This window comes from Nicotiana tabacum, chromosome 5 (genome assembly GCF_000715075.1).
Source record: "Nicotiana tabacum cultivar K326 chromosome 5, ASM71507v2, whole genome shotgun sequence".
Taxonomy (NCBI): Eukaryota; Viridiplantae; Streptophyta; class Magnoliopsida; order Solanales; family Solanaceae; genus Nicotiana; species Nicotiana tabacum.
In genome coordinates, this window is record NC_134084.1 from 162,003,552 (window position 1) to 162,147,730 (window position 144,179).

General features: G+C 37.3%; 5 protein-coding genes and 1 pseudogene across 11 annotated transcripts; 2 read left to right on the forward strand and 4 right to left on the reverse strand.

Moving 5' to 3' along the window:
- Positions 1–7,937: 7,937 nt before the first annotated feature.
- LOC107783512 (L-type lectin-domain containing receptor kinase IX.1-like) lies at positions 7,938–21,687 on the reverse strand. Of its 4 annotated transcripts, XM_075254278.1 has the most exons (3): positions 20,851–21,687; positions 17,962–20,622; positions 16,755–17,620 (listed from the first exon to the last, which is right to left on the reverse strand). In XM_075254278.1, exons 1-2 carry the CDS (start codon positions 21,350–21,352, stop codon positions 19,313–19,315), a joined length of 1,812 nt encoding a protein of 603 aa, XP_075110379.1. In that variant the 5' UTR covers positions 21,353–21,687; the 3' UTR covers positions 16,755–17,620; positions 17,962–19,312. The 4 variants fall into 4 exon arrangements, with proteins under 4 accessions (XP_075110377.1, XP_075110379.1, XP_075110378.1 ...); XM_075254276.1 differs by lacking the exon at positions 16,755–17,620 and adding an exon at positions 7,938–8,121 and having other exon boundaries at positions 17,962–21,683; XM_075254277.1 differs by having other exon boundaries at positions 16,755–17,064; positions 17,962–21,683.
- Positions 16,772–17,188, reverse strand: LOC142181064 (uncharacterized). The gene has a single exon (XM_075253189.1). It carries the CDS (start codon positions 17,186–17,188, stop codon positions 16,772–16,774), a length of 417 nt encoding a protein of 138 aa, XP_075109290.1.
- An 8,895-nt stretch (positions 21,688–30,582) lies between the features above and the next one.
- LOC107819157 (uncharacterized) lies at positions 30,583–71,731 on the reverse strand. The gene is made up of 6 exons (XM_075253190.1): positions 71,039–71,731; positions 32,553–32,794; positions 32,124–32,364; positions 32,014–32,077; positions 31,590–31,901; positions 30,583–30,971 (listed from the first exon to the last, which is right to left on the reverse strand). The coding sequence occupies exons 1-6, from the start codon at positions 71,729–71,731 to the stop codon at positions 30,583–30,585; spliced, it is 1,941 nt and encodes a 646-aa protein (XP_075109291.1).
- A 56,962-nt stretch (positions 71,732–128,693) lies between these two features.
- On the reverse strand, positions 128,694–134,025 carry LOC107807462 (uncharacterized). Of its 4 annotated transcripts, XM_016631859.2 has the most exons (7): positions 133,732–134,025; positions 133,435–133,461; positions 132,351–132,473; positions 131,747–132,074; positions 130,962–131,042; positions 130,056–130,430; positions 128,694–129,491 (listed from the first exon to the last, which is right to left on the reverse strand). In XM_016631859.2, the coding sequence occupies exons 1-7, from the start codon at positions 133,776–133,778 to the stop codon at positions 128,976–128,978; spliced, it is 1,497 nt and encodes a 498-aa protein (XP_016487345.1). In that variant the 5' UTR covers positions 133,779–134,025; the 3' UTR covers positions 128,694–128,975. The 4 variants fall into 4 exon arrangements, with proteins under 4 accessions (XP_016487345.1, XP_016487346.1, XP_016487347.1 ...); XM_016631860.2 differs by lacking the exon at positions 130,962–131,042; XM_016631861.2 differs by lacking the exon at positions 133,435–133,461 and having other exon boundaries at positions 133,732–133,866.
- Positions 134,026–135,264: 1,239 nt separating this feature from the next.
- On the forward strand, positions 135,265–135,918 carry LOC142181065 (uncharacterized). Its single transcript, XM_075253191.1, has one exon. The coding sequence runs from the start codon at positions 135,265–135,267 to the stop codon at positions 135,916–135,918; it is 654 nt and encodes a 217-aa protein (XP_075109292.1).
- A 1,537-nt stretch (positions 135,919–137,455) lies between these two features.
- Positions 137,456–138,099, forward strand: LOC107807461 (large ribosomal subunit protein eL13y-like; annotated as a pseudogene).
- Positions 138,100–144,179: the final 6,080 nt, after the last annotated feature.

Below are 144,179 nucleotides of genomic sequence, written 5' to 3' on the forward strand. Positions count from 1 at the left end.
AGAAGAGAAGGGTTTCGTAGCAGTTTATATACAGTTCAGATAATATCAAAGCGGAAAAAGCAACATTTAGCACATTAGGCCCAAACATGTAATAAAATCAGATAATAAATAAAGTCAAATATAACAATTCATCTAAGCTCGAATTCTGAACCCTGAACCAGAGATTCTGGGTTTGATCCCCAGTAGAGTCCCCAGAGCTGTCACACCTCCTTTTTACCTACACCCCTCGAGAAGGGTGTATAAGGGAGTTTTTCCAATTAAAGGACAATCGAAACGTGATTTATTGTTAAGAGATTCAGAGTCGCCACTTGGGAGATTTATGGTGTCTCAAGTCACCGATTGAATCCCGAATCGAGGAAAAGATTGACTCTGTATTACAGTCTGCGAACCAGAAATTCGGGCAAGGAATTTTGTTAACCCGGGAGAAGGTGTTAGGCATTCCCGAGTTCCGTGGTTCTAGCACGGTCGCTCAATTGTTACTATTGGCATAATTATCCGATTTTAGTACATGTTTTATCCCATATGGTGCAATTTTAACTTTTATAACCGCTTTTGTTCAATTAATTTTTAAGAAAATTGCAACGTTATTAAAACACGCCTCGAACCACGTCACATAAATGCACCCGTGGTTTTTGACATATCTTAACATCATTGAGATTTGGATTTGGGTCATATAAATGCGCACCCGAGTTTTAGGTAGGTAAATTATTAAAGTACATGCCTAAAGCAACTACGCGTTTGCAACTTTGCAAGGGCTATGAAAATTCGCTAAATGGCGCGCCTCAGTTTCTAATGGATTAAGATATTACACAAGCGAGGGCGTTGCGTTCTCAATTTCCAATTTTAAAGGGAACTAGCTAAATTAAACTGGCTGAAGCATTTATAACCACTAATGCTATAGTTTTAAACTCAATACCAATGATTCGTACACTAACAATTTGTGGCATCAAATTGAGCTTATTAAAAGAGCCCGGGTGGGTTACGGATCCATTGTCCAACCAACTATATCGACATACAGGTAAACCCAACAAGATCAAATGTAAAGCCCAAAAACTGAAAGGTACCCTGCGAAGGAAACTTGGCACAACTAGGCCGGTGCTATAGCCCAATTCAATGCTTTAACCGCTAGTCGCTACAGAAAACCGCATTGCAATAAAATTCAGAATTTGGGCAATCAACTATTAACAATTCATGCAGACTATTTCATTATTTTAAACCATCCATTCGAGTTTCCAGCAGAAGAAAGCAATTTCAAAGTTTCGAATGGGCTCCATTCACCTGCTGAGTTCGATCTCATGCTAACATACTAAAAACCCATGTGATTCAGGCTCGCTATAGGAAAAACCATATACAAGAAGTAATCCAAATTTGAAAATTCCATGAGTCAAGTTCAGACTCCACTTAAGATTTTTTTAAAACTCCAAGATGCTCATGTAAACCAAAGAAGCTAAGCTCATAATTCATCCACCAATACAAACCAGATTCGAAAGGCAATGATAAAGATGAGCAAACAAGGCAAAGAAGTCCAATATTAACTACATAGTTCGACGAGAAACGTAAGAGAACAACACTTAAGAAACTAACATATTCCAGATTTCAACTATCCTATCCATTAATAGATATAATAATCAAAATCTTTCTAAAAAAACTAAATGTCACATGTTGTACGTATGATTGAAAGAGGGAGAAAGGAAGCTCAAGAGCAAATAGCCTCAAATTCATCAACTTTTCCAGATCCACACTTCAAATTACACTCAAATGACATCCATAGTGCTGAAAAATACCTGGAAATGAAAAAGGGAGTCAAGAGAGATGCAGAAATCAGTAGGCAAGAAACAGCAGGACAACAACGAAACAGTGTTTGAAGCCATCCAAAACCCAGGAATTCGAACTGAAACAGCAAACCAGATAGTACTTCACACAAAACTAGCTCAAACCCGACTTTCGAAACCCCACAATCAAAACATCTTCAACCAAAATGCAGAATTAAAGCTTTTTAAACAAAAATTCTAGCTAATGAAGAAGGTAAGAATTTCAAATCATTCAGAATTTTAATCGATTTCCCATAAAGGAACGCAAAGAAATCAGCCTTTTTTTTAAAAAAAAATAGTTCTTTCAGCCTTCTTTTTTTTTGGGTCTGCCTTGAAAGGCAAGTTTTGGATGCCTTTATAGGCAAGCTACTAGGGCAGACTCATGGAGTCAATTTTTACACTTCAGCCCTTTTTACATTTTTATTTTTGCTTAGGAAACCTTAGTTTAAAAATCAGTATTTCATATAAGTCCCAATCCCAACTTCTAGGAAGCTTCCCTATTCAGTTACAAGAGATTCCCCCACCTAAATTTCCTATACTAACCCCTAGAGCCTCTATTTTTACTTTGGGAACCAAATGGGTCATATTGACCCACTAGCTCAAATAGACATGGGCTCAGATCCGACCCAAGAACCCAAACAAACCCCTTGAGGTAAACTGGCCTCAAAGCCCAAGCAACAAAGACAACCCAAACCAAGTCAATATTTCATAGCGGGCAAAAGAAAACACTCAAACAATTTCCAAAACCCAAAACCTAAACTAAGTGACTGACTAATTAACAAAATAGGCAGGGATTCAAAATGACCAAATCAAATTAAACTACGCGACTAAAACAAAAGACGAAATGAGCAGTTTAAGCATGGCATTAATAAAAACTAAACAGACCACAAACTTTCAGATTTGACAAAGAAAACTGAAAAGCCAATGGAACAGATATGAACACAAAATCAATCTAGAGGGAACCTAGGTTCAAAACCTCGGTCGAATTTCAATCAAAGTAAAGTAAAAGAAATAACTAAAGAAAGAGAGAAGAAAGAAGAGGAATAAAAGGTGAAACACGGACAGAAAAGGAAAAAAAAAGAGAAAACTTACTGATTTAAACTCGAAATCACCGGATAGTTCTGTTTTAACCCCAAAATGGTGTAAATCGCATGTTCTCTGTCAAGAACACACGAATAATACCATTTTGAGGTGAACCAGACTTTGAATACTCGGAGAAACATGGAGGGATGATCTTGCATGGGTAAAGTTGATTTTGGTCTCTATGGCTCGCACCCTAGATTTTAAGATTCAAGAGGTTCTGGCCCTGTTCGAGGGGAACGGAGTGAGGATTTAGCAAGAGGGGAGCGAGGGGGTTTTGGGGTATGATTTTGGTGGCGTTTGGAGATGGCGCCGCCGGGCTGAGATGGTGGGGAAATGGGGCGGCGGATTAGGGTTACCTCTGATCTCTGAAGCGGAGGGGTGAGAGAGACGATGAGGGGGTAGGCTCGTTTAGAACAATTATATACAGGTGGGGGACTCAGTTCCGGTCTGTTGGATTAAGAACTATCAACGGCTCAGATCAAGCCTAGCGATACAACGTCGTTTGGCTTTAGGGTAGGGCGGACCGGGTTAGGGAACGGGTATTGGGCCGGGTTCTAACTGGGTTTCGGGGGACAACTTGGGCTGAGTGAATTAAAATGAAAATGGCCCAACATCAAATTCAATTCCCTTCTCTCTCTTTTTTCAATTCATTTTTCTTTAAAATCCTTTTTCTTTTTCCAAAATTAAAATTAAAGCCTAATTTTAAATTAATTTAAATTAATCTATCAAGAATACTAACTAATTCTAAATAATGACTAACACGACAATCAAAAACTAAATTTAAAGAAAACTACCCAAAGTTCAAAATTAAAATTAAAAAGTGCACAATAAACTATTTTTGTGATTTTTCCATTTTTATAAAACAACTAATTTGTTAATTAATCCTAAAATGTAGAATTAAATCCTAAAAGCGAATGCAACATATTTTTGTATTTTTTATTAATTAAATAAAATAAATATGCAGAGACAAATGCAAACAATTAACATAAAATGCCACGAAAATCCACAAAATTGCAAACACTGAAAGAAATTATTTCGTTTTGAATTTATGGGAGTAATTCATATAGGATAAAAATCACGTACTCACAGTCGTTTGGTTGAGGGATGGGTTGGACCGATTTGGACGGGTATGGGCTAGGTTTAACGGGTTTCAGGGGGGAAATGAATTGGGCTGGTGTAGGACTCTAAACACTTGGCCCAAATTAGATTACTTCATTCTTTTTCTTTATCCTATTTCAAATCAATTTTCCAAAAAATTCTTTTTTTTTTCAAAATTAAAATAAAATCTAAATTAAATCCTAAAACCTAATTAACCAAAAAAAATACTAATTAAACCTAAATGATAATTATCACAATTAATTAAAAGACAGATTAAAAGAAAACTATTCAAAACCAAAGTTAACCTTGAAATGTGCAAATTAAACTATCTATGTGATTTTTCCTTTTTATAAAATAACTTAATTACTAATTAATTCTTAAAAATGCAAAGTTAAATCCTAAATGCACATGCAACGTATTTGTTGTATTTTTTTATTAATTAAATAAAATACATGTGCACAGACAAATACAAACAATTGACAGAAAATGCCACAAAAATCCACAAAATTTGCAAATAATGAAAAATTATTTTGTTTTGAATTTATGGGACTAATTCATATAGGGCAAAAATCATGTACTCACATTATGTACGTACAGACCTATGCATTACATGACATTTATACGCATATGCATGACATTATAGATATTTCATTATTAACAGAGCTATCCAGGCTTACAGGTTGAGTCATTTACTTCATGTTTCTTCCATGTCCTTTATATATCGATTTACATGCCTTACATACTCAGTACATTATTCGTACTGACGTCCTTTTGTTGGGGATGCTGCATTTATTCCTGCAGGTATAGATAATCATTTTGACGATCCCTCATAGTAGACGAGGTTAGCATTCAACGAAGGACCGGTAAGACTCCACCTCATTCGGAGTGCAGCCGAGTCTATGACTCATCGTGTTAGGGTTTTGCTTTATACTTATGGGTCAGCTGGTCCCCTGTCCCATTTGATATTGAACAATTTTAGAGACTTTGTAGATAAAGGTTCATTTTGTACAGTATATCAAAGGCCTTGACAGCCCACATGTATTCATGTTTTATAAACGATGGTTCATTGATATAACATTTTCCCACTTACAATTGTACATTACGAGTTGTGTCCATGTTGGCCCATGATAGTTATACAAAAAAAAAAGGAGTAGCAGAGTGGTTCGGTCGGGCCAGTGCGGCACCGGGTGCTAGCCACGCCTCCCCAGGTTTGGGGCGTGACAAAGTGGTATTAGAGCGTGTCACGACCCAAATTTTACTAAGGGTCGTGATGGTGTCGGACACCACTGTCAGGCAAGCAAGCCAAAATACTTAATTAAATTCTCGTTTTAATAATTTTGAAAACCATGATTTTCCTTCGATTTCACTAGTAAAAGATAATCATTTCAAATCAAATACGAATGTTAAGAAGTTAATAAAAGATATCCCATAATCATCCCAGAACCCGGTGTCACAAGTGCATGAGCATTTACTAGGGAATGAAATAAAATACAGTAACTGTCCGGAATACAAGGTGGACAGAAATGAAAACACCGTAAAATACTCTGAAGAGGACTCTGTTGGTTGCGGGTCACCTCGATAAATGCAGCTCACCCAAGTCTCTGTATCAACCATGCCGCTATGCCACTAAGACACTAGCACATAAGAATCTGTGCAACAAAAATGCACAACAAGTGTAGTATGAGTACAAAACAAATATGTACCCAATGAGTATCCCGTCTAATCTCAAAGAAGTAGAGATGAGAGGTCGACTTCGACACTTACTAGTGGTCCAATGATAATATAGTAAAAATGTGAGGAGATCAGAGAATTTAATAAAACAACAATTATAATTCATAAAGCCAGATAGCAGGTAAACAACTTCCTAAATAATAATGGATTTCCAAAGATTTACTTTTCATTATCTTTATCACTTTATCTCCATCCAGGAAAGGCAAATGTCAACATTTATAAATCTCAAGCAATAATACAAGCATGCGCATATCATACCGAGGTCGTACGGCCCAATCCAACATAAATGTAAAATGTGTACTGCCGAGGGTCGAACGACGCGAACCATAGATGCATCTATTACCCCGCTCATGAACTATCCATGCGACACGGTCAACATACAGTAAACAAACACCTTGCTCGCGAATCATACATGCGACGCAGGTACACATAGAATCATATATTCAAACAGTTAATCAAGACTTCATCAGGGAACAGCTATCTAAGGAAAAATCCAATTCTCTTTTTGCAATTCAAGAAAATGAAGCTCAATTTTTTTTTTTAGAAATTCACTTACTAATCCGATGTGATTTAAGCAATGCAAACCATCAATAGGATTACAAATATTTCCAAGTATAGCATGTTTTTGGGTCCTAGACTACCAGGACAATAGCATAATAGTAGCTACGCACAGACTCTCATCACCTCGTGCGTACGTAACCCCCACAAATAGGAGCACATAACCAATTAACTCACCTATGGGGACAATTCCCTATTGTCACACCTCCTTTTCCGCCCCCGCGAGGGGTGAAGGAGTTTTTCCAATTAAAGGACAATCGAAACGAGATTTGTTTATTCATTTTAGAGTTGCCACTTGGGAGATTTTAGGGTGTCCCAAGTCACCAATTTAATCCCGAATCGAGGAAAATAATGACTCTGTATTACAGTCCGCGAACCAGAAATCCGGATAAGAAATTCTGTTAATCCGGGAGAAGGTGTTAGGCATTTCCGAGTTCCGTGGTTCTAGCACGGTCGCTCAACTGTCATATTTGGCTTGTTTATCTGATTTTTTATACAATTATGAGCTTATGTGCGGATTTTAACTCTTTACCGCTTTCATTATTATTATTATTATTTTACAGGGAATTGCAACGTTGTGAAAATGTATTTCGAACCGCGTCATAATCAATGTACCCGTGATCGTCGACACACTTTGACTCCGTTGAGATTTGGATTTGGGTCACATAAATGTGCACTCGAGTTTAAGAAGATTAAATTATTAAAGGCGCGCCTAAATTGACTAGCGTATCATTTGTTTTGGGTAGGGCAGTGAAATTTTGCTAAACGGTCCATCCCGAAGTCTAAGCAATAATAAAGCAAATATTTACTGAGGGCCCCGCAAATTTGTATTTTTTATTCGGCGAGGCTCATCTCATTCTTATTTTTTTAAAAGGAATTTGCAACGTCATGGACACGCATCTCGAACCACATCACAATCAATGTACTCGTGATTAGAGACACATTTCGACTCCGCTGAGATTTGGATTTGGGTCACATAAATGTGCACCCGAGTTTAGGAAAGTAAGATTAATTAAGACGCATCCTAAAGAAACTAGTGTGTTGTTATTTTGGGTAAGGCCGTGGAGTTCGCTAAGCGGTCTATCCCGAGTTCTAAGTAATTAATACATACATTTTGTGAGGCCCCGCAATATGCATTTTTATTTGGCGAGGCTCGTCTCATTATATTTTTTTTATTCTTTTTTTAAAAAAAAAAGATAATCTTAGAATGACTACATTTTTTCTACTAAGTTTAGTCTCTAAAATAAAGAAAGAAAATCCTAATTAATTAGGAATTAGAAAAAATTAAGAACATGTAACATACTAATTGCTAGATTATGACCAATATTAAATGAAAGAATTTTAAAGAAAAAATTCGAAATTATAAATTAAATAAGAAAATCGACAACTAATATTCAAAAGAAATCAAATATAGCTAGATTGAAGTTCGCATTGTTATATAAAAAAAACAACTATTGGAATTAATTATTCATAACCATTTGAAACTAGATTTAACCATAATTACTAAAGCTTATTAGAAAAATTATTAAACTTAAACATTATCTAGTCTTGTTTGGCTTTAACTAAATTTAACTATCCATTCATGATTGACCTACTGTTGACCGTATTAAAACTTTCATAGCTAGTTAATTAACCCATTTTGCCAAGCTGATTCACTAAAGACCAACTTATGTTATTTTTCTCTTATTCCAATTATTAAACAGTAATACATGAAATAGCATAAATACAATCAGTAAAAGAAACGAAGAAAAAGCGAAATTAAAACTTCAAAGTTCCATTCTTCATGTATTCTTGCTTTCACATTTTTCAGCTTGCAATAGCTAGTATTACAGTCGTGTACCTGGTATTTGAATACAAGGAAAGGAAGAATAGGATCAGCAGCAGTAGAAACAGCGCAGCAACAACAAACAACCAGCAGTCAGAAAACCCAGCAGTAGACTTGAAAACCAAACAGAAATTCCAGCAACCACTCAATAAAGCAATAACAAAGGACCAACAGTTAACCCAAGAAGCCAATTGAAAATCCCGGAAGCAAACAGTAGGCAGAGATCACACTCAGGTATACACGGAAATAGTATTCGGATATTTTAGAAATCCTCTTCTTCAAGATTAAAAGTATGTTCTTATCTCCTCTTTAATTCTGAAGTTTATCTCTCCCAAAAATTCTTCTCTTAAGTGTCAAATGAGTCCTCCTTTTTATACCAAAAACAAGACTCTTTCTTTTTCTTTTTTACCCCATTCCTTTTTACTTTTTTTTTAAACCATTATTACTACCCCTTTTACCTCTTTTACTTTATTAACCCAATATTCTTTTATTATGTGCACCCTTTAACCTTTTATTATTACCTACACTTTTACTTTAGTAAAAGTAGTCAACGTGGGTCCCCCATGTTCCCTCTTTTTGAAAAGAAGATATCATTATCAACCTTTTCCTTTTTGTTTTTATTATTATGTCTTGTCCCCCGCCATAATTAAATAATTCATAATTGGTTAATTCCCGTTTTATTCCTAAAACTACTGTTACGCCCTAATTCAAAATCTGTTCAAACTTCAGAATTATCTAAGAGCCTAAAATTAAATTACCAGCTATAACCAATCTCTAATCCAGTTCAATCAACAAATTCAAACTTAAACGATGAACAACAAATCAACAATCAGAATTATTTTGACTGAACGATATTTTTAACAACACATATATTTTCAGATTCAATAATATTAACAAATTGAACATAACAAATAAGTAGATTTGAATTGCTAAATTTAATAATCATTTGATCTTTAAACTAAATCTAACAACATTACAACCAAGATGAATATTCAAATTAAATCAAGCATTTAAAACATAAAATCACATTAAATCACCGGATTAAGAACGAACTTCAAACAAAAGATACACGAATTTAATCTAAACTAATCAAGAAATAATTAATTGAATTTCAACTTGAATCTAACAACATTAACAATTTCTAAAAAAAAAAATACATAAAACACATGAAACAAACTGAAGAAATAATTACTTAAATTTCAATTCGAAATCTAACAACATTAAATTAAACTAACAACTTCTTTTACAAAAATAAATAAAAACACATGAAATAAACTTGAAAAAAAATAATTAAATTTCAATTTGAATCTAAAAATTAAACTAACAAAAACACATGAACAAACTGAAAAACTAATTAATTAAACGATAAACACGAACAAAACAAAATCAAACATTTACCGATTTTAGATCCGAGAATATCAAAACAAAAATACGGACAAAATGAAATTCAAGCCCACTAACCGGATCGGAATGACGACGAACTCGAACGAAAACAAATCTGCCCGGAAATAATTATCGCACCAAAATAACTTGACGCCAAAGACGACCACGAACGGACGATCGAAGAAGATGGTCGTTTGGCGTCGTTTGAAGACAACGCAGCGGCAGCGAGGATACAGTGAAGCAGCAGGCAGCATCAGTCTTTGACAAAGCAGCAGAAATTGGATCAAAAGTTTAACACGTTCAATGGGGGCAGCAGCAACGAGCTGGAAGACGCAGCCGTGGCAGCGAGGTGGTCGTCCATGGCTGGACATAGCAACAGCAACAGTGACGACGCTGCAGTGGCTATGACGAAGGAGAAGAAACAGCAGTGATGGTGGTTTGGACGTGAAGCAGATGCTCGACGAGCAGAAACGCAGCAACACTGTTGCTCGTCAATGGCGGACGGTGGAGGGGTCGTTTGAGAAGGTGAAGCAGCAGCGATGAAGTGTTGTGGTCGTGCGTCGTGGTGGGCTTGGACGATGAAGAAGACGACGCAGCAGGGGTGGTCGTTGAGGGTGGTGAAGCAGCGAGAGGGAGAGGCAGCCATGGCAGCTGGAGGGGAGGTTGAGGAAGATGATACAGTAGGGGGCGGGTAGCTTTTTTTTCTAGATTTAGGATTTTGTTTGTGAAATGGAAGATAGGGAGATAGGGGTGTTGGGTCTTTTGGGTTATGGACTGGGTCGACCCGGTTTGAAATGGACCGGGTCGTAGGGGAAGGTTGGGTATCTTTGGGCCTGTGACTTAAAATTGAAGAAAAGGCTCAATCCGATCTCTTCTATTTTTTGTCCTTTTCTATTTATTCAATTTCCTAAATAATAATAAAGCTAAAATGCTAAGATTAAATTATAAAACCCAAAAATTATCTGGAAATATTAATTAACTGTTAGTAACAATTAACACACAATTAAATAGCGACTAATGAAAAAAAAATCACACAATTTGGACATTAAGTGCTAACAATGCAACATACATTATTGTTATGATTTTCTCATTTTGTAAAATAAACTTAATTACATCTAATTGTAGAATTACATTTTTAATGCAAATATGACATATTTTTCATATTTTTTATTAATTTAACAAATAAACAGGCACAGACAAAAATACAAACAATTATAAAAAATGCAACTAAAATTCTAAAATTGCACGCAAAGAAAAATTATTTTATTTTGACTTTTTTGGGAGTAATTCTCATATAGGGCAAAAATCACGTGCTCACAGATGCCCCTCTTTGTTCGAAAACACAAAGAGTTTTCGTGCAAAGATAGAGTGAGCGGATACGAGCGATTTTTGCCCGAACTATTCAAATAGGGTAAGAACTAGTCAATACATGCTCAAAAGTTTATATTCTAATTATTAAACCAATTTCTCAACCCTAAATGCAAGGTTCCTAAAATTCATCCCCGGGCCCACGTGCCTGGATTCTGAATATTTTTGAAGAAAATTGTTACCCATAACCTAAGGATCAAGAATATATGATTTTTACTCCATTCCCTAACAAATTTCGTGGTTAAATTGTTTTTACCAAATTCTAGGTTTTTCATCTAAAATCCTTGACTTTCCCTAATTTTCACATGTTAATCTACCCATAAGCTATGTATTTAACTTATGATGTTTAGAAATTACTTACCTCTTTGATGATGATGGAATCCCTCCTCAAATGCTCTCAAAAATTGCCTAAGGCCAAGTGGGAAATGAAGGAAATGGGCTAAGTCTCGGGATAAAAAACCCTGAGTTCCAGCGCATTTGCGATATCCGACTCGCAAATGCGATGTCACATTTGCGACAATTGCATCACAAATGTGAAGCCTAGCCCACCCTGCCCCGGTCTTATTTGCGACAATATTCTTCGCAAATGCGAAGGTGACAGCTTTGCAAAATCGATCCTTCGTTCGCAAATGCGAACTTTCCCCTAGAAGCTCAGGCTCGCTAATGCGAACAGAAACTCGCAAATGCGAGGTCACATTTGCGACCAATGCATCGCAATTGCGATCATACCAGTGCCAGCAATCATATTTCTTAGCAAATCACTCCGAAGTTATCTCAGATCACACCCGAGCCCCCGGGGCTCCAAACCAAACACCCGCACAAGTCTAGAAACATAACACGGACTTGCTCGATGCTTCATATCACATTAAACAACGCTAAAACCATGAATTGCACTCCAAGTGTAATTGGGAACTCTCCCCTTCCTTTGTTAATATTAAAAAAGCAACTGTTCTCTGGTGGACGTAGGATTATTTTGATCTGAACCACGTTAAATCTTGTGTTCTTTCTTTTACGTTTCCGCTAACAATTGGTATCAGAGCGACGAGATTCTTTAACGATCCAAGAAGGAAGAACAAGCAAATATGAGTTCCATGAAGTTTGAAATTGATAGATTCAATGGACGCAACAACTTCAATATCTGGAAGATCCAGATGATGGCGTTACTGCGGAGGGAAGGTTCAATCCATGCTATTGACGGAAAGTATCCTACGGATATATCAGCTCCCGACAAGGAGAAGATTGAAGGGGATGCATTGAGTGCAATCCAACTATCCCTTGCACCTAACGTGCTTTGTGAAGTGAGTACGGGTACTGAAGAGATGGCCAAACAGTTGTGGGAAAAGCTAGAAGGGCTATACCAAGACCGATCAGTGACAACAAGAATGTTGTTACAACGGCGTCTTCACACATTTAAGATGGGGTCAGGTACTTCGTTACAAGATCATTTAGATGTGTTTAATAAACTTGTCATGGACTTACAGATTGCACGAATTAAAAGGGAGGAGGAGACGCTTGCATGTGCTTTGCTATTTTCATTGACTTCAGGATATCGTGATATTGAGAATTCAATGATGTATAGCAAGGAGCCTATCAAGCTTGAGCAAGTGCGGCAGGCACTTAACTCTAGTGATGTGCGGAGGCACATTGAAGGAGATAGAGATGACCAGGCAAGTGGCCTCTTTGTAAGAGGCCGGACTAGCCAACAGGGAAAGAGCAAATCAAAGCACAGATCAAAGTCTCGTGTGAACAAGAAGAATACAGAGTGTTGGGGTTGTGGCAAGAAGGGGCACTTTGAACGAGATTGCCCAATGTCAAAGTCCAAGGAAAAGGCGAGTGCATCTACAGTTGAACAGGTACATAATTTTGATAATGATTATGTACTAACAACATCGTGTAATAATAATAGTAGTTATGAAAACAAATGGGTATTATACTCTGCTTGTACTCTGCATATGACGTTCCGAAAAGACTGGTTTAGCAGCTACGAGAAAAGTGGAGAAACCGTAGTAATGGGCAATAATGCAACTTGTGCAATAGTTGGCATTGGCTCAGTTCGGGTTCGCTGCCATGATAGAATCGTGAAGACTATTACACAAGTCCGTCATGTTCCTGATCTGAAGAAGAATTTGATCTCCTTGGGTACTCTGGATGAACAAGGCTACAGGTACATGAGCGAAGCAGGAACTATGAAGGTGACTAAAGGTTCTTTAGTCATGCTGAAAGGCAAGCTGGAGAACGACCTTTACACATTGGCCGGAAGCACCATTGTTGGCTCTGCAAATGCATCTACAGTGCAGTTATCTAATGATGACAAGGCAAGACTATGGCACATGAGACTGGGTCATATGAGCGCACGTGGACTGGAGATGTTGAGCAATCGTAAACTTTTGGAAGGTGAGAAGATCATCACGCTTGACTTCTGTGAGCACTGCGTTCTAGGGAAGCAGAAGAAGGTCAGCTTCAGCACTGGCAAACACAAGACAAGAGGAGTGCTAGACTACATCCATTCAGATTTATGGGGTCCTTCTAAACTTCCATCGAATGGCGGAAAGAGGTATCTTCTCATTTTTATTGATGATTTCTCACGAAAGGTTTGGGTGTATTTTTTGAAGGCAAAAAGTGATGCTTTTGAAACATTTAAAGAGTGGAAGATTTTGGTTGAAAATCAAAAGGAGCGGAAAATCAAGTATCTTCGCACAGACAATGGCTTGGAGTTTTGCAATGAAAGTTTAATGAATTCTGCAAGGTTCATGGGATCTCAAGACATAGGACTGTCAGGCATACCCCACAGCAGAATGGAGTTGCCGAGAGAATGAACAAAACTCTTCTTGAAAAGGCTCGTTGTATGTTCCTACAAGCCAAAATGTCCAAAGTATTTGGGCTGAAGCAGTTCACACTACTGCTCATATTGTCAATCGATCTCCAGCATCGGCAATTGACTTTAAGACTCCGAATGAGATATGCTCAGGTGAACCCTCTAACTATTCATACTTACGAGTATTTGGGTGTCCAGCTTATTATCACGTTAATGAAGGAAAGCTTGAACCAAGGGCTAAGAAGGCCATATTCGTAGGGTATGTGGATGGAGTAAAAGGGTACAAACTTTGGTGTTTGTCTTCACTCAAATTTATAGTTAGTAGAGATGTCACCTTCGATGAATCCTCTATACTTGATCCCCGTAAAGTTTCCGTGGAGTTTTCAGGAAACAAGAACAACAAGCAGGTGGAGCTTCCGGTGGAGCTTGCCAAGGAAAAGGATCAAGAGACTCAGGTTAAAGATGAGTCAGAAGATGTAGGCCTTGAAGAACTTGTTATCAATGAACCATACACAATTGCGAAAGGGAGGGAGAAGAGGCAGATACGAGAACCGGAATGCCTTATAAATCAAGCAAACTTGATTGCATATGCGTTCGTAGCTGCACAAGAAGAGATTAAAGATCTGGAGCCCTCCTCGTATATTGAAGCAACTTCTTGCAAGGATGTTGCACAATGGCGGTTAGCCATGACTGAAGAAATGGAGTCTCTTCACAAGAATCAGACATGGGTCTTAGTGAAAAGACAAAAGGGGAAGAGGACAGTTGGATGCAAGTGAGTCTACCGAAAGAAAGAGGGAATTCCTGAAGCGGAAGATGCTAGGTTCAAGGCGAGATTGGTTACAAAAGGTTTCAGCCAAAAGGAGGGAATTGACTACAATGAGATTTTCTCTCCAGTCGTGAAGCATAGCTCAATTCGCGTGCTACTAGCATTGGTTGCACAATTTGACTTGGAGCTTCAGCAGCTTGATGTCAAAACTGCTTTCTTACACGGTGATCTAGAAGAGACAATCTATATGGATCAACCTGAAGGTTTCCTAGCTGAGGGAAAAGAAGATCACGTATGCCAACTAAAGAAGTCTTTGTATGGTTTGAAGCAATCCCCTAGACAGTGGTACAAGAGGTTTGATGCATTCATGACTACACATGAATTCTCAAGGAGTGCATTTGATAGCTATGTGTATCACAAGAAGATGTCTGGTAACTCAATGATTTATTTACTGTTGTATGTTGATGATATGCTTATTGTTGCTAACAACATTACAGAGATAAATGCTTTGAAGAAACTGTTGAGTAAGGAATTTGACATGAAGGATTTAGGAGCTGCAAAGAAAATCTTTGGTATGGAGATTTCAAGAGAAGACGATGTTGTACATCTTTCTCAGAAGAGGTATATTGAAAGGGTTCTCGAGAGATTCAATATGCAAACGTGCAAGCCTGTAAGTACACCATTAGCTCCTCATTTTAAACTTTCAGAGTCACAAATGCCTCAGTCCGAGGATGAGGTGGAGCATATGTCAAAGATTCCTTATGCCAGTGCAGTTGGTAGCATTATGTATGTTATGGTATGCACACGTCCAGATATTGCTCAATCTGTAAGTGTGGTAAGTAGATACATGTCCAACCCAGGAAAGAGGCATTGGGAAGCTGTCAAGTGGATATTGAGATATCTCAAAGGAGCTTCTGGTGTTGGTCTTACCTTTCGAAAAAGTGGTACAGGTATTTCAATTCTCGGTTATGTGGATTCTGACTATGCAGGAGATCTTGACAGAAGAAGGTCCACAACTGGATACATCTTTACCCTCGTTGGCAGTGCTGTCAGTTGGAAGTCGACTCTGCAGTCGATTGTCGCTTTGTCTACGACAGAAGCAGAATACATGGCAGCAGCGAAGGCGGTAAAGGAAGCTTTTTGGTTGAAAAGTTTAGTAGCGGAATTGAGTTTGGTTTAGCTGGAATCAACTCTTAGATGTGATAGTCAGAGTGCTATTCATCTAATGAAAAATCAGAGGTTTCATGAGCGCACTAAACACATTGATATCAGATTTCATTTTATTCGAGATGTTATTGATGAGGGAACTATCAAGGTCGTGAAGGTTATCACAGACAATAATGTTGCAGACATGTTGACCAAGATAGTCCCGCTCGCTAAGTTTGCACACTGCAAGGACTTGGCGGGGGTGTGCATCAACTGATGCAACTCCGAAGAGAACAGTTGCTAGGTGGAGATGGTATGTTCATCAATGGTTTGATTCTTCTTGTTTCTTACAACGGGGTTGCCCAGTAAGCTTAGAAGTTTTGGCCAGAGTTGTTCACACGCTCGAAACGCAAACCAAGGTGGAGATTGAAAATGTTGGTTTATGTTTAGTCAACAATGGCATGCTGAAAATGTTGGTTTATGTTTAGTCAACAATGACATGCCAATTGGAAGAGTTGGTGGAAAGAGTTGGTGTGGATGCTAGGAGGAAGCTTCCTCCTTTGATGTCACCCATGACATCAAGAGGAGGTAGTTTGATGTCACCAATGACATCAAGAGGAGGTCTTTACCTCTATAAATAGATGCACTCCTTCACTTGTAGAGATCATCCCAAAAATAATACAACACATTGTAGTGAGTAGAGAGTTAAGAGAGAAATTCTCTTAAGTGTAATTGGGAATTCTCCCCTTCCTTTGTTAATATTAAAAAAATAACTGTTCTCTGGTGGACGTAGGATTATTTTGATCCGAACCACGTTAAATCTTGTGTTCTTTCTTTTACATTTCCGCTAACAATACCCAACAATAATTAAATTATTAAAAATCACGAAGAATAATATTCAACTATTTCACAACCCCAAAATACTAGTTATGACCTTCTGCACCTATTTCTTAAATTTCAACATTCTTGCTATTGTTGTTACTTCTTATTTGCAAATGAAAAAAAAAACTTGTGGGATTCAAGTCAGGGGCGGAGCTAGGATTCGGAGTGTGTGAGTTCTAAAATTTAAAATAAGACTGATCTAAAACTAATATACAATATCAAACTGACTAAAGAATGAGTATCGATATTTAATATATATTTAAAAAGTAACGAAAGACAAACACAATATACGAATATAAACATTATCATTTCAATTGCACTCGACGAGTTGTCATGTTTTGAAAACGATCAATGATCGCATCATTAGATACACTTTCAAATACTTCATCCTCTATAAAACAAACTAAACAATCATTCAAAAAGTCATCACCAATCCTGTTTCGAAAATCATTTTTAATAAACTTCATTGAAGAAAAAGCTCTTTCAACCGTTGCAGTAGCCACAAGTAATATCAAACTCAGCTTCACAAGCAAATAAACAAGTCCCCATGTCTTGTGAATATTTGTTTTAACCAATGTCTTTGACAGATCACCAAGCCCTTTCAAGTTAGAGAATGCATTGTTCATTTCTCGCACATAGTCAATATAGTTGTCAAGCTCATAACTAAGATCTTCAAGCTTAGAAGCAATGAACTCATTTGGATAATATGTAGCAAGTTTCATAATCTTGTTTTTATCATAATTCACAAAGAATCATCGGGACTCAAACTAGTCATACCAAGAAGCAGGGAAGTATTCATTTCACTAAAACGATTGTTAAGCTCCGAAAGTTGCAAATCAATAGCAGCACAAAAAACCTCTACGAGGTTGACAATAGCATTATTCCCCCAAAATCTCTTTTTGGAAAGACAAAACCACGAGGTTGACAAGCTCCATTTTGTATATAATTTCTCCTTACACGGTCACGTAAATTAGGAGGATATTCTGAAATTGGTTTTCTTTTAGCAGGATCGGGCTCATAATCCCATCCTTTATCCGATGCTTGGGAGGGATTAATATTGTTATTAATAATTGGTTCAAAGGAGAGCTACAAGAATCTGCAGAAGCTTGAGCTTTGTAAAAACTCGTGATCATATCGACTTTTGCTAGAAAAACCTAAAAATGGCAAAACACAAATTCACTTTAGTCCTAAAATAAAATCCAGTTAGATTCCGAAATGTTGGCTTATAAAATTATTAATAACTTTAGTCCTAAAATAAAATTCCTTCCAGCGAACCCACATCCCTATTTTCAAGTAAATAATCCTATTTTCATCAATGCATAACAGCATAAGAGCAACTAATTGATATAAATTGGATTCTCGGTAAAAATTAAAGATTAAAAATCAAATTTTGCATAAATTATTAATCATTCAATAAGGTAAAAATTAAAGATTAAGACAGTGATGAAGCAATAAGGCAAATGAAAGAGAATATCGGAATCGGAGTTGTACTTACACGATCGGCAGCGAAAGTCGGCAGAGAAGAAGATACGTCGGCGTCAAGGTACGCCGGAGAATTCAGGCCATTTCGGTTTGAATTCCTACTGACAGAGAGAAAGAGGAAAGTGAAAGTGGAACGAAGAGTAGTATTGATTATAGCTACTATTATCCGACAGAGACCAATCACACAGCGCACAAGGCACAATAAAGTGCTTTCTACTACCTCTTTGCTTTATGTAATAGTGCAGTCTTTTTCCTTTTAGATACAACAAATCTGTTGAAAGGAAAGTAAAGAAAATGTTTTGTTTTGTGAAAAAAATATTAAAAAAAACGAAATAACATACTGCTTTAAAGGGAAATATCTTTTTCCGGTGAACCCACAACCTTTACTATTGAACCCAAACTTCTTATGTTACTGGGTTTAGCATAATATATTTATATAGATATGATAAATTTTTAAATACAAATACAGAGTTTCGAAAAAAGTTATTGGGTTGCCCGAACCCGCACATTCAAGCTCACCAGGCCCCCTTTAGTGTCACTAGCGTTTTCAAACGCAGAAGAAGATTCTGTTTCGCTGCCCTTTATTCAGCCAAGAATCACCGATAATTCATGTGATTCATGTATTATATTGTCTTCAAATGATCCTTATGTCCCTATCTCATTTATCAGTACATTGGACTAGTTTCTCATGCTCACGTGTAAAGCTACTTTATAAGATGCTTTTGGACTATCATTCTCCTCGTATAATTATTTTTGTAGAAAGTAGATGCTGCAATATTTTCTCACATGGTAGGGTAGGCAATATTTTGTTGACTTGCCTTTCTTTAATACACAAAAGCTTCAATATAATTATTCCTTAAAGCTGATGCCCATAATAGTTCTTATTCACATCAGGAGTACCTCAAGTCGTCTTTGGACACATAGTTAGCCCATATAAACATTTAAAAGTTAGGGGGCTTTACATTTCTAGTCAGATGGAGGTAACAACACTACTCTGAAGCAAAAAATAGAAAGTGACTTGGCAGCTGCTCAACTTTATGCAAACACATTTTAAACCTAATACTAACGTGTTCGTTTAAGCTGGTATTTTCTCTCATTTTGGTTTTCAGATTCTCGTTATAGTTACAGGATTACACTTTTTAAATATGCTTAGTGTCATTAAATCAAATCTTTGTGCAAGGATATAGGACACAAGTAGACAAATCAAATTTCTAGTTCTGTTCGGAGGAAAAATTGGAGGTAGAGGAAATGTTGATTCAGTCAATCCTGTTCATTAGAAGAGAAGCAACAAAGAGTAAGAAGGAAAAAAGATGGGCATTGCTAGTGATATATTGAATGCAGGGAAATATCATAGCAATGCAATGTCAACGTGGGTACAAGATTGAAGCTGAAGATGAAGACGCTGCATAAGCTGTTGTGGTATTCGAAGAATCGGTGTTGTCTCTGTTCACTGAATAATGACTGCAATATGTCGGCACAGGCATGTTTGGAGGGAGGGTGGGCAATGGAGCTTCAAAATTAAGGACATGAATTGCTTGCCTAATAGAAGGCCTGCATTTGCTATCTGGATGAGCACACCATAAACCAACAATTAGTAAGTGCTTCGTCTCCATTTCATTGAACTCTGATAAGAGTTTAGGATCAGCTGCTTCATTAAGATTTCCCATCCCGTAAAGGCTCCAAACCCAATCAACAAGTTTTACTTGATCTTCTTCAGCTTTAGGATCAATAGCTTTCCTTCCACAAGCTATTTCTAACGCGACAACTCCAAAGCTATAGACATCTGTTTCCTTGCTAGCTTTGCCAGTGATGAAACATTCCGGGGCCATGTAGCCCCTTGTACCTGCCAAAACTGTTGTTTGGGATCCTTTTTCATGGTCAACTAGTCTAGCTAAACCAAAATCCCCAAGTTTGGCATTGAAATTGGAATCCAACATAATATTGCTCGACTTTATGTCCCTATGCACCACACATTGTTCCCATTCTTCGTGTAGATACAGCAGCGTAGAGGCCAAGCCTTGAGCAATCTTGTATCTTATTGGCCATGTCAAATGGCTTTTTCCTTTGAAAAGATGGAAATCTAAGCTTCCATTAGGCATAAACTCATAGACAAGTAGAAGTTCTCTTTTCTCATGGCACCAGCCAATGAGTTGCACTAGATGTCTATGTCTTAGCCGGCTGATGATACTCACTTCTGATGCATACTCTTTTATTCCTTGCTTTGACTCCCTTGAAACCCTCTTAACAGCAACATAGGAATTCAATTCCCTGAGATATCCTTTATAAACACCTCCAAACCCACCCTCCCCGAGCTTATTTTCCTGCGCAAAGCTATTTGTACATCTAGCCAACTCTCTGTAAAGGAACTTCTTTGGTCCTGTGCTTCTTTCAAATTCATGAGTCATAGATCCATCAAAGATGTCATTGTCTTCATCTTCTCTCAACTTCCTCTTTCTCCAAAATGCAAACAGCATCAAAACACATACAAAAACCAAAACACAACCACCAGAAACCAATCCAACCACAAGTCCTAACTTGTTTTTACTCTGTGCATGCTCTGGCTTGGGTCTTGGTAAGACTACTCCTGGATTTGTTATGTTGTCGTTAACTTCTAATGAAGAAGTAAAGTTCCAAGAATAGATACTTTGTAATGCAAAGACAAGTCCAGCTCCACCTGTGAAGCCAAAAGTGACCCATTCAGGCAAGTATTCTCTCAGATCGAGATTGTGAGATAGGCTTTGCAGGACAGTGACAGTGGAATTATCTTTGAAACCGGTGAAGACAACAGTAAGATTTTTTGAAGTCGAGTTATAGCTAATCCAGGCATCAGTTCTCCTACCATTCGGAATGCTACTAAACCAGGTCACATTAACAACAGATTGCATAGAGTTGATATCAATACCTACATGATCACCCTTTGGGTCATACTGGACGTTCTGATACGTATCAAACTCCACAGCTACAAAATGATTGCTCGATGTATTCAGTCGTTGAGTATTACTTGTAAGGCCAAGACTGCCACCTCTAGTTGTGTTCTCTGGAGTTCTTGAACCTGCAGGCGCGAGGAAGAAGGCAAGACCATCACCATATCTTGTTCTGCCTTTTGAATTGATGCTAAAGGAGAAGTGAGTACTGAAATCTGTGACATTTCCAGAGGCCTTGTCCCAAAGATGCAGGGGCTTGGAATATGTGGCTCGACCTATGCTAGCGTTTACATGACGATTGATCAGGTCTATGGTAAGTTGAATTGCACCATCTGCTGGATAAGCATCTCTCTCGTATGTTACATTTTGATCGCTGGGTCTAAAACTATCAAAATTGAAGGACAGCGAAGTCGCAAAGGGGGTTATGATAAGAAGAAAAACAAGGTATTTGAGAGCAGATAAAGAGGCAAAAACAACCATAGTTGGATGATATGTTTATGAGTTTATCACATTGTTTGAAAACTGAATGTTTATGTACGTAGAACACGTTGCTTAGCTTTTGGTGCAACTCGGTAGAGTTGGGAGGCTTTTGTTGACTTCCTTAGTTCAAAGTCTTTTTTTGGATGTACTCTTTCCCAACAACAACGTACAAAAGGATTACGTATAGATGTTCATAACACGCAGCGAAAGACAATAACAATCCTAGGCAGATCTTTTCGTCTTTAAAATTTATTTACATATCAATAGATCGGATCTAAGATGTACCTGGTGAAAGAAAGTCTCGTTTCAAATTTTTCGATAGTGCGAAGATTCTATGCGTATCTCTTTGATCAACGAAACCCGCAAACAAATTGAACGAAGAATATTGTATTGAAATTTTTCTCAAAAATCTCAACTCAATGTTAGAAGAACAAGAAACACTTTTCTTGTAATTGTATTTTCTCTCTTGGCTTTGTATTATACTCTCACTTTCACAAAGTGTTTTTCTTCTCAAGAATCAATAATGCAAATTTTTCTCCATCACCCTTTATATAACATCACCTAAAACCTTTCCCATTGATTGAGGTAATGATTTACTTAGGGTAAAAGTTTATTCGAAAATTAAACTTTATGGAACAATTAAGTAAAAATTTGCAGTCCCATTATAAATTGGTTGCTGCCAGTCAACGTCCTTCATGGACGATGTGTTGGGATATATATTCTATTAACCATGGATTTTGGTTTGGATATAGTATTTATTATGGAATAATTATTTATTTAAGTTTAACAAAATTTTAAATAGATTATATATTCGTTTGTGTCTGTTACTTATATAGTAGATGATTTATTGTATAGAGTTTAGCTTATACACGGAAGATTAAATCATCGGTTCTTATAAGTATAAAGATCATATTCACAATCTAGTGATGAAATTAAGGTTGTATTGTGGTCCGGGCCCAGGCCTAAATGGGCCAAAAGGGCCTGGGCTTAGGCGGGCCGGGCTGAGGCGGTCCTGCCAAATGAGTGGAACCGGCCCACTGCGGTCCTAAGCCCACATGGTCCCGGGCTAAATGGGCCGGGCCCGCGGGCCTAAACGTGCATTTCTCGTTCCGGGTTATTTTTTTAATTTTTTTTATCTAAGGCAATTTCTTGTAAACTATATATGTATATACTAATATAAATTGCTTATATATAGCTATTAACTCTTTACTTATTAGAAAAAAGTATAGACATGTACATCATTTTTGTCACTATCTATACTATATTAAAAGTACGAAGGCCCTTAGTGAAATCTCGTTCGCCTTTTTTACCCTTTAAAAATAGAGCTCACACTAAGACAAAATAGTCATTTTATTATTTTTTTCTAAAATTTAGGAATCTAAAATCAACAAAAATTATTGTTATTAATTATTTCCTTATATAAACAATGTAAAAAATTCTAATATTTAGGACTTTAAAAAAATATAATTTAGTACTTACATAGGTGTGCAAGCGTTTACATATTTAAGGAAAATTACTAACGAAGCATTAAAATACTAAACTTCTTTTTGAAAACTTTTGAGCAAATAAAATTTATTTCCTTAAGAATATGAGAACATAATATAGTTACGTAATATTTGACAAGTCAGTATATTATTTTATTCTATTTGATCTATTAAAGCAAATGCACAACTTATATATCGAAGTTATGTAAAGGTATTAGAATACCTTTGCAAAATATAATTATTTTCTTTATTAAGTTAGCTAAATTGGATCAATAGTCTTTATTGGGCTTTTATTTTATAACTCATCACATAGTTTAATAATTTTTGTGCAATTTTTTCAAATTTTATATTTGTTAATATAAAAAACACACACTAGATAAAATAGTCATTTAATTCTTTTCCTAATATTTAGGACCTAGAAATTCATTAATATTTGGTTATTATATCTTTCTTTATTTAAACTAGATACCTAAAATTTAGGACTTTAAAATCAATTAAAATTTTACCTTAAATAAATATTTAAAAAGTCAATTTGGAACAGTAGTACAAAATCTAGAGATGCTCGTCTGAAGTCGGTTATACATGGCAAGTGACAAATGAAATCCTAATGGTACTCAAATTGTATTCACGGTAAACAAAATATTTTTTTAACATCAATAATTAATTTTTTTTTGTTGTTGAAGAATTTACTTTATTTTGTATTTGCAATAAATTACATTAATGTATTTTAATCATGTGGTAAATAGTGTGAGACTAAATTGAAAACTACTAAATATATAGGAAAATAATGTTTCGATTTTTATTTTATCTTCTTCAATCAATCTAGACTATTATAAAAGCTCGAAACTTTAACGCGAAATTGATCAAATTTTTTTCATTTAAAAATAAATTTTATATTTGACAAAATTATTGTTTAATTAATATTTTTTAATAGTTAGGACGTTGAAATTAACTAAAACTTTGACTATTAAATATTTTACTTATTTGAACTATATAGGAGCTCCTAATATTTAGAAATGTCATCCCAGTAAGATTACTTAAATAAATTGAGTAAGTCCATTTTTCACAAGAACTCATAATTTTAGGATTTGTTATTTCACCCCGAACAATAATATTATAGGTGACATTAAAGTGTTCTACTTTAAGATACCAAGAGACTAAAATTTAAAACAAATTGCACAAAAATCATACTCAGAAACTCACGATTATTTTCAGATTACTAAAATTTTAAAGATTTAAGGTTGATAATGTTAGAAATGTTAGCTATTTCAAGCTATTCTTTTTTAAGAAAATATTAATAAAATATTTTTCAAAAGTGTTGTCATAGAGTTTCGTAGTTTCTCATGGTGTTGATACGTGGCTACTGATATTATCCATCACTATTGAGCTAAAGAAAGTAACAATGTTTATTAGCATGTATAATCCCTTTATCATCATAATGATCCAATTTTTATAGAAAAGATGGCGTGAGAACCCAAATCTAACGAAAGTCCAAAGATCAACATTTATCTCTTTTTTTTCTTCAGCGGTTTGGATTTTCTTGTAATTTTTATTTAATAATTCAAACACTATATATATGTGTGTGTGTGTGTAATTTGTGTGTGTGTGTGTGTGTGTGTGTGTAATTTTTATAAAATTTACATTCATTGATATGAGATACACGCGCAACGCGCGTACTCTTAAACTAGTTATTATAAAAGCATGAATAAAAAATTGGATTACATACTATATCAAATTTAAACAAAAAATAAATTGCAAAGAAATATTCAAGGGAATGTCTTATAATTTTTATTATTACGACAACAACAAAAAATGGCAATATCTTTCTTAGACTTCCTTCCCCCAATGGAATGAGCACAACAAGATACTAATACCACCATTAAAAGGAAAAAAAACTAAGGAAGATGTGCCAAAATACAAGTTACATATTAGTCTATGTATTATCTCTAACAAATCTCATAAATCCTTCAAGGTCCGGAGGAATTTCCGTTGGTGGTGGTGGAAAAAAAACTTGGTCATCACCACTTCCGGGCGAAGCAACATCCTGCGCAAGTTCTGCTAGCATTTATTCATAAGCTTCGTCTATCTCCGGTTGTGATTTTGCAAGTCCAAAATTTCTTCTTTCCGAATGGAACCAATCTCTGAAAAGTACTGATATTTCCAAGCTCTCCCTCATAGATGCTCTATGATCACCGATTTGAAGTCTCGCTTGAATGAAAGCGCTCTCCGATGCCACTATTGAAACTTAAACACTTAAAATATCTCAAGCCATCCTTGAAAGAACCAGATAGTGTTTTTGTTTGTCCTTCCACCATTCCAAAACATCGAAGGAGCCGTCGGGATTCTCTGATTCAAGTCCCTGTGACAAATAAACTTAAGCTCATTTAGTTGTGAACTATCACCAATATTATCACCTTGAGAACCCCGGAACTCCGTCCAAGAACTAAGGGTTTTTAGGTCCGCAGTTCTTTTAGATGATTGCGAACTAGATGAAGTAGGAGTTGGAATATTTGGTCTAGCATGATCTAGGGCAAGTTGATAAGCATTATAAATTGTTTGAGCGTTTATTTTAATTGAGGCTTTTGCATCTCCAAGTATTAGCAAATTCCTCAGCTGAAAGTAATAAAGCGTTATAAATTTTTGAGCACCAAAAGTGAGGACCTCCTAATTTCATTGTAGGAGATAACACTGCAGCAACACCAAAAATAGGGGGATAGAGAAAAAATATTTTTTAAACTTAGCTTTCATAGATAAATTACCCCACCCTCTGGAAATTGAGTAAATAAATCTGCAAGTGCTGCAATATAAACTAAACAGTTAGAAATAGTAGGATAATATTGCCCAGATAATTCATCTGTAGCAACATGAAATTGTTCTAAAAAGTCTACAAGCATTTTAACATTAGTCCAATTTTGATTTGTAAGGTGCTCATCATCACCTACACGAGCATTATATGTTGCACTTATTGGGTTTCTATATTCATATGCAACAACTAAACTTTCATACATGTAATTCCATCTAGTCGGACAAGGTTTAGGAACCTTTCTTTCTCTAAGGCCAAATTCATCACATTTTTTAAAAGAATCTCTAAGTCTACTTCTACGGTTTGAATAAAAAAGTCAATTAAGAGCCATTTTAACCTTTTCAATTTCTACATTTAAAACTTTCATACCATCACCGACGATTAAATGGTAAATATGAAAAATACATCTAACATGAAAAATATTACTAAATGCAGGATTTAGTGTAGTTGTAAGCAAGCCTATAGCATTAGTGTTACTAGAAGCATTATCCATTGAAACCGACATTATTTATCTCTAATGCAAAAATATCTACAAATATCTGCAACTGTTTTAACAATAAACTTACATGTGTGGCGTGAATTAATTATTCTATAAGCAATAATGTGATTTTGCATTATCCACTCCTCATCTATCCAATGACTTGTAACAGTTACATAATTACAGTCATTACCACTTCTACCAATATCAGTAGTAATAGCAATGCGACAATCTATATGAGTAAATAAATAGCGCAAATATTGTTCATATTCATATTTATATTTATAAATATAACTTTTTACGGTTGCGCGAGGCCATCCTTTATAAGTAGGATTAAAAATTCTTCTAATATAATGCACAAAATGAAAGTTAGAAGGAAAACTATAGGGTAAGCACATAACAATAACCATTTTTGCCAACTCTTCACGATCTTTATTTGGATCATAATATAAAATGTCACCGGTAACAGTGTTAATTCCCAGTTGAACTAAATTTGAACCTGTACTAAGATTAACCGTAGTATCTACACTTGTCCCCTCTTGCGCAGCTTTCATTTGTAAATATCTAACTTTATCTCTAGGGTGTTTCAATTTGTATCTAGTCAAACTACCCATACCGCTACGGTCTCCAGTATATTTATGAGCCATCAAAGACCCACAAGTTTTACACTTAGCCTTATTTTGTTCTCTTAGTTGAGTAAAAAAGTGCCAAACAAGAGATGTTTCGGGCCGCTTAGAAGGTTTTCTATTAAAAGTAGGGGTTACTACAGGAGGGTCAAGTGGGGAATCAGTTGGGTTATTAACAGGACTAGTAGGTGTATCATCTAAATCCGGTTGCGTTTCATTTTCTTCATCATTTTCAAGGATAGTTTGATTAGGATAAAGAACATTCATAACTTCTTCATTTAATTGTTGACCTGGTGCAATATCATGGCAAAATTGACTATCAGAAAATTGAAAATAAGGGTTATTACTATCAAAAATAATAGGTGGAGGAGGACGGGTAACAGGTCTGGGTCGGGGAGCCGGGGGAAGAGTAGTAGCTTGGCGACTAGATTCACCAATTTTAGATTTTCCCTTACCCTTACCACCAAATATGTTTTTCAAAGAAAAGACCATATTAATTATAATTATACTAAATAAAACAAACAAAATTATAATATTAAAACTTAAGAGTTGGAACTAGTTTACCGAGTTGACGAACAACTTCTTGAAAATTGAATATCGTTGAAGACTTGAATACTTCAATTCACCAACTTCACAATTTTTCACGAAATTGTAATAATAAAGTAAGCAATTATAGAAGAAAATTAGAGAGAGATTGATGAATTTGTGAGTAAAAATAAAAGAATAAGGGGGTATTTATAGTTGAGAATAGAGAAAAAGTGTAATTATAAAAAAATTGGGGTTAAAACAAAGTTTGGGGGCCAAATGGCTATTTTTTAAAGTTCCAAACGGCTGAAAATTGAAGACCAACGGCTAGATTTTAAAAATCTGACCGTTGGCCCTTTTTTTTAAAAAAGAAATTTAAAAAATAGCCGTTGGGGCATGTTTGGCCCGGTTGAACCGGCCCAGCCTCGCCTGCCGGTCCCGGGCTCACGGGCTATTTGGTCAGGACCGGCCCGCTATGGGCTTTTGTACCACTAGAGACCGGCCCGTTTGAACCAGCCCATTTGGCCCGTTTAGCACGCGGGCCCGGGCCGATCCCGGGCTAGGCCTGGCCCACAATACACCCTTAGATGGAATTGGACAAACCATCAGGAATGATTGTAGCACAAGATTAAATATAATTTATCTTGATTATGAGAATGGTTTAATTCCAACTTCTTGTGCTAGTACATTTTGTATGTATTGAACGGACCAAGTAGAGATAAGTATTTTATACTGACTTAATAAAATAAATTATCTAACCATTAAATGTACTTATATTCTTAATCTTGATATAAATATTATTAGTTGTGTATTATTTATTCTTTTGATTTACTAAAAGGCAAGATTCTTTTGTGGGTCAATATGCCTGGTAAATTGGACAATGATGATATACATTGGCGAAGTAATAATTAGTTGATGGAATTCATGTCTCGGTCTAGAGATTGATGACACACCTTTATGAAAGCTTATAAGTTTTCATGTGTAAACCCTGCAAGTGGATATGTATCCGTCACATGAAATAAGTTAAGCGAAGATCTAAAGGAAATAATCAATGAATTAAATTGTCAGTAATTTAATTTATTCGATTAGTATCTGAATTTTAACATGGGAGTTAATTAATGTTTAATGGAAGAATTTTGAAATTGAACTGAGGAGTGCAATTACGAATTTTTAGTGGAATAATTCGTAATTTATTATGGTAGTATTAATTCGAATATTTCGAATTAAGTCCATAATATGAAGCCTCGTTAGTTAAATACTGTGGTCCCTGTTGTGACCGAATAATTAGGAATTAAATAGAATTACATTTCTTGGTGGAAAAGTAAGACCCAACAGGTTTAGGAAAAGGCTTTAAACCCTAAAACCTGTGGCTATATAAAGAGGTCTTATTCCATAAGGAGACCATGGTTTTACTATACAGTTTTCCTAGGAGAAACTTGCCCACACAAGTTTCGCTTATTCTGGTCATTATTCGGGTCACACAGCAGAAGACTGTGGAACTGGAAGATGATCCCGTGGACGTTTTCGCTCTTGCTTGGAGGCCCTTTTCGCGATTGCTGTCACGCTTCAAGAGATACATATCGATCTTATGGTTGATTAAAATTTGTGATTATGTGTTGTCTATATTACATGCAAGTGATCATGGCTATTTGCTTCCGTTGTTCATACCTATTTTCCATCAATTGGTATAAGAGTCTACTAGTATCTAAATAGATAACTTAGATGATATACGTATATATTCGAATATAATATATATGATTCATGATTGGCCTGTTTTAAAGCAAAATCGATTCATCACCGTAGTTGCACAACGCGGTACAACGCTGTGAAATTGTTCAGTTTTGAGTGAATTTTGTGTTTGACACATATAAAATTCCTTAAAAGTGTTCTTCGCCGCCGGCGGTTTTTATGAAACCAATATTTGGTGTTTCATGATTCTTTGGGATTCCTTTAAGCCTATGCTTGATGAAATAATTTTAGAAAAAGAGTACTATTGCTTTTTATTTAATTGAGTCAATGAAAGGAAAAGGTCAAAGAATGGGTTGTCTGGCGGCTGAGGAATGCCAAGTGGTAAATCTGATAGGAATAATTTTCAACTCAATGTGTTGTGAATTGTTTTTAAAAAAACCTAATAACTAATGGTATTTGTTAGCAAATTGATCCACTGTGAAAAGGTGTTCTTGCACATGATGATTGGCCATGCGTTGAATGGCAATTGGTATTGCCAAGTTAATTACGGGCCAATGGATTCCACAAACACAAAGATACCTTCTCTTGATTAAAATAAATTAATTATTTAATCAAAGTAGATTTGTTTTTACTTGGCTTGGTGGCGCGCTTTAGCAACTTCGTGGCAGAAGACAAAGTGTTGTCTTTTAATATTGATTTCACTTCCCTTAATTGTGATCTGCCCGATTCTGTAATGGAAAAGGTTTAATTACATGAGCTTTCTTTTAATACATAGTATATTAATAAATATATATATATATATATACATGAAAGAAATGACTTGGCACCTCTCTTATGCCAAGAATCACATTTATCTTTTTTCTCAAATTTTTGAATTTTTACCTACTTTTTTTGCATATTCCCATTTATTATAGTATGATATTTAAGAAAATCCAAAAGTCACGTCACACATTCTCTTAATTACATGTTTACCGGAAAGTCACGTCCTACAATCCTAATTAACCATTCCAAAATTGTCTGTTTGCTTTCCATCGTGGGTAATTTATTTAATTGAATTTATTATATCATTATTGTTGACTGTCGTTTGCTTTCTCTGAGAAACCCAAATAGTATCAATTTATTTTAGTAATCACCACAATAATATCGCGATAATCACTGTATTAATATTGCAAAACTCCTCAACTATTCTAAATATCGAATATTTAAGGGCAGAAACTGATCCAACAACCAACATGGATGTGAAACACAACACATGATCTAAAATTTTATGAAAACAAGATCATACAGGTTCATATGCTTGAGGAGGAAATCAATCTGTAATCACCGAGAAGCAATTGCACTCCGCCTGCTTGCAAAACCGCACGTTAGAGTTGGTTATTCGGAGGAAGCAACATTTTACTTAAGTAATATCTTATATCTAAGAGCACAATTCTATTATAGATGATGGTTTTTTGGTAATAAATGTGAATATTACCATAACAACCAATTGCTTTACATCTTATGAGCATCAAGTGTACTAGCTCTTCTAGTACATCAAGACCTCGAACAAAAAACACCTCTTCTAAGTGCAAAATTCTACGACTTTAGAGTTAATAAACTACAAGAATCCTACCTACAGACACTTCCTAGTTACATAATCTTTGTATCATCAGTGGACATTGCTTTGCTCTTTTAGACTCTGCAAACATGCCTATTCTGTCCACCATCTCCTTCTTAATTTGCCCTACACAAAACTCCAGATTCAGGCTAATTTGTCTGAAAATTCTCCAGTTCCTCGCTTGCCAAGTGTGGTATACAATTGCTCCTATAATTGTTGTTGCAACCTCCTTCCTTAATTGCTTCCAATGCCTTCTCTTAGTCCATTGTATCATCTCTGGTATTGCCATGTTTGGTAAACTGATTGTTGCCCATCTAGTTAGAGCATCTCTCATGTTTTTAACCCAACAGCAATCCCCAAACAGATGTTGTTGTGTCTCTATCACTCCCAGCTCACACAGGCAACATTCAGCATCACCTATGATAGGAATGTTCAGCTGTATTAGTCAGCTTTTTGTTTGTATTTTTTGTTGGTATGCCAGCCACAAGACAAATCTGTGTCTTGGTAGCATTACCCTACTCCATATCAAATCCATTTCCCTACACCTTGACATTTATCCTAGCATTACATTGTAACAGCTAGATACAGAATAATCTCCATTGCTTGTCAGCCTATATGTTCTTCCATTATACCATTGTGCCATATTATGCTTTAAACTGTTTATCTTCTTCCAATACCAACTACAATCAGAGGGTGGATTATGCTCTCATATGCTTTTACAAGATTTCATATACACCCCATGTGCCCACCTCACCCACAGTACCTCCTTGTTTGTCACTAATTGCCATAGTAGTTTTCCAACAGAAGCTATGCTCCAATGTTTACAACCCTTAATGTTCAGCCCTCCATATTTCTTTGGCCTGCATAATACCTCCCATGATACCAATTCCATCTTCCTATGTCCTTCTGTAGTGCCCCATAGATACTCCCTGCACTTCCTATCAATTGCTCTTATAACACTTTGAGGGAGTATAAAGACAGCCCCCCAAAAGTTGTATATTACAAACAACACTGCATTGATCACTTGCAATATACCTGCATATGAAAGTAGTTTTGCATAACCTACTTGAATGTTTGTAGTGATCTTCTCTACTAGCTGGTGACACTCTACTTTGCTCCACTTCTTTGATGTTAGTGGAAGCCCCAAGTATCTCATAGGTAATGTACCCACTGAGAATCCTGTATCTCTCACTATAGTCTGTTTTGTTGCTTCATCCATTCCTGCTAAGAATATATTTGATTTCTCCATATTAGCTACCAGCCCTGACACTTCACTGAAATAATTCACTACTTCCAGCATCCTATGGATAGATTGACTGTTACCTTTGCAAAATAACATCAGATCATCTGCAAATATCAAGTGTGTCAGTTTGGTTGTCTTACACATGGGATGAAATTGAAAATCTGGTAATTCACTCATTTTGTTCAACCCTCTAGTTAGGTACTCCATGACAAGTACAAACAGTAGTGGAGACATATGATCTCCCTGCCTCAACCCCTTTTTCCTTCAAAGTAGCCATATCCTGCACCATTCACTTTTACAGTGAAAGTAGTTGTTGTAACACACACCATAATCAATTGGATAAATGGCATTGGAAAACCATAGCCTCTGAGGACCTCCTCCAGAAATTCCCACCTAACCATGTCATATGCTTTCTTTAAGTCAATCTTTATCAAACATCTTGGGGTAGTCTTCCTATTATAATGTCTTAGAAGATCATGACATATAAGCACATTGTGTATAAGTGATCTACCTTCAATGAATGCTGCTTGATTATCAGCTACAATCATAGGAATGACTTTCCTCAATCTAATACAAATGATCTTAGAAATACATTTGTAGATAACATTACAACAAGCGATAGGTCTAAATTGGCTTGCCTGTTAGGGACTCTTCACTTTTGGTATAAGGGCTATACTCGTTGAATTCATCTGAGTAAGTAATTCCCCATTCTCAAGAAATTCCAGCACTGCCTTGGTCACATCCTCTCCAATTACTGACCAAGCTGCTTTATAAAATCTACTCCCATACCATCTGGACCTGGACTTTTGGTACCATTTATACTAAACATTATTGTTTTCACTTCTAGTCCTGTGTAAGGTCTTACCAATTGTAGTTGTTGAGTAATTGATAGTACTTTCCCATTCTTCAAAAAACTCTGAATGGCATGATCCCTGAATCTTCCCTTTGTCCCCAGTAGCTCCTGATAGTATTCCACAAATATTTCTACTATCTCTTCCTGCTCAGTTTTAATGTCTCCAGACTTATCAGTGAGTTGGATAATTGCTTCTTGCAGCCTCCTGTGCTTTATAACTGTCGCACCTCCTTTTTCCGCCCCCGCGAGGGTGCGTAGGGAGTTTTCTCCATTTGAAGGACAGTCGAAACGGGATTGGTTTATTTGTTTCAGAGTCGCCACTTGGGAATTTTAAGGCGTCCCAAGTCACCGGTTTTAATCCCTGAATCGAGGAGAATATGACTCTGTTTGTTATTCTGCGAACCAGAAATCTTGAGTAAGGAATTCTGTTAATCCGAAAGAAGGTGTTAGGCATTTCCGAATTCCGTGGTTCTAGCACGGTCGCTCAACTGTTTTTATTCTTGGCTTAATTATCTTGATTTTACTAAATACATTTTTATCGCATGATTTTGTTACCGCTTTTATTTAGATTGTTTACAATTATATAAACGAATTATGCGTACGTATACTCGTATTATATACCTTTTATAATCATAAAGAATCATGCCACGCATACGTGTACATAAAAAGGTTGATAATATTTTATATTTTTATTATAAAAAATCATACGTTCGAAGTTAGAAATAAAATTAAGAACAACGTCGCCCTTGTATGCACATCTCGGGTTATATGAAATTATTTTAACATTCTTGGAGAAATCCCTTTTATTAAATATTCGCTCGAAGTTGCGCGAACGCATAATCCGAATTTGCTTTTAAAAATATAATCAGGTTACGCGAATGCATCCCTAATCGTGCAAAATATTCGTAATGGTATTATGGATTTTCCACAAATTGTTTATTATATCCATACATTTTTATGTGAAAATCATGAGAAATTCCCATTTTTGAGATGCCCTTAAATTCTTTGAAAAGAATTCACAATTTATTAAATGTTGACCGCTGATTATATTTTTCGCGTATGAATTACATTCCTCCAAGCTATTCAAATTTAAAGAAAAGAATAAGCATATGATTAACACTATTTTTTAGTAAATACAACATATGTATACTAAAAATGTGAATAGCGTATGAAACTAAAAAAAATCAACTCTTGAAAGGAAATGATATTTTCGAAGAATTCTCATTATTCTTTTTGCAATGAATGCTATTTTTGCACTCTTAAAATTGTTACACGTTACAAATCTAATCTACTTCTACATCACTTGTTCTTAATCCGATATGCATGATTATTTTGGTTAATTCTGCTTATGATTGAGTTTGGGATATACATAATCGAAACGATTTCTATTCTTAACCTACGCGAACTATCGGCAAACGCTAACTTTCGCATTGTAAAATTCCTAGGCCATTTGTTATTAAGAAAGAGAACAAATCTACCTGTTGACTTAATAAAATGATATTGCATACAACATTATTCGTCATATTTTGACATTGTGAACATAGCGGATTTTACTAATGCAACTTTCAACTATTGATTGTAAACATAGCCATTGTTATGCCATAATATAGCAAAGTGCAACCAACATCACCTAGCTTTAAACAACAACTAACTAACTAACAAAATAAACCAATAATGTATGTTTTCCTTGATATTTCTATATTATGTTGTACCTAACTAACAATACCATAAAGTTTGAATAATGGTCAACTTTCTGCCATTTTCCTTATTTTGACAGTTCAAATATAACTAAACTAATGAGATTTCGAAATGGATAACATTATTACAAAGCTTTTATACGAATTTCAAAATAAGGCAATTAACTTATAACCATCGTGTCGAACTCACTACTAGTTAACCAACATGAAACAAAGCTGAAATTTAAACTAATGAACTTAGAATTATAATTTCCAAGCTTCATTTATTTGTCATGTTGAAGCTCTTCACAACATGAGTTTAAAAGATATGTACCTGGAAATGAAGGTAGAAGGAGTAAATTTCAGCAGTAATAGCAGCAACAAAATAGGCAGAAAGTGCCAAATAACGCAGCCGATTTTGAGCACAATCAACGAGTCCCGTGAAACCAGACCAAAAGTAACAGAAATTTGAGAAAAAAATTTCAGATTTAAACCACACAGTATCAACAAACAAACACGGACAGATTCCAGGAAAAATATGTTTCGGATTTTTCTTTCCTTCTTCTATATCTTTTTCAGATTGTGTGTATGTGTGTGTGTTCTCATTCTTCTGTTTCTTTTTGTTTTCTTCTTTCTTTTCAGATTGTTGTTTCTGATTCAGTATGTGTTTCTTTTCTTAATTTCTCTCTTTTCCCTCTGTGTATCTCTCTGTGTATATGTATCTCTGTGTGTGTTCCCCTCTTTTTTTTTGCCTTAAAATCAGATCCTGTATTTATACAGGTCTGCCTCTTTTCTTTTCAGTGCTGCCTGGACCCTTTTCTCTTTTAAAAATTAGAAAGTCCCATTAAAATCTGCTTTTACTACTTTAAATCCCATTAAGTGATCTTATCCTGATTTTCAGCAGCCCATTACCCTTTGTTTCCCATTATCCCATTAAATTAAAAGCCATTAACATTCCACTTTCAGCCCACTATTATTATCATATTACCCTCACTGTTTTATCCCAAAAATACCCCAGAAATCCTACTTTAATTACTGTTATTACTGCCTTTAAACTAAAATTCAGAATCTGATACAAAACAGATTTTAAAATCTGTCCAGGCTTAATTATCCTTCTGATTTAAACAGCTAGAACCAATCCTAATCAATTTCCTAACACAGTTGTATCTAATCAACCCTTGTAAACTTGAATTCAAACTTAACATCACAATAACATTACACTGAATTCAGTACAATAATTCAAACTGAACTTCAACTTTGAACTAAAATCAAACAAACACAGGAGCATTGTCAATATACTGACAATGCCCTGAAACTTAATGTTCAGGAAACAATATATACACAACATTTATTTTGACAGACTTATTGATTTACAAACGAGTATTAATCAACTGACTATCAAATACGAAACAACTGATTACAACAAAATAATCCATCCAAAACAGGTTGTTTCAATCAACATTTTCAGAAACAGGATTTATAACACAACTAATCGACGAACTTAATCGAGTCGATTACACACATTGTAAATAATCATAACCAACAGAAACAATTCACATTTTGATCAAGTAGACGGGTAGGAGACAGAATCATAGAATTAAATAAACAAAAATATGAAAAATTACACAGGTTATTAAAACAAACAACTATACATACGTAGGAAACAAAAGAAGTAGAAAAAATACTTCTGAATCCTTAATTCACACGGACACAGGGTCGACTTGGACTTGGACCTTTTTGAGGCTGAACAGACTTTATTCGAAGTATTATCAACTGAGAATACCTCGATTAAAGTCTCTTAGACCTCAATCCCTCATTTGGATTGGACAGATTCCACGAGTGAAAGTTTTTAGGGTTTCAGATTCTTGGATTTTAAATTCGAACACTTCTGGGCAGATTCGAATCAAACCAATGGTATTCTAGGCACGAGGGAGGTCAGGTGGGTAACTGGTGTGAGTTTGAGGTAGGTTGGGATAGGGTCAGGTTTCACTCGAATCTTCAAATGAAGATTCGAGCAGTTCCAGTAGGATTCGAGCCATGCAACTAACAGATCCGTGGTGAGGGTATCTAGGGGAAGCTGTGGTGTTATTTTGGAGGCCATTGGAGAAGATAAGGTTTTCAGACCAACCTTCGATTTAAGATTCGAAGAGTTGGGGTCTGATTCGAAGGAAACTAATCCTGGATCCCTAAAGAGGGGGTTGTGAGGAGTCTGGGGTGTTAAGGTGGTGACCGGCGGCGTTGTTGCCGCCGAGTTTCAGGCGATGGGATGCTAGGGCGACTAGGGTTAGGGGTGTGCTTTCGGAGAAGATGATGAATAGTGAAGAGGGGGGTGTTTAGTTAGGGGCCGGGGTAGGGATTTGGACTTATATAGGGACGGGGTGGATTGATGCTGACCGTTAGATCAGGCAGAATGAATGGCCATGATCTATTCACTTAACCAAACGATGTCGTTTGGTTTAAGTTGGGGGGACGGGTTGAACCGGGTACTGGATCGGGTAAGGATCACGGGTTAGGTTTGTAGGATCTCAGCCGTTGGATGGATTTAATCCAACGACCCTTGATGAAGGACGACCAAACGTTGTCGTTTTGGTTTGTTTGAATTGGACCGGACATGGGAGTGTTGGGATTGGGCTGTGGAGGGTTAAAATTTTTTGTTTGGGCCTGGATTTCAGTCCAAGCCCGATTTTTTAATGTTCAGAATCCATTTCAATTTCCTAATTTAAATTTTCCAATTTAATTATTAAAATCCTAATTAAAATTATAAAAACAAGAATTAACTTTACAAGATATTTAATCAACCGTTAACAATTATTAACACATAGACAAAATATTAATCACATAGTGAAACATGCATATTTTTTGTGATTTTATTTTAATTAACTCAATTATTAAATGCATAATTAAATTCTAGATATGCATGAAACATGTATTTTTATTTTAATTTTGTTTAATTATAATAAAGCAAACATTTACGGACAAAACACAAACAATTAATAAACGCAACACAATTTCTAAAATTGCACACTAAAAGAAATTAATTTTATTTTTGATTTATTTTGGAGTAGTTTTCGTGAGGCAAAAATCACGTGCTCACAGCTGCCCCTCTCTGTGCGAAAACTCGAAGAGTTTTCGTGCAAAGATAAAGTGAGCGGATACGAGCGATTTTTGCCCGTTCAAATACTCCGTAGGAAGCATTTTTTGAAAGATTTGACCGAACCTCTGCTTCAAAGGTTTCCTACATATCCTTGGCTATAAAGGAATCAGGTCAATGTAGTTCGGGAAATTTTGGGTAGCTGGGACTACCATGGGACTGTGAAGTTACTGCTGTTTTGTGTTGCTTTTACTGCTTGCTGAACTCCTTATTACACCTTGCTTCAAAGGTAATACAAAAAGCTAAACTAGACTATGGTACATGAATTATAAAATCTTATCTAGATCATGCCCTTGCGTTTCTTGTTGTCTTGATATCTTGGTGACTCTTGGGCATTTGGCTTATTCCGCCTTCCCTGTCATTGTGTCCCGTATTTTCTTTCTCTGTTTGGGACTCTTGTTGTTTCCTGTTGGGGACTTTGTTGGACTCCTCTGCTTTATTAACTCTAAGTGTGCTCCTTTCTCATACGAGCGGGCTTTTGATTTCAATACTTCAATTATATTCCCTTGTTCTCCAGGTGGGCGCCTGACTTCTGTTGCTTCAATTCTTCATCCTCATTCTTCAGGTGGACGCCTGATTTCTCCTTCAACTCTTCATCCTCATTCTCCAGGTGGACGCCTGATTTCTTCTTCGATTCTTTATCCTCATTCTCCAGGTGGACGCCTGATTTCTTCTTAAACTCTCATCCTCATTATCCAGGTGGACGCCTGACTTCTTTTTAAATTCTTCATCCTCATTCTCCAGGTGGACGTCTGATTTCTTCTTCTTAAATTTTTCATCCTCATTTTTCAGGTGGACGCCTGATTTCTTCTTAAATTTTTCATCCTCATTCTTCAGGTGGACGCCTGATTTCTTCAATTCTTCATCCTCATTCTCCAGGTGGACGCCTGATTTCTTCTTAAATTTTTCATCCTCATTTTCCAGGTGGACGCCTGACTTCTTCTTAAATTCTTTATCCTCATTCTCCAGGTGGGCGCCTGACTTCTTAAATTTTTCATCCTCATTCTCCAGGGGGACGCCTGATTTCTTCTTTAATTCTTCATCCTCATTCTCCAGGTGGACGCCTGACTTCTTCTTAAAATTTTCATTCTCATTCTCCAGGTGGACGCCTGATTTCTTCAATTCTTCATCCTCATTCTCCAGGTGGACGCCTGATTTCTTCTTAAATTTTTCATCCTCATTCTCCAGGTGGATGCCTGACTTCTTCTTTAATTCTTCATCCTCATTCTCCAGGTGGACGCCTGATTTCTTCTTAAATTCTTCATCCTCATTCTCCAGGTGGACGCCTGATTTCTTCTTTAATTCTTCATCCTCATTCTCCAGGTGGACGCCTGACTTCTTCTTAAATTTTTCATCCTCATTCTCCAGGTGGACGCCTGATTTCTTCAATTCTTCATCCTCATTCTCCAGGTGGACGCCTGACTTCTTCTTAAATTTTTCATCCTCATTCTCCAGGTGGACGCCTGACTTCTTCTTTAATTCTTCATCCTCATTCTCCAGGTGGACGCCTGACTTCTTCTTTAATTCTTCATCCTTATTCTCCAGGTGGACGCCTGACTTCTTCTTTAATTCTTCATCCTCATTCTCCAGGTGGACGCCTGACTTCTTATTAAATTTTTCATCCTCATTCTCCAGGTGGACGCCTGATTTCTTCTTTAATTCTTCATCCTCATTCTCCAGGTGGACGCCTGACTTCTTCTTTAATTTTTCATCGGGTTTTTCCTGACACAAATGTTGTTTTTGCCCCTGTTTTTAAATCAAAGAAAACTTTGTTAGTTTTAAAACAAGATGGTTAACTGGGGTATTCTTGCCGACGGTGGGATTCCTCTTCGTCTTGTTTTATTGCCTTGGAATGGTTGAAAAGACTGTTTGTCCTTGTAATTGATCTTTATCTATAGGATTCTCATCTGTATGTTTTCCTTCAAACCCTTTTAACCGTAATCATATGTTCTCCTGACATTGCTGATTCGCTTTTGATTCCACTTTTCTTACACCTATATCTTATTATTTTTTTTATTACCTCCTGCCCATCATGGCCGTATTTTTGTCCTATGAAACCTTGAATCTTGGTAGTATACCTTGACATCCTTTCTTATTTGTTTGGAACAAAACTCATCTCAAAAGCTTTAGAAGAGTAAGATTATTAGTGACGAAAACATGAGGATTTCGACAATCTAGAACGAAAAGAAAAAAAAATCCAAATTTGGATGATTATTGGAGAAGGAATAAAGGACTTATCTGATTGGAGTCACTGGCGCCAATGATCATGGTATGCAATTTGGATTAATAAACCCAATCTTTTAATCAATCTCCTTTCAATTGTCTCATTTTTCCCCGAAATTTCCATAACCCAACTTCATTTTTCATTTTACAGACCTGTTTGACTTGCAATATCTCAAAGAGTTTTCACCGACAAACCTTCATCATTTGTTCATTTCTTACTTCCTTTTCGCCTTATGGTGCCTGCGAAGGTTTTCACCAATAAGACTCTCTCATTTTACTTTCTCTCAACTTCCGTCGTCTTATGGTGCCCGTGTGGGTTTTCACCTATAAAACTCTCTCATTTTTACTTTCTTTTCTTGTTTGTACCAGAGTGTTATGAACCATCTTCATTTGCTTGACTCAGCATTTTTCTAAGATTGATCGAAAGGTATTTTTTGGTATGTTTTTGGTATGTGGTTGGAATCAAAAGTTAAACAATTTTGATATGGGTTTAAAATTACAACTCTTGGAATTTTTTCTTATTACCAATACAATTCCTGCCCCAGTTTCTTGATTGGGGTCTCTTGATGTTTCTTTTTGTGCACATTATGCATATTGCGCACCCTATGACCGAGCCGTGAGGCGCCTACGTATCCTTCTTTGAGGAATCAGGTCAAACGTAGTTCACTAAATGATAGTGATTTTCTTTCCCTTTTTTTTTATTATTATTTCATATTTGATTTTCATTGATTCCAAAAGAGGGTAGGAAAGAAACAAATATGGCTCAAAGGGGAAGCAAAGGGTATAGTGTTTGGATAGCAGAATAAATTGCCTTTGTCATTCCAATCTTCGAAATAATGCTAAATACAAACATTCAAAAAGTTATGCATAATATCTCTTTACCGCGTCAGAATTGATCGCCATGTCTATGCATTTGCCTTCAATATCTGTTAAGCATAGTGCACCATTCGATAATACTCTGGTCACAATGAATGGTCCTTGCCAATTCGGGGCAAATTTGCCTTTTGCCTCAACCTGATGTGGAAGAATACGTTTCAGCACATGTTGACCCACTTCAAACTTCCGTGGACGCACCTTTTTGTTTTATGCTCTTGCTATTCTTCTTTGATACAATTGACCATGACATACTGCGGCCAATCGTTTTTCATCAATCAAGTTTAACTGTTCCAGAAGGGTTTTGACCCATTCATCATCATCAATCTTTGCTTCGGCGATGATCCGAAGGGAAGGAATCTCAACTTCTGCAGGAATTACTGCTTCAGTGCCATATACCAACAAATAAGGAGTTGCTCCTACTGAAGTGCGAACAGTAGTGCGATATCCCAATAACGCAAATGGTAGTTTTTCATGCCATTGTCTTGAACCTTCTACCATTTTCCGAAGTATCTTCTTTATGTTTTTGTTGGCTGCCTCGACTGCTCCATTCGCCTTGGGCCGATATGGGGTAGAGTTGCGATGTGTAATCTTAAACTGTTGACACACTTCTTTCATTAAGTTACTGTTAAGATTAGCACCGTTATCTGTGATGATCACCTTTGGGATTCCGAATCGACATATGATATTTGAGTGGACAAAATCGACCACAGCTTTTTTGGTTACTGATTTGAATGTTTTGGCCTCAACCCATTTGGTAAAATAATCAATGGCTACCAGAATGAACCTGTGCCCATTGGATGCTGCCGGCTCAATTGATCCAATCACATCCATGCCCCAGGAAATGAAGGGCCATGGTGCCGACATTGTGTGCAACTCGGATGGTGGAGAATGAATCAAATCTCCGTGTATTTGGCATTGATGACATTTGCGCACAAAATTGATACAATCTCGCTCCATGGTAAGCCAATAATAACCAGCTCGAAGGATTTTCTTTGCCAACACATATCCGCTCATGTGGGGTCCACAAACTCCCGAATGTACTTCAGACATGACAGCCGTAGCTTGACTGGCATTTATGCATCTTAATAATCCAAGATATGGTGTTCTTTTATACAAAACTCCTCCGCTTAAGAAGAATCCATTTGCCAATCGCCTAATGGTCCTCTTTTGATCTCCTGTGGCTTGTGCGGGATATATCCCCATCCTGATATACTCCTTGATGTCATGGAACCATGGTTCACCATCAAATTCTTCTTCAACTGTATTGCAATAAGTGTGCTGATCGTGGACTTGAATATGTAGTGGATCCACATAAGCTTTGTCTGGATGGTGCAACATTGATGCCAAGGTAGCCAATGCATCGGCAACCTCATTATGGATTCTTGGAATATGCCGGAACTCCACTGATTGAAACCGCTGACAAAGATCATGTAGACATTGTCGGTATGGTATGAGCTTCAAATCTCGGGTTTCCCATTCTCCTTGAATTTGATGTACCAGAAGATCCGAATCTCCCATGACTAAGATTTCTTGGATACCCATGTCTGCGGCTAGCCTTAACCCCAAAATACAAGCTTCATATTCAGCCATATTATTGGTGCAATAAAATCGCAATTGAGCCGTAACAGGATAGTGATGCCCTGTTTCAGAAATGATTATAGCTCCTATCCCGACTCCTTTCATGTTAGCGGCCCCATCGAAGAAAAGTTTCCAGCCAGGTTTTTCAATTTGCTCGATCTCATCGATATGCATTATTTCTTCATCGGGAAAATAGGTTTTCAACGGTTCGTACTCCTCGTCGACCGGGTTTTTAGCTAAATGATCAGCCAGTGCTTGGGCTTTCATTGCAGTCCGAGTCACATAGATGATGTCAAATTCTATGAGCAATATCTGCCACTTTGCAAGTCTCCCTGTTGGCATAGGCTTTTGAAAAATATATTTCAACGGATCCAAACGCGAAATGAGGTAAGTAGTGTAGGAAGACAAATAGTGTTTCAATTTTTGAGCTACCCAGGTCAGGGCGCAACATGTCTTCTCCAGATGAGTATACTTAATCTCATAAGCTGTGAATTTCTTGCTAAGGTAGTAGATGGCCTGTTCCTTTCTGCCGGTGAGGTCATGTTTCCCCAATACACAACCAAATGAATTTTCCAAGACCGTCAAGTAAAGAATATAAGGTCTTCCTGGCTCTGGCGGGACTAACACGGGTGGCTTTGACAGGTATCTTTTTATCTTATCAAACGCCTCCTGATACTCATCGGTCCATTTGACCGCAGCATCTTTTTTCAACAATTTGAAAATAGGCTCACAGGTTGTCGTAAGCTGAGCAATAAACCTACTGATGTAATTCAGCCTTCCCAACAAACTCATTACTTCAGTTTTGTTCCTTGGAGGTGTCAATTCTTGGATGACTTTGATTTTTGATGGGTCTAGCTCGATGCCTCGCCGACTGACTATGAATCCCAGCAACTTTCCAGATGGAACTCCAAATGTGCATTTGGCAGGGTTAAGCTTGAGGTTGTACCTGCGAAGTCTTAAGAAGAATTTCCTCAAATCCCCAATGTGGTCGGCCTGATGCTTTGATTTTATGATCACATCGTCCACGTATACCTCAATCTCCTTGTGTATCATATCATGAAACATTGTGGTCATCGCTCTCATGTAGGTTGCTCCGGCGTTCTTCAAACCGAATGACATTACCCGGTAGCAATAAGTTCCCCATGGTGTGATGAATGCTGTCTTTTCTGCATCTTCCTCATCCATCAGAATTTGATGATACCCGGCATAACAATCTACGAAAGATCCTATCTCATCCTTGGCGCAATTATCGATCAAAATATGGATATTGGGTAATGGGAAATTATCCTTTGGACTTGCTTTGTTGAGATTGCGGTAGTCGACGCATACTCTAATTTTGCCGTCTTTCTTTGGTACGGGAACGATATTAGCTAACCAAACAGGATATCGAGTGACTCGAATGACCTTTGCTTCCAACTGTTTGGTGATTTCTTCCTTAATTCTCACACTCATATCAGGCTTGAATTTTCTCAGTCTCTGCTTGACAAGAGGCACCGGTGGATCGGTGGGCAATTTGTGAACCACTAAATCTGTGCTTAGGCCCGGCATGTCGTCATATGACCATGCAAAAATATCTTTGAATTCTATGAGTGCTTTAATTAACTCTTCTCGGATCTTTGGTTCGAGATGGACACTTATTTTAGTTTCCCGGATATTACTCGTGTCCCCTATATTGATGTCCTCGGTATCACTCAAATTAGGTTTGGTTTTTTCCTCAAAGTGAATTAACTCTTTACTAATCTCTTCAAAAACCTCATCTTCATCATATTCTGATTCATAATCACAATATATTTCTTGAATTATTATTTCGGAACCAGATTGATTTTTAAGACTGGGCTGAGGACTCCTCATGCATGCCATATCACTAGAGCCAGCGTAAAAAGAACTGTACAGAAAAAGAAAAAGAAAAGAAAACTATCAGGAATGATAATGAAAAAGGAAACTGTATTTTATTGGATGATGAAAGATAACAGGGTTTGCACACTTCAAACAAACTGTAAGATAAGCATTGGGATTACAACCCTGAGGTAACCCAAACAAACTGAAAGAAAATCAAAATAAACTACCAAGACTCCTTTCGAATGGGGAGAGGAGTGGCTTTCCAATTATTAAGCTTTGTTTCTGGCCCAACGAATTGAACTTCTGCGTTGCTACAACCTTCCCCGCTTTCCACCATATTCACATCGTCAAACAATTTCTCGAATCTTTCAATTAATTCCTCCTCAGGATTGACCAGGGATTTAGGAATTGTTGTTATCGGGCGATTTTTAGCACCGATCTTGACAATTTGATAGATGTGGGACTGGTTTTGGAAGAACCCATGCCTTTTGTTTCAGCTTTCTGGCCTTTCTCACGTCGATGACGGTGGGTATGAACCCCAAACCGAATGTTCCCCAGTTCTCGGGGAGAGATACTGGTTGTATAATTCCTTGCAAAGATGAGCCCAGACCTTTGCCGGGTATAAAACCATTTTTTAACATTTCATAGGCTACCATGACTGATGCAGAGGTTATCTTTGGATTCGAAAGGTACTTCCCCTCTGGAATTTTCTCTACCGACACTGTGTCGGACACTTGGTATACCCATGGTCCCTGGTCATTTTCTATTCCCTCGACCGATACAGTGGCACTGCTATGAGCATTTAAACTTTCTTCCCCATGCACAACTATTTCTTGATGATCCCATTCAAACTTGACCGCCTGGTGTAGTGTTGACGGGACTGCTTTAGCAGCATGGATCCATGATCGACCCAACAACAAGTTATAAGAAACAGTTATGTCCAGTACTTGAAACTCCATTGTGAATTCAACTGGCCCTATTGTCAGTTCCAACACTATGTCGCCAAATGAATCTCTGCTTCCACCGTCAAACCCCCGTACGCAAATACTATTCTTCTGGATCCTCTCCTCTTTGATTTTCAATTTGCTTAAAGTGGAGAGAGGGCAGATGTTTGCACTTGACCCGTTGTCAACCAATACCCGGGTTACTACGGAGTTTTCACATTTCACGGTGAGGTAAAGAGCTCTGTTGTGCTCAGTACCTTCCACAGGCAATTCATCATCAGAAAATGTAATTCTGTTTGCCTCAAAGATTCTGTTGGCTATTCTTCCCAAATGATTTACAGAGATTTTTTCAAGAACATGAGCCTCATTCAGGATTTTCATCAAAGCCAGACGGTGCTCCTCTGAATGGATCAGTAATGACAACAATGAAATTTGAGCGGGTGTCTTCTTCAATTGATCCACAACAGAATAGTTATGGAGTTTCATTTTTCTTAAAAACTCTTCCGCTTCTTCTTCCGTCACAGCTCTCTTTATTGGTGTTGGATTATTTTTAGTTTTTCTTAACTCTTCGGGAGTAAAACATCTTCCCGAACGAGTCAAGCCTTGCACCTCACAGACTTCTTCCTTGACTTCTTTTCCTTTGTACATTACAGTCACCCGTTCATAGTTCCATGGAATAGCTTTGTTGTTGATCACTGGTAGCTGGGTTACAGGTTTGATAATAACCCGATCTATACGGGCTCCTTCCACGACTATAATGGGTTTGCTGGCAACCCCTGGTACTATCACTTTCAACCTTTCCTGCTTTGTGTCAACTTTGCTCGGAGACCCCTTTTCGACTACCACCGATGGTTCATCACCATTTCTGTTCTGCTTAGGTACCGGCTTCTCCTCTGTTAACTACTTATCTGGCTTGGCTTCATGAGACCTGATCATCATGACAGTTTGTGATGGCTTCTTTGTCTCCCCATCAGCTTGTATGATTTCTATCATATTGGCCTCCTGATGGGCTGGCATTGGATTTCTGTTGATATTGGGAGCTTCGGGGGTTTGAACCTCGATTTTATTAGTATCAATCAGCTCTTGTATTGCATTTTTCAAATGCCAGCATTTTTCCGTATCATGGCCTGGTGTACCGGAACAATACTCACAGCTAATGGTATAGTCCAGGTTCTTTGGAGGAGGATTGGGTAGCTTGGATTGTATTGGTCTTAGCATGTCCAGCTGTCTCAGCCTGTGGAACAGACTAGTGTAAGACTCTCCCAATGGAGTGTAGGTTTTCTTTTTCTGTTCCCTTTCTCCCCTGAATACTAGCCTAGGCCTGAAACCTGGTCCGGGATAGGCTCGTGGGTAAGTACCTGGTATGGCAGGAGCACGCCAATTAGTGTGAACAGGTGGCTGATTGTATGCTTCTGCATGGTTAATGGAAAAATGAGGCTCTGAAGGGTGATAGTAGTGTTGGGATGAATTGTGGTGGTAAGTTGATTGGCGAGGTCGTTGTTGATTATAGTAAGGCGGTGAACCTCTGGGTCCTGACCAAATTCCTGAATCAACTACCGCTGCTTCCTCTCTCTTCTTTCTTCCGATTCCTCCTACCCCTCCTTGAATAGCTTGAGTAGTTGCCTTAATTGCTGAATAGCTCATAATTTTATTTGTCTTGAGGCCTTCTTCCACCATACCTCCCATCTTCACTACTTCGTTGAATGATTTCCCTACCGCTGAAACGAAATGGGCATAGTAAGTTGGTTCCAAGGCTTGGAGGAAGTAGTCTACCATTTCACTCTCCTTCATAGGCGGATCCACTCTTGCTGCCTGTTCTCTCCACCGGAAGCCATACTCTCTGAAACTTTCATTGTGTTTCTTCTCAAATTTTGTCAAAGATAGTCGATCTGGGATGATTTCCAGATTGTATTGGAAATGGTATGCGAATGCCTGTGCCAGGTCATCCCAGGTGTACCATCTCCCATGGTTTTGGCGTGTATACCCCTCCAAAGCTGATCCACTTAAACTTTGACTGAAGTAAGCCATCAATAATTCGTCCTTCCCCCAGCACCTCGCATCTTGCTGCAGAAACCCCTTAAGTGGGTTACTGGGTCACCGTGCCCATTGTATAGATCAAATTTAGGCATCTTGAAGCCAACTGGTAATTGTACATTAGGGAACAAACACAAATCCTTGTAAGCTACACTGACTTGCCCACCTAATCCTCGCATGTCTCTGAACGATTGTTCTAGACTTTTGACCTTTCTGAACATCTCTTCTTGTTCAGCATTTTTGGTTGGCTTGTCAATTTCGGTTGGGAGGTCAAAACGAAAAGTAGTTGAATGGATTTCGGAGGCTTTGAGGGTGGGATCCGGGGGGTAATATTGGTTGTCCTAGGCTTGGAATGTAGGCTCACTAGGAGATTTATGGAGTGTAGCTGTGGGAGGTGCCACAAAGACAGGAGTTACAGGTGGAGGAAAGTATGGAACTGGTTTAGGAGGTGGAGACTGTGGTGTCTGAGAGGTGGTTCCTCGGTAATGTTGGTAAATGGGGAAATTTGGGGATAATTCAGTGGTAATATTATCCTGAGTTTGGGTCATTGATGGAGCAGGGTTAGTTGGGTAAGATGGGGGTAACTGTCCTGTAGACCAGGCTTGGTACATCTCAGCTATTTGCTGCTTGAGTTTAAACATCTCTTCTTTCATTTTCCCGACATCCATCTCCTCTAGCTCAATACCTGTGTCAACATCTGGGATAGACATACTTTCGGGTATTGGTCCTTTTGATCTCGTGTGATAATGATAATATGTCAGTATACTCTTTAGAGAAACTAACTGCTTGAATTCTGGAAATGAACAAACTTGTTAGTTTTGAGAGTTTAACACATATATAATTACACGTTGAGATGCAATGCTCCTAGACAAATATCCCCTTTCTATTATGCATTTGCTCGGCTGCTTGTGTATTCCCAGCTTTATTCACTTTTATTTTATTTTATTTTCTTATATATATTTTATTGTGGTGGTCGAATCTTATAGAGATTGCCTACGTATCATGCCCCCGCATGAATCAGACCTTGCGTAGTTCAGACCGTAAGGCAAACACTTTTATTCATTATACAAAGATGGAACATACATTACATTTGAAAACCTTATAAGAAAATGGTTTGAAACACACACACTTAAATCAAAATAAAAGATACAACTCTTAACATCTCACAACATGCCCCACTTTCCACTTTTGTTGTCAATCATTAGGTTATCTGCTCAATGTGGGGCTTGACCTGGATGACCTCCCAGCGTACGATACATCCTTTCCAACTCCATTGCTAGATGACGGGCAAAAATGGGTGCATGATCTGTAAACCTTTCATACTCCATTCCTTGGCAGTTTACATAACTTTGAGAGGTGTAGACCGCCAGGTCGTGGATTTGTGCCCTGAAATCTTGGAGACGTTGGTCTTGGTTCTGCAATTGCTGCTGGCGAGTGGTGGCTATATCTATGACACGGTCTTCACGATCTAGAGCTGACTCTAATAGAGCTCAGAGTCTGGCCTGCTCTAATCTTGCCTGCGCTCTTTCTCTGTCGATGTCCGCTTGTTGATGTTCTCTGTTGTATCTTCTTGCCTCTTCTAGTTGTGCACGAAGTTGGTCTTCAGATCGTATCCAATGGTCTTTTTCCTTCTTGAATTGTGCCCTGTCTTCTTCGGATTACCTTACTTGGCGTTCCTTATTAGATATGGCTTCTTCGTTTAATTGTTGGATTCTTTCTTTTGCTTTGCTCAACGCCTTTTCGTTTTTAGCAAGAATGGAATCATAATCTTGCATTCTTTCAAAAGGATTGGCGATGGTTTTTTGATCCTTCCAACTCCTCATTGGTGTTTCAGAAGCCTTTTTCATTTTTTGAAATCGAGCATGAAGATTTTCCTTCTCACAAGCTAGACTCTTCTTCTCGCCTTCGGCTTCTTGCGCTTGCAAATCTTTCTCTAAACTGAGGCTCCTCAGATTTTCCTTTAGGGCATGGATAGTTGCTTTGTACCCTTTTTCCTTTTCTCCCCAGATCAACCGCTCTTGGATTTTATCATTAAAGCTTTGAATATGGGGTCTTTTTGTTGGCCTTCTTAGCTCAGGTTCTGGTACATCATCCACGCGAGACCGTTTCTCAAACCACCTTGCATATCCAGGATTTATCTCACCCTTTGTAGTGTCTGGGACTTGAGTATCACTTTTCAAGTATCGACATCCATTCCACATCTGCTGAATTAGAGCCTCGGGAATAGTGGCTTCCGGGTGTAATTCGATTACTTGCATACTCAAATCTTCATCATCAGGAACTACTTGGTATCTCCCTAGTTGTCTTAGGACTCTTAGTGGCGCATATGGCCGGATGCTTCTCAATCCCAATAGTAGCAAATAACTATTTGAGGTTGACATGTGTATCACTTCCCTCATCGGGAGCCATCCCAAAGTCCACTCAATTTGATTTGTCGTTAAAGCCCTTAGATGAGATGCCCATGCTTCTATCCCTTCTGGGGACTTATAATCTTTTGTTCTTTCCTCATAACTCTCGATGCAATTATCATTGCTTGGCCCATACTGTATGATCTTGGGCTGTTGTTGGAGATGTTCAATCACCCACATTTGCAACAAAATTTTGCATCCTTCGAAGACTTTTGCTCCTGATTTACATAAAGTCAACGCCCGATAAATGTCTGAGAGAATGATTGGGACAAGGGTGTGATTTTCCTTGGTGGTGAGGATTTGCACAACTTTTGCGGTGCGAATATCAATTGTTCTCTCTTTGTTTGGGAAGACCATGATTCCTAGAAAAGCCACCATGAAGGCAAAGCGGCGGTGAATCTGCCAAGTGTCTTTGTTTTGCTTGTTAGTAAGGCCTTTCTCATGAATTTCGAATCCATCTGACTTTCCGAACCTTGAATATAAGAAGTTGAAAGAACAACATCCGTTGATGACATTGCTTTTCCTAATTTGATTACTGATGTTCAGAAGACCAAAGAATCGATGTACCGAGGGAGCCTTTGTGAATATCAGGCTTTAATTTCTTAGACTTCCGTCAAAACCAGCATATCCAGCTATCTCCTCTAATGTAGGAGTAAGCTCGAAATCAGAGAAACAAAAGACATTGTGAGCAGGGTCCCAAAAAGTTACTAACGCCGCAATCAGATCATCACGGGGTTAAACTTTCATAATATCCGTGAGATTTCCCAAATGCTTGATGACCCATTTTTGACCATCTTCGCCTAATTCATACCACCACATTTGAAGCTGAAATAGAAACTCTTCTGTATTCGTGGATGGGGGTTTTGTGTGGTGCTCATTTTGTATCTGAAATTTAATTTTAATAAAGTCAAGACTCATTTTGAAAATATACACTAAAAAAAAATCATTTTCAATTTTTTATTTATTAAACACCTTTACTAATTTTTTGGGGAATTTCTTAAAACAACCCATTTTATTCCTCGGTTCTCACAATGATTTCAATTAAGCTGGTCAACAAGCATATTCGAGGCAAATGAATGCACAGGTAGCAAGTAGGATGCATCAGGATGGTCTTTTTATTTTGGGTTCACCTGTCCTAGACAGACCCAACCCCTGTGTTGAGTCTCCAAGGCCAAATGTACATGATGCAAATAAACGTTCCTACTAGGGATCTGGTACATGGCTGAGTTATTCTAGGTAAAAACCTGAGGCATATTGTTCTAAACCTGGCTTACCCAAACAGACAGTTTGAGCCGAAGTGGGGGCAACGTACCGGGAGCACGAAAGTCTACCCGGCCTAGTTACTTGTCCCAACTTTGTCTTATTTGGTATGACTTTAACAGAAAGGTGGGCCACGCGCACGTGTGCACCATAAATTTAGAAGACTCAGAAAGAAGGGTGTTTCGTAGCAGTTGTATATATTCATAATTCAAATAATATTAAAGCGGTAAAAGTGTCATTTAGCACATTGGGCATATATCATGTAAAAAAAATCAGATAATAAATAAAGCCAAATATAACAGTTATTTAAAGCTCGAATTCTTTAAACCCTGAACCAGTGGTTCTGGGTTACGGTTTTCAACTTTTATCCCCAGCAGAGTCGCCAGAGCTGTCGCACCTCCTTTTTCCGCCCCCGCGAGGGTGCGTAGGGAGTTTTCTCCATTTGAAGGATAGTCGAAACGGGATTGGTTTATTTGTTTCAGAGTCGCCACCTGGGAATTTTAAGGCGTCCCAAGTCACCGGTTTTAATCCTTGAATCGAGGAGAATATGACTCTGTTTGTTATTCTGCGAACCAGAAATCTTGAGTAAGGAATTCTGTTAATCCGGAAGAAGGTGTTAGGCATTTCCGAATTCCGTGGTTCTAGCACGGTTGCTCAACTGTTTTTATTCTTGGCTTAATTATTTTGATTTTACTAAATATATTTTTATCGCATGATTTTGTCACCGCTTTTATTTAGATTGTTTACAATTATATAAACGAATTACGCGTATGTATACTCATATTATATACCTTTTATAATCATAAAGAATCATGCCACGCATACGTGTACATAAAAAGGTTGATAATATTTTATATTTTTATTATAAAAAATCATACGTTCGAAGTTAGAAATAAAATTAAGAACAACGTCGCCCTTGTATGCACATCTCGGGTTATATGAAATTATTTTAACATTCTTGGAGAAATCCCTTTTATTAAATATTCGCTCGAAGTTGCGCGAACGCATAATCCGAATTTGCTTTTAAAAATATAATCAGGTTACGCGAACGCATCCCTAATCGTGCAAAATATTCGTAATGGTATTATGGATTTTCCACAAATTGTTTATTATATCCATACATTTTTATGTGAAAATCATGAGAAATTCCCATTTTTGAGATGCCCTTAAATTCTTTGAAAAGAATTCACAATTTATTAAATGTTGACCGCTGATTATATTTTTCGCGTATGAATTACATTCCTCCAAGCTATTCAAATTTAAAGAAAAGAATAAACATAAGATTAACACTATTTTTTAGTAAATACAACATATGTATACTAAAAATGTGAATAGCGTATGAAACTAAGAAAAAATTAATTCTTGAAAGGAAATGATATTTTCGAAGAATTCTCATTATTCTTTTTGCAACGAATGCTATTTTTGCACTCTTAAAATTGTTACACGTTATAAATCTAATCTATTTCTACATCACTTGTTCTTAATCCGATATGCATGATTATTTTGGTTAATTCTGCTTATGATTGAGTTTAGGATATACATAATCGAAACGATTTCTATTCTTAACCTACGCGAACTATCGGCAAACGCTAACTTTCGCATTGTAAAATTCCTAGGCCATTTGTTATTAAGAAAGAGAACAAATCTACCTGTTGACTTAATAAAATGATATTGCATACAACATTATTCGTCATATTTTGACATTGTGAACATAGCGGATTTTACTAATGCAACTTTCAACTATTGATTGTAAACATAACCATTGTTATGCCATAATATAGCAAAGTGCAACCAACATCACCTAGCTTTAAACAACAACTAACTAACTAACAAAATAAACCAATAATGTATGTTTTCCTTGATATTTCTATATTATGTTGTACCTAACTAACAATACCATAAAGTTTGAATAATGGTCAACTTTCTGCCATTTTCCTTATTTTGACAGTTCAAATATAACTAAACTAATGAGATTTCGAAATGGATAACATTATTACAAAGCTTTTATACGAATTTCAAAATAAGACAATTAACTTATAACCATCGTGTCGAACTCACTACTAGTTAACCAACATGAAACAAAGCTGAAATTTAAACTAATGAACTTAGAATTATAATTTCCAAGCTTCATTTATTTGTCATGTTGAAGCTCTTCACAACATGAGTTTAAAAGATATGTACCTGGAAATGAAGGTAGAAGGAGTAAATTTCAGCAGTAATAGCAGCAACAAAATAGGCAGAAAGTGCCAAATAACGCAGCCGATTTTGAGCACAATCAACGAGTCCCGTGAAACCAGACCAAAAGTAACAGAAATTTGAGAAAAAAATTTCAGATTTAAACCACACAGTATCAACAAACAAACACGGACAGATTCCAGGAAAAATATGTTTCGGATTTTTCTTTCCTTCTTCTATATCTGTTTCAGATTGTGTGTATGTGTGTGTGTTCTCATTCTTCTGTTTCTTTTTGTTTTCTTCTTTCTTTTTAGATTGTTGTTTCTGATTCAGTATGTGTTTCTTTTCTTAATTTCTCTCTTTTCCCTCTGTGTATCTCTCTGTGTATATGTATCTCTGTGTGTGTTCCCCTCTTTTTTTTTTGCCTTAAAATCAGATCCTGTATTTATACAGGTCTGCCTCTTTTCTTTTCAGTGCTGCCTGGACCCTTTTCTCTTTTAAAAATTATTAAGTCCTATTAAAATCTGCTTTTACTACTTTAAATCCCATTAAGTGATCTTATCCTGACTTTCAGCAGCCCATTACCCTTTGTTTCCCATTATCCCATTAAATTAAAAGCCATTAACATTCCACTTTCAGCCCACTATTATTATCATATTACCCTCACTGTTTTATCCCAGAAATACCCCAGAAATCCTACTGTAATTACTGTTATTACTGCCTTTAAACTAAAATTCAAAATCTGATACAAAACAGATTTTAAAATCTGTCCAGGCTTAATTATCCTTCTGATTTAAACAGCTAGAACCAATCCTAATCAATTTCCTAACACAGTTGTATCTAATCAACCCTTGTAAACTTGAATTCAAACTTAACATCACAATAGCATTACACTGAATTCAGTACAATAATTCAAACTGAACTTCAACTTTGAACTAAAATCAAACAAACACAGGAGCATTGTCAATATACTGACAATGCCCTGAAACTTAATGTTCAGGAAACAATATATACACAACATTTATTTTGACAGAATTATTGATTTACAAACGAGTATTAATCAACTGACTATCAAATACGAAACAACTGATTACAACAAAATAATCCATCCAAAACAGGTTGTTTCAATCAACATTTTCAGAAACAGGATTTATAACACAGCTAATCGACGAACTTAATCGAGTCGATTATGTCGCACCTCCTTTTTCCGCACCCGCGAGGGTACAAGGGAGTTTTTTTCAATTAAAGGACAATCGAAACGGGATTCGTTTATTTATTTCAGAGTCGCCACTTGGGAGATTTAGGGTGTCCCAAGTCACCAATTTTAATCCCGAATCGAGGAAAAGAATGACTCCATATTACAGTCTGTGCACCAGAAATCCGGATAAGGAATTCTGTTAACCCGGGAGAAGGTGTTAGGCATTCCCGAGTTCCGTGGTTCTAGCACGGTCGCTCAACTGTTATATTCGGCTTGATTATCTGATTTTATACAAATATGAACTTATGTGCAAAATTTTATCTTTTTACCGCTTTCTTACTTATTGTTATTATTTTACGAGAATTGCAACGTCGTGGAAACATATATCGAACCACGTTACATCAATGCACCCGTAGTTGTTTGGCATATCTCGACTCGGTTGAGATTTGGATTTGAGTCACATAAATGTGCACCTGAGTTAAGGAAAATAAATTATTAAAGGCGCGCCTAAAGCAACTAGCGTCTTGTTATTTTGGGGAAGACCGCAAAATTCGCTAAACGGCCTGTCCTCGAATTCTAAGTATTTTAATATATACATTTAGAGGGCCCCGCAGCTTGTGCATTTTTTGTTTGTCGAGGCTCGTCTCATTCATTATTAAAAAGAATTTGCAATGTCATGGAAATACATCTCAGACCACGTCACAATCAATGTACCCGTGATTAGAGACACATTTCGATTTCGTTGAGATTTGGATTTGGGTCACATAAATGTGCACCCGAATTTAAGGAGATAACATTATTAAATACGCGCCTAAAGCGACTAGCGCAGGGTTATTTTGAGAAAAGGCCGTGAAGTTCGCTAAGCGGCCGATCCCGAGTTCTAAGTAATTAACACATACATTTGTGAGGGCCCCGCAATCTATATATTTTACTAGGCGAGGTTCATCTCATTTATTTTAAATGGACAAATCCTAAAGCGACTACATCTTTTCTATTAAAATTAGTCTCTAAAATAAATAAAGAAAATCCTAATTAATTACGAGTTTTTTATTTATTTAAGAAAGCATGGCATACTAATTGCTATATTAATACAAATATTGATGAACAAGAATTTTACTAAAAAAATTCGAAATTATAAATAAAATAAAAATTTGACAACTAATATTCAAAAGAATCAAATATAGTTAGATTGAAGCTCGCATTGTTATATATAAAAAAAAACTATTGGAATTAATTATTAACAACCATTTGAAACTGGATTTAACCATAATTACTAAAGCTTAATAGAAAGTTTATTAGACTTAAACGTTCTTCTAATTTTGTTTGAACTCAAATCATTCCTTAATACCTAATTCACGAAATTTAGTTCAAATTCATGCCTTAGCTAAATTTAAGTACTTGTTCACAATTAACCTACTGTTGATAATCTTAGAACCTTCATAGCTAGTGAATTAACCCGTTTTGCCAAGCCGATTCATTAAAGACTAACTTATGTTATTTTCTTTTATTCCAATTATTATTCAATAATACATAAAATAGCCTAAATACAATCAATAAAAGGAACAGAGAAAAAGCGAAATTAAAACTTCAAAATTCGATTCTTCATATGTATTCATGCTTCCACATTTTTAGCTTGCAATAACTAGTATTACATTCGTGTACCTGGTATTGGAAAACAAGAGAAGATGAAGCTGAGAAGCAGCAACAGTAGTAACAATGTAGCACAACAACGACAGTCCAGCAACACAGGAATAGACCAGTAACAGTAGGAATAGTAGAAAACCCAGGAGACTATAAACGACTCCAAGTATAGAGAAGAAGTAAAAGGCAGGAAGGTTCTGACTGTTTCAGATCTTAAGCGAGGCAATGAAACAGTAACTATTCTTTTCAACTTCAAAACTCTCCAAAATGAATTCTGCCCCTGTATATTCAGTGTATCCAGAATGTATATCGGGTGTATACTTCTCACTCCGCCCCCTCTTTTTTTCTTCTCTCTATCTAGTTTTTCCTCTTTTTTTTCCACCCCTTCTTCCTAAATTTTCTCTTCTATTTATAGCAAAATTTTCGAAATTTTCAGATTTGTTTTTTTATTATTTTATTATTTTTTAATTAAAAGAAATCCCACTTACAAATTGCTTTTATTTTTTTAGAAAAAGAAATACCACATTTATTTACTTTTATTTTTAAAATTCCAACTTAAATTACTTTATCTTATTTAAAATCCCACTTTTTATTTTTTTAAAAGAGAATCTCACTTTATTTAACTTTTCTTTAAAAAACAAACCACTATCTTTTCTTTTTCTTTCAAAAATGCTACTTTCAATTACTTTAAATTTTTTAAATTTTCAGATACCTTTATATTTATTTTTTAATTCCAACTTTCTTTTACTTTTAAATTTTTTAAAACTTTTTACTTTTTTTTTAAATTTTCTACATTCTTTTACTTTTTTATTTTTATTTTTATTTTTTTAAAATCATTTCCGAAATTACTATATATATATATTTTTTAAAATAAATAATAAATAAAATAAAATATTTTCGGATTTTGTTTTTATATATATAAAAAACAAAAAACAAAACTATTAATAGTGATAATTCACTTTTTATTTTTTATTTTTTTGGTTTTGTTTTGTGTTGGACAAAAATGAAGAAGGGGTGTTGGGTTAATGGAGCGGACCGGATCGACCCGGTTTGAAACGGACCGGGTCATGGGGAAAGTTGGGCAATTATTTGGGCCTGTGGTTTGAAATTGAAGAAGTGGCCCAATCCGATTTTTCTTTGTATTTTTGTTCTCTTTTCTTCTTTTATTTTTCTAAAACTAAATTATAAAAGTACTTAAATTATTATTAAGAACTAAATTAAGTTATAAAAGCACAAATTAACTTCCAATAACAATTAACGCACAATTAAGTAATAATTAAGCATAAAATTGTATATTTGGACATTAAATGCTAAAAATGCAAAAGGTGCCTATTTTTGTAATTTTTAATTTTTGTAAAACTAATTTAATTACTAACAATTGTAGAATTAAATCCTACATGCAAAATGCGACATATTTTTATATTTTTTATTAATTTAACAAATAAGCAAACACAAACAAATACAAATAATTATCCAAAAATATCACAAAAATATCACAAAAATACTCAAAATTGCACACCAAGGAAAATCATTTTATTTTGCATTTTTTTGGGAGTATTTCTCATATAGGGCAAAAATCACGTGCTTACAGCTGCCCCTCTTTGCCCGGAGACACGAAGGGTTTTCGTGCAAAGATAAAGCGAGCGATTTTTGCCCATCCGAGTACTCCGTGTGAAGCATTTTTTTTTAAAAAAGATTTAACCGAATCTTTGCTTCAAAGGTTTCCTACATATCCCTGGCTAAAGGGGAATCAGGTTAATGTAGTTCGGGAAGTTTTGGTAGCTGGGACTACCGTGGGACTACGATGTTACTGCTGTTGCATGTTGTTATCACTACTTACCGATCTCCTTGTTACACCGTGCTTAAAAGAAAACAAGAAGCTAGGCTAGATTGAAATTTGTTCTTATTGCCTTGCTTTCTTGTCGACTTGTGTTTCCTCCGGTGCTTTTCTTCCGTGAATTTTGGAATGATACTGGCCATCTGCTTTTCTGAATACCAGTTTTCATCATTTTGCTCGGTCCGCTGGGGACATGGCTTTCTTCATTAAGCTTTTGGCGGTTCCTCTGGTGGGTACGGCTTTCTTCATCAGACTTGTTATGCTGGGCATGATTTAATGTTCACCAGCTGCTTCTTTCAAGACGCGTCTTTTCTTCCTTTTGAGTCATGCGCCTGAATTTGTGCTGGGACCTCTTATTGCAACCTTCTGTTTCTGGTGCTGAGATTTTATTGTTTCCTGTTGGAGATTCTTGTTGTAACCCTCTGTTTTATTGTCTTCTGACTTGATCTTGAAATGTATGCCTCTGTTATTATGGGCGGGCTCCCAACTTCAACACTTGAAAAGTAAAGACTGGAATGTATGCCTCTGTTATCTGGGCGGGCTCCCAACTTCAACACTTGAAAAGTAAAGACTGGAATGTATGCCTCTGTTATCTGGGCGGACTCCCAACTTCACTACTTGAAAATTAAAGACTGAAATGTATGCCTCTGTTATCTGGGCGGGCTCCCAACTTCAACACTTGAAAAGTAAAGACTGGAATGTATTCTTCTGTTATTATGGGCAGGCGCCTGGCTTCATCATCTTGAATTTAACAACCTCTATTCTCCAGGTGGGATCCTACAACCAAAACAAACAAAACAAACGAGAATTTCCTAACCCAGTTTGCACTGGGAAGATTTGTGAGTCGTTAGCAAAATTGTAACCTATTTATACTACTGATGCAATGATGAGAGTAAACTAAAGACTTGGCTAGGATGTGCATATCCTACGAGTAAAACCAAAACTCTTGCTAGCAAATGTGTCTGCTAAAAAAACCTCAATGACTCAAACTAGAAAGTGCTTCTTCTATGGTTGAATCGGAATGAGCTAAACTAGGAAGTGCGTCTCCTAAGGGTGAAAACTTCAAAGAACTAGACTAGGAATTGTGTTTCCTATGGTCGAACTCAAAATGAATCAAACTACGAAGTGCATCTCCTAAGGGTGAAATCTCAATTCCGGAAGTGCGTCTCCTGAAATAAAGTATAACCTGAAAAAGCCAAACTAGGAAGTGCGTCTCCTAAAGTAAACTTAATTCAGGAAGTGCGTTTCCTATGCACGAAATTAAACTTAGGAAGTGCGTCTCCTAGGGGTTAAATAGTCTTAGGAAGTGCGTCTCCTATGGGTGAAACCTTAATGATTTTGAACTAGGAAGTGCGTCTCCTATGAATGAAAATAATTTAGGAAATGCGTCTCCTATGCGTGAAATCTTAATTTAGGAAGTGCGTCTCCTATGGGATAAAAGTAAACTTAGGAAGTGCGTCTCCTATGGGCAAAACTAAACTTTAAGGAAGTGCGTCTCCTATTGGGTACAATAAACTTAGGAAGTGCGTCTCCTGTGGGTACAATAAACTTAGGAAGTGCGTCTCCTATTGGTAGAACTGAACTTGGGAAGTGCGTCTCCTATGGTAAAACTGAACTTAGGAAGTGCGTCTCCTATTGGTAGAACTGAACTTAGGAAGTGCGTCTCCTATGGTAAAACTAAACTTAGGAAGTGCATCTCCTATGGTAAAACTGAACTTTAGGAAGTGCGTCTCCTATGGTAAAACTGAACTTAGGAAGTGCGTCTCCTATTGGGTACAATAAACTTAGGAAGTGCGTCTCCTATTGGGAAAAACTAAACTTAGGAAGTGCATCTCCTATTGGTAAAACTTACTTAGGAAGTGCATCTCCTATGGGTACAACTATAATTAGGAAGTGCGTCTCCTGTTGGTGAAATAAACTTAGGAAGTGCGTCTCCTATTGGTGAAATAAACTTAGGAAGTGCGTCTCCTATTGGTGAAACTTTTCTTAGGAAGTGCGTCTCCTATTGGGTAAAACTAACTTAGGAAGTGCGTCTCCTATTGGGTGAAATAACTTAGGATGTGCGTCTCCTATTGGGTGAAATAACTTAGGAAGTGCGTCTCCTATTGGTACAACTAAACTTAGGAAGTGCGTCTCCTATTGGTGAAACTATTCTTAGGAAGTGCGTCTCCTATTGGTAAAACTTGGCTTAGGAAGTGCGTCTCCTACTGGTGAAACTATTTTTAGGAAGTGCATCTCCTTAGGACGTGCGTCTCCTATTGGTGAAACTTTTCTTAGGAAGTGCGTCTCCTCTTGGTGAAACTAACTTAGGATGTGCGTCTCCTCTTGGTGGAACTTACTTAGGATGTGCGTCTCCTATTGGTGAAATTGACTTAGGAAGTGCGTCTCCTAATGGTGAAACTTATCTTAGGATGTGCGTCTCCTATTGGTGAAACTTAACTTAGGATGTGCGTCTCCTATTGGTAAAAATAAACTTTAGGAGGAAATACATCTCCTATGGGTAAAAAACAAACTTAGGAGGAAATACATCTCCTAAGGGTGAAACTAAAACAAACTTAGGAGGAAATGCATCTCCTATGGGTGGACCAAAACAAACTTAGGAGGAAATGCATCTCCTATGGGTGGAACTAAAACAAACTTAGGAGGAAATGCATCTCCTATGGGTGGACTAAAACAAACTTAGGAGGAAATGCATCTCCTATGGGTGAAACTAAAACAAACTTAGGAGGAAATGCATCTCCTATGGGTGGACTAAAACAAACTTAGGAGGAAATGCATCTCCTATGGGTGAAACTAAAACAAACTTAGGAGGAAATGCATCTCCTATGGGTGGACTAAAACAAACTTAGGAGGAAATGCATCTCCTATGGGTGAAACTAAAACAAACTTAGGAGGAAATGCATCTCCTATGGGTGGACTAAAACAAACTTAGGAGGAAATGCATCTCCTATGGGTGAAACTAAAACAAACTTAGGAGGAAATGCATCTCCTATGGGTGGACTAAAACAAACTTAGGAGGAAATGCATCTCCTATGGGTGGACTAAAACAAACTTAGGAGGAAATGCATCTCCTATGGGTGAAACTAAAACAAACTTAGGAGGAAATGCATCTCCTATGGGTAAAAATAAAATTAGGAGGAAATGCATCTCCTATGGGTGAAATAACTTAGGAAGTAATGCATCTCCTATGGGTGGACTAAAACAAACTTAGGAGGAAATGCATCTCCTATGGGTGAAACTAAAACAAACTTAGGAGGAAATGCATCTCCTATGGGTGGACTAAAACAAACTTAGGAGGAAATGCATCTCCTATGGGTGGACTAAAACAAACTTAGGAGGAAATGCATCTCCTATGGGTGAAACTAAAACAAACTTAGGAGGAAATGCATCTCCTATGGGTAAAAATAAAATTAGGAGGAAATGCATCTCCTATGGGTGAAATAACTTAGGAAGTGCGTCTCCTATGGGTAAAGCTTAGGAAGTGCGTCTCCTATTGGCAAAACTAGACTTAGGAAGTGCGTCTCCTATTGGTAAAGGCTAAGCTTAGGAAGTGCGTCTCCTATTGGTAAAGGCTAGGCTTAGGAAGTGCGTCTCCTATTGGAACAGACGTGGAATGTATTCCCTTGTTATACAGGTGGGTGCCTAATGGTAAAGACATGAAATGTATTCCCTTGTTATACAGGTGGGTGCCTGAAATATGAAATGCACAGACAAAAAGTATTCCTCTCGTTATTCAGGTGGGCACCTGTCTATACTAAGACATAAAAGTATTCCTCTCGTTATTCAGGTGGGCGCCTGTCTTCGAGAAAATTTTCACAATGAGAAAATTTTCTGCCCCGGTTTGATGATTTTCTTTATGGCCTGTCTTTCCGCCATCAATAACGTTCATTTTCCCTGTTTCTAAATCAAAGAAAAATTTGTTAGTTTAAAAACATGGTAAGCGGTCATGCCACTCTTGTTGGGGATGGTTTCCTCTTTCTCCTTTCCCAGCTTTGTGTTCCATTATGCTATCAAACTTGCTGGGGATGATATTAATTGCTGACACTGGCCCATCCCTTTTATCAATCTCATCTTGATAGGGATACCCTTCTTGACACGGGTTTTGCGCCTGTTCCTTGTACCACTTGGATGTACTAGTTGATGGCCTATTTTGAAGTCATTTCCCACTGGTTCCGACCAAACAGACTCTACTAGGGAATTTTCCTATGAAAGGAAAAAAATAAAAAAAACAAAATAAAGACAAAGGAAAAGATGACTCTCTAACAAAAGAAACTATAAATAAAAATCTATCAAACGCAGATACCGACTCTAATGGCCATGACATGCGTATGTGGCCTATCCTCTGCCGTCAATCGTCTCTCAAGACCTTCCCTTGACGATTCCCCATCTGATTCCCAATCTTATTCGACTTGTAGTGCCCGAAGGGTTTTTTCACTATCAAGCCTCTCTCATTTTGGTTTTCTCTCAGCTTTCATCGCTTTATGGTGCCTGTGAAGGTTTTCACCGATAAGACTCTCTCATTTGTATTACTTTCCAGCTGGGGATTTGGAGTGTCGCCGGTATAACTCTTTCTGCTGGAGATTAGAGTCCTTTCTGCTGTGGAACAGAATGTTATGTTCGCCGGTAAGACTCTCATTTGTCTGACTTGGCATCTTTTGAAGACTGGTCAGAAGGTCTTTCTTTGGACTGTAATGTGGGTTTTGGATAGGCTAGAAAGAAAGGGTATAAAAGGCTAAAAAAATACATTAATTTTAGGTTATTAGTTACAACCTTCGGAATTAGATTTATTCACAATAAACACAACCTTTGCCCAGTTTCTTGCTTGGGGATATCCTAATTGATTTTTTTTTTCATTTTTCAAAACTATGACCGAGCCGTGAAGCGCCTACGTATCCTCTTTGAGGAATCAGGTCAAACGTAGTTCCCAATTCCTCTTTTTTCATTTGACTTTCCTTTGTTTTTTTTTCATTTTTCTCTTCTTTTCTTTTTTTTCGTTTTGTTGTTTTTTTTTTTTTCGTTTACCTGCCACGCTTGTGTTTTCTAGTCGTTGCTACTGATTCCGAACGAGGGGTATGAAAGAAAAATAAGTAAGGCTCAAAAGGGGTAACGAAGGATAAAGTGTTTAGGTAGCAGAACAAAATGCCTTCGTCATTTCAGTCTTCAAAACATGCCAAGTGCAAACAACACAATTGAACACAGATTTATAGTCTCTTCCGATGGTGTTGGTCTTGACAAATCATATTCATGTTTGCTTTTTCATTTGTCAATTCTAAAGCACCGTTGGGCGACACTCTTATTATCATGAATGACCCTCATGCCAATTTGGCGAATCTTGCTTTTAACGGTTTTCTTTGTGTTTAACTTGCCCCAGTTCCACATGACTCGGGCTTCAAATAATCCAAAACCGTTCTTATTTCCTTTGAATGCTTTGATCACCTTCCTATGGTTTTATGATTAACTTTTAAGATTAGGCCCAAACTGGGTGCGCATGTCATGTCCCTAGAATCGGCATTGAACGAAATGATAGAAGGACTAAACAAAAGACAACTGGAAATAACAAAAGACCGGCTTTGTATTAGACTACCGGCGAAATGGTTTGAATAATAAAATAGACAAAACAACCAGAATAAAATCCTAACACCAACTAGACAAAATTTAAACAAACTGCTATGACAAAATGGAAAGATATGAAAGTTTGACACAGGACAAAATCCGAATTACAATCCTAATAATCCGAACAAAAGAAATGACAACAAAATAAGCCACCAAATGCCTCTTTCTTGTTAACCAAGGAACGGAGCGTCCTCCCACTTTATCAAAACTGGCATCTTAGCTACTGAGCTTTGCATCAATACTGCCAAGACCATTACCCGCTTCAATATCATCAAACTCCGTCAACAAGTTCCCACTAGGATTCACGTGCTTCTGTTATCAGGCCTGATCCCCGCAGAGTGTGTATCATGAGGTGCAAGTAAAGGATTCTGAGTGTCATTGTCCGGCTTACCACAAACCAACCACCTTAATTTTCTTTGTGAAACAAACAGGTTAGAATGGACTCAGTCGGTCCTCATTATTAACAACATTTTTTCATTTTTTTTTTCTGATTTTTTTCATTCTTCTTTTTTTCTATTTTTTTCATTTTTCATTTTTTCATTCTTTTTTCATTTCGTTTTTTTTTCATTCTCTTTGTTTTTTTCACTTTTTTTTTTGTTATGGTCGAATCTTATGGAGATTGCCTACGTATCATGACCCCGCATGAATCAGACCTTGCGTAGTTCGGACAAAATGAAAGGTAAAAGGCAATGAAACATTTTCTTTATCAATTTTCATAATAAAACAAATTGGGTTTCGAAGGTTTAAAGATGACCTACAAACTTGAAAATCAAACAACCCGCATATTCTAATCAAAAGATTTACAAAAACAACGGCCAGCTTCCTTTCCCCATTTGTCAAATGCAACCAAACGGTTATTTTTGCAAATGTGGCCCCTGTCAAACTTCACATGAATTTTGAGGCCGGGGAAGATTATTTTGGCACTTTACCAACTTGTCCATTCTTTTACGAAAATAACCTTTCGACAACTGAAAAATACTCTAAGGCTATTTCCGCAAGAACGGTTTAAAATGCGGTCGAAGCTGGCTCGGCTTATTATGACAAAATTCAAACGGTATTCACCTGACCGCCGACTCTTTGTTTTTTTTTTCAAATTATAACAAAAACCTGATGTTGCAAACACGGCCCTTCAGCGCCTTGGGGACGAAGATTTTTAAGGCTGTGTGAGTCCATATCTCAAAATGACCCAAAGGTGGCTGTTTATGCCAAGTCAGCCTTCCGGCGTCCCTTTCGGGAACATTCAGCTATTTATGACAAAACAGCATCACCTGACTTATTTATAACTCTTTTTTATCGTTTTTCAAATTAGAAAAGTCAATATTGCAAACACGGCCTTTCAACGTCTCGGGGACGCAGATTTTTAGGCTGTGGGGGTCAATTGGACCAAGTCTTAAAAATAACCCAAAGGTGGCTGTTTATGCAAAGTCAGCCTTCCGGCGTCCCTTTCGGGAACATTCGGCTATTTATGACAAAACAACATCACCAAAATTAAAATTTGACATATATTTTTTGTTATTTATTTATTTTTGGCTTTTTTAGCAAAAGGGGGGTTGGACCCGACGAGGGTTGCCTACGCATCTCACATCCGGTGAGAATCAAACCCGCGTAGTTCGGGCAAATAAACTATTTTTGAGAAGACCCTTTTCCATTTTCTATTTTTTTTTATATAACAAACAAACCAACTATTATTTTTCATTCATAACAAACAAACTAACTAACATAAAACATAAAACATTCCTTCTTTTTTCATTTGTTTTTCTTATTCTAAAGAAAAGAAAATGTTTTTTTTTGGAATTTTTACCTTTAATAAAAGAAATACTTAAAAAAATATTTTTTGAATTTTGAATTTTCTTTTGAATTTTTTTTTGGATTATATATATATTTATTTTGGAACAAATAATAAAATCACGTTCAACGCCCGACTCTTTTTATTTTTATTTTTGGCATTTTCATAGACAAACAAAATAAAATAAAACATTTTAAAAACCAGACTCTTTTTCATTTTCATTTTCATGGCAAAACAAACTATTTTCTTTTCTATATTTTTTGAAAAAACAAGACAGAACAATGATGATTTTTTTTCTCTATTTTTCCTTTGCTTTTAATATAACAAACTAACAAGACATTTATTTTTTTATTTTCTCAAAATTTCGGCAGAGTTTCGATACTACTAGGACATTGGTTTTTTTTCTTCTAAAAATAAGTAGTTCTATCTCTACACTGTCATTTTTCACGATTTTCTAATTTGTGGAAAATGATGACAACATACCAAATCTTTTAAATTTTCATTTTTTTCATTATATATAAATATATTTGTGGAAAATATATATATATATTTAATTTATTATTATTTTCAAAAATGTTGCATGGGAGACACAAGGACTTCCAAGACATCTTGGACTCCGCGAATGTTCCTCATGCGCTTTTTTCCAAAAAATGAAGCGTGGGGGACATGTGGAATACCAAGACTTCTTGAATTCCACAATGTTCCCCATGTGCTTAATTAACCTAATAGCATGCTTATCAAAAATAGTGCAACTTTCTTATTTAACGTGATCAGGATGATAAGGAGTGTCATTTGTCCGCAAATATCATTGGTCCGCCAAATGACCCATTCACCCTTGAATATATACAACATGTAGCACATAGGATGCCAAAAGATGGTCTATTATTTTCAGGTTGCTTGTCCTAGACGGACCCAACCCCTGTGTTGAGTCCCCTAAGTCAAATGCACATGATGCAAATAAACGCTCCTACTAGGGATCCGGCATGAAGTCACATTATTCAATGTTCAAAAACCTGGGTCAGTGTTCTAGACAGTGTACCCGAGCGGACAACTCGAGCTGAGGAAGGAGCTCCTTTCCGGGAACCAAAAGGCCAGCCAGCTTAGAAACTTTCCGAGCCTCTTTTATTTAGGGTATGACACTAACAGAATAAGGAGTCTCAACCAGTAAGCACATCCCCGAAGGTAAGAAGAGAAAGGTTTCGGCACAATTTATATATACAGTCCAAATAGTATCAAAGCGGTAAAAGCAGCATTTAGCACAATAGGCTCAAACATATAATAAAATCAGATAATAAATAAAGCCAAATAATAACAATTATTCTAAGCTCGAATTCTTAACCCTGAACCAGAGATTCTGGGTTATTTCCCCAGCAGAGTCGCCAGAGCTGTCGCACCTCTTTTTTTCGCACCCACGAGGGTACAAGGGAGTTTTTTTCCAATTAAAGGACAATCGAAACGGGATTCGTTTATTTATTTCAGAGTCGCCACTTGGGAGATTTAGGGTGTCCCAAGTCACCAATTTTAATCCCGAATCGAGGAAAAGAATGACTCCATATTACAGTCTGCGCACCAGAAATCCGGATAAGGAATTCTGTTAACCCGGGAGAAGGTGTTAGGGATTCCCGAGTTCCGTGGTTCTAGTACGGTCGCTCAACTGTTATATTCGGCTTGATTATCTGATTTTATACAAATATGAACTTCTGTGCAAAATTTTATCTTTTTACCGCTTTCTTACTTATTGTTATTATTTTACGAGAATTGCAACGTCGTGGAAACATATCTCGAACCACGTTACATCAATGCACCCGTAGTTGTTTGGCATATCTCGACTCGGTTGAGATTTGGATTTGGGTCACATAAATGTGCACCCGAGTTAAGGAAAATAAATTATTAAAGGCGCGCCTAAAGCAACTAGCGTCTTGTTATTTTGGGGAAGGCCGTAAAATTCGCTAAACGGCCTGTCCTCGAATTCTAAGTATTTTAATATATACATTTAGAGGGCCCCGCAGCTTGTGCATTTTTTGTTTGTCGAGGCTCGTCTCATTCATTATTAAAAAGAATTTGCAATGTCATGGAAATACATCTCAGACCACGTCACAATCAATGTACCCGTGATTAGAGACACATTTCGATTTCGTTGAGATTTGGATTTGGGTCACATAAATGTGCACCCGAATTTAAGGAGATAACATTATTAAATACGCGCCTAAAGCGACTAGCGCAGGGTTATTTTGAGAAAAGGCCGTGAAGTTCGCTAAGCGGCCGATCCCGAGTTCTAAGTAATTAACACATACATTTGTGAGGGCCCCACAATCTATATATTTTACTAGGCGAGGCTCATCTCATTTATTTTAAATGGACAAATCCTAAAGCGACTACATCTTTTCTATTAAAATTAGTCTCTAAAATAAATAAAGAAAATCCTAATTAATTACGAGTTTTTTTTATTTAAGAAAGCATGGCATACTAATTGCTATATTAATACAAATATTGATGAACAAGAATTTTACTAAAAAAATTCGAAATTATAAATAAAATAAAAATTTGACAACTAATATTCAAAAGAATCAAATATAGTTAGATTGAAGCTCGCATTGTTATATATATAAAAAAAACTATTGGAATTAATTATTAACAACCATTTGAAACTGGATTTAACCATAATTACTAAAGCTTAATAGAAAGTTTATTAGACTTAAACGTTCTTCTAATTTTGTTTGAACTCAAATCATGCCTTAATACCTAATTCACGAAATTTAGTTCAAATTCATGCCTTAGCTAAATTTAAGTACTTGTTCACAATTAACCTAGTGTTGATAATCTTAGAACCTTCATAGCTAGTGAATTAACCCGTTTTGCCAAGCCGATTCATTAAAGACTAACTTATGTTATTTTCTCTTATTCCAATTATTATTCAATAATACATAAAATAGCCTAAATACAATCAATAAAAGGAACAGAGAAAAAGCGAAATTAAAACTTCAAAATTCGATTCTTCATATGTATTCATGCTTCCACATTTTTAGCTTGCAATAACTAGTATTAACAATGTAGCACAATAACGACAGTCCAGCAACACAGGAATAGACCAGTAACAGTAGGAATAGTAGAAAACCCAGGAGACTATAAACGACTCCAAGTATAGAGAAGAAGTAAAAGGCAGGAAGGTTCTGACTATTTCAGATCTTAAGCGAGACAATGAAACAGTAACTATTCTTTTCAACTTCAAAACTCTCCAAAATGAATTCTGCCCCTGTATATTCAGTGTATCCAGAATGTATATCGGGTGTATACTTCTCACTCCGCCCCCTCTTTTTTTCTTCTCTCTATCTAGTTTTTCCTCTTTTTTTTCCACCCCTTCTTCCTAAATTTTCTCTTCTATTTATAGCAAAATTTTCGAAATTTTCAGATTTGTTTTTTTATTATTTTATTATTTTTTAATTAAAAGAAATCCCACTTACAAATTGCTTTTATTTTTTTAGAAAAAGAAATACCACATTTATTTACTTTTATTTTTAAAATTCCAACTTAAATTACTTTATCTTATTTAAAATCCCACTTTTTATTTTTTTAAAAGAGAATCTCACTTTATTTAACTTTTCTTTAAAAAACAAACCACTATCTTTTCTTTTTCTTTCAAAAATGCTACTTTCAATTACTTTAAATTTTTTAAATTTTCAGATACCTTTATATTTATTTTTTAATTCCAACTTTCTTTTACTTTTAAATTTTTTAAAACTTTTTACTTTTTTTTTTAAATTTTCTACATTCTTTTACTTTTTTTTTATTTTTTTATTTTTTATTTTTTTAAAATCATTTCCGAAATTACTATATATATATATATATTTTAAAATAAAAATAATAAATAAAATAAAATATTTTCGGATTTTTTTTTATATATAAAAAAAACAAAAAATAAAACTATTAATAGTGATAATTCACTTTTTATTTTTTATTTTTTTGGTTTTGTTTTGTGTTGGACAAAAATGAAGAAGGGGTGTTGGGTTAATGGAGCGGACCGGATCGACCCGGTTTGAAACGGACCGGGTCATGGGGAAAGTTGGGCAATTATTTGGGCCTGTGGTTTGAAATTGAAGAAGTGGCCCAATCCGATTTTTCTTTGTATTTTTATTCTCTTTTCTTCTTTTATTTTTCTAAAACTAAATTATAAAAGTACTTAAATTATTATTAAGAACTAAATTAAGTTATAAAAGCGCTAATTAACTTCCAATAACATTAACGCACAATTAAGTAATAATTAAGCATAAAATTGTATATTTGGACATTAAATGCTAAAAATGCAAAAGGTGCCTATTTTGTAATTTTTAATTTTTGTAAAAGTAATTTAATTACTAACAATTGTAGAATTAAAACCTACATGCAAAATGCGACATATTTTTATATTTTTTATTAATTTAACAAATAAGCAAACACAAACAAATACAAATAATTATCCAAAAATATCACAAAAATACTCAAAATTGCACACCAAGGAAAATCATTTTATTTTGCATTTTTTGGGAGTATTTCTCATATAGGGCAAAAATCACGTGCTTACAGATTTCACACATTGTAAATAATCATAACCAACAGAAACAATTCACATTTTGATCAAGTAGACGGGTAGGAGACAGAATCATAGAATTAAATAAACAAAAATATGAAAAATTACACAGGTTATTAAAACAAACAACTATACATACGTAGGAAACAAAAGAAGTAGAAAAAATACCTCTGAATCCTTAATTCACACGGACACAGGGTCGACTTGGACTTGGACCTTTTTGAGGCTGAACAGACTTTATTTGAAGTATTCTCAACTGAGAATACCTCGATTAAAGTCTCTTAGACCTCAATCCCTCATTTGGATTGGACAGATTCCATGAGTGAAAGTTTTTAGGGTTTCAGATTCTTGGATTTTAAATTCGAACACTTCTGGGCAGATTCGAATCAAACCAATGGTATTCTAGGCACGAGGGAGGTCAGGTGGGTAACTGGTGTGAGTTTTAGGTAGGTTGGGATAGGGTCAGGTTTCACTCGAATCTTCAAATGAAGATTCGAGCAGTTCCAGTAGGATTCGAGCCATGCAACCAACAGATCCGTGGTGAGGGTATCTAGGGGAAGCTGTGGTGTTATTTTGGAGGCCATTGGAGAAGATAAGGTTTTCAGACCAACCTTCGATTTAAGATTCGAAGAGTTGGGGTCTGATTCGAAGGAAACTAATCCTGGATCCGTAAAGAGGGGGTTGTGAGGAGTCTGGGGTGTTAAGGTGGTGACCGGCGGCGTTGTTGCCGCCGGGTTTCAGGCGATGGGATGCTAGGGCGGCTAGGGTTAGGGGTGTGCTTTCGGAGAAGATGATGAATAGTGAAGAGGGGGGTGTTTAGTTAGGGGGCCGGGGTAAGGATTTGGGTTTATATAGGGGAGGAGGTGGATTGATGCTGACCGTTAGATCAGGCAGAATGAATGGCCAGGATCTATTCACTTAACAAAATGATGTCGTTTGGTTTAAGTTGGGGGGACGGGTTAAACCGGGTACTGGATCGGGTAAGGATCACAGGTTAGGTTTGTAGGATCTCAGCCGTTGGATGGAATTAATCCAACGACCCTTGATGAAGGACGACCAAACGTTGTCGTTTTGGTTTGTTTGAATTGGACCGGACATGGGAGTGTTGGGATTGGGCTGTGGAGGGTTAAAAATTTTTGTTTGGGCCTGGATTTCAGTCCAGGCCCGATTTTTTAATGTTCAAAATCCATTTCAATTTCCTAATTTAAATTTTCCAATTTAATTATTAAAATCCTAATTAAAATTATAAAAACAAGAATTAACTTTACAAGACATTTAATCAACCTTTAACAATTATTAACACATAGACAAAATATTAATCACATAGTGAAACATGAATATTTTTTGTGATTTTATTTTAATTAACTCAATTATTAAATGCATAATTAAATCCTAGATATGCATGAAACATGTATTTTTATTTTTATTTTGTTTAATTATAACAAAGCAAACATTTACAGACAAAACACAAACAATTAATAAGCGCAACACAATTTCTAAAATTGCACACTAAAAGAAATTAATTTTATTTTTGATTTATTTTGGAATAGTTTTCGTGAGGCAAAAATCACGTGCTCACAATTACTGAGAAGAAATATCTATTATTATCATCTCCCAGCTTGATCCAAGTAGCTTTTCTCCTTTGTTGAAGGTATACCTCTGCCAAGTAGGATGATCTCTTGAATTTTTTGAACTTCTGATTTTCTACTAACTGTAGCTCAACATCCACTGGATTTTTATGAAGTTCTGCTTGGGCTGCAGCCAAAGCCATTTTGTCTGCATCAGCTTCTTCAATAATATTGCTGAAATAACTCCTATTCAACATCCTCAATTCCTTCTTCATCATTTTCAGCTTTTTAACCACTTTGAATATACTACATCCCTCAACTTTCTGCTTCCATCCCTCATTGACTATATCTTTAAAGTTTGGATGAGAGGCCCAAACATTACAGAATTTGGAAGCAGCTTTTGCCCTCCTTGGTGAGTTAGCATTTGATAGCTTTAGTGGGCAATGGTCACTTATTCCTTCCTCAAGATAGCAAGCCATATATGCTGGGATTAAATTGAGCCAAGTTGTATTAATGAATACCCAGTCTATTTTTGATAGGATCTTGTTGTTTCCATGTCTATCATTCCATGTATACCTGCTCCCACTGGTTGGCAGTTCAAGCAACTCACATTTCTCTATGCACTGTTGAAATTCTACTATTTCAGCCAAGCTTACAGGATTTCCTCCCACTCTATCATCAGCATGCAGCACTGAATTAAAGTTTCCCATAACTATCTATGGACCCCCCCACACTTTTACTCACGGTGTCTAGGTAGTTCCACAAGCTTCTTCTTCCGTCCTTTGTGTTGAATGCATAGACTATAGTCATCATAAAGCCAATCTGCAATCTATTATGACTCACCATACATGTTACTGCTTGATCAGTCATAGTGCTCAGAGTAACTTTAAAACATTCCTGTCTCCATGCCAACCAAATTCTACCATTATAGTGTTCCCTCAAGTTTGTTATACTCCCCCATCCTCCAAATAGCTTATTAGCCACTTGGTTGAATTTCTCTAACTTTATTTTAGTTTCTACCATACTTATCAACCCTATCTCTTCTTTATTACAAAGGAGTTTTACCTCCTTTTGCTTGTTAGGGGCATTCATACCCCTAACTGTCACGACCCAAACCGAAGGGCCGCGACGGGCACCCGGTGCCTTACTCAACCGAGTACCAACGTAACATATCCTTCTTAACATTTTATCATGAGTAAATGAGCCAGAAAATCCGTCATGAGATAACAAGAATAAAACATAAGGGAATACTCAACATATGAAGACCCAACATGATATACAAACTAATATATGTGACGGGCCTATAAGGCCGACATGACCATTAGTAAACTCGAAACATAGGCCGACAAGGCCATACGATTATCCATACACCTGACATCTGTCTACAAGCCTCTAAGAGTACATAAAATCATAAAGGTCGGGACAGGACCCCGCCATACCAATCAATACATATCCAAAGCATACTGACCAAATAGGCAACTCCGGAGCAAGTGGAGTGCACCAACACCTTCGCTGAGCTGAGCCTACTAGGAGGACTATCAACCTATCAATCGAGACCTGCGGGCATGAAATGCAGCATCCCCAGGCAAAAGGGACGTCAGTACGAATAAAGTACCGAGTATGTTAGGCAGGAAAACTTAAACAAGAACAGTAATGTAAAGAGAGAGATAGAGGAGATACAACCTGTAACATCTGAGTGCCTCTGGGGGTTACTGATATGAAATGCATAATACATATATATACATAAACGTTTTAAAATATTCGCCTCTGTGGGCATCATCATCATCATATCGTACCCAGCCTCAAAGAGGACTCGGTAAAAGCGTACCCGACCATCATAAGGTTCGGTAGAATCGTACCCGGCCACGTGGAGCTCGGTAAACCCAACTGATCAGTGGTTGCACAATAGGTGTCGTACCCGGCTGACTATAGAGCGGCTCGGTAGAGTAAAATAGATACTATATATAATGCATGCTAGACTCATGGAATCACCTTCTAAACCTTTTGGAGTGACTTAAGAACACTATGGACATCCATACCCTCAATATGAACCTTAGTAGGATTCAAGGATCATGCACACTTGCTTAGAATAATTTTATAAGGAAAGAACAACATGGACAACCTTAGTTGCTAGGAGCAGATCCGTTAGGAAGTAGCGTATTCATTTCACTTTAGATCATGCCAAAAGAAAGAAGAAAGTACCTTAACATACCTTAAACCCATTGAGTCCTTAATCACTTCCAAGCAACTCTTCAAACAAGTCAACTCAATCTATCATAGTATAAGGAGATTCAAAATCAGTGCTGAGCAAAGGCTAAGTCTATAACTTAAGCTAGTAGCTCGTTTACGTAAATTTTGGCAGCATCTCCCTTATAACAAGGGCCTCTTCCAATACCATATACCAACAAAAATTACCATATCAATCCATCAATACATAATTATCAATATCAAGACACCATATAACAATAACAAGTCACAACTATATTACGACGAGCGGCAAGCTCCGATTGGAATCCGTATACCCCTTATCAATCCTTATAGACTTCTTACTTCAACATAAAAGTATCATTAACTTGATAATGAAGTCATTAATAAATGATTCCAGCCTTATACCATATATTTATAACAACAAAAATAATCCACAACTTCAACTATCCCCAACTAGCAACTTTATTCACTAGTTCATGTCTAGCCCATCCATTTAACTTAATCAATATCAAGATAACCTTAGGCACAATCAAGAACAAAATATGCATACCTCCTATAGTAACTTCAAGTCAAAATCCAAGTTATATTCAGTTTACAACAACCCTTAATAGCAATACAACACCATAGAAGTGACTTAAGCTAATCCAAGTATTATCTTGTAGTTTATCATCCTAACAACTTAACCAACATACAAGCAAGCTTAAGCACAATTAGTAGGCTGTTATACTCACCTTATACAGCAGCAACAACTTGGAATTTCATCCAAATACAGCCCACAACAATCCTCAATGACAACACAACCTCAAAGAGGTGTTGTTCTTCACTAGAACTAAGTTTTGATGTTGAAATATGGTGTAATCACTTTGGAATCACTTCAAAAGACGAATATTAGTTGAAAAATGAGCAAAAATAGGCGTCCAAATCGTTTATAAATTGAAGTAGGTCAACCACCGCCTAAGTGGGTCCCATTGAGAGCTGCTTGCGCGGTCTCGCGAAAACACGAATATCTCTCTACTCCGAATGTAGTATTGACAAACGGTTTAATGAGTTAGAAACTAGACTCGTAGACCTTCAATTTGGTAGGTAGAACACCCCATTATTCCAAGTATATTTGGAGAAATTCTCAGATACATTTGACCTAAATTTCAGCAAATTTATGAATGTAACTTGTGATGACCTTTGCCAACTCTTGTTCCACAACTTGCTTGCCTTCAAAATGTAGAAAATGAATATCATACGACTAAAATAACTCATAGAATAACCTCCTTATCATGTAAGAACCCTAGTCTCACCCCAAAGTACATGTTATAACATTCCAAACTTGTCGACTTTCGACGAAACTTATTTTCTTCAATTGGTTTAGCTTCTAAGATTTCCAACCCTCTTGGTAGTCGTTATTCATGATCTTAAATATTTGTAACCTCCAAGGTAACATGATTAACTTACTTTATTTTCTTCCAAATATAATCTCATTTCCAAGCTTACATCAATGACTTACGACGTACTCTCACGTATGAAAACTTGGGGTGTAACATCATTCCCCCCTTTGGAACATTCGTTCTCGAATACTTTAATGCTCGTCTTTCCATCTAAGCAATTGTTTTGTGAATAAATCCAAACGCTTGGGCATTCCCCCCTTTTAGGCCTCTTTGTCACACCATGACATGTGGTTGGAATTCTTCCAACATCGTAACATTTGATACCTTATGTCATGCAGTATGTACGACTGTGTCCTTGTATGAGCGCCTAGCGACTCGTATTCTTTTTTTCCTCCATCTTTTAGCCAATCTCTAAGCCTCACTTTATGAACATATACAGAATTATGACAAGCTGTCCCTCTAGGCATCTATAGGTGTACTGATGTCTTTCGCTTGGTACTTTATCGAACTTAAGACTATTTCTATCTCTTGTTTCATAGCCTTGTATATATATCCTTATGGATTTACTACATCTAGGTAGGTTATACTATACCATAAAACTTACTTCGGTTTATTATTACCGAGGTTTGCTACCCAACTTCAGGTTACTCTCTCACTGCTTATCCTATATGTATAAATCTAAGTCCTTTAGTGCTTCCTCATTATTATTCATCTATGAATAACAAACAAATCTCATCTCGAACTTTGTAACTTCTATTGTTTATTCACCTTAATGTTGATCTATAATCTATCACTGATAACTTGCAACCTCTTACGTAATACACTGTCACTAGGGCTCACATCTTATCGGGGAACATATGAAGTGATTTTCCTGATCCACCTAGGGATAATACTATACTTCAATAATCGTATTTCATTGCATCTCAACCCGATTCATCTTATGGGGGTATTCTAATCCCGTGCAATTAATAAAATCCCTTTCTCGTTAAATCATTACTCAATCAAAGGCCTAAGAATCATTCTCTTATCTATCACCATTACACCCTTATTCTACCACCAGGGCAGCATTCCATCTCTTCTAAATACACCTAGTCTCAGACTCCTCTGTGTTCATTCAGGCTTTACCGAGCTTTTTATTACATATGGAAATCATCAGCTCCCTTGTTTTGATGGGTTTAATACCGAGGACATACATATTCTCGTCACCTTCTCACTCACCTTTTCATATCCTTACTCATATCAACCTAAAACCTTATTGCTCTACAATACTTTACCTTAGGACCTACACTGATCTATTTATACTACTCGCAACCTTCCTTTAACTTGCTAGCACCATAAATTTCCTTTCGTGCCTTCTCAGTTGTACTTAAATGTAAGCAATTACTTTTGTTGGTCGTTCTATCACTTGTTGCATGAATACTTGGCTTGTCATTTTGCCCACGAATACTATAATTTCCTGTACCTCATATGATCTCAAACATCACCTTTGATGGCCTTTTTTTTACCATTCATTAGCCATGATAGGTGCCACTTTCTTATGGAGTGTATACAATATTGTAGTGAGACTGTTGTTACAGGATAATTTACTCTTTAGCTCACTATGCTTAGGTGGAAACCTTCTTCCTTATTTCCTCAACTAGTCTTTCATTGTGGTACTTAGGGAGACCTTCTGGCTCTTGTAAAGTTGCGAGCTTGATATATCGTACACCCGAAGGTAATTTTCGTTATTCTTACTCGCCCATAATAATTCTTAGTTACATAAAGTTATGCCTTTGTGCTCGTAGGGTTACTTCTAAGCTCAAATTTTTATTGTCTCCTTAGTGGCACTCTCTCTTATTTTCATAAACCTTAAAAATGGTACCTTTAATTGCCTCAACTCCTATCTGAAATTTTTTCAAATGATTGCGATCTCGTATCTGCGAGACTGAATTCACTATGCTGCGATTCACTACATTTATCTTGCATGATCTATTGATTTATCCATGACCTCTTGTCTAGCCATAACTGGGCTCTTCCTGAATTAACTACTAATTACTCGTTGGTCCATTCTCATATATATATATATATATATATATATATATATTCTGCATAATCCCTCTTGGGATATATCCTTTGTCTTAACTTATCTCTCGCCACTAGCTCCTGATGTATCAAGTGTCCATTCACACTTATTTATTAATAACATCCTGGCCGGAAACTTTTACTGCCTCTCCCCGGTGTCGTGCTTGTATAATGTTCTGGAGTCGCAACATATCTGCAGGAACTGAATAAATACAACATCATCCCTTTATCCTTTTTACCACATTCTTCCTTTACCCTTCCATAGTTAACTGAACCGCTTAACTCCGACTTAATACCATATCACACCATATTCCCCCCTTCAGGGGAGTACTAAGATTTAGTACTACGACAATCTACCTATAGTTGTTTTACCTCTTCATCTTTGGCGTCTTTTCACATTATCAATGAACCTTAATCATCTTATGGTAACCTTCTGTACTAGGGATAACTAAATTTCTTACGCACGAAGGTGACACCTACGGTAACTGGCACACTTAGTCCCTTAAGATTAACTCTGCTCAGAGTGCTTGCTTTAGGTAAGCGACTTCCTAAATAACCTTTAAAGGTTATTCGTCTATTGTCTATTCTATTATTGTTGGAGCACGATCTTTGAAATTCTCACGATGTCAACCATTATCAAATCCTCCGGTCCCTAATTCATGTTCGGTTTTATCTTGTTCACCAGCCCATACTGATTTTTATTACTCTGGGGTCTAACCTTTCCTCCTGGTAATCACGTTGAAGTCACCAACTCATTTCTCGAAATAAGAATATGACTTTATGGCTTATACTCTTTTATTGCCTTAAGGCTTGTCACCTCTTGTATTTTCCTTCACTTGACTATGGACTCTGTGTCACACCTCCTTTTTCCGCCCCCGCGAGGGTACAAGGAGTTTTTTCCAATTAAAGGACAATCGAAACGAGATTTATTTATTTATTTTAGAGTCGCCACTAGGGAGATTTAGGGTGTCCCAAGTCACCAATTTTAATCCCGAATCGAGGAAAAGAATGACTCCATATTACAGTCTGCGTACCAAAAATCCGGATAAGGAATTCTGTTAACCCGGGAGAAGGTGTTAGGCATTCCCGAGTTCCGTGGTTCTAGCACGGTCGCTCAACTGTCATATTCGGCTTATTTATCTGATTTTAATACAATTATGAACCGATGTGCCAATTTTAACTTTTTACCACTTTATTATTATTATTTTTAAAAGAATGTGAACATCTCTTAAAACACGTCTTTGGACTGCGTCACATGAAATGCACCCACAATCCGGAACACATTTTATTTGATGTTTTGGGATTTAGATTTGGGTCGCATGAAATGCACACCCAAGCTTAAGAAAGTAAACTATTAAACACGCGCCTAAAGAGACTATCGCGCTATTATTTTGGGAAGGCCATGAAATTCGCTAAACGGCCCTCCCGAATTCTAAGTAATTAACACATATATTTTTGTGAGGGCCTCGCAATCTGTGTGTTTTATTTGGCGAGGCTCGTCTCGTTTTATTTAAAAGGATAAACCTATAGTGACTACATTTCTTCTATTAAGTTCGTCTCTAAAAATAAAAGGAAATCCCTCAATTAATTACATGCTGAAAAAGTTGAACTTATTAGTTATTAGTTTACGGCTAATGCAAATGGAAAATTGCAATCGAGTTTGTACAAAGAGAGATTGCTTCCGTTCTATATTCTATTATTTAATAACACTGGAACATGAGATTTACGCACAATAATATCAAAACAGATTACTTGTTCTTTGATTAATTTAAACTAACATTATTAGATGAAGAAGTTATGCAACCTCGTTACTCATTAATCAGTCAACTACATTTTTATACAAAGAAAGGAAAATTATATTCAAACACAAATCTAAACAGGAGGAATTCAACAGGAACAAAGCCTGATTAATATTTCATTTCGCTTCAAGCCGAGAGTGTACAACTGTGTACCTGGAAATGGCAGTACAAGAACAAAAGAAGGAGGAGTCAGTAGCAGCAATAACACAGCAACAGAATCCCACAGCAAATAACAGCAACAAACCCAGCAATAACCATTGTAACAATGGTCAGAACCAAACTGAAAAAAAACCCCGGAAAGCCTAACTGAAAATCAGTAACACTAAACGCAATCCACAGAGGCAGTAACAAAGTTCTGATTTCAGTAGTAAAGAAAAGGACCTCACTTTCAGTTTTTAGCTCTCAAAGACTGATTTTTAGTTCTGAAAAATTAGCCTATTTCTCCCTTTTAAGTTCTGAAAATTTTTCCTCTCTAAATTTTTTCCAGTCCCCTTCTCGATATCAACTCCTCCTATTTATAGGCTAGAACTAAACATTATTTATTCAAAGTTTTCACTTTCAGCCTGTATATTCCCTCCCATGTGCATCTATACACTTTTATCATTAATCCCATGCTTATTTTCTGATTTTTCACCCTTAAAGATACCAGACAGGGTGTATTCTGCACTATTAATTCCCTTTTCATTAAATTATTCCTTAATTTAATTATTCACTGAATATTCAATTGGCAGACTACTAACACTAAACATTTTAAATCTTTTAAACACCCAAAAATACCCCTAAAAATCCCCAATTATTATTGTCTTGCCCTCACTCTTAACAATCTGTATTTAAACCTCTCTGATTTATAACTACACCAAATCACTATACAGCTACAACCAATCCTTAAATCAAATTCACACAAATGATTCAAGTATCAAAACAAACCAAAGAAGTGATTCGGGTTGTACTCGTTCAAACAAAGCAGTCATAAACTAACTATTCGACGAAGTTGTTCAAATCGAAGGCAGCTTATAACGCACATTCAAACAAACAGAAGAAAAACTTTGACTAAATAAAAAGGTCTTGAAGAAGAAGGAGAGCTAATGAACAAGACAAGATTACAAAAATAACACTTTAAATAAAGAATCAATAATCCGAAAAATAGAATGAACAAAACCAGATTACAAACAACACTTAAAACCAAAAACCATAACAGAAAAATAGATCAAATGAACTAAATAATCTTGAACGAAAAATCTGAAACTTGAACGAACCCAAGTCGAAACTCAGACTTGAACTATTGGAGGTTGAACGGACTGTGGTGGATTAGCATGGAGGGACGAGGGTGGTCGTGAGGCATCGAGGAGCAGCAGCGGCAACAGCTGGGTTCGCTGCTGCCATGGTCGACATGAAGCACCTGGGCAGCGGGGTTTTGGTGGATATTGTGTGGCGGGGTCATTTGACGTGAGGAGTTGGACGATGCAGCATCAGTTGTTGCTGCTTGACGGGGAATGAGGGGTCGTTGGCGACGCGACACAGCAGCAGCAGTAGCGCTGCTCGCTGGGCTGGTTGACAGAGTGAGGGGTCGTTGGGTGAGGCCGTTACGCGATGAGGGGGCTCGTGTATGGCTGTTATTGTCGAATAGAAGAAGCCAGGGGTTGGGTTTTCCTTCAGTTTTCTTCTTCTTCAAAAATGAAGAAGAAGATGAACAGTAGCTTTTTTTTTCTCCCTCCTCTCCATTTTTCACGTTCTGTCCCCCTCCCTTTTCAATTTTTTTTTGCTTTTAAAATCTTTTCAATCTCCTTTTCACGTTCTCCCCACCTTTTTTCCAAATTTTCAGCCCTTTTTCATTTCCCATCCCCCATGTGTTTTGTCCTTGTTCAAAGGATATGGACCCCACGTGTGTAGGGGTCCAAAACATGTGTCCCCCATGCGCGGTGGGGTTCCCCGTGTGTGGTGTTCCGCAAAAGAAAAATTACAAAAAATATATATGTAAAACAAATAAACATGCACTCATAAAAATACAAATAATTATACAAAAATACCTCAAAAATAACAAAAATTGCACACAAAGGAAAATTGTTTTATATTAAATTTTTGGGAGTAATTCTTTCATAGGGCAAAAATCACGTGCTTACAGCTGCCCCTCTTTGCCCGAAGACACGAAGGGTTTTCGTGCAAAGATAAAGTGAGTGATTTTTGCCCATTCGAGTACTCCGTGTGAAGCATTTTTTGAAAAAGATTTAACCGAACCTTTGCTTCAAAGGTTTCCTACATATCCCTGGCTAAAGGGGAATCAGGTTAATGTAGTTCAGGAGGTTTTTGGTAGCTAGGACTACCGTGGGACTGCAAGGTTTCTGCTGTTGCCTATTATTACCACTGCTTACCGATCTCCTTATTAAACCGTGCTTAAAAGAAAACAAGAAGCTAGGCTAGACTGCAATTTGTTCTTGTTGCCTTGCTTTCTTGTCGACTTGCGTTTCTTCCGGTGCTTTTCTTCCGAGACCTTGGGGATGACACTAGCCCTTTGCTTTTCTGAATACCAGTTTTCATCATTTTGTTCGGCCCGCTGGGGACATGGCTTTCTTCATTAAGCTTTTCGGCGGTTCCTCTGGGGGTACGACTTTCTTCATCAGATTTGTTATGCTGGGCATAATTTAATGTTCACAAGCCGCTTCTTTCAAGATGCGTCTTTTCTTCCTTTTGACTCAGGCACTTGAATTTGTGCTGGGACCTCTTGTTGCAACCTTCTGCTTCCCGGTGCTGGGATTTTTATTGCTTCCTGCTGGGGATTCCTGTTGTAACCTTCTGCCTTCCGGTAGGGTTACTGATTTCAAAATCTGCAGTATAAGACTGAAAAGTATTCCTCTCGTTATACAGGTGGGCGCCTGATACGTGAAATGAAAAACAGAAATGTATGCCCTCATTATACTGGTGGGTGACCTAGAACATGAAATGTAAAGACTGAAATGTATACCCTCATTATACTGGTGGGCGACCTAGGACAGGAAATGAAAATACAGAAATGTATTCCCGCATTATACTGGTGGGCGACCTAGAATAGAAATGAAAAGACAGAAATGTATTCCCGCATTATACTGGTGGGCGACTTAGAAAAGATATGTATTCCTCTTATTATACAGGTGGGCGCCTATTTAAACTAAGACATAAAAATATTCCTCTCGTTATACAGGTGGGCGCCTATTTAAACTAAGACATAAAAATATTCCTCTCGTTATACAGGTGGGCGCCTATTTAAACTAGGACATGAAAATATTCCTCTCGTTATACAGGTGGGCGCCTATTTAAACTAAGACATAAAAATATTTCTCTCGTTATACAGGTGGGCGCCTATTTAAACTAGGACATGAAAATATTTCTCTCGTTATACAGGTGGGCGCCTATTTAAACTAAGACATAAAAATATTCCTCTCATTATACAGGTGGGCGCCTAATTAAACTAGGACATGAAAATATTCCTCTCGTTATACAGGTGGGCGCCTATTTAAACTAAGACATAAAAATATTCCTCTCGTTATACAGGTGGGCGCCTAACTTCAAACAAACAACTTTTTAAAATAAAATGCCATTCCTATGGGTAAAACAAACTTAGGAGGAAATGTCTCTCCTTTATACAAGTGGGCGCCTATTTAAACTAGGACATGAAAATATTCCTCTCATTATACAGGTGGGCGCCTAATTAAACTAGGACATGAAAATATTCCTCTCGTTATACAGGTGGGCGCCTATTTAAACTAAGACATAAAAATATTCCTCTCGTTATACAGGTGGGCGCCTAACTTCAAACAAACAACTTTTTAAAATAAAATGCCATTCCTATGGGTAAAACAAACTTAGGAGGAAATGTCTCTCCTATGGGTAAAAAACAAACTTAGGAGGAAATGCATGTCCTATGGGTAAAAACAAACTTAGGAGGAAATGCATCTCCTATGGGTTAAAACAAACTTAGGAAGTGTGTCTCCTAGGGGTAAAAACAAACTTAGGAGGAAATGCATCTCCTATGGGTAAAAATAAACTTAGGAGGAAATGCATCTCCTATGAGTAAAAACAAACTTAGGAAGTGCGTCTCATAGGGGTAAAAACAAACTTAGGAGGAAATGCATCTCCTATGGGTAAAAACAAACTTAGGAAGTGCGTCTCCTATGCGTGAACCATTTCCTTATTCCTGAATTATTTACTTACCTGTGTTGTCTTCCCTCGATTTTGCTGGGGATGAATTTTCCTTTTCTTCCTTACCCATTCTGGGTTGTCCGACCCTCTTGAAACTTGGTCGAAACTCTATCGAGGATGCTTCTACATCTCGATGATCCGCTGGGGATAACACTACTGAGGATAACTCTGCTGAGTAAATATGTTATCTTAATCCTTCCAAAATTACTTCCTTTTGAGTAGGATGTTTCATTTCTCTGCAAACTACTTCCCCCTTTCTTTTTTTTTCTTTTTTTTTTCTTTTTTTTTTCTTTTTTTTCTTTTTTTTTTAGCTTTTTCCTTCGAAGACTAACTCCCTTAAGACTCGTTTTGCCTTTCCCCGAAAGGAACCGCTGAGGATACCGATTTTTACCAAACTTGTGTTGGACTCCTCAAAACTGCTGGGGATAACACTGTTGGGGAATTATTTACTTACATATTGGGGGATAGAATGTTATCAGCTGGGGATAACGCTGTCGAGGATAACACTGCTTGGGGAATTCTGATTCCTTCAGAACTAGTGCTTCACTCTTCGGAAGGCTGTTGGGAATGATGCTGGCCTCTTGCTTTTTCTGAGCTCAAGTTTCATCCCTTTGCTGGGGAACAACTTCCTCCATTGAAACTTATTATGTTGGGGGCAACACTGATTCTAAGACCACTTCCCTTGAGACTGGTGTTATCTTTATTCTTCCTCGAAGGGGTACCTGACTTCCAGAAAATTTTTTAAATGAAAGGAAAATTTTCTGCCCTAGTTTGACAGTCTCCCTTATGGCAAGCATTTCTGTTGTCAATGCCATTTCCTTTACCCGTTTCAAATCAAACAAAATTTGTTAGTTTAAAACGCGGTGGTTGGTTGTGATACTCCTACTGGGATGACTTTTCCCTTTCTCCTTCCTTGCTCTGCGCTCCAAAACTTGTTGGGGATGATATTATTTGCTGGGGATAATCCCTTTCTACTGGGGATATCCCTCTTCTTTTGTGGCATAGTTCAGAAACTGGCATTTTCCCGACCTTTTAGTCTCGTATGAATTTCCCCAAATCATGCTCACTGCTCTCCTTGCTTTGTCCACGGGCCTCGACCTTGAGGTTTTAATAACCTTTGATTTTGGCAAGGATATCCCTCTTGACATTCATCAATCCTTTTGTCAATTCCCTTTTGCTGGGGATATCTTTCTTGACACTGGCCTCGCGCTTGTTCCTTGCTGACTATACCACTTGGATGTACTAGCTAGATCCCATCTTGCATAATTGTAAAGTTGATGGCATATTTTGAAGTCAATTTCCACTGGTTCTGACCAAATAGACTCTACTGGGGAACTTTTCCATGAAAGGAGAAAGATAAACAAAAGGAGAACCGAATAAAAGACAAAGGAAAAAGATGACTCTTTAACAAAAGAAACTATAAATAAAAAACCTATCAAACACCGATACCGACTCTAATAATCATGACATGCACATGTGGCCTATCCTCTGCCGTCAATCGTCTTTCAATCTTCACTTGGAGATTCCCCATCTGATTTTTAATCTTATTTGACTTGTAGTGCCCGAAGGGTTTTCACTATCAAGCCTCTCTCATTTTGGTTTTTCTCTCAGCTTTCATCGCCTTATGGTGTCCGTGAAGATTTTCACCGATAAGACTCTCATTTATATCACTTTCCAGCTGGGGATTTGGAGTGTTGCCGGTATGACTCTTTCTGCTGGGGAACATAGTCCTTTCTGCTGTGGAACAGAGTGTCATGTTCACCGGTAAGACTCTCATTTGTATGACTTGGCATCTTTTGAAGACTGATCAGAAGGTCTTTCTTTGGACCGTAATGTGGGTTTTGGATAGGGCTAGAAAGAAAGGGTATTAAAGGCTCAAAAAATATAAATTTGGGGTTCAAAATTACAACCTTCGGAATCATATTTGTTTACAACAAGCGCAACCCTTGCCCCAGTTTCTTGCTTGGGGATTATTTATTTATAATTAAATTTTTTTTTTTAATTTTTATTACACCATGCACACTGTGACAATTGTGGCCATTATGCACCCTATGACCGAGCCGTGAAGCGCCTACGTATTCTCTTTGAGGAATCAGGTCAAGCGTAGTTCCCAATTCCTCAGTTTTCTTCTGACTTTCTTTTGTTTTTTTTTAATCATTTTTCTCTCTTTTTCCCTCTTTTTTTTCTCTTTTTTTTTGGTTTTGTTGTTTTTTTTTCTTTTGTTTCCCTGCCATGCTTGCGTTTTCTAGTCGTTGCTACTGATTCCGAATGAGGGGTATGAAAGAAAATAAATAAGGCTCAAAAGGGGTAACGAAGGATAAAGTGTTTAGGTAGCAGAACAAAATGCCTTCGTCATTCCAGTCTTCAAAACATGCCAAGTGAAAACAACACAATTAAACAAAGATTTGTAGCCTCTTCTGATGGTGGTGGACTTGACAATTATATTCACACATTTGCTTTTTCATTTGTCATTTCTAAAGCACCGTTGGGCGACACTCTCACTTCTCATTATCATGAAGACCCTTATGTCAATTTGGCAAATCTTGCTTTTAACGGTTTTCTTTATGTTTTACTTGCCCCAGTTCCATATGACTCGAGCTCCGAATAATCTCAACCGTCCTTATTTCCTTTAAATGGTCTGATCACCTTTCCGGGGTTTTATGATTATCCTTTAAGATTAGGCCCAAACTGTGTGCGCATGTCATGTCACTCGAATCGGCGCTGAACAAAAATGATAAAAGGGCTAAACAAAAAGATGACTGGAAATAATAAAAGACCGGATTTTGCATTAGACTACCGGTGAAATGGTTTGAATAACAAAACAAAACAAACCAGAACAAAACCCAAAAAACAAACTGGATAAAACTTAAACAAACCGCTATGACAAATGGAAAGATAAGAAAGTTTGACACAACCCTAAGAATAATCCGGTCAACAGAAATGACAACAAAATAAACCATCAAAAACTTCTCTTTTGATAACCAAGGAACGAAGCGCCCTCCCAATTATCAAACCTGACATCTTAGCCATTGAGCTTTGCATCAATACTGCCAAAACCATTACCAGCTTCAACATCATCAACCTTGGTCAGCGAGCTCTCAAGAGAATTCGCGTGCTCCATGTCACTGTCATTGATCATTCTTTCTATTTCCTTTTTCAAGGAATGACAGTCTTTAATGCTATGTCCTCTGACATTGGAGTGGTATGCGCATCGTGCTGCCGGATCAAAGTTCCTTGCACTTGGATTTGGAGTACATGCGGGGAGTGGCTCAATCAAGCCAGCATGCCTTAGCCTTTCAAACAGACTGGCATAAGATACTCCGATAGGGGTGAGAGCCTTTCCTCGTTTCAGCAACCTCTCGTTCCTAAATGCTTGATTGGGCTGGAAACCTGATCCAGGGGGCTTCCGGTAGGCTTGTGAGGGTGGATAGGCCTTCTGTGGAGCTGGGTATTTTGACAGTGAAGTCTGTCCTTGGGAATCTCGTGGAGAATAGTAGCGTTGGGGAGGGGAGTAGTGTTGATGAGTGATGGAGCTACTCGGGTAGCTGGGAAAGCTGCCATAAGTGGGTTGGGATGGAGAGTATAGGGGATCTTCAGTTATGGTGTTGGGTGCTTGGGAAATGACAGAGTTCAAGAGGCTTGGCGGTGGATGGGGCGGTGTTTTCCCAGTTATCCATGCCTGATACATGTCTGCCACATGCTGTCTCAGCATTTTCACTTCTTCTACCAACCCGTCGTTCCGTTCGACCAATTGTTGTCGGTCATCAGTACCGACCCACTCTGTTCTGAGGTTCTGTGTCATTTCCTTTGCAGGGAGGAGTTACCACAACCAACCACTTTTCTATGTATGAACACAGCAAAGGGAAGCCATCACGTTAGTGTTAGGGCATTTGACAGACAATCATATATCAGAGATGCAATGCACCTAAGCAGTTAAACCGTTCTATCAGAGATGCGATGCACTCGCGCTTTCCTTTATTTTTCTTTCTCTTTTTTTCTTTTTCAGTGGTGGTCGAATCTTATGGAGATTGCCTACGTATCATGACCCCGCATGAATCAGACCTTGTGTAGTTCGGACCAATAAAAGATAAACAATACTAAACATTTTTTTTCAATTTTCATATTAAAACAAACTGGGTTTCAAAGGTTTGAAGATGACCTACAAACTCGAAAATCAGACAAACCACATATTCTAATTAAAAGATTTACAAACTCCAAAAACAAATGGTCAGCTTCCTTTCTCCGTTTGACAAATGCAACCGAACGGTTATTTTTGCAAATGTGGCCCCTTCCCAATTTCTCATGAATTTGAGGTCGGGGAGGATTATTTTATGACACTTTACAAACTTTTCCGTTCTTTTTACAAAAATAGCCTTTCAACAACTAAAAGATACTCTAAGGCTATTTCAGCAAGAACGGTTTAAGACGCGGCCGAACTGACTCGGCTTATTTTTGATTGAAAATCCAAACGGTATTCACCTGACCACTGACTTTTTTTTTTTTTTTTATTTTTAATTACAATAAAAACCTGGTGTTGCAAACACGGCCCTTCAGCGCCTCGGGGACGAAGATTTTTAAGGCTGTGTGGGTCAACTGGACCAAAAATCCTAAACATGACCCAAAAGGTGGCTATTTATGCAAAGTCAGCCTTCCGGCGTCCCTTTCGGGAACATTCGGCTATTTATGACAAAACAGAATCACTCGGCTTATTTATGACTCTTTTTATCGTTTTTCAAATTAGAAAACTCAATATTGCAAACACGGCCTTTCAACATCTCGGGGACGAAGATTTTTAAGGCTGTGTGGGTCAACTGGACCAAATCTTAAAAATGACCCAAAGGTGGCTGTTTATGCAAAGCCAGCCTTCCGACGTCCCTTTCGGGAACATTCGGCTATGTTTTGACAAAACAGCGTCACCTAACTTCTTTATGACAGAATTAAAATTTTGACATGTTTTTTTTATTTCTTTGTTTTTGGCTATTTTAGCAAAAGGGAAAGTTGGACCCGATGAGGGTTGCCTACGTATCTCACATCCGGTGAGAATCAAACCCGCGTAGTTCGGGTTGATCATGAATAAGCAAATGACCTAACTTTTTTTTTATTATTATTATTTCGAAGGAAAGACTTATAAAGAAGAAAGGGAGCATTTTTGCAAAGAAGGATTTCTAAGAAAGTATTTTTGGAATTTTACTTTTAATGAAAGAAATGCTTCTAAAAGTATTTTTTGAATTTTGAATTTTCTTTTCAATTTTGAAAGATAAAGGAAAATATTTTTGGATTTTTTTATTTTATTATTATTTTTTTTAATAAAAAAAACTTTCTAAAGAAGTCTAAAATATTTTTGGATTTTTTGAAAATTGGGGGTCTAAAAAACTTTTCTAGACCTTTTGGCAAGACAAATATTTTTTTGCAACAAATAAAGATATATATATATTTTTTGGAAATAAAGAAAAGCTTCTTGGATTTATATATATATATTTGCAACAAATAATAAAACCACTTTCAACGCAAGACTCTTTTTATTTTCATTTTTGGCGTTTTCATAAACAACTAAATAAATAAAAAAATATTTTAAAAACAGGATTCTTTTTTCATTTTCATTTTTCATGACAAGACAAATAATTTTTCTTTTTCTTCCCTTTTTTATTTTTATTTTGAAAACAAGACAAAGTGAAGCTTTTTCTTTTCATTTCAAAATGACTAACCTATTCTTCAACCCAAAAAAAAAATAAGAGACTTTTTTTTCATTTTTTCTTTTGCCTTTTTAGTGAAAAAAAAACTATATAAAAAAAGTATTTTTCTTTTTTTCCTTTTTTTCAAAATTTCGGCAGAATTTAGCCAGTATTTGGACATTGTTGTTTTTTTTTTCAAAACAGAAGAATAAGTCTATACACTGTTATTTCCCTTTCTTTCTCTTTTTTTTTCTTTTTTTCAAATTTTTCCAATATTCAAAACCGGTCAGCATGCAAGTCCAAAGCAAATAACATGCACAAGCAGTAAGTAGGATGCATCAAGATGGTCTTTTCTGTTTCAGGTTGCTATTCCTAGAAGGACCCAACCCCTGTGTTGAATCCCCTAAGTCAAAAAAAATGCACATGATGCAGATAAGCATTCCTACTAGGGATCCAGCATGAAGTTGAGTTATTCTAGGTTCAGAACCTGGGTATTTGTTCTAGACCTGGCTTACCCGAGCGGACAGCTCGAGCCGAGGAGGAGGCGGTAGTCCGGGAATACAGAAGCTTCACCGGCTTTGCAACTTATCCAAACCTCGTTCTAAATTGGGACTTGACACTATACAGAAAAGAAGTCGTACGAAGTACACCCTTCTTCATGATTCATAAGACTCAGAGAGAATATGGGTTTCGGCACAGTTTATATATAGTTCACAAAATATCAAAGCGGTAAAAGCAATTAGTTAGCACATTAAGCACAGATCATGTAACAAAATCAGATAAAGCTGAATATAACAATTGATATAAGCTCGAATTTCTAACCCTGAACCAGTGGTTCAGGGTCTAGGTCCCCAGCAGAGTCGCCAAAGCTGTCACACCTCCTTTTTCCGCCCCCGCGAGGGTACTAGGAGTTTTTTCCAATTAAAGGACAATCAAAATGGGATTTATTATTTATTTCAGAGTCGCCACTTGGGAGATTTAGGGTGTCCTAAGTCACCAATTTTAATCCCGAATCGAGGAAAAGAATGACTCTATATTACAGTCTGCGTACCAAAAATCCGGATAAGGAATTCTGTTAACCCGGGAGAAGGTGTTAGGCATTCCCGAGTTCCGTGGTTCTAGCACGGTCGCTCAACTGTCATATTCGGCTTATTTATCTGATTTTAATACAATTATGAACCGATGTGCCAATTTTAACTTTTTACCACTTTATTATTTTTATTTTTAAAAGAATGTGAACATCGCTTAAAACACGTCTTTGGACTGCGTCACATGAAATGCACCCACAATCCGGAACACATTTTATTTGATGTGTTGGGATTTGGATTTGGGTCGCATGAAATGCACACCCAAGCTTAAGAAAGTAAACTATTAAACACACGCCTAAAGAGACTATCGCGTTATTATTTTGGGAAGGCCATGAAATTCGCTAAACGGCCTTTCCGAATTCTAAGTAATTAACACATATATTTTTGTGAGGGCCTCGCAATCTGTGTGTTTTATTTGGTGAGGCTCGTCTTGTTTTATTTAAAAGGATAAACCTATAGTGACTACATTTCTTCTATTAAGTTCGTCTCTAAAAATAAAAGGAAATCCCTCAATTAATTACATGCTGAAAAAGTCGAACTTATTAGTTATTAGTTTACGGCTAATGCAAATGGAAAATTGCAATCGAGTTTGTACAAAGAGAGATTGCTTCCGTTCTATATTCTATTATTTAATAACACTGGAACATGAGATTTACGCACAATAATATCAAAACAAATTACTTGTTCTTTGATTAATTTAAACTAACATTATTAGATGAAGAAGTTATGAAACCTCGTTACTCATTAATCAGTCAACTACATTTTTATACAAAGAAAGGAAAATTATATTCAAACACAAATCTAAACAGGAGGAATTCAACAGGAACAAAGCCTGATTAATATTTCATTTCGCTTCAAGCCGAGAGTGTACAACTGTGTACCTGGAAATGGCAGTACAAGAACAAAAGAAGGAGGAGTCAGCAGCAGCAATAACACAACAACAGAATCCCACAACAAATAACAGCAACAAAACCAGCAATAACCATTGTAACAATGGTCAGAATCAAACTGAAAAAAAAACCCCGGAAATCCTAACTGAAAATCAGTAACACTAAACGCAATCCACAGAGGCAGTAACAAAGTTCTAATTTCAGTAGTAAAGAAAAGGACCTCACTTTCAGTTTTTAGCTCTCAAAGACTGATTTTTAGTTATGAAAAATTAGCCTATTTCTCCCTTTTAAGTTCTGAAAATTTTTCCTCTCTGAATTTTTTCCAGTCCCCTTCTCTATATCAACTCCTCCTATTTATAGGCTAGAACTAAACATTATTTATTCAAAGTTTTCACTTTCAGCCTGTATTTTCCCTCCCATGTGCATCTATACACTTTTATCATTAATCCCATGCTTATTTTCTGATTTTCCACCCTTAAAGATACCAGACAGGGTGTATTCTGCACTACTAATTCCCTTTTCATTAAATAATTCCTTAATTTAATTATTCACTGAATATTCAACTGGCAGACTACTAACACTAAACATTTTAAATCTTTTAAACACCCAAAAATACCCCTAAAAATCCCCTATTATTATTGCCTTGCCCTCACTCTTAACAATCTGTATTTAAACCTCTCTGATTTATAACTACACCAAATCACTATACAGCTACAACCAATCCTTAAATCAAATTCACACAAATGATTCAAGTATCAAAACAAACCAAAGAAGTGATTCGGGTTGTACTCGTTCAAACAAAGCAGTCATAAACTAACTATTCAACGAAGTTGTTCAAATCGAAGGTAGCTTATAACGCATATTCAAACAAACAGAAGAAAAACTTTGACCAAATAAAAAGGTCTTGAAGAAGAAGGAGAGCAAATGAACAAGACAAGATTACAAAAATAACACTTTAAACAAAGAATCAATAATCCGAAAAATAGAATGAACAAAACAAGATTACAAACAACACTTAAAACCAAAAACCATAACAGAAAAATAGATCAAATGAACTAAATAATCTTGAACGAAAAATCTGAAACTTGAACGAACCCAAGTCGAAACTCGGACTTGAACTATTGGAGGTTGAACGGACTGTGGTGGATTAGCATGGAGGGACGAGGGTGGTCGTGAGGCATCGAGGAGCAGCAGCGGCAACAGCTGGGTTCGCTGCTGCCAAGGTCAACGCGAAGCACCTGGGCAGCGGGGTTTTAGTGGATATTGTGTGGCGGGGTCGTTTGATGTGAGGAGTTGGACGATGCAGCATCAGTTGCTGCTGCTTGACGGGGAATTAGGGGTCGTTGGCGACGCGACGCAGCAGCAGCAGTAGCGCTGCTCGCTGGGCTGGTTGACAGAGTGAGGGGTCGTTGGTTGAGGCCGTTACGCGATGAGGGGGCTCGTGTATGGTTGTTATTGTTGAATAGAAGAAACCAGGGGTTGGGTTTTCCTTCAGTTTTCTTCTTCTTAAAAAATGAAGAAGAAGATGAACAGTAGCTTTTTTTTTCTCCTTCCTCTCCATTTTTCACGTTCTGTCCCCCTCCCTTTTCAAAAATTTTTTTGCTTTTAAAATCTTTTCAATCCCTTTTTCACGTTCTCCCCACCTTTTTTCCAGATTTTCAGCCCTTTTTCATTTCCCATCCCCCATGTGTTTTGTCCTTGTTCAAAGGACATGGACCCCAGTGTAGGGGTCCAAGACATGTGTCCCCCATGCGCGGTGGGGTCCTCCGTGTGTGGTGTTCCGTCCGTGTTCCCCACGCGTGTCCCCCACGTGTGGTGGGCTCGGATTATTATGGGCTAAGTCCGAAAATTAGGCCTAAAAATGGGTAGTTTGAACCCAAATATTATTCTTTTGCCCGGACCCGAGAATAAAACACGATGTTATTCAATTAATCCTATGCAAGCAAAATAACTACAAAAATAAGACTAACTTTTAAAACAAAACTATTTCTTTCTCTTTTTCTTTTTTAGTATTTTTTCAAGATTAAAATAGCTACAAAGCATAAATAAAACTATTTTTGTCATTTTCGTTTTTTATATAAAGATAAAATATAAAGTACTATTTTTTGTATTTTTCAAGATTAAAATGGCTACAAAACGTTAATAACTCTTTTTTTTATAATTTTCGAAATTATACAACGATAAAAATATAAAGTACTATTTCTATATTTTTTAAGTTTAAAATGACTACAAAACATTAATAAAACTACATTTTTTATAATTTTCGAAATTATATAAAGTATAAAAAATAAGGTACTATTTTTGTATTTTTCTTCAAGTTTATGAGAAATACATAAGCTAAAATTTACATATATATTTTTTGTAATTTTTCTTTTGCGACGAAATAAGGTAAAATAGTCAAAATAGCTATATTAGACTCAATTCAAATATTAACGTTTTGTAGCCCTCTTTTTCTTTTCTTCTTTTTTTTTTTATTTTTGATAAAACTAAAATTCTAAATTGAGCTACAAACTAAATTAACTCCAAAAATACTAATTAAACTCCTAACAAAAATTATCATACACAATTAAACACCAATTAAAACAAAATTGCATAATTTGATATTAAATGCTAACAATGCAAAATATTCCTATTTTTGTTACTTTCATTTTTTTGTAAAACAAACTTAATTAAATATTAAATGATAATGTGATATATTTTATACTTTTATTAATTAAAATAAATAAACATGCACTCATAAAAATACAAATAATTATACAAAAATACCACAAAAATAACAAAAATTGCACACAAAGGAAAATTATTTTATTTTGAATTTTTGGGAGTAATTCTTTCATAGGGCAAAAATCACGTGCTTGCATTCTGTCATCGTGTCATATTTTGATTTACTGTTATCACCCCTATATCACATCTTACTCATGATGCTTTATTTATTTTCTTATTCTCCGGATAATATTTTTTTGTCGATCACTTTATTCTGAAAACTTCAATAAAAAGTTCTTTCCCTATAAGCTCCCCTAGCTTCATCTCACTGGCTCTTTGGAATGCCTAACATTCTTTTTTTTACTCGGGGCTAGTGTCATACTAAGGTAAATATTTGTTCCTTCTAGGATCCCACTGCCTATCTTCTGAAATTTCTGAATATTTCAGTATTTGTATCTGATTGTACTACTCTAGAGTTCACCATCTGGGTGTCTTAGAAGGAGATCTATTACCACATTTGCACTATCTTTCAGAAACGTTAGTTAATGATAACAATCTATCCACAATTTTTGGGTTACTCTAACTCCAACTGGATCCTGATATCCCATCTTTCTCTTAAATAATATCTGTTAGCTCTCATAGAACATAACTGAGATGGGTGTGGCCAATTGTACTTACCTCTGTCATTGATGAAGGTACCAAAATGCTTATATTTCTCTACCTGATTTGAAAATATTGATAATCTTCATTATCTGGGTACCTCGAACCCAATTGTACTTACCTCTGTCATTGATGAAGGTACCAAAATTCTTATATTTCTCTGCCTGATTTGAAAATATTGATAATCTTCATTATCTGGGTACCTCGCACCCCTCTTCACCTTACTTCTTTTACTTGTTAAAACTTGTATCTAGCTTCTGAATTCCTCATAGATTTTCACCATATTCATTAATAGATATCCGTGCCTTAAGGCTCCTTATTAAGAAGCATACACATCTTAGTACAAACATGATCTGTTGAAGACCTCATATTTACTCATCATAAGCATGATGTGAAATCGAGTTCCTCTGACTCAACTCTTCCACATCCACATGCAATCTCTTACCAACTGTCTTTGTGGATGTAGGTATCGTTGTATTACGACTAAAGTCGAATTTAGGAGTTTGAATTCTTACAACTGAGCTCTACTGCACGATCTAGAGTAAGAAGAAAGAGTGACAGACCTAAATGCCCTGTAGCCTCCTGCTTATAAGTGTGGTGCACAATACACCCATAAACAAGACTCTACTAGACACGGCTTGTAGACTCCCTAGGACAGAACTGCTCTGATACCACTTCTGTCACAACCCAAACCGAAGGGCCGCGACGGGCACCCAGTGCCTTACTCAACCGAGTACCAACGTAACATATCTTTCTTAACATGTTATCATGAGTAAATGATCCAGAAAACCCGTCATGAGATAACAAGAATAAAACATAAGGGAATACTCAACATATGAAGACCAACATGATATACAAACTAATATATGTGACATACGGGACTATAAGGCCGACATGACCATTAGTAAACTCGAAACATAGGCCGACAAGGCCATACGATTATCCATACACCTGACATCTGTCTACAAGCCTCTAAGAGTACATAAAATCATAAAGGTCGGGACAGGACCCCGCCATACCAATCAATACATATCCAAAACATACTGACCAAATAGGCAACTCCGGAGCAAGTGAAGTGCACCAACACCTTCGCTGAGCTGATAGCCTACTAGGAGGACTATCAACCTATCAATTGAGACCTGCGGGCATGAAATGCAGCGTCCCCAGGCAAAAGGGACGTTAGTACGAATAAAGTACCGAGTGTGTTAGGCAGGAAAGCTTAAACAAGAACAATAATGTAAAGAGAGAGATAGAGGAGATACAACCTATAACATCTGAGTGCCTCTGGGGGTTACTAATATGAAATGCATAATATATATATATATATACATAAACTTTTTAAAACATTCGCCTCTGTGGGCATCATCATCATCATATCGTACCCGGCCTCAAAGAGGACTCGGTAAAAGCGTACCTGACCATCATAAGGTTCGGTAGAATCGTACCCGGCCACGTGGAGCTTGGTAAACCCAACTGATCAGTGGTTGCACAATAGGTGTCGTACCCGGCCGACTATAGAGCAACTCGGTAGAGTAAAATAGATACTATATATAATGCATGCTAGACTCAAGGAATCACCTTCTAAACCTTTTGGAGTGACTTAAGAACACTATGGACATCCATACCCTCAATATGAACCTTAGTAGGATTCAAGGATCATACACACTTGCTTAGAATAATTTTATAAGGAAAGAACAACATGGACAACCTTAGTTGCTAGGAGTAGATCCGTTATGAAGTAGCATATTCATTTCACTTTAGATCATGCCAAAAGAAAGAAGAAAGTGCCTTAACATACCTTAAACCCGTTGAGTCTTTAATCACTTCCAAGCAACTCTTCAAACAAGTCAACTCAATCTATCATAGTATAAGGTGATTCAAAATCAGTGCTGAGCAAAGGCTAAGTCTATAACTTAAGCTAGTAGCTCGTTTACGTAAATTTTGGCAGCATCTCCCTTGTAACAAGGGCCTCCTCCAATACCATATACCAACAAAAATTACCAGAGCAATCCATCAATACATAATTATCAATATCAAGACACCATAAAACAACAACAAGTCACAACTACATTACGACGAGCGGCAAGCTCCGATTGGAATCTGTATACCCCTTATCAATCCTTATAGACTTCTTACTTCAACATAAAAGTATCATTAACTTGATAATGAAGTCATTAATCAATGATTCCAGCCTTATACCATATATTTATAACAACGAAAATAATCCACAACTTCAACTATCCCCAACTAGCAACTTTATTCACTAGTTCATGTCTAGCCCATCCATTTAACTTAATCAATATCAAGATAACCTTAGGAACAATCAAGAACACAATATACATACCTCCTACAGTAACTTCAAGTCAAAATCCAAGTTATATTCAGTTTACAACAACCCTTAATAGCAATACAACACCATAGAAGTGACTTAAGCTAATCCAAGTATTATCTTGTAGTTTATCATCCTAACAACTTAACCAACATACAAGCAAGCTTAAGCACAATTAGTAGGCGGTTATACTCACCTTAGACAGCAGCAAAAACTTGGAATTTCATCCAAATACAGCCCACAACAATCCTCAATGACAACACAACCTCAAAGAGGTGTTGTTCTTCACTAGAACTAAGTTTTGATGTTAAAATATGGTGTAATCACTTTGGTATCACTTCAAACCCTTGTGGTATATATTTAGGAGGGTTAGGAGAAGTTTGGAGATGAATATTAGTTGAAAAATGAACAAAAATAAGCGTCCAAATCGTTTATAAATTGAAGTAGGTCAACCACCGCCTAAGTGGGTCCCATTGGGAGCTGCTTGTGCGGTCTCGCAAAAATACGAATATCTCTCTACTCTGATGTCGTATTGACAAACGGTTTAATGAGTTAGAAACTAGACTCATATATCTTCAATTTTGTAGGTAGAACACCCCATGATTCCAAGTATATTTGGAGAAATGCTCAGATACATTTGACCTAAATTTCAGCAAATTTATGAATGTAACTTGTGATGACCTTTGCCAACTCTTGTTCCACAACTTGCTTGCCTTCAAAATGTAGAAAATGAATATCATACGACTAAAATAACTCATAGAATAACCCCCTTATCATGTAATAACCCTAGTCTCACCCCAAAGTACATGTTATAACATTCCAAACTTGTCGACTTTCGACGAAACTTATTTTCTTCAATTGGTTTAGCTTCTAAGATTTCCAGCCCTCTTGGTACTCGTTATTCATGATCTTAAATATTTGTAACCTCCAAGGTAACATGATTCACTTACTTTATTTGCTTCCAAATATAATCTCATTTCCGAGCTTACATCAATGACTTACGACGTACTCTCACGTATGAAAACTTGGGGTGTAACACTAACATTCTAGCATAGTATGTTATCCATTACTCCTAGGAGGTGTTTCTTTCCCTCCCACATTCCCCTCTCCTTTACTGTTACCCCCAGCTCCATCAGTATCATTTGACTCAAGTACCTGAAAATTGTTGTGATAACTTCTATCTACAGCTTCCCTTCCTTGTTGTATTTGTCTATTTGTAGTTCTTGTAACATTGCTAGGTGTTATCCACCCTGCATTTTCCTGCTTATCCTGCATTTTTTGCTTTCCATTCTCCATCTTGTTACTTTGTATTTTGCTAGTTCCTTCTCCATCCTTATTAGCTGTTTGTTTGTTCATTTGTTCTGTTGCTCTTTCCTCCTTTTTGCCACTATCCCCTTTGTTGGTTTAACATCTGCAGTTTGGTTTTTTGTTTTACAAACCTGTTCATCATGGCCATACTTTCTGCATGCTTTGCACAAAGTTGGCTTCTAATCATATTGTATTTTCTGCTCCATTAGTAACCCTCGCTCATTCTTAAAAAATACTTTGTCTGGTAGTTTGGTATCTATCTGAACTTCAACTAAAAGTCATGCAAAACTTAGCCCCATCTTCTTCTCTGTGTGACTATCTACCATCAGTGGTCGACCAATTAAACTTCCAATCTTGCTCAATCCTTTAGGGCTCTGCAGTCCAACCCAGGTAGTTTAACCCATATATGAACAATATATAATTCTTCTTTTGTGAATTCCATATCCACATGCCAAGCTTTCACAATGAATGGCTTGTTATCAAAGTGGTATATGCCACCTTGTAGTACTTCATTCCTCCCTATGATAGAATCAAATCGCACTATCACTATCCCATTTTTTAGCATAGAGATCTTGTTTATACCATGTTTTCCCCAAATTCTTCGTACATATGCATTAAGTACTGTGAACGGTGGGTGAGCTCCCAAAACATAACACACAACTGCAATTTTCCAGTACTCAATTTCAGAGCTAATGTCCTTTGCCTCAATTTCACAAACAGGTGCCTCATCATGTAATGCAGGTTCTACAAATTCAAGTTTAAATCCAGCATTAGTTACTTTTGTTATATCAAAATTATCCCATATAGATCCTCTAGCGTTCGGTTCAGGTGAGATCTCTGCTTCATTGCCCATGACAATTTCCCGCTCTCCGCTCCTGATTCTAACACTTTTGGTGGTGTCCTCGATGAACCCTCACCCAATTCTGTAGTCCTCGTACCTGATGAACTTATCATTGGTGAAATTTCGCTTACTTGTTCTTCAATTTCCTTTTGCTCGACTCTGCATTTTAGTGTTTCATTGATTTCTTCCTTTTCAAGCTGATTTCCTGGGCTTTCTACTTGTTTCCATTTCTCGTCCTTCTTCCTTTGCTGAATTTCTATGGTTTCTCGCGCCATTATCGCCTTCTGCGATGGATTCCGAGCTCTCTTCCCCATGGTGGCGCACGTTAAGCTAACATGCGCTGAGAGAGAAAACCAGAGCAGTTACCCTTCTGGATGATGGTTAATGTGATAATTTTTTTGGTTTCCAAGAAGTGAATAAAAGGAAGAAAGTTAAATTTGGAAATTATCCCCAAAGTTCTAACAAGTTCAATTCTTGGAATGTCTCCAAGAACAGATAGGATGAAGTGAAAACTATAAGCAGTCATTTCTTCGAATCATTTCAGTTATCTGCATAATATTAGCAAGGGCGGCTCAATAATATATGTGGCCTAAAGCCAAACTTCAATGAGGGGCCCTAAGCTTTTTGTTATAAAACAAATATATATATATTTCCTAGCTTTTAGCGATGTAAAATTATTAATAATTTATTTATAAAATGCTTCAAATGCACAATAATAAAAATACAGTAAAATCAAACATGATTCAACAAATAGATACAACGACATATATTTTTGCTGCTTCAATATTCTTGATGCAATGCAAAAAAATTGAGAACAAGCAAAAGAGGTCGCAATTGTATTTCTGCTCTTTTATTTTATGAATAGTTTGTAAAATAGTTACTCATACATTAACACTTGAATTCTAGAGAAGGCCAAACGAGTGTAGCATAGTAAAAGTGAATGCACTGTTGCATAGAAAGGTTATAAAGAGATGAAAAGAATGTGGGCTCACTAATAGTGATGTTTATATATTAGAAAAATAAGGCAAGAAGGTAAATGTTCACACTTTTAAATAGGGAGTGAATCCTAAAATACTACTCTCCTCTCCAAAGGTCCCATCTTTCCTTGAAAATTGTTTACTTTATTTTAAAATGCCTAATATATTCTTAAAGAAAAATTGACATATGTAACTACTAACTGTCGGGAAATGGGGCCCCCAAAGTAGGTGGCCCAAAGCAGCCGCTTCATCTGCTTTACCGTTTGGCCGCCGCTGAATATTAGCATAATTACATTCTTTGAGTGAATATGTCCCGAGAACAAGTGCTATAAGACTTCTCGCATGTGAGGAAAAGCGATGCAAAAATTGCAGGTAACTCTTATGCATGCATACAAAGGTACGAGAAATATTAGTTTTAATATCCATTTGTTTACACATTATATATTCATGTGTTATTTTTCATGAATTTCTATTTTTTTTTTAAATTTTTATAGGAAAGAAGAATGCTTTGAAAAAGCTAAGTTCAGACGTAGACCGTGAGAATGACATCGTTCTTTCTTTTTCATTTCTTTTTTCGTCTTCTTTCCTTTTAAGGTTGTTTATTTTCAAATTATACGGGCAAGTTGACGTTTTTTTTTATTTATTGTTATTCTTGATTTTCTATGTTTACCTATTCAAGTTAAAATGCGCAATGGATTGTTTTATATTTAAATTAAAATATCCCTTAGCAAAAGACAATAAAAGTATAGGGTGACTTTTTCATAAAGTGCATAAGAATATTTGGACTTCTTTTATTTCCTTTTAAAACTTATGAGACTCGTTTTTACTCATATTTTTACTTTATTAATATGAACGCGTGAAGCGTGGTGGTTGCTAAGAAGTAGCATATTCATTTGAAATCATTGAAAATTCTTAACACTTTATACATAAGAGATGAAATCATACATATGTTAAGAATTTATGATTAAATAAATGGTTATCACCAAGGTGATTTATTTATTTAAGATCATTAAAAAATTCTTAATAGTTTTATACACGTGTGATTATGTTAATACATGGATTGAGAGTTATGATTAATAAATAGGATCTACCAAAATAGTCTATTTATTTGAGCCCTGAGTAAATGCTCAATGTATCATGTGAAAATTAATTGTCCTTGATAAGTTTACGCTAGTAGTAGAGTTTTTATCTACACAAAAGAGGTTCACCTCTTGATACTAGTGACGTTAAACTAATTCATGAGAAAAGACATTGAGATTTTTACCAACTATGATGAAAAGTAATATCTTGAATTCTCATGTGTATAAAACGTGAGGACAATTTGATGTAAGAGGAAATATTATGTACTTTACACAAAAGAAAAGTGTTTGGGTCATCACTTGTGTTGCAAGTGAATTCAGTATTCTGAGGCCTAAAAACCTCTTTTTACCTCACCTTGATTTACGTGTGTGGTTCAGACCTATATCCGGAAAGCCTTCTATGTGAAAATATGAGAAATAGAAATTTTTAGAGTTAAAAATTTGATTATAGTTAACTTTGGTCAATATTTTGAGCAAATGGACCCGAATTCGTGTACGGACGATCCTGGGAGGTTCGCAGTAAAATATGGGACTTGGACGTATGCCCGGAGACGAATTTCGAGGTCCCAAGCCTTAGAAATCAATTTTTGGAAAAAATTATTTTACTGAATTATCTAAGAAATGAAGAAAAGAATTAATATTTGAAACCATTGTTATCGGGCCCGTATTTTGGTTCCGGGGCGGCTGTACAAACTTGTTATAGTATTTGAAAGATAACAGTAAGATTTGGTGGAAAACGGAGTTTATTTGACGTAATTCGGATCTTCATTGGAAAATTTGATGTTTAAAGGAGTTTTGAGAAAATTTCATTGATCATGAGGTTTAATTCGATGTTCATAATGTTATTTTGGTGATTTGATTACTCGAATAAGTCCATAAGATATTTTTGAGGTTTTGTGTGCACTTGGTTTGGAGTTTTGAGGGCTCGAGTGAATTTCGGGTAGATCCCGAGATGTCCTAGGCTTAAAAACATGGATGTTACAGGTTCAGAGAAGTGCAAACCTCTGAACCCGCAGCGCTGACCGCATTAGTTTTTGTGGTGTCCGCATTGGTGACAGTGCGGCCGCAGTCTATTTTGTGCGGTCCGTACAATTTCACTGGTCCAACTTCGGAAGCTCATATCTTTTGATCTACGAGGAATTTGGGGATGATTTAAAAACAAAATATGTAGATATTTGAATCTAGTTTTCCGAAACATATTATAATAGGCATTTGGACATATGTAAAGAAAGTTATGGCCAAAATACTAAGACATGTTACTGCAGAACACAAGTAGTGTTGTGGGACCGCAGTTGGTTTTGTGCGGTCCGCACAGGGCACCTGAGAATAGTATAAATAGACGGGATTTTCAGTTATTTTTCATTTTTCAAAAACCCAAAAATATAAGAGGCGATTTTTCAAACAACCTTTCTTCTCCAAAACATTGGTAAGTGATTTCTAACTCATTTTCTTCAATTAATAACGTCTTTTCACATGATTTCAACTCAAAATCAATGATTTTCATGGGAGAAATTGGGTGTTTTTGGTAGGACCTAGGTTTTTAAAAAATTGGAGATTTGGACCTCGATTTGAGGTCCGATTTCAAAATAAATCATATATTTGGATTTGTAGGGGAATGGGTAATTGGGTTTTGGTTCGAACCTCGGGGTTTGACCATGTGGGCCCGGGGGTGATTTTTGACTTTTTGGGTAAAACTTTAGAAAATTCATTGTCATGCATTGGGGTTGATTTATTTAGCGTTTATTAACGTAATTAAGAAACTTATGACTAGATATGAGCGAATTGGTGGTAGAATCAAGGGGTAAAGTTATAGTTGAATAGTGAATTATGTTTGTGACATCGAGATAAGTGTTCGGTCTAACCTTAGCTTGAGGGATTAGGAGTTGTGTCTTATTTGCTACATGTTAATTGTTGAGTACGACGTATAGGCATGGTGACGAGTATCTATACGTTGGTGTCAAGCATGCCCGTGAGTCTGGTATTATAATTGTTATGACTCCGTTGTGATTTATTGCGCTTCATCTGTTATTATCACCATTGTTCCCTTGCCGGGATGTTTGTTTGATATTAATGATCCCTTGTCGGGATGTTTGTTTTGATAGTATTGTTCTCTTGGCAGGATATTGTTGAAATATCATTGTTCCCTTGCCGGGAAGTTGTTATATTACTCTTGTTCCCTTGCCAGGATTCCTTGTGATTATTGTTGTAACTGGGAGCGGGTGGTACGCCTACCATAAGATATAATGAAATAGGAGCGGGTGGTACGCCTACCACAAGATATAATGAAATGGGAACGGGTGGTACGCCTACCACACGAGTTAATGAAATGGGAGCGGGTGGTACGCCTACCACAAGATACATGAAATGGGAGCGGGTGGTACGCCTACCACGAGATACATAAAATGGAAGCGGGTGGCACGCCTGCCACAAGATATGAGAAATGGGATCGAGTTGCACACCTACAACAAAATGTGAACTGAAGGTGAAATCTATCTTTGTATTCCTTATCCTTGATAGTAGTTGGACTTTTGGTTCCCTATAATTCTCTGGATATTCTGTTTTTACTTGTTATTCTCCGAAGCATGTTTTCCCCATCCTATCCTTATTTGTTTATTTTTGTATTTCTTTTCCGATGTATATATATTTGAACTGCATATGTTTATTTAGTAGTCTGGTCCTAGCCTCATCACTACTTCGTCGGGGTTAGGCTGGGCACTTACCAGCACATGGGGTCGGTTGTGCTGATGCTACACTCTGCACTCTATGCAGATACCGGAGCAGCATTGGGACCGTAGTAGTTCATGAGCCAGCCTTCAGTCCACGGAGATCCCAAGGTAGTCTTGCAGGCGTCCGCAGGCCCAACGTCTCTTTTATCTATTTAGATATTCTATTTTATTTGTATCCGAGATAGACTATATTTCCTTTTTTAGACACTTTTTGTAGCATTCCTAGACGGTCCGTGAATGTTGTGGCACCGATTTCTGGATAGAGATATACGTTGGCTTTTTTATATTTTATTCGTATCGATTTGGTATTATATTTATCTAAGTCTTCCGCTTAAATTTCATCTTTCGCTATAATTTAAGTGTTGATCACCCGTTAATTTAATTGGTTAAAAAGGGCTAAAAATGAAAGAGATTAGATTTTTCGCATTTCGTGGCTTGCCTAGCTTCTACGAGTAGGCGCCATCACGACTCCCGAGGGTGGGAAATCCGGGTTGTGACAAGTTGGTATCAGAGCTCTAGGTTACATAGGTCTCACAATTCACGGATAAGCTTAGTAGAGTCTGAGGGATCGGTACAGAGACGTCTGTATTTATCCCCCAGAGGCTACAGAGTTAGGAAAACTTCACATTTGTTATTTCTTGTCGTGCGGTATCGTTTCTCAATGCTAATTGAATCTCTACTCTATTCTTTCGTAGATGTCAAGAACACGTGCTTCCTCATCCACTGCTCAACAGCCCGAGCCCCCAGCAGCAGCTCCCACGAGGGGCAGAGGGCGAGGTCAAGGTAGGGGCAGAGCTCAGCCCCGAGCAGTAGCACCGGTGGCGGAGCCTCAGGTTGATTTCGACGAGGAGGTTCCAGCCCGAGTAGTTCCGGTGGGCCCAGCTCAGGTCCTAGATGGGTTTATTGCTACCCTAGTTCTTCAAGATGCTCTGGTCCGACTAGTGGCCTCATGGAGAGTGTCACCGGAGCAGGTTTGCTTCATGTAGCACCAGCCGTCTCTCAAGCTGGAGGAGGATCCCAGACTCCTGCTACTCACACTCCGAAGCAGGTAGCCCCCCAGATTCAGACTCCAGTGGCTCAGCTAGTTGGAGTAGTTCAGCCGAGTATGGTAGCTCAGACCGGTGATGGAGCAGCTATGTCTGTCGATACTTTGTGGAGGTTGGATAGGTTCACCAAGCTCTTCACTACCACTTTCAGTGGTGCATTTACTGAGGATTCCCAGGATTATCTAGACAGATGTTATGAGGTTCTTAGGAACATGGGGATTGTTGAGACCAATGGGGTCGATTTTGCTACATTTCGCTTATTTGAATCCGCCAAGACTTGGTGAAGAGATTATTGCTTGGCTAGACCAGCCGAATCGCCACCTTTGATTTGGGAGCAGTTCATAGTGTTGTTTCTGAAGAAGTTTCTCCACATTACTCATAGAGAGGCCTATCGTAGGCAGTTTGAGCGCCTTCAGCAGGGTTCCATGACTGTTACCCAGTATGAGACCAGGTTCATCAACTTAGCTCGTCATGCTCTTGTCATACTTCCTACCGAGAGAGAGAGGATGAGGAGGTTTATTGATGGTCTTATTTAGCTGATTCGTCTTCAGATGGCTAGGGAGACCTGGAGTGAGATATCTTTCTAGGAGGCGGCCAATGTGGCCTGGAGAGTGGAGATGGTTTTGTCACAGGGAGGTGGACATGGGTCAGACAAGAGGCCCCGTCATTCAGGCAGATTCAGTGGTACCTCATCTGGAGGTAGGGATTCGTATGGTAGAGGCTATCCTCCTAGGCCTTTTCAGTCAGCAATTCAAGTTTCTCACATTGCTTCAGGTGGCCGTGGTTCTTAGATGCAGTATTCTATCAGCAGTCCTACAGTGCACCATCAACTCCTATCAGTGCACCGCCACTGCAGAGTTTCTAGGGTCGTCAGCCCCAACAACCGAGGGATTGTTTTACTTGTGACAACACGAGGCACATTGCTAGGTATCGCCCTCAAACTTCGATCAGTTCTCCGCATCAGGGTTCCCATGCTATGGTTCAGACACTAGGTGTCCCACAGGCCGCCCAGCTAGCCAGAGGTGGGGGTAGAGGTGCTAGAGGTGGAGGTAGAAGTGCTAGAGGTGGAGCTCAGACCGCTAGAGGTGGAGGCCAGCCAACAGTAGGTCGTCCCAAAGATGTAGTTCAGAGTGGTGGGCCCTAGCCCCGATGTTATGCTCTTATAGCCAGGCCCGAGGCTGAGGCTTCTGATGCAGTTATTACAGGTATGATTCTGGTTTGTGATAGAGATGCTTTAGTGTTATTTGATCCAAGGTCTACGTACTCGTATATGTCCTCTTATTTTGCACCATATCTGGTCATACCTAGTAATTCTTTGAGTGATCCTGTTTATGTGTCTACGCTGGTGGGTGATTCTATTGTGGTAGATTGAGTCCATCGATCATGTATAGTTGTGATTGGGGGTTTTGAGACTCGTGTAGATTTGTTGCTTCTGGACATAGTTGATTTCGATGTTATATTAAAAATGGACTGGTTATCCCCTTACCACGCTATCTTGGACTGTCATGCCAAGACTGTGACCTTAGCTTTACCAGGTTCGTTTAGAGTGGAGAGGGACTCCTGGTCATTATACCCGTAGTGTTATCTCTTATGTGAAGGCTAGGCGTATGGTCGAGAAGGGGTGTTTGGCCTATTTGGCATATGTTCGTGATTCTAGTGCTGAGGTTCCTTCTATTGATTCTGTGCCCGTTGTTCGTGAGTTTCTTGAGGTTTTCCCTTTAGGCCTGCTGGGTATGCCACCCGACAGGGATATTGACTTTTGCATTGATTTGGCTTTGGGCACTCAGCCTATTTCTATTCCGTCGTATCGTATGGCCCCGCCTGAGTTGAAAGAGTTGAAGGAGAAGTTGCAAGACTTTCTTGAGAAGGATTTCATTAGGCCGAGTGTTTTGCCTTGGGGTGCACCAGTGTTGTTTGCTAAGAAGAAGGACAGATCGATGAGAATGTGTATTGATTACCGGCAGTTGAATAAGGTTACAATTAAGAATAAGTATCCATTGCCGAGGATTAATGATTTGTTTGATCAACTTCAGGGTGCCAAGGTATTTTTGAAGATTGACTTGAGATCTGGCTACCATCAGTTGAGGATTAGGGCATCCGATGTCCCTAAGACAACTTTCTGCACTCGGTATAGGCATTATGAGTTCTTGGTTATGTCATTCAGGTTGACAAATGCCCCAGCAGTTTTTATGGATTTAATGAACCGAGTGTTCAGGCCTTATTTGGATTCATTCGTGATAGTCTTCATTGATGATATTTTGATATATTCCCGTAACCGGGAGGAGCACGAGCAACATCTCAAAGTGGTTCTTCAGACTCTGAGGGATAGTCGGTTATATGCTAAGTTCTCGAAGTGTGAGTTCTGGTTGAATTCAGTTGCATTCCTGGGTCATGTTTTATCAGCAAAGGGTATTCGGGTTGATCCGAAGAAGATTGAGGCAATCAAAATTGGCCTAGACCAGCATCAGATACAGAGATTCAGAGTTTCTTAGGATTTGCAGGCTACTATTGTCGGTTCGTGGAGGGGTTTTCATCTATCGCAGCCCCAATGGCCAGGTTGACCCAGAAGGTGCCCCGTTCAGATGGTCGGATGAGTGTGAGGCGAGCTTTCAAAAGCTCAAGACAACTCTGACTACGACACCGGTATTGGTTTGCCCACAGGTTTAGGGCCTTATACAGTCTATTGTGATGCATCTCGTATTGGACTCGATGCAGTATTGATGTAGGATGACAAGGTTATTGCCTATGCTTCGCGGCAGTTGAAGATTCATGAGAAGAACTATACGGTTCATGATTTGGAGTTGGCAGCCAGTGTTCACGCATTGAAGATTTGGAGGCATTATCTGTATCGCGTGGCATGTGAGGTGTTCACGGATCACAAGAATCTTCAGTATTTGTTCAAGCAAAAGAAGTTGAATTTGAGGCAGAGGAGGTGGTTGGAGTTGTTGAAAGACTATGATATCACCATCTTATATCATCCGGGAAAGGCCAATGTGGTGGCCGATGCTTTGAGTAGGAAGTCAGCTAGTATGGGCAGTCTTGCTTATATTCTGGTTGGTGAAAGACTACTTGCTTTGGACGTTCAGGCTTTGGCCAATCAATTCATGAGGTTGGATGTTTCTGAGCCTAATCGTGTGTTATCTTGAACGGTCGCTCGTTCTTCTTTATTGGAGCGTATCCGTGATCGGTAGTATGATAATCCCCATTTGTGTGTCCTCAAAGACATGGTGCAACACGGAAGTGCCAAGCAGGTTACCTTAGGTGATGATAGAGTTTTGAGATTGTAGGGTCGAGTTTGTGTGCCTAATGTGGATGGGCTCTGAGAGTTGATTTTAGAGGAGACCCATAGTTCCAGGTACTCTATTCATCCGGGCGCCGCTAAGATGTATCAGGATTTGCGGCAACATTATTGGTGGCGGAGAATGAAGAAGGATATCGTTGCATATGTGGCTCGGTATTTGAATTGTTAATAGGTTAAGTACGAGCATCAGAGGCCTGGTGGTCTATTTCAGAGGATTGAGCTTCCTGAGTGGAAGTGGGAGCGGATCATTATGGACTTCGTTGTTGGACTCCCACAGACTCAGAGGAAGTTCGATGCAGTGTGGATTATTGTTGATAGGCTGACCAAGTCAGCGTATTTCATTCCTGTGGTGGTCTCATATTCTTCCGAGAGGTTAGTTGAGATCTATATCCGGGAGATTGTTCGTCTTCATGGTGTGCTTGTGTCTATAATTTCGGACCAAGGTACGCAGTGTACCTCACGTTTCTGGAAAGCAGTTCAGCGAAAGCTGGGTACACAAGTGGAGTTGAGCACAACATTTCATCCTCAGACGGACGGGCAGTCCGAGCGGACTATTTAGATTTTGGAGGATATGCTCCGAGCTTGTATCATTGACTTTGGAGGCTCGTGGGATCAATTTTTGCCTTTAGTAGAGTTTGCCTACAACAACAACTACCAGTCGAGTATCCAGATGGCTCCTTATGAGGCTTTATGCGGTAGGCGTTGTCGGTCTCCAATTGGATGGTTTGATCCAGGAGAGGCTCGGTTGTTGGGTACAGTTCTAGTTTAGGAGGCCTTGGACAAGGTCAAGATTATTCAGGATAGGCTTCGTATAGCTCAGTCCAGGCAAAAATGTTATGTAGACCGTAAGGTTCGCGATGTGGCTTTTATAGTCGGTGAGCGGGTATTGCTTCGAGTATCGCCTATGAAGGGCGTGATGAGATTTGGGAAGAAGGGCAAGCTTAGCCCTAGGTTCATTGGCCCGTTTGAGATTCTTGATTGAGTGGGGGAGGTGGCTTATAGACTTGCATTACCGTCGAGCTTGTCAATCGTGCATCCAATGTTTCATGTGTCCATGCTTCGGAAATATCACGGCGATCCATCACACGTATTAGATTTCAGCACTGTCCAGTTGGATAAGAACTTGTCTTATGAGGAGGAGCCGGTAGCTATTCTAGACTGGCAGGTTTGTCAATTGAGATCAAAGAGTTTTTCTTCTGGTCGTGTTCAGTGGAGAGGCCAGCCTCCTGAGTCATCGACCTGGGAGTCCAAGTCCGATATGCAGAGCCGTTATCCCCATCTTTTTCCCGACTCAGGTACTTCCTTCTTACGTCCCGTTCGAGGGCGAACAATTGCTTTAAGGGTGGAAAATTGTGTTGCAAGTGAATTCAGTGTTCCGAAGCCTAAAAACCTCTTTTTACCCACCTTAATTGACGTGCGTGGTCCGGACCTATATCCGGAAAGCCTTCTATGTGAAAATATGAGAAATTGAAATTTTAGAGTTAAAAATTTGATTATGGTTGACTTTGGTCAATATTTTGAACAAACGGACCCGGATCCGTATTACGATGATCCCGGGAGGTCCTCAGTAAAATATGGGACTTGGGCGTATGCCCGGAGACGAATTTCGAGGTCCTAAGCCTTAGAAATTAATTTTTGAAAGAAATTATTTTACTGAATTATCTAAGAAATGAAGAAAAGAATTAATATTTGAAACCATTGTTATCGAGCCCGTATTTTGGTTCCGGAGCCCGATACAAACTTGTTTATAGTATTTGAAAGATACCTGTAAAGTTTGGTGGAAAACAGAGTTTATTTGACGTAATTCGGATCTTAATTGGGAAATTTGATGTTTAAAGGAGTTTTATGAAAATTTCATTGATTGTGAGGTTTAATTGATATTTATGATGTTATTTTGGTGATTTGATTACTCGAATAAGTCCGTAGGATATTTTTGAGGTTTTGTATGCACTTGATTTGGAGTTCCGAGGGCTCGGGTGAGTTTCGGGTAGGTTCCGGGATATCCTAAGCTTACAAACATAAATGTTGCAGGTTCAGAGAAGTGCAAACCTCTGGACCCGCAGTGCTGACCGCATTAGTTTTTGTGGTGTCCGCACTGGTGACTGTGCGGCCGCAGTCCATTTTGTGCGGTCCGCACAGGTTCACTGGTCCAATAAAGCTCATATCTTTTGATCTACGAGGAATTTGGGATGATTTAAAAACGAAAGTTGTAGATCTTTGAATCTAGGTTTCAGAAACATATTATAATAGGCATTTGGACATATGTAGAGAAAGTTATGGCCGACCTATCACTGCAGAACACAAGTAGTGTTGTGCGGCCGCAGTTGGTTTTGTGCGTCCCACATAGGGCACCTAAGAATAGTATAAATAGACGGGATTTTCAGTTATTTTTCATTTTTCAAAACCCCAAAAACATAAGAGGCGATTTTTCAAATAACCTTTCTTCTCCAAAACATTGGTAAGTGATTTCTAACTCATTTTCTTCAATCAATAACATCTTTTCAAATGATTTCAACTCAAAATCAATGATTTTCATGGGGGAAATTGGGTGTTTTTGGTAGGACCTAAGTTTTTTAAAAATTGGGATTTGGACCTCGATTTGAGGTACGATTTCAAAATAAATCATATATTTGGGTTCGTGGGGGAATGGGTAATCGGGTTTTGGTTCGAACCTCGGGTTTTGACCATGTGGGTCCGGGGGAAATTTTTGACTTTTTGGGTAAAACTTTAGAAAATTCATTTTCATACATTGGGGTTGATTCATTTAGTGTTTACTGACGTAATTAAGTAATTTGTGACTAGATACAAGCTGTAACGACCCGATCGGTCGTTTTGAGCTCCGGTGCGTCATTCAGCAGTTTGAGGCCATGAGCGTCTTCATCTCAGGTATATTGACTTGTGTGTATGCTCAGAATTAAAATTCAGGAAGTTTGGAGTCAAATCTAAATGGAAATTCTCATTTTGAAAGCTTAAAATTGAAGAAATGAACTAGGATTGGAATTTTGAGTAAACGACCTCGGAATTGGGATCCGAAAGTTCCAGCAAGTTTATGATGATTTTGGACTTGGGCGTATGCCCGGATCGGGTTTTGGATAACCCGAGAGCGTTTTGGCGCCTATTGTGGAAGATAGCATTTTAGAAGAAATTGCATCAGTTTGGTTTAAAATGCATTTCAATGTTATTGATGTCCGTTTGGGATTTTGAGACTAGGATTAGCTCCGTATGGTGATTCTGGATTTGGGAGCGCGATCGTAAGTGAATTCGGAGGCCCGTAGGTCATTTTGGAGTCGTTCGGCTAAAGATGGAAAATTGAAGGTTTTTGAGAAAATTTGGCCGGAAGTGAAAATTTTGATATTGGATTCGAAATGCGAATTTTATGGTTTGAATAGCTTCGTTAGGTTATTTGGGACTTAGGAGTGTGTCCGGAATATCTTTGTGTTGAAATATATGAATTATGGGAAAATTTTGAAAAATTTTGATATTTAATATTGTTAAAGTTGACTTTGGTCAACATTTTTGGTAAACGGACCCGGACCCATGATTTTTCGGTCTCAAAAGGTCCATAGAAAAATATGGGAGTTGAACGTATTTCTGGAATCGAATTCCGAGGTCTCAGGCCCGAGAAATGATTTTTTTCGTGAAATTATTTTCTGAAAATGTTTAAGGAAAATGAAAATGAAATTTGATAAGAAAGTAATGGTATCGGGCTCGTATTTTGGTTCCGACGCCCGGTACAGGTCATATATGTTGGTTAAGCACTTCCTGTAAAGTTTGGTTACAAACGGACGTTGTTTGACGGGTTTCGGCCTTAAATTGGAAAATTTGAAAGTTTATGAAATTTGAAAGAATTCTTAGATTTAAGGTTCAAATCACTGATTTTGATGTTATTTTGGCGATTTGATCGCTCGAGCAAGTTCGTGTGATGTTTTAGAGTCAGTGTTCATATTTGGTTTGGAGCCCCGAGGGCTCGGGAGTGTTTCGGAGGTGTCACGGAGTGATTTCGGACTTTGGAAAAATTGCAGAAAATTCTGTTGTGCCCAGAAAATTTTAGGTGCGAGTAGTCCAGTTTGTAAGCTCATATCTTGTAATCTATAAGAAATCGGAAAAAGTGCAAAACACGAAAGTTGTAGTCCATACATTCTAGTGTTCGGAAAATTTAACCATTTGTGATTTGGATATCATCTCAGAAAGTTACGATGGATCGAAAAGGGCTGCTGGAGCAATTTCGGCAGAATTTACGATGCACTTTAGAAGCTCATATCTCGTGATATATAAAGAGTTATATGGTGTACAACCTATTAAATTAAAGATCTTTGAGTCTAGTTTCTAAATATTCAAACCGTTTGTCATTTGGATATTTATATAAGACATTATGAGTTTTTAAACAGAAGGTATCCGACAAGGAACAATTTTAATAGGATGTACAACTTGTATAGCACAAGTGCAAGGTACAACTCGACGAAGCACAAACAGATTCTTTTATACACGGATATAGCTCACTTTTCTTCATTTCTTCAAAGTATGGACGATTTTTGGGGAGCTTCAAGAGGGGATTTTCATCATCAATGTGAAGATAAGTTATCCCCACCTATTTTGAGTTAAGTACATCAATTATGTACGGATTTGAGCATGAAAATTGTAGGAAAATTGAGGATTTAGGCCTAGGGATTTGAAAATAAGATTTGGTGATTTGAGGTGTCAAATGAACTCCGATTTTGGTAAATTTTATATGTACGGACTCGTGGAGAGACGAGGAATCCGGTGATGTGACTTTCGTAATTTTTCGAGAAGTGGGCCCGAGGCTCGGGTTTTGCAAATTTCGTGATTTTCGATATTTTTCGAGTCTTTTCGATTGGGTTGTATTCCCTTAGCCTATTGTAATATATTCCTTGTGATTTTGGCAAGATTCGACGTGCGAGGAGGTCGATTCGAAAGGAAAGGGCATCGCGGAGTAGACTTTTGGTCATCTTGAGGTGAGTAATAGATGTAAATGTTGTTCTGAGGGTTTGAAACCCTGAACTTTCACATCGTAACGCTATATTGAGGCGTGAGATACACTCCATGGCGAGTGTGGGGTCGGATACTATTGGGGATTGTGACTTGGTCCATCCCGTGTGATGTTTATACTATACTGGTGATTGATACACATACTTCATTGATATTACTGGGCTTGATGCCATGTTTGGGGCCTTGTGCCGATTTGTAAAATCCTTCGAGGATTGATATTACTGCTTAGCATGATTTGCATATCATTTAATTTCAGTCCAAGGTTTTAAATGTTGTTTTGCAAACTCAGCCATAATTCTAAGTGTTGAAAACTTAAATGATATTTTTAAATGTATTCCGGGCTGTGAACTTCTGTTTTGTAAATGCCCAAGGGGCTTATTATATTATTTTTTGGACTGATTATAAAGTGACTTGAAACAGTGGTAACAATGACACTGTGTGATATACTTGAAACAGTGGTAACAATGACACTAGATGATGTACTTGAACAGTGGTAACAATGGCACTGTATGATATAAACTGGTCAGGTAACAATGGCTGACCGGTCAGGTAACAATGACTGATCAAGATATTGCGCTTGGGATGTAGGAGCTCCTCCGGAGTCTGTACGCACCCCAAGTGAGCGATGTCGACGATAAATAAATATGGATGGCTCGGGCTGCACGCCGCAGTGGGTACTGGAATGTACCATCATATGCATTGCATTGCATTCATGTATTTGTATTTATACTGGTGTTTAGCTGCTCAGTTCCATATGTTGCTGTATATTCGGATTGTAGCTTACTTTGTGTATTTACTGGATTTTCTTATCTTCGGACTGTAGTTACTTTTATTACTCACTGGGTCGGAGTACTCACTTTACTCCCTGCACCTTGTGTGCAGATCCAGGGCAGTCTCAGGCTCAGTAGATCCAGTTGATCAGTAGATCCAGCCTCTGGGAGTATCGAGGTAGCTGCACGGCGTTCGCAGCCATTGATCTTCTCCCTCCTATCCTATCTCTTTATTTCCGCATTATCGGACTTTGGATATACCGTGTATTAGGATGATATTCTGTATTCTAGAGGCTCAGATTCGTGACACCGGGTCCTAGTGAGATTATATTGTGTATTTTGTTAAAATCTTCAGTACTTTAAATCTTGCTTAATTGATATTTCTTTCTGCTATTTTTGATAAATTGGGTTAAGTGTTGAATAATGGTCGGGCTTGCCTAGTAGTGTGCTGGACGCCATCACGACCGGGATTTGGGTCGCGACAAGTTGGTATCAGAGCCTAGGTTACTTGGTCTCGCGAGTCATGAGCCAGTTTAGTAGAGTCTCGTGGATCAGTACGGAGATGTCTGTACTTATCCTCGAGAGGTTGCCGAACCTTTAGGATAACTTCACATTCTTGAATTCTTATCGTGCGTCCTTGATTCAGCTTGAAAAGAAACTTTTGAAATTCCTTCCGCGTGATCGTATGCACTAACGGGCGCTCAGTATCAGATGTGTCTCGATGGCTTTTGATTCCCCAATCGAGGGGCGAGGTGTAATCTCTATGAGTTTGAAGTTAGACCAGTCTGGAGGACTTGAGGCCAAATCTTTGCCAATGGCTTGAGCACCGAGGTGCTGATTTTGTGAGCAAGTGTTTTGAACTCATATGTTCATTATTGTCCTTGTTAGCCGGAATGGCGGTTGGATATCCACGTGATGAGTATGTTAGTGTTGTGAGGTGTATTTGTACGACTTGGTAGTGGCGAAGAAGCCTACTGGATATTAGATGAACTGTTAAGTGATTCGTTTCTTATTGTGATTTGTTGAGTAGCCCGAGTTATGGGCGCGTGAAGAATATTTTTCGTGTCTCCTAGTTAGATAAGTCTGGGAGCTGAGATCGCTTCCGTAAATGTATTATGACGAAATCGTTGAGTCAAGGAGACCACCTTGAACTTCGAAAATATTAAAGGAAGAATATGTTCCTACTTGGTTGAATAGCCCAATAATGGAGGGTTGAAGGGTATTTTCTATGTGTTATGATTCAAATAGGTGCAACGTATGTCCATGCATCAATTTAGATTTATGTAATTGATATGCATTGTGATGCTTTGTCAAGTTGTGGATGTGTTGTTAGGATGGTTTTGGTGATTCTCTGGCAGGTGGATAGGACCAATTACAAAGGAGGCTCTGCCGAAATTTTTAAAAAATTAGGACTTAAAAAAAAAAATTGGTCGCCTAGAGAGTGGGCTTAACTGTTGTGTGAGTAAATGCAAGAATTGCAGAAGAGTTAAAATTCCAGATGATTCGTGTTTCCACGAGCTTATGATGGAGTGATTTTAATCTCACCATGATATTACGACAGCAATAGAGTATATGTGTTGTGATCTATGGCTTCGAGCCAAGTTGGGGAGCTTGTTGTTGATTACCTGATTGCACAGTTTATTACCTGCGTGAATTCTGGTTATTGGCGTATTGGTGGGTTATTGCAGCTACGGAAAAGGACCATGAGTGGTAATTTGAGTAAAAGAATTGTTGGATGCATGTTATGGTTAGCCTTATTGGCTCATGTACAGACTTGAGGGAAGATTCATGATTTATGCCTTGTATAGGTGCAAGCTTCGAGGGAAGTGATCCCTCTAGGTGCTTTATCGAGAGGGTATTCATATGTTATAAAATTCAGTAGAGTTGGTTGCATTCGGGGCCAAGTCAGAGCTGGGTGGCTCTCAATAGCGGTCCTAGTTAATTCAAGAGGTAAAGTGTGGTGCCTAATGATTTTGAGTCTATAAGTACGGTTAAGAGTCAATCTTTTGAAGCAGCTTATGAAGAAAGGCACAAAATGTTCTATGATGTTTTGACTTGCGGTGTAGCATTTGAGAGACATGAAATGGTCATGGTATTTGAGACAGTATGGTCTCGTGATTTAAGGTCACTCAGAGTGAGTTTGGTTGAAATAAGTTAGGTGTTAAAGGGAGATATTATTATTTCTAAGGCAATCAAGGATAAATTGGAAGGAAGTAGATTGATTAGCCATAGTTGAGTTGGTATACTGGTGTCAGTGATCGGTTCGTTCAGCGTGATCGAGTTATGCATGTGAGGCTTGTCGGCCGCAGTGATTGATGTTATTCTGAAGCATTCTTTTGTTAGGGCCTATTATGAGTAGGCGGATCCCAGAAAGTGTTATGGTGGCTTGGATAACTACTTAGAGATTGGCATATTCGACGATTATGAGGATTCGCCTGTATGCTGCTATAGTTCTCCCGAAGTGAGTTAAATGGAAAGTCTTATGTGATGAAGTATTAGCCTATCGGCGGTTCCAGAGTTGTGATGGAAATCGCGTCTATCGTATATTGGCACCTGAGGTGCAGTGAGTGGTATGGAATTTGAAGTAAGGACCAAGGTTGCAGTTTGGTCAGTGACTGTGATGTCACGATCTCGGATGAGCAGTATATGAGTTTCAGTGTTTTGAGTAAGATGGGTATTGACGTCAGTATCACCTGAGGTAGGTGTTCTGTGAGAAAGGCTTTGCATCCTGGTTAGGGATTCTTGATCGCTTTTCAGTGTTAGTGCAGCCGGTGGTTTGGATGTGCAGACCCGTTAATTATTTCGGAAGATGGTGGGAGCTTGTCCCACATGAATATTGTATAAGTGTGACATGTAGTCACTTGATTAATTAGAAATTTAAACCAAGTATGAGGATTTTGGTAATATCATCCATTTGAGAATTTATGCCTGGAGGGCACTCTGTTTATTGGGTTATGGACCTGTGAAAGATTATTGGCCTAGCTTGGCACGATCAGGATCGACTTGAGGTCAATGGATAGATTAAAATGTGGAAGTGAGCCTTACGCCAGGCCAGTTGTGTTTATTTCAGCAATGCGCTCTTTATGGAAGGATAGTCGCGGTCTTATTTTGTGGTCAGTTAATTCATGTAAAGATATATTGCACTGTATGAGTTGTGAGACGGCTTGGTAAATTCCTTATGTGTTGAGGTTCCGCTCAGCGGTGATGTTATATGAGCAGGATGAGACTTAGATCCTGTATCGCACCTCAGTTGTGCTTGAGTTTGTAGCCTATAGCGCTATATGTTTCCTTGGGAATGATATTATGCACCTTAGTGTGCTTATGACTGATATTCGGTATTTTGATGTGATGAGCTATTCAGCTCGACGTATATCTCCTTATGTGAGTTCTATATGTGGATCGGGTGGCACACCGCCATGGGTATGTTGTTTGGATCGGGTTGCACGCCGCAACAGTGTGATGTTCAGTTCAGTGCCCATATTTGCTTTTGTGTGTTCTGTTTCCCTGTTTTCTGAGAAAGTCTATGTTAGTGTGCGAGTTGAGTAGTTCCTTCTAGAGTTCGCTTTCCTTTTGTATCGCGTTCGAATTGATAGCATACTGGCACATTGTGGCGTCTTGTGGGATTTTTTATTATGTCTGAGGTGGCTTATTGCTTGAGCAGTTCGTACTGGGTGAGACGAGGTTACTAGATTTGGGGTCAGTGCAAACTAATTATATGAAGTATATTATAGAGCAAAGATCATTCTTTGGTTTGGGACAAGGTAATGGAACTTTTCAGGAGTGTAGATCCAACGAATTATTGATTCAGCAGTTGGTTGTGAATTTCGGCACATCTCTTCAGTCGTATCGGTGTTGAAAAAAAAAACTAGAGCAAGACCTGTGTAGATCATGAGATGCAATGGGAGCATTAGATTCGTGGAATTTCGACTATTATGTTTAAAGAATGTTATTGTGGTTCTATGAGTAAAGTGATGCAAAGTGTGAATTCAGTAAAGTTATGCAGTCATGTTTGGGTACAACGTGTGGAGATTGATATGGTGGTCGTATGATGGAAACAGGCTTGGCAGGGAAATTCAGGATGTTGGAATTGGACCTAATGGCTTATTTGCTTGAATAAATAAGTATATCTACAGAATTATCGAGCTAATGTGCTCAACGGAGTAGTGGTAGCATGGGAAGGTGCATGATGTGTTAAACAAGTGATTTCAGACTACTTTAGTGTAGTTCTCAGCACGTTCGAGGACGAACGTATGTTTAAGTGGGGGAGATTGTAACGACCCGATCGGTCGTTTTGAGCTCCGGTGCGTCATTCAGCAGTTTGAGGCCATGAGCGGCTTCATCTTAGGTATATTGACTTGTGTGTATGGTCAGAATTAAAATTCAGGAAGTTTGGAGTCAAATCTAAATGGAAATTCTCATTTTGAAAGCTTAAAATTGAAGAAATGAACTAGGATTGGAATTTTGAGTAAACGACCTCGGAATTGGGATCCGAAGGTTCCAGCAAGTTTATGATGATTTTGGACTTGGGCGTATGCCCGGATCGGGTTTTGGATAACCCGAGAGCGTTTTGGCGCCTATTGTGGAAGATAGCATTTTAGAAGAAATTGCATCAGTTTGGTTTAAAATGCATTTCAATGTTATTGATGTCCGTTTGGGATTTTGAGACTAGGAGTAGCTCCGTATGGTGATTCTGGATTTGGGAGCGCGATCGGAAGTGAATTCGGAGGTCCGTAGGTCATTTTGGAGCCGTTCGGCTAAAGATGGAAAATTGAAGGTTTTTGAGAAAATTTGGCCGGAAGAGAAAATTTTGATATTGGATTCGAAATGCGAATTTTATGGTTTGGATAGCTTCGTTAGGTTATTTGGGACTTAGTAGTGTGTCCGGAATATCTTTGTGTTGAAATATATGAATTATGGGAAAAATTTGAAAAATTTTGATATTTAATATTGTTAAAGTTGACTTTGGTCAACATTTTTGGTAAACGGACCCGGACCCGTGATTTTTCGGTCTCGAAAGGTCCATAGAAAAATATGGGAGTTGAACGTGTTTCCAGAATCGAATTCCGAGGTCCCAGGCCCGAGAAATGATTTTTTTCGTGAAATTATTTTCTGAAAATGTTTAAGGAAAATAAAAATGAAATTTGATAAGAAAGTAATGGTATCGGGCTCGTATTTTGGTTCCGACGCCCGATACAGGTCATATATGTTGGTTAAGCACTTTCTGTAAAGTTTGGTTACAAACGGACGTTGTTTGACGGGTTTCGGCCTTAAATTGGATAATTTGAAAGTTTATGAAATTTGAAAGAATTCTTGGATTTAAGGCTCAAATCATTGATTTTGATATTATTTTGGCGATTTGATCGCTCGAGCAAGTTCGTGTGATGTTTTAGAGTCAGTGTTCATATTTGGTTTGGAGCCCCGAGGGCTCGGGAGTGTTTCGGAGGTGTCACGGAGTGATTTCGGACTTTGGAAAAATTGCAGAGAAATTCTGCTGTGCCCAGAAAATTTTAGGTACGAGTAGTCCAGTTTGGAAGCTCATATCTTGTAATCTATAAGAAATCAGAAAAAGTGCAAAACACAAAAGTTGTAGCCCATACATTCTAGTTTTCGGAAAGTTAAACCATTCGTGATTTGGATATCATCTCAGAAAGTTACGATGGATCGAAAAGGGATACTGGAGCAATTTCGGCAGAATTTACGATGCACTTTAGAAGCTCATATCTCGGGATATATAAAGAGTTATATGGTGTACAACCTATCAAATTAAAGATCTTTGAGACTAGTTTCTAAATATTCAAACTGTTTGTTATTTGTATATTTATACAAGACGTTATGGGTGTTTATACAGAAGGTGTCCGACAAGGAACAATTTTAATAGGATGTACAACTTGTATAGCACAAGTACAAGGTACAACTCGACAAAGCACAGACAGATTCTTTTATACACGGATTTCGCTCACTTTTATTCATTTCTTCAAAGTATGGATGATTTTTGGGGAGCTTCAAGAGGGGATTTTCATCATCAATGTGAAGGTAAGTTATCCCCACCTATTTTGAGTTAAGTACATCAATTATGTACGGATTTGAGCATGAAAATTGTAGGAAAATTGAGGATTTAGGCTTAGGGATTTGAAAATAAGATTTGGTGATTTGAGGGGTCAAATGAACTCTGATTTTGGTAAATTTTATATGTACGGACTCGTGGCGAGACGAGAAATCCGGTGATGTTACTTTTGTAATTTTTCGAGAAGTGAGCCCGGGGCTCGGATTTTGCAAATTTCGTGATTTTCGATATTTTTCAAGTCTTTTCGATTGAGTTATATTCTCTTAGCCTATTGTAATATATTCCTTGTGGTTTTGGCAAGATTCTACGCGCGAGGAGGTCGATTCGAAAGGAAAGGGCATCGCAGAGTAGACTTTTGGCCATCTTGAGGTGAGTAATAGATGTAAATGCTGTTTTGAGGGTTTGAAACCCCGGACTTTCACATCGTAACGCTATATTGAGGCGTTACACGCACTCCATGGTGAGTGCGGGGCCGGATACTATTGGGGATTGTGACTTGGTCCATCCCGTGTGATGTTTATACTATACTGGTGATTGATACACATACTTCGTTGATATTACTGGGCTTGATGCCATGTTTGGGGCCTTGTGCCGATTTGTAAAATCCTTTGAGGATTGATATTACTGCTTAGCATTATTTGCATATCATTTAATTTCAGTCCAAGGTTTTAAATGTTGTTTTGCAAACTCAGCCATAATTCTAAGTGTTGAAAACTTAAATGATATTTTTAAATATATTCTGGGCTGGGAACTTCTATTTTGTAAATTCCTAAGGGCTTATTATATTATTTTCTGGACTGATTATAAAGTGACTTGAAACAGTGGTAACAATGACACTATGTGATATACTTGAAACAGTGGTAACAATGACACTGTGTGATATACTTGAAACAGTAGTAACAATGACACTGTGTGATATACTTGAAACAATGGTAACAATGACACTGTGTGATATACTTGAAATAGTGGTAACAATGATACTGGATGATGTACTTGAACAGTGGTAACAATGGCATTGTATGATATAAATTGGTTAGGTAACAATGGCTGACCAGTCAGGTAAAAATGATTGACCAAGATATTGCGCTTGGGCTGTAGGAGCCCCTCCGGAGTCTTTACACACCCCAGTGAGCGCCGCCGACGATAAATAAATATGGATGGCTCGGGCTTCACGCCGCAGTGGGTACTGGAATGTACCATCATATGCATTGCATTCATGTATTTGTATTTATACTGGTGTTTAGCTGCTCAGTTCCATATGTTGCTGTATATTCGGATTGTAGCTTACTTTATGTATTTACTGGATTTTCTTATCTTCGAACTGTAGTTACTTTTATTACTCACTGGGTCGGAGTACTCACTTTAGTCCCTACACCTTGTGTGCAGATCCAAGGCAGTCTCAGGCTCAGTAGATCCAGTTGATCAGCAGATCCAGCCTCTGGGAGTATCGAGGTAGCTGCACGGTGTTCGCAGCCATTGATCTTCTCCCTCCTATCCTATCTCTTTATTTCCGCATTATCGGACTTTGGATATACCGTGTATTAGGATGATATTCTGTATTCTAGAGGCTCAGATTCGTGACACTGGGTCCTAGTGAGATTATATTGTGTATTTTGTTAAAATCTTCAGTACTTTAAATCTTGCTTAATTGATATTTCTTTCTGCTATTTTTGATAAATTGGGTTAAGTGTTGAATAATGGTCGGGCTTTTCTAGTAGTGTATTGGGCGCCATCACGACCGAGATTTGCATAGCGACACAAGTGAATTGGTGAATCAAGGGGTAAAACTATAGTTGAATCGTGAATTGTGTTCGTGGTATCGAGCTAAGTGTTTGGTCTAACCTTAGCTTGAGGGATTAGGAGTTGTGTCTGATTTGCTACATGTTAATTGTGGAGTACGACGTATAGGCATGATGACGAGTATCTATACGTTGGTGTCAAGCATGCCCGTGAGTTTGGTATTATAATTGTTATGACTCCTTTGTTGTTTATTGCACTTCATCTTTTATTATCACCATTGTTCCCTTGTCGGGATGTTTGTTTGATATTAATGATCCCTTGCCGGGATATTTGTTTTGATAGTTTTGTTCCCTTGCCGGGATATTGTTGAAATATCATTATTCCCTTGTTGGGAAGTTGTTATATTACTCTTGTTCTCTTGCCGGGATTTCCTTGTGATTGATTTTGGCTTGTGAGTGGGAGTGGGTGGTACGCCTACCACAAGATATAGTAAAATGGGAGCGGGTGGTACGCCTACCACAAGATATAATGAAATGGGAGCGGATGGTACACATACCGCAAAAGTTAATAAAATGGGAGCGGGTGGTACGCCTACCAAGATACATGAAATGAGAGCGGGTAGTATGTCTACCACGAGATACATGAAATGGGAGCGGGTGGCACGCCTACCACGAGATAAATGAAATGGGAGCGGGTGACACGCCTGCCACAAGATATGAGAAATGGGATCGAGTTGCACGGCTGCAACAAGATGTGAACTGAAGGTGAAATCTGCCTTTGTATTCCTTATCCTTGATAGTAGTTGGACTTTTGGTTTCCTATAATTCTCTGGATAATCTGTTTTTACCTATTATTCCCCGAAGCATGTTTCTCCCCTCCTATCCTTATTTGTTTATTTTTGTATTTCTTTTCCGCTGTATCTATATATTTGAACTACACAGGTTTATTTGGTAGTCTGGTCCTAGCCTCGTCACTACTTCGCCGGGGTTAGGCTGGACACTTACCAGCACATGGGGTCGGTTGTACTGATGCTACACTCTACACTCTGTGCAGATACCAGAGCAGCATTGGGACTGCAGTAGTTCAGGAGCCAGCCTTCAGTCCACGAAGATCCCGAGGTAGTCCTGCATGCGTCCGCAGGCCCGACGTCTCTTATATCTATTTAGATATTCTGTTTTCTTTGTATCCGAGACAGACTATATTTCCTTTTTCAGGCACTTGTTTGTAGCATTCCTAGACAGTCCATGAATGTTGTGGCACCGGTTTCTGGGTAGAGATATACGTTGGATTTTTTTATATATTTTATTCGTATCGATTTGGTATTATATTTATCTAAGTCTTGCGCTTAAATTTCATCTTTCGCCATTATTTAAGTGTTGATCACCCGTTAATTTAATTGGTTAAAAATGGCTAAAAATGAAAGAGATTAGATATTTTGCATTTCGTGGCTAGCCTAGCTTCTACGAGTAGGCGCCATCACGACTCTCGAGGGTGGGAAATTTGGGTCATGACAAAAGGACATAATCAATGTCATGTTCTCATGGAATAATTATAAGGAGAATGGAAATCAATATCATATTTATTTTAATTCATGAAACTGCATAAAAGGTTATTCTCCGAGTTTGGTTACAAGCTGGTGGTCATGAATTTGACGAACTCCGATTGACCTGAAACTTGGTAGATTCATCGAAAACGATCTAGTGAGAAAAACTCACTCAATGCAGTAAATCATGCTGTTTTCCGACATTTTGTGGTCGTTTAGATGGTTTTTCAAGCAGTTTATTAAATTGAATTTGTTATAAATATGAAAAATTATTCTTTATTTATTAGCTATATTTGTGTTAAATTTGAAACATGATGATTTAACTTGATATGATAAATAGCAAGAATGCAAATCACATGGATTTAATACTAAATACGCCAAAAATAATTTATTCGAATTTGGTCTAGTTTTTGGTGATCGTGAATTTCATGATCTCTGAATGACCTGAAATTCTGCAGGATCATCGGAAACAATCATTAAGAAGAACTCCCTGCTATGCAGTGAATCATATCGTATTTTGATGATTCGAGACCGTTTAGATGAGTTTTTTTAGAGGTTTGGCGGATTAAAATGTGATATTGCAGACGAAAAGTCATTCCTTTTATGTCGGTCTTATTTTGTTAAATATGAAACATGATGACGCATTTTTATTTTACATGAACTGATATACGGTTGGAATGTATGCCATATTTTATGATCTCCGATTGACCTGTAATTTGGTAAGTCTATCGAAAAATCCTAGTAAATAATAGTTGTTGTATGCAGTGGATAACATTGATTTAGTACTTCATGACTGTTTAGATAGGTTTTTTGAGCATTTTGTGAATTTTGGAACTTAATCCTTAGCGAAAATTTTGTGGTTGTGATCAAGTGGTGATATGAATTAACCCATATGGTCTCCACTATTTATTTATAGTAAAATAATAAATTTATGTGTCGAATTTAGGTCTTCCTCCATATCGGATGAATTTATTATGAACTTACTGAGTATAACTACTAGTAGTTGATAACATGTATTGACTCTCCATCTGAGTTTACACGTTGAATCAACTTTGTAATTATAGTACAACCATGATTAAGTGATGACAGAAATATATTTTTATGGTCTTCCACCATTAATTTCAAGTGAGTGTAAATTTATGTGTCGACTTTAGGTCTTCCTCGATATCGGATAAATTTATTGTAAGCTCACTAAGTAAAGTACTAGTTATTGATATCATGTACTTACTCTCCATCTGAGTATACATGTTGGATCCAGTGGAACTAGAGCTATTAATTATGATGTTCACTTGACTTAAATTAACAGTATACTCTCCATCTGAGTTGGGTCTGTTTTAATTTATTTGAGTGAATAATATGGCATTATATATGTATGTTGCATGAGTATTTCTTTTCCATCAAAATTTTCTATTCAAGATGCATAAATACATATATGTGTAGTGTGTTTGAAATTTTAGTATTAAATGGTTATATACAATTGTCTGAAAATAACAGTATGCTCTCCATCTGAGTTGGTTTTATTTCTTTTTGGATTGTAGAATTCTTGCATTATATAAAGTACTTTGCATGAATAACTCTTTTCCCATCGAAATTTGTTATTTGAGATACATGTATGTATATATATTGAATGCAGTCTAAATTTTATTATTCAATGTTAATTGACTTATTATGATCTATTTAATATTATATATCTCAACTCCACAATGATTTCATGTTGTTTATCGTATCACTTGTCAAAAATTTCCTTTGGTATAGATAAGACATTAATTTGATGGATGCCATGTATGTACCATTTTCTATAAGGAATTTAATTCCGGTTCTTTAGGCAAAATAAGAGATGGATATCTAGTTTATTTTCGAATAACTCTTGAGTTATTGAGCTTGATAAATATTTTATTTCTTGTGGTACATGAATGCATGACCTTGTTATCGTATATAATGCCTCTCCTAAACAGAACAATATTAGTCTACCTCATAAGAGAATATGTTCTTTGAAATTGAGTAAAACTTATCTGTGCACTTTTATCTAAGTCATATTAATTTGGATAGGATTTCAAGTTGGTCAAGGATGGACCTTAAGGTTCATCGAAAGTAGAGGAACTACCAAGTTGTGGATCCCGTTTGGAAGGAAATTTGACTAAAGGATGTTTCCCTTCAAAAGGAAATAAAGTTAGCGATAAGCTATAATGAATCCCTTCTGATTTGTATAGTTAAAAGAACATACATGTAAGAGATTATTTTGAGTATTTTGTGACGTTCATAAATGATTACTCAAAATATTTCTCCGTTTCAAGTCTTAAAAACCTTGAATTACTTAAATCATTAAGACTTACGGTGCATCAAATACTCTGTGCTAGCAAAGCATATAATAATATTTCATTTGGACTAATAACTTTTTTTTGACTAATTAAATTCTTTAATTTAATTATCAAATAATAAAGTAACTAATCCTTTAGCAAAGATCAGAACACTCGTTAGTGTGCGACCCCATATGTTCAATACTAAGTCGGTAGTAAATTGATCATAATCGATATACTAATCAAAGGTGGCGTCTAGCAACACTCCTTAATGACCGGGTAGAATGAAGTATACAATTTACTCTCAAGAACCAGTAGAAGAATAATGTAGTAATTCCTTCTGTCCTTATAGCTCTAGATCACCCTAGGATATAGTTCATCTGTCAAATCATAATAGGCAACCAACTATGTGTTCATGTCAAGTATAATCGACCACCGAATGACCTAAGAAATTCATTTCTTCTTTCATACAATTGCCCTGGCCAAGGTCTTAGTTTGGTCATTTATAATTCATGACAACATGGAGCTTAAACTCATTACCAAGAGTTGACAGATTCCATCTTGACCAATCACTAATTCTACAAGTATTTAATCGTACCCAATATCCTTTCAACTATTGCCCTAGGGCCATAAGTGTCTAGTATCAAAGCACAATAAATAACTTGTCAATTACTATGACGATCTCATGTCAAAGGAAATTCTTACATCACATTCTTTAAGAGAATATCCCATTGACAATTTATGGTAATTCTAACCATTAGGAATTATCCAATGAGTTGGTTCAATGACCATATCTCTATATGCATCATCTATCTATGTAATTTAGTTAATGAGATCAACTAATCTTTATCCCATAAAGACGATCACATAAATATTGATCTAACCGGATTACTAATGTCTAAATTAATAATCCTACGATCAAGAACAAATTTAGATTAAATTGTAAGATACTTTGCTCTCATTATCATGATCTCTATTACGATGACAAGTCTCAAAATTTAATCAAGGTCCTTATCAAGTTAATCAAACAATTAAAAATAACTATGATAAAAGAATATCAAATGCCACATATTTTTATATCAAATATCGTTCACAAAAATATATTCAAATCATCAAATATGAGATTGGATCTAGGGCATATCTACTATATCCGTAACAGTCTTATCTCGCATCGTGCGGTGTGGGGAGGGTAGTGTGTACGCAGACCTTACCCCTACATTGTGAGGATAGAGAGGCTGTTTTTGTAATTGAAAACACATACCTCAGACACAAAGCAAAACAGTCAATAAGTAAGGGAAAATGACATTGCATAGCTGCTCTTAAAATAAAAATAATAGCTAAAAAATGTATATTTTTTATATAATTTTTGTGTATGTATATATCTATCTATATCTATATACTATATTAAAACTACAAAGCCCTATCGTCACCGTTGGTATAAATATTCTATGTTGGATAAAATTGTAAATAAATATTAAGTGTTTGTTTTCTTATTAAAAAATCAAAAAAAGGAAGCGGAAGAAGAGAATGAGTAGGTTTAAACTAATGCTGCACTGTGGGCCGGTCCTGAACCGGACTGGACCGGGCCCGCGGTCCTAGTGGGGCTAACGGGCCTGGTGGGCCGGTCCTAACGGTCCCTTAAAGCCCGTGGCGGGCCGGGTATGGTAAAAAAGCCCACGAGCCCGGGACCGGCTGGCGGGCCTGGGCCGGTCTTACCGAGCCTAACGGGCCTTGTGGGCTACTTTTTTAAAAAAAAAATTAAAAAATAGTAACGGTCAAAAATTAAAATTATAGCCGTTGGGCTGCAATTTTGACCGTTTGGAAGTTTAAAAAATAGCATAACATACAATATATATACATAACATACAATATATACTACAAGAAAATATATAAGGTAATGTATATACATAACATACAATATATACTACAAGAAAATATATAAGGTAATATATATACATAACATACAATATATACTACAAGAAAATATATAAGGGAATATATATACATAACATACAATATATACTACAAGAAAATATATAAGGTAATGTATATACATAACATACAATATATACTACAAGAAAATATATAAGGTAATATATATACATAACATACAATATATACTACAAAATTTCTATAAGATTACTTTTTCGTCAAGCACTTTAACAATTAGATTTCTACATATATATTACATATATATTATTTATATAGCCATAATATGGTTTACAAGAAATTGCCTTAAAAAAACGGAAATCAAAAAGCCCGTTAGGCCCGCGAGCCCGCCCTGTTTAGCCCAGGACCATATGGGCTTAGGCCCGTCACGGGCCGGTTCCACCCGTTGAGCCCACGAAGCCCGGGACCGCCAAAGATTGGGACCGCTAGGCCCATGCCCGTTAAGCCCGGCCCGTTTGGCCCATTTAGGCCCGGCCCCGGCCCAAGGTACAACATTATTTCAAACTCATTCAGATCGGTTCATCTTTCAACAATGTTACTTTAAGAGTCCTCCCTCTCCTCCCCTCCATTAAGTGCGCAGGTTAAAAACGGAATAAAGAATCACAATTAATACTTTTATTTTTTTAATTAACTAATATTTAGATTTTTGAGATCTGCTATGAGTTTTCCACCGTGACTTTCTGTTACTCCTATTTCTTTTCAAATGCAATTAGATATTCCAATCTCCCACGTAAGGAAGGCACTAAAACAAACTCCTAATAGAGTTCTAATTTCAGAAAAGATTCATATTCATAGAAAATAATGCCAAATCTCTATCATCACTATTTATTGTATGTGGTTGTATTTAAGTAGTGTTAATTTTGAATTATCCGGGTATTTTTGTGTTTTCGGTCTTGACCTTTCTTCTTTTATGTATCTATTTTTCTATTATTTCTCTTCCTCTAAATTATCTATATTATGAGTTTTCATTCACAAGTTCTTTTCGAATAAATTTGAGTTGAAATTTTTTATTGCATTGTACTGCCAATATGTATGATGAGTATGGATTAAATTAACTCTTTTTTTTTTGTTGATTAAGGAATGCAGTTGATTAAATTTGAGTTAGAAATGTTTATTCTTTTACTTTTCAAGGGTAACAGAAGGATATATTTTTGTCAATTATCAGACAATTCTTATAGTATGAGAGTATTTGAATTATAAAACTCAATGTAGTGTCTATAGGCGAAATGAAATTTAGGAAGCTCCAACTATTTTTTTTTAAAATTCCAATTTTATTTTAAATGTGGATCAATTTGTTCTGGCACTATATTTAATATTTATTTCATAATTTTACTATGTCGTTTTTTGATTAAATTCTACCTCAATTATTGCTTTAATTTTATATATAGTTATTTATATGGCGAAGAATATAATTTTTTATTATTGACGCAATCACATACTCTAAAACTAGTGTATATATATTTGCGGCTACCAAAAGTAAATAGTTTCGACCGCTGGCTATCAAGAACGAGGGATTACTAGGACCTCTACAACGTTATACTATTACAATTTTCATATTCATTCGTTTCATCAGAGGCGGAGCTAGGATTTCAAACTTATGAGTTCGAAATTCTAATCATTTTAAGTTATTGGGTTCTAAATTAATAATTTATATATATTCAACAGATTTTGTTAAGACAAATACAGGGTTCAAACCAAATTTACTGGGTTCAACCGAACCCGCTCCCGGCACTCTAGCTCCGCCCCTGCGTTTCATCTTATATTCAACGTTATTAATTCCTCATTTCATCTTAAACTAAAATACGTATATGACACCATATATTATGTAAAAGCTTCCAGATTCAAGTCAGATCGTAATCTTTCTTAATCAAGTTATTATAAGCATGCATGTACTGATTTTGATAGAGATCTCGAATGTATGATGAATTACCAAAAGCAATTTCTATTTCCAGACTGAAGATCAAATGATTTGGATCTCGAACGTATTGCTCACTTTAGGAGAGTTCTTGCACCTTTTTTTAATGACTTGCACCTTAACCTCTTTATATCATTGCAAAATCATGAAAATGGTCCCTTTTTAATTACATATGAGGGCAAAATAGGAAACATACAATTCAAGTATCTCTAAATGAAAATGCATCAAGGGAACACGGGGGATATGCAAATCACAAAAGGCTACATATGTTAGAAGCTCTAATTGCTCACACCAACTGATTATAAACAGAATGATATCACACCTTTTGACATAAAATTTTCCTCTTTTTTCTTCCCAGTGATTAAGCAACTAACCTTTAGTATTAATAATAGAACAAAGTTGCATGCTTCAACAGTACATACCCTAAACTAAACCATTGTTTCTTGAAGTTTAGCCAAGTGCTTCCTTCCTTTAAGATGCGCAGCCATATCAATCTCGCCAGGGCACCTAACGTTACAAAAACGACACCACAGCTTAGAATTATTAGTAACACCAACAGCATTCTTCACTTGCTTCTGCTTTTCATGTTGTCGAGTAGCTCCTAGTTGGACCTTTTCTTTTGGCTTTTCATAAGCACTGCGCGTTATTTGTGCGGAGTGTGCATGCTTTACTTGCTCCTTCTTAAGCTGGTCTGGTGGATTTCTTTCAGTTTTGGCCTTTTTCTTGCAAGCTTTCAGCTCTTCACACTTTTCCCTATGTTTCCTTCCTAGAAGATGGCACTTCAAGTCATGCTCAGAGGTGGTTGTCACTTGACATACTGCACAAGTCCACTCTTTCTGAACGTTCTTTAAAGAATTAGTCTCCCGGAGTTTAATCTCTTTGGTATTATCTGCTGGAAACGCTGTTTCCTTGATCTGAACTAGTTTTTCCTTCACACTTTTAACCTGCAGTTCCACAGGGAATATTTTAATCACTGGCTACGGATTACTTTAGCTTTATCATAGAAAAATAAATGCTAGGCTAGAATAAAGGTGGTAATAGGAGAAACTAAGGTTTGATTAGGCACGAGGTTTAAGAAGGAAAGTACAACTTTTAAAGCTTGTGGTATTAAATATGTCATAACATTTATAAAACTTTTGAAATTATGGTCTTAAACAATGCTATAACATTTGTGTGGCAAATGTTAATTTGATGGTAAAATGGGAAACATAAATAGAAATTATTTTCAAATTTAGAAGGTATCATTCTTTTTGGAACTGTGGAATCAGCTACTTGTATCACGGTAGGTTGCCTACATCACACGCCCAAACCCGGACCTTGCATAAACACGGGATGCTTCGTGCCCCGGGCTGCCCCATTCTTTTTGGAACGACTAACAAGGAAATAGTATCATTCTTTTTCGAATGATGGAGTATCTTCATCTATTGTTTGCTCGACAATTGCATCCGGAGCAATACTTAGTATCCCTAGAAAGACCAAGGAAGTTCTAGGGTTAAAAAATTAATAACCTGTTTGGGCTCAGCTGCTTCATTAGTACTGTGCTCTGATTGTGCTGCAGCAGCATGTTTTACTTGCGCCTGATTAAGCTGACTTGACTTTGTTGTAACAGGTGAGATTCCTTCACTTTTGGCCACTTGCTTGCAAGTTTTCAGCTCTTCACACTTTGCCTTATGTTTCCCTCCGTTAAGATGGGATTTCAAGTTATGCTCTGAGGTGGTTGTCACTTGGCATACTGCACAAGTCCACTCTGTCTGAACTTGCTTTACAGAAGTAATCTCTGGAAGTTTAATCTCTTCAACATCTGCTGGAACTATCATTTCCTCGACCCGCATTCCTACCGTTTTCTTCTCAAGCTGAATTTGATTTTCCTTCACACTTTCAACCTGCAGTTCCACAGGCGTCTTAATCACCAGCATACATATTGCTTTTGCTTGATTATAGAATAACAAATATTAGGCTAGAATAAAGGTGGTATTGATGTAAAAAAATAAAAAATTATGAGCATTACATCTCTCCCCTGGTATCAACAACTACTACTACTTCGCCTCTGTCTCAAACAAGTTGGGAAACTCTCCCATTTTTTGATGTCTTCAAATATTTACTGGAATCTAATGCAATCTTCAAAAATGATTAATTTAACAAAGTGCACCAGTTAAAACTTTCAGGGGCAACTGTTTCAGCATATAAGAAGTTTCTTCTTTATCTTAATGCACTAGATCTCCGTGTGCATTATCAATTGCCATATTGCACATTTAGGTTGATTAATGAGCCTAATAGTTTGCCTTCAGAGATAGTAAGCTTCAGATCAAGCTCTCTTGTCAGCAATACCCGTGAACGCTTAATATTCCCCCCCCCCCCCCCCCAAAAAAAAAAAAAAAGTAACTAAGGAAATTCAAGGGGTTAAAAAATATAACCTGTTTGGGCACAGCTACTTCATGTTTTGCGATCATCACTTTGATATCTTCCCAAACAGGACCACTCCCTTCACACGCTGTCTGAGTAGGGGCGGCACTATGATTGTTATTTATGGGATTTTAAGGAACGAAAGCATGTGAACAGAAAAAACATTTTCACTAGAGAAGAATAGGAATGTAACTAGTTCTTTTGTTAACAAAAGGAAAATTCAGACTCTTTGATGCTTTATTTGAGAAAATTGATAGCTGCATAATGTTATTACAATAATCTATCGCTCATGTACTTATAATAGTTTAAAGGAATGGAAGGTACACTACATCTATGCAGACGAAGCATTCACGAATTAGTCTGGAACTAAACAAATCTCAAAAATTAGTGCATGTGTGTGTATACACACACACACACTGCAAAGGTAACTTCCCAAATCATTATGGAGTTGAAACACCAATAAAGCAGCAGCACAAGAAGTTAAAAACTGTTTCATACAGTACAGGAAGCTGCATGATTATTCGAAGTATAATTCTTGGACTGAAAATACGAGGTCATGATAAGTCCACAGTTTATGCTTGTTGAAAAATAATCAATAGACCATAGGCAAGCCCGAGTTGCTACAAAATCCAGTCGAATATGTAGTCATACATTTGCTTCTGTAATGGTGGGAATCTAACTTTTGGCAACTGAAATGGATTAGTAGTCTGAATTTATGCTAAAGTACATCAAAACAACTGTGCGGCCAATTTGGTAATGAACTGGCTACTCCTTGCTAAAGTAACATCTGACATACCTTGCTTGCAATAAGTTTCACCAGCGGATCAGATCCATTTTCCTCAAGATACATCTCTGCCACATCCCAAAATGTTTCATTCTGGAGAGACGGATCCTCCATTGGCTTGTTAAACCAGTCAGTGAAAGTTTGAAGGTTGACAAACGAGCACAGATATGCAAAGCGTTGGCAAACATAACAACAACCATAAAACTGAGCAATAACATCGTGCAGTTTCAATGGAAAACATGGATGAACAAGATTTTGATAAAAATAACATGCGCCGTTAAACTCAGGTATTACCAACCAACATATGGCAATTAATTTTATATAAGGCCACAAAGGAATCCTGCCAAAGTAAATGAAAAGATATCAGTATATGTAACAGGAGTAGTTTCATAAGTTAACCATAAACGATTTTGAGTTTCCCCTTATTTCTTTTCAAGACAGAAAATTTGCCAAATGATCTTGCAAGACGTTAGCCTAAATTAAGTGTCAAAAATTCAAAGAGTCGCCATTTCCATATGATTTAAAAAGGATAATGAAAGGAATACATGTAAAATAAAGTTTACAAATTTAAGTTCTGCCCCTTTTAATATAGCCAGCTAAGAGTACAGCAGATTACCATTCAATAAGTTTCTCAAATACATGCTCGAACAGAGAAATAAAAGAAAAGATGGTCCAATATGTGACTAGCTTCCTCATGTGATACTTGGAGCAAGTCTCAATTGCTCGGATTGAAGCACATCTGCAGTTCCACAAACGAATTGCTAAATGTTACCAGTAACAAGGAAATATACTACACAAGTAACCAAAGCTATAATGTGACATTTTCATAAAAGTCATAAACAAATGTCGTAAATCTTTTACCGACATTAGTATAAATGTCGGAAAATTCCCGACATTGAAATTTACGACATTTGAACTAAGTGTAAAATAAATGTCGGTAAGTGACTATATGTGACTTAATACGACATTTATAAAATGTCGTCGTAGCTCATATTTCTTGTAGTGGCTGGAATTATAAAGCATTCAACACTTGAAACTTTGTTCTGCTTAGGGTGCAATTGGGGCCGGCCTTAGCTACCTTTAGTGAAGGAGGCTAAGTTAAATCCCCCTTCGACTCAATATTACACTATGCTAAAAGGATAAAAACAAAACTTTTGATATTTACATGTATGTATATAAATTATTGAATCCCGGCCTCAACACAGGATAAAATCTTAGATGTCACATTTTTCCATTTTTAAGACCCATGCATTGTTCAACCTCTTGGCTAGCCACTGCATTTGGAATGGAGAAATGTTTCATATAAAACTTATTTTCTATGAGAAAATGTTGTATAAGGAAAATGCTTACAGTAACAAAAGAGATTCACTGGGAAAATAGAAGAAGTTGTGTTATTTTTGTAAAGAAAAGGACTTCCATCAGGATATGGAATTGTAAGATCACATACTATATATGTCTATGGACCAGGGGCGGATGTAGGGTATACTCGGACAGGTTAAAAATTTATAGTAAAAATTCATTAAAATTGCAAAAATAGTAGACATGAACCCATAACTTTAAAAATATAATGGATTCAATGCTAAAAAATTTAAAAGAGGGTTTAAATCCCGGATCCGCCTCTGCTATGGATTTGTAAAATAGACTTGTAAAGGATGAAGGAAGTGATTAGTATGGAGTAATGGGGAGTTCCCCAAACTTACATAGGATAGCCCAGAGCAACTACCGGCCTGCAAATTTGGTACAGCAAAAAAAGCAAAAGAAAATATAAATACACAATCACATACATGCAAAATACGTACTTGAATAAGTAGAATCATGCAAGTATATATGTATAATGGTAAAAAGAAATCAACACTAATCTGCTAGCTACAAAGCTACAATTGCTTTCAATTTCTTCTTTTTTACTACTACTACTATACTTCTCAAGATTAATTTTCATGCCCAAGCTCCATTTTTTACCAAACAAAAACAAGAATGGAGAAAGAAATTGAATTTACCAAGCCAGGAAATCGATCAACTGAAGCGTAAAACTTAGAAAATCCATTTAGGAAAATCTTCTTTTTCCTTCGCTTCTAATTGTAGCAATGTCCTCAGCTTGAGTTCTATCAAGTTCTTGTTTCAGTGGGAAAAAGGAACAGAGACTGTACTTGATCAGACTTTTGAAGAGGAAATGCTGATAGTAAGTTCCAAAAATAGGTCTTTCTTTTGCAGTAATTACAGAAATACCATACTGATGCAAATACTGGAAAAAGGTGGATGAGTGGTAATTTTGGAAAGCTAATGCTAAAACTGATCCGTCGGTCTTTCTATCTGCCCATTAACTACACTTACCAAAACATTAAAGACATTTTGCTTCCTTAGCCCTGAAGTTTTAATTTTATTTTTATTCTAAAATTCAATATTGACCTACCCATTTTTTTTTTATTGCAAAAAGCCCCCCGCCTAAGATTTGGTCTGATTTCAGTTCACTTTTATTCCTGTTCAACTTAAATATCAAATTTCATTTGCCACGGGATTTTAATTCCGGGACATATTTATTTACGTATCACGTGTTGTGTTCTTGTCACTAATTTAAAACCTCTAGCTATCCTACCAAATTATAATTAACCTCCTAATTTATGAAAATTCTGTACATGTAAAGTCTAACATTATTTTGAACCTAGTTAATCTTACCCGCACCGGATATTTACATAAAACCAATAGATATATGACATGTGTCTTGCATATGAACTTCAATCATTTAACCATGGTAAATTACATGTATTCTCATCTAATTAAATTAATTAATCATAGTGAGTTAATAAACACCCGACGTGAATAAGTATTTATTAAATTTAAATCCACATAGATTAAATCAAAACAATTTTGGGGAGTTGTCGTCCACATGGTGAGGGCAGGGGCGTGTTTAGTTTGTAGGATATAGGTTCACGTGAGCCCATGCTTTCAAAAATAAGCTTTTCTTTTCTGATAATAACAGAAATACCACACTGATGTAAATACTGGAAAAAGGCGAACGAGGGATAGTTTTGGTAAACTAATACTAAAACTGATCCGTCGGTCTTGCTATTTTCCCATTAACTACACTTGCCAAAAACATTAAAGGCATTTTGCTTCCTTAGCCCGGGAGTTTTAATTTTATTTTTATTCTAAAATTCAATATTGACCTATCCATTTTTTTTATTGCAATAGTTCCCCCTAAGATTTGGTCTGATTTTAGTCGATGAACAGGTTTGATTTATTCCTTTTCAACTTAAATAGGAGTATCAAATTTCGTTTGCTACGGGATTTTAATTTTGTGACATCTTATTCACATATCAAGCGTTGTGTCCATGTCACTACTTTAAAACCTTGAGTTATTCCATCGAATTATTATTAACATTCTAATTTATGAAACCTTGGTTACTTTTCGAAGTTCGGCGGTGAAGACTCAGATCGATTACCTTCTCCTCAGAAGATGTGATAGAGGATTGTGCAAGGATTGCAAAGTTATACCGGGAGAGACCTTCGCGACTCAGCATAGGCTCTTAGTGATGGACATCGGCATTATGATGAAGAGGAAGAAGAGGTATGCTCATGGCCGACCGAGGATTAGATGGGGAGCTTTAACCAAGGATAAAGCCCAAGAGTTGGAGGGGAGGTTAGCCGCTATGGGAGCTTGGAAGAGTAGTGGAGACGCGAGCACTATGTGGTCAACGACAGCGAACTATGTGAGGGAGGCGGCAAGAGAGGTGCTAGGTGTATCGAAGGGTTTTTCTGGCAGGCACCAGGGAGACTGGTGGTGGAATGACATAGCCCAAGGTAAGGTGGAGGTGAAGAAGGTAGCATACGCGAAGTTGGCAGGGAGCACAAACGAGGAGGAGAGGAGAGCGAATAAAGAGAGGTACAAAGTGGCTAGGAAGGAGGCAAAACTGGCGGTCACGGAGGCTAAAAATGCAGCGTTTAGCCGTCTATACGAGGAATTAGGGGAGAAAGGTGGGGACAAGAAGTTTCGGCTGGCTAAAGAGAGGGAGAGGAAGGCCCGAGATCTGGACCAAGTAAGGTGCATCAAAGACGAGGATGATAGAGTATTAATGGGAGAGTCCCAGATTAACCAGAGATGGCAGACATACTTTTATGGTCTTCTAAATGAGGAGGGGGATTGGGATATAGCGCTAGGGGACTTGGGGCATTCGGAGGGTTTCTGAGATTCTAGGAATTGCAAGCGCATTAAAGTGGAGGAGGTCGTGAGGGCTTTGCGCAAGATGAGTAGGGGTAGAGCGACCGAGCTAGATGAAATTCCGATTGAGTTTTGGAAGTCTGTGGGTAGAGCAGGATTGGAATGGCTGTTTGGGTTGTTCAATGTAATTTTTAGGACGAAGAGGATGCCGGATGAATGGAGGTCGAGTACAGTGGTTCCGTTGTACAAAAATAAAGGTGATATCCAGTGTTGTAACAATTATAGGGGTATCAAGTTACTTAGCCATACCATGAAAGTCTGGGAAAGGGTGGTGGAGGTGAGGTTGAGGAAGAAGACGTCTATATCCGACAATCAGTTTGGGTTCATGCCGGACCGCTCCACTACGGAAGCTATCCACAATACTGGAAGATGAGCCTATTGCACAGCCGTAAAACCGTTGCAATAGAGAGGTAAACCGTTGCCATATAGTTAATGGAACGGTTTAGAAACCGTTACATACGCTGCCGTGCCAGTAGATAGAGTAATGGTTCTTGCAACGGGTACACAAACCGTTGCTTAAGGTATATCTATCGCAACGGTTGTTCCTCTGTCTGGAGCAACGAGTATTTCTTTCCAGTTGTAACAGTTACAAACCGTTGCCATATAGTTTATAGCAACGGTTGGCAGCCGTTACCATATAATATGTTGCAACTGTTATTTAAGCTATTGCAACGTTTATTTACAAATATTCTAACGGTTTCATTACGCTACTGTAACGGTTTTATTTCTTTTGCAATGGTTTTAACTACCTATTTTGTCATTTTGTTGCACATTTTGGAACGATTTATAAGACCTAATGGAACGGTTTTGAATACCTATTGGAGCGGTTCTTGTAGACTATTTTGGAGCAATTTGCCATACCTATTGGAACGGTTTGCAAGATCTATTGGAACGGTTCTATTAGACTATTACGCCCTGGCTGTAAATGAATATTTAGATATATAAAATTTGTAATAACCTGAAATTTATATAAATAAAAATATAAAACACTTCATAATCTATATTATCTCCATAAAATCAAAATATTTTAACCCAATCACATAAGTTTTACATCAACACATATTCCATAAAACCAAATATTTTAACCCAATCACATAAGTTTTACATCAACACTTCAGGAGTTAGTTCAAATGTTAATAACAAAAGATTCCTAGAACATGGACAACAATTCAAAGTTCTTAAGTAAGGTCTAGATCTTCACAATCTCCATCTTCCCTTTCTTCAATTGCTCCACCTACAAAAGAGGATAAATAAAGTCATTATCCTTCAAGAGTTAGTTTATCATTATAAGAATAGATATGGTCCATAAATAATGCATAAAGCACAAAGTTTTCAAATGTACTAGAATGTCGATCTCTAAGTCTTCAGTTCTTTTCGCTAGGATGAAACAATCTTATATCCAGTAAAAATCTTAAAGCACAAAGTTTTTCAAAAACAAGTTAGAGATGACAACAAATAAGTGGTTGTCTTTAAATCCGTGTAAGAATACAAAAGACTTTGTACTCCCAAAGCCTCCAAAAGCAGTAGCTAACCAGGTAAGAGATGAAGCACAACAATGTTATACCCAATGGGCACTTCAAGAAGCATTGACAAAACTATGTAAGGACTTGGTTCAACCAGCCAACTAGGAAAATTAGGAGACGTGCTGCAGATAGCAGAAGGCTGTGAAGATCTTCCCTAGGCCAACTGCGGGATCACTTCGACCTATTGTTCATGGACAACACTGAAATACAACATGAAAGTCCGGGCTGGGAGGGAATTTTCTTTTGAAGAACTGAAAGCAGCTCGTATTCCCAAGAAACTAGCACCAACCATTGGCATTGCTGTTGATCATCGCCGCAGGAACATCTAAGCTTACAAAGCTAAGCTTGTCATCTTCCCAAGGCGTGCTAAGAAAGTCAAGGCTGGTGATTCTAGTGCATAGGAACTTGCTACTGCCACCCAGGTCCAAGGTTCATGCATGCCTATTACTAGGGAGCAGCCAGCTGTTGACCTTGTCAAGGTCACAGATGAGATGAAATCATTCAATGCCTATGGCAAACTGCGTATCGAGCGTACAAATGCGCGACACATCAGAGCCAAGTTGAAGAGGGTAGCTGAAGCAGAAAAGGAAGATCATGCAAATCTTTTGATGGTGTTTATGTTATAGCATAAGTCCTATTGCTCTCTTGAAAAAAAATGCAAAAGAAACTTTAATAGAATTCCAAACTGGGAATTCACAACTTAAAAAATTAGCCATTGATACCTAATAATATTATCTTCATCTTTCCTAATTCATTAGTTTACCACATTGCCGAAAGCTTATATAATACTTCTCTTATTCACTTCCTTCCAGACACAGTAACAATGTTTCACCAGATGACTTTCTTCAGCTTAACAAACTGTTCAGTTAGTTATTTCCATTTTCCATTTCCATATCAAACATTGAAACTAGTTAAACACAACATAAGCAACAAGAAAAGACAAATTTTGCATCCTTTTGAAGAATGCCCTTATAAATCTCTCTTGGGACCAATGTAACAAAGGGAAAATGAGAGAAAAGCTAACAGAAGCTCAACTATAGCTAGTTGACAGAAGCCTTCAATCTAGAGAGTCTACTATGAGGATTTAGAAAGAAAACAAAAAAAGCACATGGTAAGCAATTGAAACAAATGGTCACCAGTGAAGTATGGAGTTGAGCCCAACTAGTTTGTAGCTGAAACGTAGTTAACTGATTAATTGATTTAGGTTCCAAAGATACAAAAACCATCTAGCCACATAATAAATGTTGCTTTTGCCAATCAATAGATGGCTTCGTACAGAAAACCAAGATAAAGAGGAATCAACATGTGTTGATATTGTAAGCCAAATATTCTTTTTATAAAAGGTTATAGCTAATCCGAATTAGTTTAAGTGAAACTTTAAAAAAGAAGAAAAAGGAGGAGAAGAAGAAAGCAAGAAACAAACAAAGATAGATGTACTGACCTTGATTATTACTCCCAGTAGATAGGCGATTGATTAGTTGCACAACAACTTGTTGTGCAGAGGAAACTTCTCCAGGTGAACGAGCATTGAAACCTAGCATGTTGTGATCAACCCTTAAATCTGGATTCATATGCTTAAGTTGTGAAATGTTGTGAACTGCAACTTGTAGTTCCATGGCATCTTTTTATGCATTAAACTTTTCCTGCAATCTTTGCTGCATCCTTTCTTCCATTTCCTCCAATTTTTGCTGCATCACCTCATTAGTAGAACTTAAAGAGGGTCCAAAATCTCCCACTTTTCTTTTTAAGGAAGTCTTGGTAACCCCACGTCCATACAATCTTAGGGGACTCGGATGCTCAGGTCCCATGACTGATGCAAATGCATCAACTGATTGACTGCCATCTTCACTTTCTTGTGTTGATTGTAGTCTTTCCATTTCAGCCTACAAGACCAAATTGAGTCATTATTAAGTCAGAAAGTATATGATACTGAGTCAATAACTAAGAATAGACAAATGATAACAACAAACTTTAAATTAATAACTCGTACAATTTTATTAAGAGTATCCGCATACGAGGCCTTGTATCCTCGATCAACTTTTCTTTTTCTCGTAGCCACAATGATGTCCTTACTTGATAAAGGCTCAGAAGTTTCTTTCTTTTTTTCCTGGTTATATAAAAGTGGTATAAAAATATCTTGGACTAAAATTAATAAGTTCGGTCACACCTCCTTTTTGCCGCCTACCCAGAAGGATAAATGCGTGAGGGAGCTTTTTCAATTAAGTGACAATATTCGAATGAGATTATTTATTTAATTCAGAGTCGCCACTTGGGAAAGGTTTGGCTTTTGGTGTCCCAAGTCACCGGTTTATCTTGAATCCCAATTCGAGGAAAATATTCGACTTTCCAAATGAAGTCTGCGAACTAGAAATTCTAAGTAAAGAATTCTGTTGACCCGAGGGAAGGTGTTAGGCACCCACAGATCCTGTGGTTCTAGCACGGTCGCTTAAATTGTTATAATGGCTAAATATCTGATTTTAATACATATTATAACTTGTGTGCTTTTATTAAGTTTAAACCCGCTTTATTATTATTTTTATAGAATTGCAACGTCGTGGAAATGGATCTTCGAACCACGTCGCAATCAATGCACCCGTGGTTGTTGATACATTCCGACACCATTGAGATTTGGATTTGGGTCACATAAATGCGCACCCGAATTTAAGAATGTAAATTAATTAAAATCGCGCCTAAAGAGTTTAACGCGTTATTATCTTTGAGGAAGGCAGTGAAATTTGCTAAACGGCCCATCCCAAATTCTAAGTATTTATTATGACCAATTATTGAGGGCCCCACAATTTGCATTTTTATTTGGCGAGGCTCATCTCATTATCAAAAAGGAATGACCTATAGTGACTATGTTTTCTATTTCGTTCTTCTCTATAATGAAAGAAAAAGAGTTCTAACTTATTTACATGCTCACGAGTTATTATAGTTGAGTTTCGAAAGTGAGTCGTTAAATCTGAAAACGATACAATAAGAGCAGTCAGTTAATAATTATGGGCCCAGGTCCGATGTATAAGGGGTAAAACTGGACCTGTGCCATCCTTATTCAGATGTTGGGCTTAGCTAAATGATTCTACACATGTTCAAACTTTAAGAATCCGAAATGAAAGTGATACCTAATGAAACCCATTTTTAACGAATTTAGATGAGCAAGTTGTTAACTAAAATAGTTTGAACTATTGAGTAATAAACCTAAGGCCTGATGTGTATTTGGAACATGTTGTTTAATCGAACAAATTGAACTAGCAGAATGTTACAACTACACTATCAGTCCTTTTAAACTAAAAAAACCTACGGGGAAGAAGTTTACAACTTAAACTGCTATAGGATAGTGCCCATGTTATACATAACCAACAACTACCTGATTCTAGTGAAGGCAACTAGCTAACATATATACAACCGAGATTCAGTATATAACCAGAGTTTACATGGGCAGCGCATAGAATGTTCTAATTACAGACAGTAAAAGAAAGAAAAGACTACATTAAACTACAACTTCAAATCTTTCTAATTTTCGCATTCATGCTTTGAGTAGCTTACAAAATGAACTAGTGTATCAGTTTGTGTACCTGGTATTTGGAAAGCAAGGAAAGAAGATGAAGATCAGTAGAAGCAGCAGTAGTGTAAATACACAGCAACAACAGGTTCAGCAACACAGCAAAATCCTAGGAAATCGAAGTATGACCCAAAGAAACAGTCTGAATCAATCGAGATCAGTGACAGAAAATCCGAGCAGCAGAGGCGAGCCAAACCAAATTTCAGAATGGTTTCGAGAACCAAATAAGATTGCAGAGATGACTCCAAACAAACTAATATGCTCAACAAATGAATCCAGCACCCATAAGCCAAACTCAAATGAAACAGAAACAAATCGAATGACTCGCTACTAAGGTTCGAATGAGTCCAATGACTCCAAACTTCTAATACTGGACAGGGTTTCTCCTTCGAAAAAAGGAAACTATGTTCTGGTCTTTTAAAAGATATATAGGATCTAAACTTCCAATGGGAGATTGAAAACAAATTCAAAGAAGAGAAAGCAATCAAGCAGTATTTTTCTTTTGCTCTCCAAAAGCTCCCTTCACTTCAGTCTCATGCTTTGAATGTCCTGAACCCTTCCCCTTTTATAACCCAAACTGACCTCCATTCCAGCCTGTTAAAACCAATTAAAAACTGACCCCCCATGCTTCCTTATTCTAAAATTTTAAAAGCACTCATTCTATACCCCTTTTAGGATGTAACTCTTTTCAGTTTTTTAAAGTTTGAAAAACATGTTATTCTCTGCAGACCATTAGTGGATGTTCAAATAATATTTAATTCTAATCAAGCATGGACAGATGAATTGATTAATTCAAACGCATCTGACCACACATGGCTTTCACTAACAGTTTAAAGCAGTGAATTAAATCCAATTCATCAGTTAAAACAGTTCCTAGACTGATCGATAAATGGCACAGATTGACTCAATCAGAATTGAAGCAATATGAATCGAATTGTCATCAGGTTATTTTAACATTCAAGACTGCGAAACTAATCGACGACACTTATTAACAGACCATATATTACAACATATACAATCGATAATAAATAATCGAACTCGAACAGGTGCGGGGGTGATTTCATACTGATAGACACAGTGATTTTACGAAAAACTTAACTAATCGACGGAGCCTATTCGGCTCGATTGCACAAACTGTAATTACACGCAACAAAACGCGCAGAAGCAAATTCGACCAAATAAAAGGTCCGGGCGAGGTGGACAGAATAGTCGACACAATTGAAAACAAACTCAAACTGACATTTAAACACATAAACAAACATCAACAGACAAAACATGGAATTGACAAGGAAAAGAAAATACCTTAAGAAATTGAAGGTTAGACGACCCCGTCTTGGACTCTGACTTGGACCTCTTTTGGAGTCGAACGGACTTTAATCGAAGTGTTCTCAACTGAGAACACCTCGATTAAGGTCTATTAGACCCTGACCCTTCGTTTAATTGGACGAACCCCCAGGTTTTGGATTTCTAGTATTCATGCAGTTGATTTGGGATTTGAAGTTTTCTGGTTAGATTCGAACCAAACCAAGCTTGGTTTAGTCACGAGGGAGGTCGGGGGAGTAACTAGTATGGATTTAGGGTGGTTTGTCATAGGTTGAGGTTTGGCTCGAATCTTCAAATGAAGATCTGAGACGATGGGGGAAGATTTGAGACAAGGGAGTAACATATTTGGAACGGGGGTGGTCAGATGGTTTAGGGTTGTTAATCTGGTGACCGGCGGCGTCGATGTCGCCGGGTTTCAGGCGATGGGGTAAGGTGGCGGTGCTAGGGGTTGATGGGGGAGTCCGTCTCTAAGTTAAAAGAGACGAGAATGGGAGAGGGGGGGTCTAGCTTAGGGAGCATGGGGTAAGGGATTGGGGTTATATAGTTAGGGGGAAATTTGATATGGGCCGTAAGATCATTCAAGATTAATGTCCTGGATTGATCAACTTAATGGAAACGACGCCGTATAGGTTAAGTGAGACCGGTGGGCCTCTGGGTGAGACGGGTCGGGTTAAGGCGTGGGTATGGAGACGTGATTTTGTCTGTTGATCAATCTGAGATCAACAGCCCAGATCAAGTATGATCAAAACGACGCGGTTTGGACGTCTCTGAGATTGACTGATCTGGACCGGGCAAAAAATAGTGCTTTGGGCCTGATTTTGGGTCCAATTTAAATGGCCCGATTCCGATTTGTCCAATTTTAACTCATTTCTTTTCTTCTTTTAATTCCTTTTCTAAATACTAAACTACCAAAAATCCTAAAATAAGTTGTAAAACTACAATTATATTAAAAAGACATTAATTGACTCACACAAGATCAAACATTAATTAAACAAAATCACACCATTAAACAATAAAATGACAAAATTACCAAAAATAATATTTTTGTGATTTTCATTCATTTAAAAACCAAATACGATTTATTTAATTCCTAATAGTAGAATAAGATCCTAAATTTACACGCAACATATTTTTTGTATTTTAATTAATAAAAATAAACAATCAAAGACAAAAACTACAAATAACTATAAAAAAATGCCACGCAAATTCTCAAAATTATACACAAAGACAATTTGTTTTATTTTTCGATTTCTTTTGGAGTAATTATCGTGGAAACAAAAATCACGTGCTCACAGCTGCCCCTCTTTGTCCGAAAACACGAAGAGTTTTCGTGCAAAGATAAAGTGAGCGGATACGAGCGATTTTTGCCCGTTGGAATACTACGTGTGAAGCATTCATTTTTGAAAGATTTGACCGAACCTTTGCTTCAAAGGTTTCCTACATATCCTGGGCTAAACAGGAATCATGTCAATGTAGTTCGGGAAGTTTTGGTAGCTGGGACTACTGTGGGACTGCAATGTTGTTGTTACTGCTGTTGCATGTTGTTACTACTACTTTACCGACCTCCTTATTACACCAAAGGAGAATTAAAACTAAGCTAGCTATGCCTATCAGCTACTAGTTACAAGATTCCTATCTATAATTCTTTCGCAAATTGATCTTGAGTCTTAGCTGATTCTGCTTGTAGACTTCGATCTGAATCTTGATGCTCGCAAGTTGTAGGCACTTGTTTATTTCTGCAGCATTGAGTGAAGCGGGATTGGCGGAGCTCGTGACTTTAATCAGATTTTGAGTGATCCGCACTTTGTTTGCTCCAGTATT

Excerpts from the sequence above, each read along its gene's own strand:
- LOC142181064 (XM_075253189.1), bottom strand. The coding sequence starts at position 17,188 with ATGAAACTTGCTACATATTATCCAAATGAGTTCATTGCTTCTAAGCTT.
- LOC107783512 (XM_075254276.1), bottom strand. The coding sequence starts at position 21,352 with ATGGTTGTTTTTGCCTCTTTATCTGCTCTCAAATACCTTGTTTTTCTT.
- LOC107819157 (XM_075253190.1), bottom strand. The coding sequence starts at position 71,731 with ATGGGAAACTTTAATTCAGTGCTGCATGCTGATGATAGAGTGGGAGGA. Across the intron at positions 32,795-71,038 it reads ATAATAGATATTTCTTCTCA|GAAGAGATAGTAGAAATATT; the intron begins GTAATTGTGAGC and ends AAAACTGAGCAG. Across the intron at positions 31,902-32,013 it reads ATATGTCTCCACTACTGTTT|ATGATCTGATGTTATTTTGC; the intron begins GTACTTGTCATG and ends TGATATTTGCAG.
- LOC107807462 (XM_016631859.2), bottom strand. The coding sequence starts at position 133,778 with ATGGATTTTCTAAGTTTTACGCTTCAGTTGATCGATTTCCTGGCTTG. Across the intron at positions 133,462-133,731 it reads TTGATCGATTTCCTGGCTTG|GCCGGTAGTTGCTCTGGGCT; the intron begins GTAAATTCAATT and ends CCAAATTTGCAG. Across the intron at positions 132,474-133,434 it reads GTTGCTCTGGGCTATCCTAT|ATGTGCTTCAATCCGAGCAA; the intron begins GTAAGTTTGGGG and ends GTGGAACTGCAG.
- LOC142181065 (XM_075253191.1), top strand. The coding sequence starts at position 135,265 with ATGGACATCGGCATTATGATGAAGAGGAAGAAGAGGTATGCTCATGGC.